The sequence below is a fragment of the Anopheles nili genome, chromosome X (assembly GCF_943737925.1).
Source record: "Anopheles nili chromosome X, idAnoNiliSN_F5_01, whole genome shotgun sequence".
Lineage (NCBI taxonomy): Eukaryota > Metazoa > Arthropoda > Insecta > Diptera > Culicidae > Anopheles > Anopheles nili.
The window spans coordinates 8,145,714-8,285,783 of NC_071293.1; the positions used below are offsets into that span (position 1 = coordinate 8,145,714).

At 46.9% G+C, this 140,070-nt stretch overlaps 13 protein-coding genes and 1 pseudogene across 13 annotated transcripts in view; 10 read left to right on the forward strand and 4 right to left on the reverse strand.

The window, feature by feature from the left end:
- Window positions 1–1,584, reverse strand: part of LOC128728608 (N-acetylgalactosaminyltransferase 7) — a 2,514-nt gene extending 930 nt beyond the window's left edge. The window contains exon 1 of the mRNA XM_053822236.1: window positions 1–1,584. This exon is cut by the window's left edge and continues 930 nt beyond it. Within this exon, the coding sequence (XP_053678211.1) occupies window positions 1–1,127 (1,127 nt within the window). The 5' untranslated portion in view covers window positions 1,128–1,584.
- A 5,933-nt stretch (window positions 1,585–7,517) lies between these two features.
- On the forward strand, window positions 7,518–9,961 carry LOC128729274 (FAU ubiquitin-like and ribosomal protein S30). Its single transcript, XM_053822940.1, has 3 exons — window positions 7,518–7,544; window positions 7,810–7,920; window positions 9,480–9,961. The coding sequence occupies exons 2-3, from the start codon at window positions 7,846–7,848 to the stop codon at window positions 9,798–9,800; spliced, it is 396 nt and encodes a 131-aa protein (XP_053678915.1). The 5' UTR covers window positions 7,518–7,544; window positions 7,810–7,845; the 3' UTR covers window positions 9,801–9,961.
- A 1,990-nt stretch (window positions 9,962–11,951) lies between these two features.
- Window positions 11,952–13,011, reverse strand: LOC128729293 (40S ribosomal protein S14a). Its single transcript, XM_053822961.1, has 3 exons — window positions 12,979–13,011; window positions 12,503–12,757; window positions 11,952–12,430 (listed from the first exon to the last, which is right to left on the reverse strand). Exons 2-3 carry the CDS (start codon window positions 12,740–12,742, stop codon window positions 12,212–12,214), a joined length of 459 nt encoding a protein of 152 aa, XP_053678936.1. The 5' UTR covers window positions 12,743–12,757; window positions 12,979–13,011; the 3' UTR covers window positions 11,952–12,211.
- Window positions 13,012–18,405: 5,394 nt separating this feature from the next.
- Window positions 18,406–21,381, forward strand: LOC128729298 (xenotropic and polytropic retrovirus receptor 1). Its single transcript, XM_053822965.1, has 6 exons — window positions 18,406–18,474; window positions 18,864–20,043; window positions 20,396–20,590; window positions 20,657–20,826; window positions 20,894–21,183; window positions 21,258–21,381. The coding sequence occupies exons 1-6, from the start codon at window positions 18,406–18,408 to the stop codon at window positions 21,379–21,381; spliced, it is 2,028 nt and encodes a 675-aa protein (XP_053678940.1).
- A 1,921-nt stretch (window positions 21,382–23,302) lies between these two features.
- On the forward strand, window positions 23,303–24,823 carry LOC128729299 (39S ribosomal protein L38, mitochondrial). The gene is made up of 4 exons (XM_053822966.1): window positions 23,303–23,435; window positions 23,534–23,689; window positions 23,761–24,118; window positions 24,193–24,823. The coding sequence occupies exons 1-4, from the start codon at window positions 23,303–23,305 to the stop codon at window positions 24,770–24,772; spliced, it is 1,227 nt and encodes a 408-aa protein (XP_053678941.1). The 3' UTR covers window positions 24,773–24,823.
- Window positions 24,824–48,593: 23,770 nt separating this feature from the next.
- On the forward strand, window positions 48,594–56,540 carry LOC128728799 (actin-5C). Its single transcript, XM_053822445.1, has 2 exons — window positions 48,594–48,848; window positions 55,271–56,540. The coding sequence occupies exon 2, from the start codon at window positions 55,276–55,278 to the stop codon at window positions 56,404–56,406; it is 1,131 nt and encodes a 376-aa protein (XP_053678420.1). The 5' UTR covers window positions 48,594–48,848; window positions 55,271–55,275; the 3' UTR covers window positions 56,407–56,540.
- A 3,612-nt stretch (window positions 56,541–60,152) lies between these two features.
- Window positions 60,153–61,640, forward strand: LOC128729116 (ribonuclease P protein subunit p40-like). The gene is made up of 4 exons (XM_053822765.1): window positions 60,153–60,326; window positions 60,404–60,548; window positions 60,610–60,771; window positions 60,877–61,640. Exons 1-4 carry the CDS (start codon window positions 60,192–60,194, stop codon window positions 61,542–61,544), a joined length of 1,110 nt encoding a protein of 369 aa, XP_053678740.1. The 5' UTR covers window positions 60,153–60,191; the 3' UTR covers window positions 61,545–61,640.
- A 557-nt stretch (window positions 61,641–62,197) lies between these two features.
- On the forward strand, window positions 62,198–62,965 carry LOC128728623 (RNA-binding protein NOB1-like; annotated as a pseudogene).
- Window positions 62,955–64,681, forward strand: LOC128728624 (ribonuclease P protein subunit p40-like). The gene is made up of 4 exons (XM_053822253.1): window positions 62,955–63,368; window positions 63,446–63,590; window positions 63,652–63,813; window positions 63,918–64,681. The coding sequence occupies exons 1-4, from the start codon at window positions 63,234–63,236 to the stop codon at window positions 64,583–64,585; spliced, it is 1,110 nt and encodes a 369-aa protein (XP_053678228.1). The 5' UTR covers window positions 62,955–63,233; the 3' UTR covers window positions 64,586–64,681.
- Window positions 64,682–65,184: 503 nt separating this feature from the next.
- On the forward strand, window positions 65,185–67,172 carry LOC128728714 (RNA-binding protein NOB1). The gene is made up of 2 exons (XM_053822351.1): window positions 65,185–65,301; window positions 65,407–67,172. Exons 1-2 carry the CDS (start codon window positions 65,239–65,241, stop codon window positions 66,601–66,603), a joined length of 1,260 nt encoding a protein of 419 aa, XP_053678326.1. The 5' UTR covers window positions 65,185–65,238; the 3' UTR covers window positions 66,604–67,172.
- A 2,968-nt stretch (window positions 67,173–70,140) lies between these two features.
- On the reverse strand, window positions 70,141–78,177 carry LOC128728891 (F-actin-monooxygenase Mical-like). Its single transcript, XM_053822542.1, has 9 exons — window positions 78,103–78,177; window positions 78,014–78,022; window positions 72,471–77,237; window positions 72,225–72,257; window positions 71,206–71,422; window positions 71,044–71,131; window positions 70,656–70,960; window positions 70,428–70,579; window positions 70,141–70,191 (listed from the first exon to the last, which is right to left on the reverse strand). The coding sequence occupies exons 1-9, from the start codon at window positions 78,175–78,177 to the stop codon at window positions 70,141–70,143; spliced, it is 5,697 nt and encodes a 1,898-aa protein (XP_053678517.1).
- Window positions 78,178–78,803: 626 nt separating this feature from the next.
- LOC128729144 (F-actin-monooxygenase Mical-like) lies at window positions 78,804–93,667 on the reverse strand. The gene is made up of 8 exons (XM_053822796.1): window positions 93,323–93,667; window positions 91,779–93,234; window positions 91,213–91,631; window positions 88,699–88,947; window positions 86,814–87,326; window positions 86,025–86,712; window positions 85,816–85,942; window positions 78,804–85,452 (listed from the first exon to the last, which is right to left on the reverse strand). Exons 1-8 carry the CDS (start codon window positions 93,665–93,667, stop codon window positions 78,804–78,806), a joined length of 10,446 nt encoding a protein of 3,481 aa, XP_053678771.1.
- A 35,632-nt stretch (window positions 93,668–129,299) lies between these two features.
- Window positions 129,300–131,492, forward strand: LOC128728892 (2-(3-amino-3-carboxypropyl)histidine synthase subunit 2). Its single transcript, XM_053822543.1, has 2 exons — window positions 129,300–129,443; window positions 130,188–131,492. Exons 1-2 carry the CDS (start codon window positions 129,300–129,302, stop codon window positions 131,490–131,492), a joined length of 1,449 nt encoding a protein of 482 aa, XP_053678518.1.
- A 554-nt stretch (window positions 131,493–132,046) lies between these two features.
- Window positions 132,047–134,330, forward strand: LOC128729342 (mitochondrial-processing peptidase subunit beta). Its single transcript, XM_053823019.1, has 3 exons — window positions 132,047–132,174; window positions 132,475–133,689; window positions 133,773–134,330. The coding sequence occupies exons 1-3, from the start codon at window positions 132,106–132,108 to the stop codon at window positions 133,911–133,913; spliced, it is 1,425 nt and encodes a 474-aa protein (XP_053678994.1). The 5' UTR covers window positions 132,047–132,105; the 3' UTR covers window positions 133,914–134,330.
- The last annotated feature ends 5,740 nt before the right edge of the window (window positions 134,331–140,070 follow it).

The window sequence follows — 140,070 nt, forward strand, 5'->3', positions numbered from 1 at the left end:
ACGCGCGAACACGGCACCCACTCGATGCTGCCCCCACACTGCCAGATCTTGAAGCTTAGCTCGAAATTTTCTCCACCCCACACGAGCAGGCCGGAATCGTACGCACCGAGCTCGAGGAAAAACTTCCGATTTATCGCGAACAGGCCACCGGCGTGGGTCGGGCTGCGGTACGGTTCGCTATCATGCTTCCGGCGCTTCTGCTCACGCCGTGGCACCTCGTTCTCCTTGTACAGCATGCCCCACTCGAAGATGCCGCGATAATGGTGCCCATCCGCGTACACCGGCCGATACTCGAACGTGTTGTGGTCAATCCCGTCGATGATGGGCACGGTCATGACCGTCCGATCCCGATGGATGGGCGCTAACAGCGGTGGCAACCAGTTCGTGTTGACCTCACAGTGGGCGTCGAGATAGACGATCACCTCGCCGGTGGCCTCGTTTGCGCCGCGGGACCGTGTCCGGATGAGACCCTCGCGTTCGCTATTCCGGATCAGCTTGACCATGCTGCCGAACCGCTCGATATACCGCTCGAGCTTCTCGCGCAGGTCCTCCTTGTCCGAGTAGTCATCCACGAGGATGATCTCGTGCAGCAGGTGCTTCGGGGAGCGATTCAGCACGGAGTGAACCGTGCGCATCAGCACGCTGAAACCCTCGTTGTGGAAGACGATGATGACGCTCGTCCGGGGCAGCTCGTACGGGTAGTCCCAGTGTTTGCACTCCTCCAACCGGGTGTCTTTGATCGTGCGGTCCAGCGAGATGGCGTCCGACACGACGATGTTCATGCCGTACTCCATCTCGGCGTCGGTGGCCCGGTTCTGTTGCTCCTCGGGCAGTACGTACGCTTTGCCACCCTCGCCGGGTCCGTCCGGCGTTGGGCTGGCCACTGGCTCGAAGTTGCCCAGTCCCTCCACCAGCTGCGGTACCTCCTTCGGGTGGCTGCGGTCCGGGGCCGCATCCCCCCCGCCCTCGCCTGTACGGTGTGCCGCGAAGCGCGCGTGGTACACCTCTTTCACCTTGTGCTGGTCGACGCCGGACCAGGCCGCGATCATGTACAATATGAGGCCCACTATCGCTAGACTGACCGCGATCCGAAATATCCGGCCGCCCCGTATGTTCGTCACTCGCATCCTGCCCCCCGTTGTGGACCACCCGGTTTCTTGGCTACGTGTCCAGTTGCGTCAGGTGTCGCATACACGTTTTTTTTGTGGTGGGAACGTTGCAGCCAAACAATGCTCGCTATTGTGCGCACCGTCGATATGGAACCGTCGTTTTTTTTTTCTTTTCTTCTCTTCGCACTCGACGAGCAATTGCGGCCAGCCGCTTTCACCGCTCTCTTTCACCGTCGTCGCGCATCCGCCCACCGCCGTCGCACACCTGCGTGTTATGCTGCCACGCTGCCTTGCTGGAACGCGAAATTGGCACGTTTCGGGAACCGCACTCGCTGGCGTTCGATGCAGCTTGGCTGGAATGATCCGGTTGCCGACTTGCGCCACACGGACACGACGAATTTCCTTGCTGACTGGCTGCCGTGGCGGAATGTGTGCCGTTCGAGAACCGTGCGTGTCCGGCCCCGTGTAGCCTGGCCTGAAATTGCGAGTGTGTGTGCGGGGTTTCGGTTCATACGTAAACAAATGTCAAACGGTGTCGAGCAGTTCTGTTGCCAATGGCCTCATGTCAGTTTGCCTGCGAGCAGCGATGTATATTGCACGGCATGGAAAGCGCTTTGCACGTAACTGTCAAACATCCTTTCTGCTACTGCTGGAATCATTATACGCAGGTCGTATTACTCTTAAATCCGTCTGAACGTAACGTTAACGTTTGGGTTATGACATTGCTCGATATGAGCATAGATGTGACCGGAATATTCTTATTCAATACCTAGTACTTTATACATTAGCCTTCTAAGTCTAAAAGGCTGTTCTCTTCGCTTTCTTAAAGTTTCTTCGTTTTCTTCTTAACATCTTGAATGCCGCGTCACCCAACAAGTGAGTGATGGCTAATTTTCCAGTACGCCATGTCACCCACTTTTGTGTGACGGGAAAAACGTTTGATTTTAAAATGCAATTTTAGAATATTTAAAACGACTATTATGTACATATATCTAATTTATGACCAAACAGGAATCCGAATGAAGGTAAAGAAAACCAAAAATTCATCACAAACCTTAAACGTAAAGAATTGAAGCCGGTTCAATCGTTTTTAATACATATGAACATGTAACGCATGAATCGTGGCGTTCTGTCCAATTAAAAAAAATACTTCTCACTCAAGGTGTTAATTTGAATAAAAGTTGTATGGACGGTAGGATACTTGCCAACGAATTATGTCACTTAGAGATGCACGTGTACTAAGTTCAGCTAGAATCGTGTAGGTTATTATAGTATTTTCCGATCCATTTTACCAGTAAAACAATATAAATATTAATTTACATTTTTTTAAATAACTAGTTCCTAACGGGCCTTCCCCGTACGCAGGACTGACTACCCAGCTACTAGAAATTTCAAGTCATAGAAAGCCTTGGTTAAGCATAGCAAGGTAGGCCTTAATGGAGAGTAATTCAGCAGGAAAGGTGATCTTTTTCTAAGCCAAAAGAAACAAAATTATCTTCTTGTAAAAATCATTTAAACTATTCAATTTTGTAGTTGGCGACTTTTTAGATGCAACTAATGATAAAATAATGTGTAATTAAAACTGAAATTTCAATGGAATGTATGAAAAAATGGTTGCAATGGAAGGTATGAAAAAATCAATCAATTTTATTCAATACCAACTGATCGGAAATAATGTAAATAATTTGATGAACTTTATTTATTTACTCTTCTATAAGCAATTCGAATAAAATCAAAATGAATATGAATGAGATTTTACAGTGGTGTGTGACATATATTTAACTCTGTATTGTATCTAATTTATGATAATGTATACAGATTAGTGATCTAAAATGAAATTTTAATCTCTGGAAAGAAATATTTGTTCTTGTTCTTAACAATTCTAACGGTTGTTTAAAACAAAAACTAAAATAGTTAGAAAAATACTATCACAAATCCCTTCAACATTTCTTCTTGTAATATTTAAAACTGTAATATGGACACAGACCCCTATATCAGCATTCTTGATTATAATTATAAACTTAATGCCTATTACAGCCTCCATAAATGCATGCGTTCAGAAGATACGCATTAGAAATTTTGCTTCCTTTTCCGCTAAAATGGCAGTTTTACTTGAAATCTAAAACTAAAAAATCAAAATGAAGTGATAAAGTTAAATTTTCATACTACAGTGAAATGTTATAATATTCTGCTCGGATTTTTTCAGCATTAATTAATGTTCGTTCCGTACTATCTTATACATGGCTTATACTGCTTAAACATTTGCTCGTATGCCGTGTTGGATCTAACTGAAAAAAATGCTGGTATGGTTTAGTAGTTAGTAATGCACACTGGTGCATTTTGACTGGCTAATTTGCCCCATTTTGCTCCTTTCAAATTACAAATGAATTCGAGTGGGGGAGTCCGTGCATGAGTAGATGACGCTGCTATTCTTTTCAAACCCTCAAGCAATAAAATGCTCGAAATGCTAGTTTTAAATTCACAGTTTGTATCATCCTTAAATAATTTCCGTTGTAGAGTTGCTTGAAGCACAAAGCATATTTTGCAAATTATTATGCAAGACAGCTGTAAGCACAAAGTGATTTGTTTTTTTTTCTTTTTTATTACTGTGCTTAAAATTAATTTCTAATGCACTCGTGTTTTTTGTGATTTTTTTTCAAAATCATCATTTGTTTTATAGGTCCTCCACAAACAGCAGCACAATCTACAAATTTGGTGGCCATTCTCATTTATGTAATTGGAAAATAACTGTTTGCGTAACGAGTAAGTTATCTATTATGTATACTATTTAACTTATTGATCTACCTCTATTCAACACTCAGTACTTAACTCAATACTACTATTCAACTTATAGCTTAGGGTTAAGTTTATCTGGATGAGAAGCAATTGGATGTCGTTTCTAAAGTTTCTACGAAACTTGTCGGCATTGAATTATAGCTGAAGATCTTGTACCAAAGCTGGATCAAATAATTTACTAAAGTGCGTATTACAATAAACGAATAGTATGTTTAATCAGATCTCAGATAAGATCATTTAAATATACCTTATCAAGTGATTATTATTGGTCATATCATTTACAATTTTATTTACTTATTTGTAGTTAATCCAACCAATGATTCTGATCAACAACAAAGATGTCCTCTGAAAACTCTAATGACCAGTATATAAGTGAATCCTCGCCCAATGATGCTGAATCTAAAAACCTGATATTACCAGATGAAAGGAGCAATCATGAAGATGATCTGCGGTTGAATGACTGCCTGACCACAGATCAGGAAATTGTGTTGATAGATTCATATTCCGACGAGCTCATCAAATATTATCTACACAAATCCAATGATTTCCTACATGATTTCCTCAAGCCCTTGACTGATTTGATTGAAGATTCTGAAAATATGTTAGATGAAATAGACGAGTTAGTATATTTATTATCAAACTGCTATATCGATAAAGAAGAAGATGAGGAAACAACAGAATCAGATTCTAACAAACCCACCGAACATAATTTAGAAAATCCTGATGAGAGTGAAGAATATATCCTGCCATCGAAATGTATAATCAATGAGACTGTGGATATTGAGACAAATGAAATTATATTAACAGTAGAAGAGCTGGAACCGCCCTTTTTTTGTATGGATAATTGTCGTTTTCACGTGGCTTTATTCGATGAATCGGTTCTAGAAAATGAACTATACTCAAACGAGGATTTGAGCTCAACCATTCAATTGTTGGAAAACAACATTAGCGTTGAATCTAAGGGTAAGCACTACTTGTTTGAATGTATAGGTTTTGCAAATTATCACAACAATACGAGAAAGCAATCTTACTCAATACAGAATTGTTTACAAATGATTTAAATCTGCCATTTTAGAAGCATCCCAGCAGAGCGAATTGTGGTCAGAAAAACAAAAGACGAAGAAAAAAATCCGAACAAAGCGATACACCAGAACGAACTATGCGCGTCGACTGCGTCGTCGTACATCATCGAAAATACATAATTCGGATCTATCGTTCAGGAGCCAAATTCAAATAGCCAAGGAGTTGTCAATGCTACAGACTCAAATTGAATCTGATCCTGAAGATGACAATACAAACGAAATCAACCATACGAATTCGAAACCATCGCCCCAACGAGACTCAAAGGAAATGGTCGCCAAAGATATTAAGCGAATGAAACGATGTACTCGCAGCAATTCCAAATTACAGACGTTGAGGAAATAACACATGCTTCAGACACTTTAAATTGACTCTCCCGTAACTTAACATGCTTAAATACTTAACATTATCTGCTTAACATTTCAATTTAATATGAAGATCGAAGAGACTGTCTTGCCTTAGTCTAGATCCAAGAGAAAATAAGGTTGTTTTTTTCTAAAAAGAACTGAGCTTATTTACATTAATACCATTTTAACGGAAACATATTTACTCAAACGTGCATTAAACCTTCCAGTTGCTGATAGCTGATTTATATAGACCTGGAAAGTTCAACAGATTCAATAGCTTTATACAAAGCACAACAGAATCAGTTGTCTATCTAAACTAACTCTAACTTATGCAATCGATTTAAACTAATCTTTTTAAGCAATACTAATAATTTTATACATACAAAAAAGTATGGTGTTGAAGGTGAATGTGCTGTTGAAACACAAAATTGAAGAAACTGGAAAAGTGTTCATTGCAACATTTACTCAGAGGCTCAATGTGTAACATGTATTTGTTACAATTAATCGGTAGCTTCCTAAAACAGATTTTTTCAATTTACTTTTCTTTTTCTCAATACGATCTGGCCTTCCCTAACATGTAACATATGTACTTTTATTATTTAAAAAAATACTAACTTTGGAATAATTTAAATTACACAAAACTATGATACGTACGATATTTGCCATCGCAAACTATATCTAATGTGCCTGAAAAAATAACATTAAGATTTTGGCAAAAAATGTAGCAATTAATTTGTTTAGCTGCTCCAAGCTACACGAATATTTATAATTTTATATTTAATTCAAATGTTATGAAACTTTGTTTAGCTTTCTTTCGATCTATCATTAACTATTTTAATATTCAAATTCTTGAACCTTTATAATTTATTTTAAATTCTAATGTTGTTCAAAAGCAAGCGAAGACTAGTTACCTGGCTGAGCGTCCGATAATCAAAATAGACTATGATTAAGTCTATTGCGCTCAGTTTCAGTTGAATTTCCAATCAATCGGAAGATTTTCTTCATGTTTTCAAAAATCATCTGACTATATCTCTTGTTGCCATAACAGTAATGCTATAGCCATAAATATAAAATACAATGTTTTTGTACACACTTTAAATATCTTCAAATTGAAACAAAAATTCGCTGTGATACTGTGTGATTACAAAGTTTTTGAAACTACGTAAAAGAAAACGTATATGTTTTGGGAAAGTGTAATTTTATTGGCATAAATTAAATGAATTGATAAATGAAGAAAATTTACTCGTGGGAGGTGTGATTTACAGAAGCGAATTATATTTAACCATATATGAATTCAAAGACAATACAAATGTAAAACTATATATACACAAAATAAGCAAAAAGTTATAAGGAAACTACATATGTTGACTAGATACAGATGTAAGTGATATTGCACAGTTGACGCTATAAAGAAAGCATAAAATAAACAATGTTACCAATTATACGGTTGAAAGCTTTCGTGTTTACCTTTTTTATTAACAAAGAAAGCTTATTTCACGTTTGTTCAGCCTCACACTTCTATACCCAAAATGGTGAAATTTGAACTACTCTTGAGGCATTTTCAAATGCTCGAACAACTTACAAAATGATGATAACAGAACATAACTGAGTTCAAAATACTCATTTAAACTGATAAACAATTTTCTGATTCATTATATTGTGCTTATTATATTCAAAAGCTAAGAATTCAAATACAAAACGAATAATAAATTATGTAAACACAAAATATACAAATCGTTATCTAGAACTGATAAAAAAGTAATAGTTATCGCACAGTTGTTGCTTGTAATAACGAAAAAATAAACTATATCAGTTATACGGTTGAGCATTTATTTTTGCCCTTTTTTACAAAAGATAACCTATTTAACAGATCATCACACTTCTATACACAAAATTGTGAAGTTTGAATCACCCTTAAGATATATTTTCAAATATACGAAACTACTTACAAAATGATAGTCATATATCATTTGCGAATAAAATACTTATATTAAACAATAAACGATTTTTTGGTAATTGATTTTCGCTTTATAACGGCTGATTAATAGCAGCACCATTCCCCTTCCTAACTTTTCTACGGTGCTCTGTGAGCGTGCTCCGCCGCACGAAAAGGCTTTTCATACAATTGCCATTCATCGCTGTCAACCTTATTTCCGACTTCGTTCTGACAACCACCATGCCATTTTCTTTTCGAGTCAGCACTCTGTTCAGGGTACATGTCTTGCCGAAGAGCATCCTAATTTTAGAGTTATTCTATAAGAATTCCCTTCGAAAATATCTGCAAACTATCACTAGCGACCGGTTGGCTCCGTGCCTGTGAATGATTTACAAAGTTCGGCTCTAGTTAACTTAAACAAATCGTGCACGTTAACCACGCTGTGGCGAACCGGGAGCGTGCATCACACACAGTTTCAAGCTTAAGCAGTATTAGTTGATGCGTATGAGCTAGTGTCTACTTTTCATTGTTTCATCCACAGATTCGCTGGATTATATTTAAGCTATAAAGTGACGCGATGCAGCTGCACGTGAGAGGGTTGAACACGCACGTCCTGGACGTCCAGGCCGGAGACAGCATAAGCCATGTCAAGGTAAGCCATTTATTTTTTTTTTGCCCGTGTGCAACACTTACAAACACTGTCAATTGCATGATTCGATACGAACGCGGTCCCACCGGGAGTGCAGTGGACAGCAGAATTAATCCGTTACCGTTGGATTCGATTCCCTAGAACCGCTGCTAGAACACTTTTGACCGTTTGACCCGCACTTCAATCACCTTCATAGGATGGATTATTGATGGCGCCGGGATAGGTTGTGTCAGCACAGTAGTACACTATTTGAACTGGAATATGCAAACATTACCAAGCCGGTGACTCCTAGCTCGATGCTGCACTTGAGAAAACGCGGCTTAAGAACGTTTGCTATAATAATGATTGCAATCCAAACCGTGATCTCTCTGTGCCGCTCAATGAAGAAAAAACGATTTGATTTTTTCCGTCCTCGGCATGGCAATCGTTTGACGCAAACAGTTTCATTAGTTTACATTCGCTCGTTTGAAATTTCAGCACGCGCTTTTGGCCAGATCCGCAGACATTCAATGGTGCCGGATCTCTAACGTGTGTGCTAGATTGACGCGCATCTATCTACTCGGTTTTTAGGACCTTTTCGTGGTTATTACCGAGATGCGAATGCTCGCAACAGGCTGCTAACGTTAAAAACATCACCCACAAATCAGTCCCATTGGTTAACATGCGTTCGTTGAAAGGCTTTGCGCACACTTTTGGCCAGATCCGCATGCATTCGATGGTGCCGGATCTCTAACGTGTGTGCTAGATTGACGCGCATTTTTCTACTCGGTTTATAGGATCTTTTCGTGGTTAATACCGAGATGCAAATGCTCGCTACAGGCTGCTTACGTTAAAAACATCTCCCACAAAACAGTCCCATTGGTAAACATGCGTTCGTTGAAAGGCTTTGCGCACACTTTTGGTCAGATCCGCATGCATTCGATGGTGCCGGATCTCTAACGTGTGTGCTAGATTGACGCGCATTTTTCTACTCGGTTTATAGGATCTTTTCGTGGTTAATACCGAGATGCAAATGCTCGCTACAGGCTCCTTAAGCATAAAGCATAAATAACATGTCCCAATCTGCAAGCACCAGTCGCTTTGTGGCCGCTCAGATCCATTACAACCTGCGGTCGCATCAAACGTGCTAATTGCTAGAGTAAAAACTTGAATTTGAGACCTTTGCTTTCTGTATCAGTGGAAGCTCAAAGGGAGCGAAAATTCAAGACATGCATTACAACACATTCGAGCTTCGAACACACTCGTATTGAAACTTTCAGACGGCAGATTCTAGCGGAACCTCGCAGATTTCGCCCACTGCGGGGATCCTCCAAACACCTGCCCATAATGAACCCCTCAGGAACATTGAGAAACGGTTGACCAGATGCACATCTTCCGTTGCACTAACCGTGGTATAAATTGTTCCCACATTCGGTTTCTCGTGGGTATAACCGCATTCTCAGGATATCGATCAATCGCAATTTGTCGTTCAATCACAATCCTTCTGCACGCGGGAAAAGTGTTCAAATTAATCATTATTTCTTTCTCTTTCATTTTCCTTTTCGGGCGAACCGATGGGGTAGGCATTGGTGGCCGGACTGGAGTCGGTGAACGCTGAGGACCTCATTCTGTACTGCGAGGGTATGCCGCTGGCCAATGATATGGCCGTTGGGCAGCTGAGCTCGATCGAACTGGATGTCACCGTCGGTCTGCTCGGTGGTAAGGTGCACGGTTCGCTTGCCCGTGCGGGTAAGGTGAAGGGCCAAACACCGAAGGTGGAAAAGAAGGAGAAAAAGAAGAAGAAGACGGGCCGCGCAAAGCGACGCATCCAGTACAACAGGCGTTTCTCGAGCGTGGTCCAGGCGTACGGTCGCCGGCGAGGTCCGAATGCCAATTCCGCCTAAGAAAAGCAGACAGGCTTGAGAGGGAAACGTGAGCGTGAAAAGTGGAAGGAAACATCTCCTTTCAGTGAGACGGATCGCTAAAAAGATGCGCTAAAACACACACACACTTTATTCGACGTGTTGTTTGATTTCGCCAATAAAAGAAGCATCAAAAGCTTATACACAAGATTCGCCTTTTTACTCTCTTCTCTATGTGGGATTGCTAAAGTTTCCGTAAGGCTCGATTTCAGACATGAGGTTGATCAGGTAAGTATCAGGAAGGTTGATAGGTTATTAACAATCTCTTTTATCTGGTACCGTTGCAGATTCGTGAAACGATCCCTTCAATCAAATTTTCAACTTGAAAACCAAACAGTTGCTTGATTCAGATATACCATCGTGTCAATACTTCAATCAATCCTAACGTATCAAATCATAAAGGGGGTTCAAGAGTCCACAATCAATTATCTGTTAGTCATTTTGTGACAAACAGCTCTTAACTTAGACTCGATTATCCTGTGCTGTTTGCCAATATTTCATCGTAGTTATTTACTTTTCGATGAAATTTGTTGGAATGCCTTCAAATTTAATTACAGCTGAAATTATAGTTTTTAATTTTACAGTCGGCAATTTTTTCAGGTGCAATTGTGAATAGGTATATTTCCTATAAATAAGATTATATCCTATTTAAAGCAACGTAGCTAGAGAGAGAAAGAAAAACTGAATAATTATCATTGCTGCAGAGCAAAAAGGGACTTGGGAATGGAAAAAAAACCCAAAAGCTTAGTGAAATAGGCTGATTTCCTTAAAAAAGATCATAAATAATTGCAATTGTTTCTTAGAAAATGATATGCAATCATGTTTAAAAAAAACCTTCCTCAATAGGAAATGATGGATGAAATGGAGATAAAAATTAACATTGGCCTTTTTGTCGATGGATCGCATAACTCATGAGTTCATGTAAGAACTTATAAAAACTAAAACAAACATGTTCCTGTAAAATAAAGAGTCATGAATAGAAGTCAACCAGTTCACACGAATTAAACCAGCTAAATTTAAATATACTTCCAAACGCAAAATTGAAGATGACCGTGAATCGTTTAGGTCACTATGACTTAAAATTCTAAATGGCCGCTTCATCCACCACAGGGTTTGGAACAACATACTTTACCTAAGTTCAGTTTACAAAAATAAATTACTCATCAACTAAGAAAACAGGAGAAATATACAACAGTGTGTCGATAGCACAATTAAATTAAAGATAGTGAGTGCGAACATTACTTATTTTTATCAATTCTCTTGAGTAATGGAATAATAAACGTTTTATGAGACTTCAGTTTCAACCAACAAACAATTTGAGTAATTTCAGTATGTAGTATAACGAGGATTGTTGATGTAGCTTTAGTTTTGCTTAGATATTTTGAAATTTAGTGCCAAATTCATAAGGAAACAAAATAGTTCATACCTTGCCTGTACCTAAAAACATTGAGCTGAAAGTTCATTAAGTTTTCAAATATTTTACAAATCAAGCGAGTCTATTCTATAACCGCGAGAATGGAATATTGACTCCAAAAGATGGTTAAATTCCAGCAATTAATCTTGAAATTATCAACATACAAATAGTTGAACAAACGAAATACTCGTTGACATGTGTACACGTTATTTTTAATAGATTTAAAAACAAATCAACCAATGTTGAATATATAATGTCTAACTACTTTTCTGATGCTTCTTATTAAGCTGTTGGCTCATTGGTATTGAAATACCAGTAATAACAACTCAATATAAATTCAATAAACTTCATCCAATTTTGCAAACATCTATACTCCGCATAACAAGCCTTCCATATACGTCATTATGTGATAACTAACCCGCCATGTGCTGTTTGCTTGATAATTTCATAGGACAAAAAACGCAACCATTTGAATTAGTCGCTCACCTGAAAAAGAAACGAAAGTTGGGAAACTCTTCTTGATTGATCGATATGTCTCGCTATAAATCCTTTTTTGCTAAGCTTTCCATAACAAGTATTCAGTTGAATGATGCAAAAATGTTGATTAGCTGAACTGCTCGCTGCCGTACACTAAATATCCCCTTTATAGTGGTTAAACAACTTTTCGGATGTTTGCCGTTGCACTATACCGCACCCACACTACCGAACTACCTTGCGCGTATCATTTTGGAGGTGTATTTTTTCCATTTTATTGGTATTCCAGTACACACCACGGAAACTGTTGCTGTATTTCATGTCGGTTTACTGAACGTTGGATAAAAATTTAAAAATAAACAACTCACTTTCAGCAAAATACACGATCCGGTTTGCGTCACCAGAGCTATAGCAACACTGATTCAGCTTCAACAGATTTAAACGCAAGAAAAATGGAATACCAAATCCACCGAAAACGCGACCAGACCAGAAGAAACGGACTGGCTTATAGACGACGACCGCGACGGCCTCCCTTCCTGCGGGTCGAGTCGGACGGAATCGGCGTCACGTCCTCAATACGGCCAATCTTCATCGACGAACGGGCCAGCGCACGCAGAGCCGACTGGGCACCCGGTCCGGGAGTCTTGGTGCGATTTCCACCGGTGGCACGCAGCTTAATGTGCAGAGCGGTAATCCCGAGAGATTTGCACTTCTCGGCCACATCCTATTTCGTACGGCAGGAAGGAATGAAGGTTATTCGGTAAATTCGAGCAAAAATGCGTTTAGTTGCACATACCTGAGCGGCCAACATAGCTGCGTAAGGTGATGCCTCATCACGATCGGCCTTCACCTTCATACCACCGGTTACACGGGAGATGGTTTCTTTGCCCGATAGATCTGTGACGTGTACGAAGGTGTCGTTGAAGCTGGCATAAATGTGAGCCACTCCGAAAACGACCTCGCCATCGCGCACCTGCGGGCCGAGGGACACCTGCACTTCCTCCTTGACGACTTTATTCTTCCGAGACGGAGCCATAGTGGGACGATGTTACTGAAAAACAGAGAATCAAATAAACAAATGAGCGTGCGCGCAACAATACAACACGCGGGCAAGAGTGCTGAGAATGGCCGGTACGAAATTCACGTAGTTACGGTTATGCGACAATGCTGCTTGGGGCTACACAATATACCACAGGTGGTGCCACTACAATAGCAGATTCTCAAACATAACTTAATTACATTACTATAAACAAAATTCCATATTTTTCTTACCTCGCAGGAAGCAATACGTGCTTTCTTTCCGATGCGGAAGTTTAAAAGAGGCCTTTTGTGACTTGACGTTTGTGGAGCTTGCAGTGCCGCAGTGACATTTGCTTTAAAAAAGCCTTTAGAATGACTGTTGTCAAAAGGCTGACGCCGTTCACAGAACCAATAGATGATTTTGAAAAAATCAAATTTGATTCGGACGGTACTTTATTCATTATTCCTATTATAATCTGAATCACAATATAATTATATCTATTTTAAAATAAGTTTAACTAATTCACATTTTCAACATGCTACAAACTTTGCTTTTATATTGATCGATAAATTTGAAAAATACACATGTTAGCAAAGTCATTACTCTTTATTCATTTGTTATTTATTGTATTCATTCAAACCTTTGAAATCAATGCAACTTAATATATTTCAAACATCATTTCTAATGTGATAAAACAAAGAGAAGCCTTGCCACGTGTGCTCCATAACGAAATTAGCTTGCCTACCATACTATTCCAGCACCAACCATTTTTGTTTATTTATTTTGCTGCATGGTTTGCAAAATCTCCTCGAATCTAAAAGTAGGCTTCAAAAATCGACTCCCACAAGACGCGCTGCTCGAGCTCGAGAAACGAGGTCACCGCCCCTATGCTAGAACTCTGGCAGCAAGAATCAGCTGTCACCCGCACGGCGACGTGTTATTTGTTTATTTTGGCGCAGCACCAGAGTGCTACTCGCAATTGACAACCGAACTTCTTTCTGCTTGGCGCACATGACGCGTTGCTCGGGCGATTTCGGTTCAACGTTTGCGTTTTTATTTATTTATTTGTTCGTGTGCATACGCTTCAGTTACCGCGACCGGGTGCGACGGCAATTCCACTGCTGGCTGCCGTACGTTCTCGACCAGGAATGATGACACAGTGCAATCGTCGCGTTCGATACAGCAATTGGCAGTAGGGGACGGGATGACCAGAAGTACGCCACTTCGTGCCAGTCGCGCAAGTGAATCATTCCTTCTGCAAACCGTTGGCGGTGCCGTTTAAGCCATTCGTTAAGAATCTGCTGAGGTGACTACACCCGCGTGCTACGGTTTTTCAGTTCGTTCGCGTGGCGTCCCTCATTTTTGCCTTCTCTCAAGTGTACTCTTTACGTCGTCACGTCTGTGTGTGTTGTTTTTTCTTTCTTCTTTTGATTGTTATTACGGGAGCATGTGTTACGTAGCATAGGAAAAACGCTCGGTGCGCGCTCTGTCCCTACGTCAAAGCGATATTACCCGTCGATTGCGAATGTTCCGTCCCGTGGCGTGTTGCTGACACCACACCAACACTCGTCCCGCCGCTTGTGCCGTCTTCAATCCACCGCGCCAAAAAGGTAAGTGGCCACACGGGCCGTGTCCATCTGTAACGTCAAAATCAAACCAAAACCGTTACGCGTTACGCGGCCAGCTATCAACGCGCGATCGTGGCGCATTCGTCAACAAATAAACAACGCACGTCACAGGCGCAGGCTTAATCCGGTGGGATCCCACGTGAGGACATCCCAGACCAACCCGCTGGTAAATGATGGCCATACATTGACCATCGCTAGATAAACCAAACCCTTCTCAGACGCGACCGTGACCGAATCGGGATCACACGGTGCAGAGATATCTCAAACAAACATTCGGTCCCAAAAGTGGCAGATGATTAGATTTGTCTGTTACCGCCAGGTTGAGGGTGTTGCTGCAGATTGAAACTACCCCAAGTGCCGGTTGTCGGGTTGCTTATCGGTTTTTCGTTGTGTTGTTGGAACGTTCCGACCCGCGTGGTTGGAACAACAACACAAAAAACAACGCAAACAACGGACTTATCGATCACCCAAGAGGCTTCAGGCAAGCGAGAGGTGTGCATGATAACTCACCCAATAGTTGCATCGCCACCGGAGTAGGAATAATAATCAACTCACGGTCGGTTAGCAACAATTCGACACGGCCTCGAGGACGGAAACCTGTTGTGGGAGTCCCTTTTTTTGCGCTCCTCACCCCACCGTCCATTAGAATCGTGCACACGCGCAAACGGAAGCGAAGGAAGCAGGCCATGGACCAGTTTTCAAACCCCCACTGTCACACCCCACACCCCGGTACTGGCCTTGGGTGTCCAAAACCAGTTGCAGCACGCTGCATCGAATGCAGTTAACATCACAAACACTCGCGCATGAATTCAATTCAAAAGGGCTTGGGTAGGAGCTTGCAGGATCGCCTCCCTTTTGTTTCTCTGTTTGTTCCCAAGGGCCCCAAGGATGAGAAGGTTTATCATCCCGTCCCGGTTCCGCATGGGGCTTGCGTGACGGGATGACTGGTATCTTATCTGCCACTGGTGAGGGCTTATTAAATGGACCGATTTAACGGCACGATCGCACCACACCATGAGATGAAACCGTGCAAACAGAATGTATGTCCTCTCCCCAGGAGGCACGAAACAGCAGCTCGGAACTCTTTCGAGGGTAGGGTTACATTTATCATCTCGCTTTATATTTATTTGCAGCGTCACGAAGCATCCCTGGCATGCTGTATTTCATACCGAATTGCGTACATTGTTGCACTCGAGCGGTGGATTTATGCCGAATTCATACACTCGAATTAAAACCTGCCTCGCCCCGAGAGGTTTCGTGCACCCGCAGGACGTTTTGGTGCACGCGAAAATGTGCACACCATATAGCGATAAGTTTGTTTGCGTTGTGCATGGAGGGGTTTTTTTTTCCCGCCTGTTTCCCTTTCAAATCCCTGCCAAAAAGGGTACATTGCACCGTCGCGAGAGTGGGAGAACCCGCGAACCAGTAGCTTGGAATGTGCATTTTTGTTGCTGTTGCTTTTCCTTCCTTCCATCCGCTTGGGTTGTGCATGCTCCCAAACGGAACGGGCGAAGAAAACAACCAGAAGAAAAGCGTTCCAAGAAAAACAAAGCACACTCGCGAGCGGAAAAATGGAACCGCCCGCACGAAAGCGAGAAGAACTGGTTTAAATCGAGCCAAGCAGCGTTCAGGTGGGCTTATACTTGTTGCCAACAACATCACGACGAACTCCTCCACATGGCACATGCAAGTGTAATGCCGCGCGTGACGACAGCGTGCTCCGGAAACCGAGAACCAGCTCAAGAACCCTCACAAACCGGGTCCGTTTGATCTCAACGATCGTGCTCTGCTCGCGTGTATTCAGGCTGGCTGAAGGCCCTACGACCAGAAACCAGCAGAACCCTCAAGCCCTTAATGTGATACGGGCGTACCGGGCGATAAGAGAAACCGGGGTGGGAAACGAGTTGGCAAACCCAGGGATGGTTGATAAGAGGCGTGAGCACGAAGGGTTCATTTTTCCCGCTCGTGGTTCAAAAATAGCTCTCCAATGCGGCCGGTTGATCGGTGCGCAACACTTTATCAGAGTGTTGGGGAGCGAAAATCGGTCAATTAAAAACCGATCATAGTTGGGTCGCGCGGGTTCTGTGCGTGATCAGCACGTTTTTGTGAAACGCATTTAAATGCTTCCTCTGGTGGACATTAATATTTAGCGGGCATTGAAAACGGAATATAATATTTAGCTAATATTGTCCCCGCAATTTGTAATTGAAATAACACACGATATGCTTATCTGTGCAGCATGTTATACGCAGATGCATATTTTTGTTCCATTGTTTTATAAATTAATTTAATGAAATCCAACGTAGCGTCATCAAACAGTTTACAAGTGGAATGAATTGTTCCAAACTTATCATCTTTTTTTTGCTTATTCCACGTTAAAAGAAAGCACTTTAAATGTGATGCGCAAATAGCTTTAAAACGGCTCACTATTATCTAGCGTAAATTTAAACTCACAGCACCGTTCTGGGTGGCTTCGTTGAGGGACAAGATTTATGGGGACCATCTTTGTTATTACTATCAAGATTGGTGCCTTGACACGTTTACCCAATCGATGTACTCGCGCGCGTTTTAAAAATATGAATATCTCAAAGTCTCGAAGGCAAGATTAGGAATGCTAGTGTGCGGGATGTTGGTTTTTTTGTCCTTCTTTTCACCAAATAGTATTCTCTTCGTTGCGATTCGTTCGTTGATCTGAGAAGACTTCGTAATTTAACCGTTGTTTTGACTTAAATTGTGCTCTTAACTGGGATGTGGAAGGATCCGCACGAAGGAGGGAGGACGAATTAGAAAGCAAAAAATAGACGAATGGAGAAGAATGCGTCACGACAAAGTTGTTGGCCTCCTAAAAATATGACAATAAACATCAAGCGAGCAGACCTTAAGACTTCTCATGCTGGTGTATCCTGACCCTGGGGGTGGTTATTTTTAGCATCACTATTTTATGCTAATTTCCATCACCACCACCCCACACGCAGGAAAGCCACGTGACGCACCGTTAATTAGCCAATGGCCAATTCTATCGCACTCTCTTCCCCCGAAAGCCGATTAGCGGAACGGACAAGGGGGCCTGGCTAATTACGCGCGACAAATTGTGATCCTTCACCCCCACCAATGGGGTCATAAATTTGCGATTAACGATGATCTGGTTGAATTGGGCTTAAAATAGGCAAACGGTTGGTTTGCGATGGTTCCCAAAAGGAGCGCACGCGTTTAGAAACTCACCCACGAGGGATAGAAATGATCAAACGAGGCCCAACTGTAACCGATCTCGTTTAACAAATTGAATGTCGCGTCACCAACAAACATGGGTGACGGAAAATTTTCTAGGAGGCCATGGCACCCACTTTTGAATGACGACAAAAACGATTGATATTGAAATGTAGTTTTAGAATATTTAGAGCAGCTATTATTTACAAGTATAAAATTTATGGCCAAACAGCAATACGAATGAGCGTAAAGAAAGCCAAAAGTTCATCACAAACCTAGAACTTGAAGAATTACATCCGAGGGAACTGTTGCTTACACCTATGAGTAAGTAACATTTGAATTGTGGCGTTCTATGAATTTTCCTAAAAAAAAAACGCTTGGCACTCAAGGTGTTAAAAGGGCGTTTGATAATGCCACCCCCAACACGCCGTATCACGTGATGAATGCCGCGTCCTCTTTGGTGTTGAAGCTTAGCGAGTGTTCGAATACAAAAGATGTCACCATAAAGCTGCGATTCCACAACCACGACAACCCTCCGTGCAAACAACCGATAGCGTGCCGGTTCTGGAGTCATCTTCCCGACGTTGGCCTGATTCCGCGTGTGACAACCCGCATGGGGATAGTTGATCGGTTGCGAGCGAACGCGATGGTCATTTTCCCCCAAAAAACCTTTTATTAAACCTCTCGCACTTGTTTACTTCTAGAACAACCTAGCAAAGGAGGCGATCGTGACCCACCGAAGGAACCAAACACTCAAGAACCATCACATCCGGTGTAACGGAGAAGACGAACGAACACCGGCGGGAACAGGGAAAGCGATAACGCTACCGTAACGTCGTTACGATGAAATTCGCCGAGCATCTCTCCGCACACATCACACCGGAATGGCGCAAGCAGTACATCAATTACGAGGTAGGTGTAGAGCGCATTATACCGCGGCCTCTATCACCGGACCGGATCCAGGCCAGTGAGAATTATCAGTACCATCTGCTCGCACATCCGCGTGTTTGTTTGTTTGATTCCCAGCGCGCAGAGGGTGACTAGTTCCTATCTATCGTCTAGTCACTTTGGCGACGCTTTCAAAAGCCCGTATGATTGTGATGGAGGCCGTAATAAACACGAGGGGACCTGACAATTAGCGTCTGAGGTCGGGGGAAGTGATACGATGCGATACAAGCCGTATTAGAGCTCACTTAATTGGGATGCTCGAGCAGAGCTTAGCTCAATAACCGCAGACGGTTGAAGAAGCCGTGGAATCGATGCCTAATTGTGGCCTAATTATGCTTTTCACATCACCGTAGGAAATGAAAGCGATGCTTTACACCGCCAACGAGGAGGCACCGGCCCTCGACAGCGTGGAGGAGGACGTACGAAAGCGCCACTTTGCCAACTTTGACGAAAACTTCTACCACTACTGTGATCAGGAGCTGAAGAAGATCAACACGTTCTACTCGGAGAAGCTGGCGGAGGCGACGCGAAAGTATGCCGCCCTTATCACGCAGCTGCGGACAACGCTCGAGAGCCAACAGAAGAGCAAGAGCAAGGGCCACAGCCACAAACCGATCAATTTGCCGTACCGGAAGGCACAGGAGCTTAAGCTCGCGTTCAGCGAGTTCTACCTCAGCCTGATACTGCTGCAAAACTATCAGAACCTCAACCACACCGGTTTCCGCAAGATCCTGAAGAAGCACGACAAGATACTTGCGTCCGACAATGGCGCCCACTACCAGAAGGAAAACGTGGAAATGAGCCACTTTTTCGTCAACAAGGACATCGACAAGCTGATCAACGACACGGAAACGACGGTCACGTCGCAGCTCGAGGGTGGCGATCGGCAGCGGGCGATGAAACGGCTGCGGGTGCCACCATTAGGCGAACAGCAGAGTCCCTGGACCACATTTAAGGTTGGCCTGTTCAGTGGCAGCTTCGTGGTGCTATTTGTTGCCGTCATCCTGTCGGCCATCTTCCACGATGGCGCCTCGAGCGAGAATCTCAAAATCGCCTTCCGGCTATACCGTGGCCCGTTGCTGCTGATCGAGTTTATCTTTCTGATTGGCGTGAACATCTACGGTTGGCGGTCGTCTGGCGTTAATCATGTGCTTATATTCGAGCTGGACCCACGCAACCACCTTTCCGAACAGCACCTTATGGAGATGGCGGCCATCTTTGGTGTGGTGTGGACGCTCAGCCTGCTGAGCTTTCTGTACAGTGCCAGCTTGAGCATACCGCCGTACGTTAACCCGCTGCTGATGACCGGGATCATGATCGGTTTCCTTATTAACCCGCTGCGGGTGTTTCGCTACGAGGCGCGCTTTTGGTTGCTGAAGACCGTCGGTCGGATGGTGGCCGCACCGTTCTTTCACGTCGGTTTCGCTGATTTCTGGCTGGCGGATCAGCTGAACAGCCTTGTTACAGCGTTGTTGGATTTTCAGTTCCTAACATGCTTTTACGTAACCAACGGCAACTGGTTGGAGGCAGGCAGTACGTACCCAATATCGTCGTTTTGTGGCATTGTTCTGTCTTTTTTGAGCGAAGATTGTCGTATTCATTTGGAAAAATATGTCATTTTACAATTTTCTTAGGCTGCTTTTGTCTTGCAGGGGATTTATCCCTAGATAGTATTCTTGGCTTATCAAGCAAACATTGTTTTTATTCACTTAGAAACATTCAACTTCAATAGAGTATGAAATATGAATATAAATTTTGAAAGTAAGTCGATTTTTTAAAATGAATTTGGATAAATATGCTACTATGCGACGCTCAAATTAGGCAGGAGTCAATGTAGTATTGCGCTTTTTCAATAGCTTTAATGTAAACTGTCGTTCTTTTGTAGATACCCGCCAATGTATGGAAGAAAGCTACATCATCCGGCCTTTGGTGAACTGCTTACCGGCATGGTTCCGATTTGCGCAATGTCTACGACGTTACAGGGATTCTCGGGAAGCGTTCCCGCATCTGGTAAACGCTGGCAAATATGCAACTACATTTTGCGTTGTTATATTCGCCACCTTACGTTCCGCGAATGCTTGTAAGTGTACAGAAACGCCATTAATTTTTCATAATTGCAATCTAATAATTATTCGTCTTTTTTCAGCCAAATACGAAGACTCTTCGGAGAACGTATTTCTTTGGTTGTGGCTTCTGAGTTCCGTCGTTTCGTCCTGTTATGCGTACTCTTGGGACATCAAAATGGATTGGGGGTTGTTCGATAAAAATGCGGGAGAAAACACGTTTCTACGTGAAGAGATCGTCTATTCGATGCCGGTAAATATTCAGCCAACTCGCTGTTTCGAAAGCATGTGTTCTACTCAACTGTATTATGTGCTTGCAGTTTTTCTACTACTTCGCCATCATTGAGGATCTGGTTCTGCGCTTCGTTTGGATTCTAACGTATGCGCTTACGGAGAATAAGCTTGTCAGCGGTGATCTTATGACTTCGATCCTCGCGCCACTGGAAGTGTTTCGTCGTTTTGTGTGGAACTTCTTCCGCCTCGAGAACGAACATCTCAACAACTGCGGTAAGTTCCGTGCCGTGCGAGACATTTCTATTGCTCCGATAGACTCGAACGATCAAGTGATCATATTGAAAATGATGGACGAAGAGGATGGCGTTGTTAATCGGTGAGTAACTACTGAGTACGATTGTATATCGAATCGATATTCTTTACATTTGGTTTTTCTTCCGTATCTATCAGGTACACTAAACACAACCGACCAAAGCCTAAAAAAGTGAAAGACGACCGAAGACCATTGCTGCCCGCGTTTAAGGGTACGCACGAAGCCACCCCAACGGATGCCACCAGCACCAAGAATGTTTAAAAGTGTCCATATTGTTTTGTGTTTTTAATGCGTGGTACTCAAATTTTATTCCAAAGAGCAAGGAGAATGTACTGGCCACGCCAACCCTTGTTCGATGACTATTTTTAGCCTGTACTTAGGGTGTACTTATATTTTTTATTTGATTTTTCTCTGGTTTCCTCGAGCCAGACTGTATCAACTCCTTTCAGAAACTGGGACCTAAACTTTTTTAGATAGCTATTGGTTTATTGTGAAAGTAGAAGCACGATGGAGTGCAAGAGTTAATGTTCAAATTGGATCAACATCATTTGTTTTAAAATTGCGTGTTTTATGAGGATAGCGATACTTATTATTTTTTCAAATGATTTATAATGTTAGTGCTTCAATTGCCTTAAACATTTTTTCGTGTTATTTACAACTAACAGGATGGTACGGCATCGGTCATGTATGATCACAGTTAGGCCAATGAACCATTTTGTCATCGAAATCATTAGAAAATCATTTTTCTGATAAACAAATGCTATCATATTACGGATTGTCATTCAGCTAGGTTAATCATATTTAAAAACATTTTAAAATATTAGATATTTTAGATTTCTTCCATCGCTTTGATCGTGACGATTATTACAGCAAAGAATATTTTATTACGAACATTATCTAGGTAGCATTGCTTTTTGTGCGGTACCAATATTACAAGACCTTAAGTGATAAAATTCTATTAACTATGCACTGCAGCAGTACACACTGGTAGGCAGCATATTTTGCTAGGCATTTTTAACCTGAATATTCAGGCTTGGCTTTAAAAAAGATACCATTTAATCTATCTATATCAGAAGAACCGTACGAAGTGAGGAAAGATTAATTTGTTGCAGCAGGCTTATCGAAATGGAGACCCACCGTGAAATTCGTGTACGTTAAAAACTAAAGGAAAGTCAATTCAGTATCGAAAAACGACCAACTTGATGCCACGGCCCTAACGATTCGAATGCACAAAAACAATTTACATGAACATATGAATTAGGCGATACGCTTGAAAAGAAAACAGGAACGGCACACTGGAAAATATGCCTTACGAAAAGACTAATTGATGAACACTTGCAGCAGCGCGTTGTACGTAAAGATCGTTGAAATTGCCTTAATGTTTGCCTGTGTCGATTGTACCTTAAGAAATGCGCTCATGTACTTTACTACTCTACATCTCAGCTCAGCCCAGGGATCGTAATGTGCGAAGGAAAGGAATAATTATGAGATTTGTTATAGATATACATGGGGATGCATACGTCCTGTACTAATTGCCATATCAACGCTAGAATATTTGGGTTCTTTTGTTCAACAATAACGTTAATGCTTCTCGTCGTTAGCAGTATTACTTTAAGCTCAAGCTATCATTACAAATACCCGTTCAAATATTGCTCTTTTTAGGCGGGCTTGATTTCGATGCAATTTGTCTTTTGTTTTTTTTTGTTTCTTCTAGCTTTAATTTTCTCTTTTTCCATCAGCTTCTAGCTTTAATTTTTCATGTTTCCATGTTATAGGAATTATCAGTCATCTTCCAATTGTATGTCTATTTGATAGTTACCCGACTAAAACAAAGGTGAACGAAGAAATTCGTAAAATTTGCGTATGTGATCTGGGATGTGATTCTAGCGACCTTGCAATGTTATATATCTGTATATATATACATATTTTGCTGATTCATTCCACAATAAAAATTGAATTTTCTCAATGGCGACTATAATTGTAATTTTCATCCGAACTTTTGGCTTCGTTAAATTTTGTTTCCTCAATTAACATATTGTCGTACGGCAACGACCAAAATGTGTAACGTTTTTCTGGATTTTTAAATCCGATCAAAAGAAACGTCATAACGTAACGCCACTCCGTAAATACAAAAACGTCAAACGAATAGGCCGATGTCAAACACCAGGTGCCGTATCAAAACATGGCTCTCATAATTCAAAGTGAATATTTTCTGCTTAGATTAAATGCTTTGCAATACCTACATGCTCGACATGGACATCGATTGCGTGGTCGAGCCCCCGGCATTGCCAAGACTCTGCAAGAGCGATTGGAAAGTAAGTATAATGCTCTTAGCGGCACTCGAAATCCGCACGTTTCGTAACAATGTCATGCCAGACGAGTCATGTTTTACCGGATATCGTTTGTTTTGCAGGTGAAAAAACAGTTGACCCCGAAGTCAGCCGGCCGGTCAACATCGGATTTCCCTACTTGAAACCAGCCCGATCCGCTCAGCTATCTGAACGTCTCGCGCATTTGAAAGCCCAAAGAAACAATTCCGAACTGGAGCGACTCTCGCGGGAACGGAAATGTATGTTTATGACCGGGATGAAAATATTACAATCTGCTTTAAACTAAGAAACATTCGTTATATTTTTGTAGTACAAGTTGACCTAGAGTTGGTGCGGGAGGATTGGCTAAAAACGAGCGGTCCGTTCCACATCCAGCGTGTCGCTGAGCATTACGGCATATTTGAACATTTATTCGGTTCAGCCTACTTTGTGCCGCGTGTTGAACTACGCATCCAATATGAGGCTGGAGACCTACTGCATCCTGTCCGTTACGGGAACATGCTAAAGCCAAGAGAAACCCAATCTGCACCGATGGTGCAGTTCGATGATCGTTTCAGTTTTAATGGGGAAAGTGTCGCAGAAGGGCAGAAGAGCTGGTGGTGCCTACTGCTTACCAATCCAGACGGGCATTTCGAGGATAGCGAAATGGAATATTGCCACTGGTTCATGTAAGTAATTAAAAAAAAAACTCACCGTGAATGTTTCAATAATTTCGTTCATTTTCATAACAATTTTGCTACAGTGGCAACATTCCCAACGGAGATGTCGCGAAGGGTGAGGTGGTGGTGCCATACCTGCAACCAATTCCACCCAAAGGCACCGGCTATCATCGCCACGTGTTCGTACTGTACAAGCAAGAGGCCAAGCTGGATTTCGCGCCATATCGGCAAACGGAACCGTACGATCTGCCGGGGCGTACATTCAGCACGCTCGATTTCTACCGCCAGCACCAAGACAGTATCACACCCGCTGGGTTAGCGTTCTTCCAGGCCAACTGGGACGACAGCCTGCCCGCATTCTATCACGAAAAACTGCAGCTGCAGCATCCGGTGTTCGAGTACGACTTCCCGGCGCCGTACATCCGCGCACAGGAATGGTTCCCGCTCCGCAAGCCGTTCAACCTGTACATGGACAAGTACCGCGATCCGGCCCAGGTCCGCAAAGAGTATCTGACGCGTAAGCTCGCCAAAACGCATCCGTTTGATGGACCAGAGAAACCGCTGCGCTTCCCGAACGCTCACCCGGTGCGTGACGTACCGTCTTGGCTTCGCACGGAAATTCGAAAGGACCGTCTCGGATGGGGCAGGATAAACGATATCTAGTGCAGTTGCGTCGAGGTGTAGTGTTAAACTCGCTTAAAATAAATCTCCGCGTTAGGGCGAAAATGAAACTTAAAACACCATTCTACTGTTTGGAGCAAGCTCGTTAGCATGCGCAGAGCACGAAACAGCTCAAGATTCACACCCTATTTGTAATGCTTCCCGTCGCACGCGAACGGTTCCGTTCAACCATCGCTTAATGCAAATCACACTTTGTGCATTCTCTAACCACGCTCGAGACGTCCATCTTGGGTGTATTTCATTTGCGCATCACGCACCAACTCATCATCCGCCAAATCGCCCTTCCCAGGCAAAAAGGGACGTGCTCCGGTGCGTTCGGTTCATTACGGCGATTTTTGGTTCCTCGAAAACGTCAACCCCTCACGTTTCGAAAAGTGAAAGCTGGGTCGAGCTAGACGAAAAAGATCATGCGAGTGCAATGAAGCGTATTTACGATATAAAAACTATTGGCTATCACTTCAAAAAGGGCGCAAACACGCATAACGTGAATGCGATTAAAAAAAGCCCCTTCCCCATCAGCTCTATCGGTGTGCTTTGTGCCACCGGCGAAGGGAAATGTTTTAATATCGCCATGTTTGAACGCGAAATTATGTGCTTTTCTTTTCATTTATCTTCCCCAGCGGGAAATAACAAGCCCGGGTTCGTGGGAAGATGAGGCGCTCTTTCACGGCACCTTCCGGGAAGCGGGTTTGAATGCGTTTTTGTTTGTAAATGCACTCTATCACCGCAAAAAGGGCGTTTGTGTTGCCCTGCTGTGTGTGTTTGGGCAGTTTTTCACGTACGTTCCAGGGCGGGGAGCGAATTTTGGGGATCGCGTGGCCGCACGTTTCGATGGACAGTCGGGAAGCTTTCGATGAGTTTTCAGTGCACATTTTCCAACGTACTTCGGTCAACCCCCCCCCCGTTCCTCTCCTAACTCTCGACCGCGCGCCTATGTTGCCACCTTTTTTTGTAAGATAAGGCGTTTCTTCGTTGAGCCGCACCTTGGCAAACTCAATTAAGATAAGCCCGTGCGATAGCGGCCGCGAAAGTGGGCTTTAGGGCTTGCGAAAAGGGTGGTGAGGTTTTCGCACACACACACATGACCCGAACAATCCATTATCACTTTCGTGCCCCCTGGGCTCAGTTTCAATGGTGGGACGGCTTTGAAGCACAAAAGAAAAAAAAGCACCTATGCATCTTATTACATAAAGCAAGGCCAGCGAACTGCCTCGAACGGGACAGGAGAGGATGGAAAGACAATAGCCCTGACCTCCCACCCCTTTCAGCAAGGTCACCCCCCCCCCCCCCCGGCAAGCGATAGAATGTGCCCTCCTGGCCCCCCCGTAGGTGTTGCTTTTTGGAAAGTTGTCGCAAATTTAACGATCCTCCAAGCGCCCATATTCGGAAGCGGTCGCGATCGCACACCAACCCACCGAAGGTCTACCGGGTTTGGCAAGCTTAGCTTTAGCTAGAATCCGTGGCCGCGTTGGCCGCTTTGGCCAACTCCGGCCATCCGGACTTAAAAGGGCAAAAAAGGAATGCCACGACCATCGCCGGGGGGTGGGGGAAGAGCGGGGGGAAGGGGTGTCAGCTGACCTCGGATGTCACCAAGAGAGAGAGAGAGAGAGAGAGAGAGAGAGACAGGGAAGGGGGGGGAGGGGAGTCCAGTAACAGCCGGTTGGGTTGCAATTTACCAGAAACGTTGCTTATCAGAAGTGACCGAAGTATACCCATGGTTTCGGTTCTTGGAATTCGCTAGCAGGTGGTTCTGGAGTTGTGGCATGGTGTGGGTGGTGGGTGCGAGAGGGTGCAGGTCAGGGACGGGTGAATGCTGACAAAAAAAAGGGCACCTGTGGGTTGGCGACAAATCGCATTAACGGCCGGAACTTTATTCAATTCTAGGCTGAAATGCGATTACGTGTCCTCACGTGCGAAGTCGACGCTACCAATACAGCCACACACGTTCTAGTAATGAGTCGCCGGGTTCCTGACGTCAGCAAAGAGCCGCAAAAGGACGGACAAATGTTACATCATCCCCACAACCTGTGTCTTACATTTCTGGTGGTCTTCTGCGAACCCAACACCTGCTGCTAATAGTTGCTAACACACAGCACCACGTGAATAAAAGCGCCACTTGGACAGGGTTGCTTATCAGCTTGTGAACCTCTCCCCTTGCTTTTCCCACCTGTTTTCCACCCCCTTGGAGGCCTGATCCCTCATCCAGTGATTGATGGTGGGTTAGACATCACGCAGAGGCCCTCACGGGCTGTTCCGATTTTTGATTCCGTTTTCTCTCCGCATTTCGACAGCTTTCACGTCCCCTTCCCCACGGTACGGAAAACCTGCTCGGTTAAAGAGCATTTCGTAGTTTTATGCGTCCCCGCCTGCCGGCGAATCTTTATTTATGGAATCTCGCTCCAACCACCTGCAGCAATTCCAGCGAAAGAAATAATAAAAGAAAAAAAATGGAGCACCCGCTTTCGGCCGCAGTTGGCGTTTTCTCTACGCCAGGTACAGTTTCTGCATTCGTTATAATGCGGACGGTGAAGAGGATCGTACGATGCATCGGGGAGGGCATTGTTAGAGTGTTTGGAGCACTTGCGAGGTGGAATATAGGGATTAGCGTTCCTCGAACGTGGTAGAACTGCACGAACAAGAGAATCACCGAGGAGTAGCAGTTCCGAGTTTACTGATTTCGTAGAACTCTTTCTCTACCTGTACGGCAAAGCAATAATGAATAGAAATCGAAGAGGTCAGCGCTGTCTCATGGAGGTGTGTCTACCTGCTCGCAAACTGAACACCTGCAATAAGCGCTCTGAAACGTTTTTTTAGCGTTGGATAAAAAGTAAGTTTCTGGATTTTACTCTTTGGAATTCTAAGTAAACTGTAACTCTCTTCTGACGCAGTACGAAACTGTTAATCCCTTCTGACGCAGTACGAAACTGGCTTTAGAAGGTGTTTGAAATGCGAAATAAAAGCCCCAACTTCCCGGGATCTGGTGTCAACGAACCGAGTGGAAGTGCACGCGCTACATTTTGTCAATTTCCTACGAGTTGATGGAGCTCCAAAAACCCAGCCATGGTCGACCTCCTCGAGCCTGCCCAATCGACGGGCGATAATTTAACGCTTATAAATAACTGATTAAGATCTTCCCGCCCGTGTTAGGAGCCACTGGCATGACGTGGAAGCCACCATGTTGGACCGGAACTCGGCCAACACCACGAGGCCACGGACGAGTGCGTATTCGGATCTGGATCGCACATCTTCCACCAGGCGCCTCGAAGGGTGGAGGCCTCGGGTAGAGCCCTCTGGAACCACTCGACCACGCGCCCACACACGCACGCACACACACACACACACACACACACACACACACACACCTCGCATTTCCGCTTTCGTGCCAGTGCACTAATTGGACCATGATCGGCCCTTTTACCCGGTTCCTCCCGCGCACGCATGCTTTCCCGCCGGCTTTTTTTTTCTTGTTTGAATGAGGAAAAGCTCGCGGATAATTAACGGGACGAGACGCTGCAAAATGCCGCTTTTGATCGAGCGTTTAAGCGGTGCTTGTAAACGCATGCTTGGGGTTCTTTTGAGCGGCGTGTGGGTTAGGGTATTTAGGAATCTGGCGGCAATGGTGCGGGTTCTGCGCATGAGATGCGGAATCGAGATAACGCAGACCTGATCTCAGCCATACGCACTGACCTTGTGTTGGAGATTACGCAGGACAACAAATGTAGATAACTTCTGCTGTGACGGAGGCTGCAGTGACGTCTTAGTCACGTGCGTGATCCAAGGTAGATCTTGATCTCGGACACCGCCGGTTGGGGATTTGTAATTGCGAAATCTTGTGAGCGGTTTTTAAGACCTTCCCAGATGGGCATTGATCCTGCCTTCTCGGGTGTATCACTAGCCTCAGCATGATCTTCAGCACCAAAAATCACCGGAGATCGCGAAAGTGCAGCAATTAGCGTTGCGCCTTTTGGGGAGGGGAAAATTGCCTCCAGGCGTTGGTCCGACCACTGCAGGTGCCCAAAATAGAGAGATTACGGATGAAAGCAGCACAACCCATCAGCCCATCGGTCCGATCGGCCTAATAAGCCGCTAGACTCGGGGTTGCCACCCTTTTTTGGGGTGCAAACCATTCATGCAAGAGGGGTGGGGGGAGGCTGCTGGGAAGGTGAGTGTTAATTTCTTCAAAATAAATATTAATTTTTTTCTCCCCAATACCCTCGCATCCCACATCAGCAGACGAATGGTAGGGCGAACGCTCTAATTAGGCTCCAAGCTACGGTTGAATTGCCATCGGGAGCCGGCTGGCGTGCGAGAGCGTCTCGCCGGCGAAAGGCGCGAGTACCTTTTTTCCGAAGGGGTAGTACTTCTCCTCATTCCACCTGCTCGCCTCCGCTGGGGCTTCTTCTCGCTCCCTTTGCCGGTGTGCTCCACTAATTGGGCACGGAGAAAGAAACCTTCCTCTACTTCCAGCTGCTTTTGTTTGCTCATCTGGGCTCGCCTTTTTTTCCTTCTCTTTTTCTCTTGCTTGCCTGTTTTTCTCCACTGCACCCAGCGGTTGTGATTGCTGGCTGCGACGTACCAGCAGTTTCTAGGCTCAAACAGCGCAAGATAACGCAAGATTCGATAGTACTGCTGCAGATATGCAACCCGTGCAGGCGGTCTCCAGATGTGGTGCCGAAAAAGTGAGCAAAAAAATGGCCATAACCTCACCCCAAGATCTCCGAATGGTGTGTGTCGACCTAATCAGTTTAGATTAGAGGCGTTAAATCTTCCGACTTTCGGATTGTGCGAGCGAGACGCTACGCTACCGGAGCCACCGGTGGCTCTCGTTCGCTCCCACCACCAGGCAGGTGAACAGTAAATGCAACGGATAACGCAGACACGAACGACGATAATAATAAATCCCGCTTCAATGCCATTGACCCGCGGGTGCAGGCTTTCACGCCTCGGTAAGCCCTGATTAAGCTCTGACCAGCGCCCGAAATCGGCCATCGCCAACCAGGCGATGTTCATCTCGTGCAGCTCCCGTTAGCAACGCCTTCGGGCGTTAGCCGAAGCGCACCCGAGCACCCGAAGCGAATGCGCGAGCAGACTCGCATCTCGAAAATTCAACCGAAATGGGAGCATCGTTCGGTATTTTTGCAGTTATTCCCCGCACCGGTTCATCTCGTCTACCCCTGGGCCGCTCGTGGGATGCTGATTGGACCTACTCTTCTTCTGCTGCACCAGGAGATGGACCGGTATAATCGTCGATCGAATGATCGTTGGCGTAACGAGGCGTCCAGGCCTGGGAATTGACGTCACGGGGCGAGCATCTCAACAGTCGGGGAGGTTGCGTTTTTTTCGGAACCAGGAATCTTGACCGTCTACGCCCTACTGCCAAGAATCACTCAAAAGAAACTCACGACCGAGGCTCTCAAAAGGCTTCAAATTTGCGGTTTTGTCGTCAAAAATGAAACCGCGGCCGGAAACGCTCGTGCATGCTTCGGCCCTTTTCCCCTTTGCTCACATTTCTCATTTCTGTAGCTCAGTTTCTTTCAAGGTAGAGAGAACGCAAGCCGCGAGCGCAAGCTTCGAGCGCAATTACGCTCGCGCTTACGGCTGCGCTCTCTTTCAGAACAAACGCGCAGACGGAAGAACCTACAAGAGGGAATACAGTACATTTTATTGCGTTTTTCATATTTCATTATATTTCGTTTGCGGTGGCGTCTTTCAGCTGCGTGTACGGGGAATAAATGCCTTCATCGTCCAGTAACACTGCTTGCCTGTATCGTCCAATTGCACGTAGTTCACGTTTATCAGCAGTATTTCCAGTGGTGAAATGCTGCGACATAATTTTCTCGTCAAACAGGAGCAAACATCCTGTCCTGCATAGTAGTTCCCTCGTCAAGCAGCAGAAAACATGAAATAAGATAATGAAAGTATTAGAAAACAGATCAAACTCCAATTGGGATGATTTTTAACCTACCTCAACGGTACCGCTTCCTCTGCAATGATGCGACCTTTCTCCAAGAACAGCACTTGCACACTGGCAGTTTGAGTTTTCTCTTTAACTTACCCGTACTCTTCGCCGTTTGCTTCAATCCACAAATTTGCTAAGTTCTCTTCGCCGACGCATCGGCCGGACTTAGAATTTGGAGAAACGCGCACACAAACCCAAAATCGCTGCTGGCAGCCGCACACATGCACACGCACAAGGGTGCGAAGGTGCAAAGCGGAGAAATCTAGCCCATTTCGTTCGCTTCGTGCAGCCAGGCGGGGAAAAATCACCCAAAATCACTCAAACCGGTGAGGGGTAGGTAGAAAATCATCTTTTGTCTCTTTCCCGCTACCACAGAGCTTCGGCTTTCGCCAGTAGGGCGAGTACTTTACGAGAACACAACCAGTGCATTCCGGAGCACATTCCGTCGTCTCGATAAGATACGATCAAGCTCGAAGGGTGACGAGAGACCCTTTTGGTTGGCAGCAACATGTGTGAAGAAGGACTCTTACAAGGGCTATCGCTATCGGCGTCGGATGATTTGGGTAGAGCCTGTCGTCGATAAGCGAGAGCCCTGGGCCTGCTCTGTCGTAATAATGGGTAGGTTTGAGGGTTCAAACCTCGATGGTGACAGTGTACGCTTCACCGGTTTGTTGGAGAGGTTGTGGAATCGCCACTGATACCGAACTGATAGCTTGTGATAACGTCAATCGAGCTTACGCGTGGCACGTACAGAATGCGATGATCGATCAAATTGGAATGTGTTCCAGAGGTAGTAAAGATACGCCCAGAAGGGGTTGGGTTGTGCGTGAGACACTTCACCAGTTGGAGTAGCAATCTCGCGTGTGAGATGATATCATACCTTCGAGATTTATACGACCCGCTTGTTATCAATCAATAAACGCGCGATTTTTTTTTTCATCACACGTCAGTACCTTGACCCGTTTTCATGGCGTCTCCTACACAAGGGCGTGCTTGTCCTCTTGACCTGGGTCAATTGTGAGTGATGGCTTCGCGCCCGGAGAAATTAGGGTCTTTAGTCAAACGAGCAAATTGAACTAACCTCTATTAGCGTTTTGCGCAACCATCGAGCAGCTAATATGTGCAACTATCGTCCAGGAGGATGGGCCGCGGGAACACAAGTAGATTCCAAACACCACGAATTCATCGCCCCAAACCATCGGCTGCTTTCCCTTCCTTTTCTTTAACGGTACACCGGTTGGAAGTGGAGGGAAAACCCACGAAATAAAATCACCGTTACCGTTCATTCGTGCCCGTGCAAAGAACGGTTGGCGTACACGCGACCAGGTGTCTCGGCAGAGGAGCGGCTCGTTTTCTGCCAAAGTTGCCAAATTAATCCAGTCTGCCCACAGCCCCGCCAAAACTAGAGCACCGGGATGCGTTCGTGGGAGGACCCACAGTCGGTAACGTGCGCGCAACGCAACTCATCTGTCAGAAGGACGCCCACGTGGCACCTCGATGGCGGCCATGTTGGTTTTACGCAAGACGCACGCGGCCAAGGTGTGCGCACACCGTTTATGCCCATATCGAGCGCAGGTCTTAACGGCGGCAGAAAGCCTCCCCCCTCCACCCTCTCTCTCTCTCTCTCTCTCTCTCTCTCACTGCCCGCTGCCGGATGACAAATTATTGGCACTTCCTTCCATCTGGCACGCGCGCAGCTCAAGGCGCCGGATCCTGCGTGCGGGACGTGTTTTATCGGCCCATTCATGGCATTTCTTCGTGCCGTCTTTATGGCTCTTCGTGGAGAGTGGATCAAGGATGGTTAGATTGTGCGGGCCTACGGGTGACTGCGACCTACGCCCAAGCAACGCCTCCGTGGGGGCCTTTTGGGAAATGGTTTGGGGCGCGAGCGATGAATGGAGCCGTACCGGGGTTGCGCCAGCTGGTCGCGTGTGCGTGTGTCTTTGACATCCCACGCGCACTTGACAGCTAGCGTCCGGTGCAGTAAAGCGCCAGTGAGCAAACCAACTCGACGCCTTCCGACGTGGGCTAGGATCAGCGTATGGCGCCGTGGTTTCGAGCCACATTGCTCGTGATTGACGAACCATGAGCCGTTCCAGAGGTTGCAGATCTTAAAGGTCTAACACCCGGTTTAGTTGCGCCTAACTGGTGCTGTAATTCTAAACCAAACGTTCAACACGGGCAGGGATTTACCAGGGAGCAAGATCGTTTTCGCAACGCCCGCACAGAAATAGACGGGCCTTCGCACGTTCCCAGAATTGAAGGTGTTCCAAGCAAAAGGCGCACAAAATCTTCCCTTGATCTTAACGCGCTCGCGGGATCATGTTCCATTTCCATCCCATCAGCTCATTTTCTCCGGTTCTTCTTCACTCGCATCTCGAGACCGGAGGGTCACGATCGTTGATCCGCAGAACCGCACGGATGGAATACGTTTGACCTTGAACGACCGAGCATACCAGCGTGCATTCCCTCAGCACTGTTGCCTAAGGGAACCAGCGGTTTTCTTTTTTCTTCCGTTTATGACTTGATGATCTCTCTCACTCGCTCTCTCTCTCTCTCTCTCCCTCTCCGTGGTCGGTTTCGTTCACGCCAACCCAAACCCCTGGCATAAATTAATGCAACAGCTCCGGTTCCTCTCACTCACGCGCGTTGAGGTCGCGGGAACCTACGGAACCCGATTCCCATACGCAAATAGCTGCTAGGGAACGTACGCACGTCAGCCCCTGCTACGTTGCCGTCTGGCGCCAAGTGTAGCGTGGCAGGTTTTGCGTACCACTCAATGTCAAGTGCACACGCCAACCGAAACAAGGTTGAACATCGTTTTCGTCCGCCCCTGTGCGTTATGTTCCCTTTCGTCGTGCTCTCTACCACTCGTTCGTTTGTCCTCGCACGTTTTCACCAAAGAAACGTCAAGCTGGAAGGGCATTTTAACGGTCGGTTAGGTGGATTTTGGGAAGCCCCTAATAACACCTACCGGCGAGCCAGACTTCCTCTCTGGGAAGGGCTTGCTTTTTAACGTTTCATCCTATTTGATTCCGACTCGGGGAGGAAAGATCTAAAGGGCACACAACGACCCGACGTGGTAGGAACGAAACAGAATGCTCCGTAATTAGATCTACATCCAGCGTAATTGGCCACCTCGGGTGGTAATGCATTTTGGGCGTTCGCTACCCATTTACGAGCCCGTAAGTAAGCAACAAAAGCGCTTTCTCTCGGCGGCTCACATTCGACCATCACAACCCTTCAGCCAATGGTAGGTTTCCCACGGGGATGATTCACTGGCGCACAATGTGGAGTCCCCGACATGCACCGATCTTGACCCGTTTATTTTGCCCACTTGAGTGTTTATTGCCTAACCCTCACCCCAACCCTCATCTGTGCCATCCACCATCGACCCTGATAGCCGGGAGTTGTCGGTAGACTCGCAGCTCTCAAGCCAATCAGCGAGGGTATTCGCGGCCCTGTCGCCTGTCTGTCTGTCTAGCCGGTTGGGCTTGGGACGCGAGTAGTACGCAACGCGCGATGATAACCTTATTTAGCCTTTTGCGAGCTCCCCAGATATCTCCCCCCTTTTTTTCCGATCCGATTTCATCTTTGACTTTCTCTCTCTCTCTCTCTCTCTCTCTCTCTCTCTCTCTCTCTCTCTCTCTCTCTCTCTCTTTCTCACGCACCTTTTTTGTACCTTCTCGGTGGCGCATCTGCTTCTGAAGCCGACCGATCGAACCGAACTAGGACCTTAAAAGGGCAACGCGTAAAGCGGGGCACGCTTTTGGTTAACTTTCAGTCAAAGTCCTGCCTGGCTCAGGCGACACTGACATGAGCAAAACATGGCGATTATGCCGAGTGGCGTGTGCGTGCAAGCGTAACGAAACACGCTCGTCCTTGCCCGAGTGCAGTCGTATTGTGTGGGTTCTTTTTTTCCGGATCCGGATCTTCCTACAGCCAACTCCTCGTCCGTACTCGAGCCCCCGTCAGCGAATGTCAAACGCGAATCAAAACAATTGCCCATAATTGATAGTATTTACACCATCAGCGGATGCTGTACTGTGGCCATCTTCGTTTGATTCGGTGACGTCTGCTTCTGGCCTAGATTCACGCACACACCGACACCGTACTAGCTTCCGTATTAGCGATCCCAGCGGCATCTTTCCCAGAGGCAATCGACTGTCTGACCATGAGATCGGGGAGGGCCACACGTTTACACGGCCACAGTTTGCATACGATCGGTTTGACACTGCGGAACCACAGCATCACGTCACCTTTTCTCCCCAGATATCGCAGCTCTCGCTCACTCGCGAACGCTGATCGCCCTCCAGGCGGCTAATGGAGGACGGGCAACCATCGCGAAAGATGACTAAATATGGTACAGCAGTAGCAAAGCGACAACTTGTTACGCGATCCATACTTATCCGGTCTACCGTGCGCACCTAGAAGCGAATTTATTTCGCCTTATATGTGCACACACACACACTCACGTGCCTGCGTGCGGTTGTGTTGCGTTGTTCACGGCTCGAACGCTTCATTTATGCTTTTTTGCTTTTGTTTCTTTTTGGCCGTTGCGTCTCCTGAGATCAACACCGTTTTCGGGCAAACGCGCCGGCGAAGGTTAACCACCTCCGGCTAGTTTCGGGCACTAGGCCACTCGGCATTTAGCACCGGCCATACGAAAGTGGACTTGTTCCCCCCCCCCCCCCCCCCCCCCACGAGCCCTCCGCGTGCCAGCTCGCCTACTCGGCGTTCCCAAATAGTCTGCCCCGGGCACGCAATTCTGGAGGATCGTTCGCACCATGCGGCCATTTGCGGACCAAACCGACCCAACCTTCGCCGTGTAGCCGAGAATGGCCAGCGAGCAACAGCGAGCTTCACGACCCAGGTTTAGCCCTGCCTTATCGGAGCGCACTTATTTTACTTGTTGTTTCCTTCCCATCCCGGGGGCTGATGATGCTATATTTGGGCACCGCAGCCATTATCACGCACGATGCCTTGGCAACGGTGCTTCTTCACCATTTGGACGGGCAAACAACGCAGCAACCTACGCCACGTACACCAGCAGGGCCTCTGCGGCATCCACCGACACCTTCACGACCTTCAAATGACCTTTAAATGTTGCACAGTACCTTCCGAAATAGGACTCGCAGTTCGCGAACCGACCAGCGAAAGGCGTCTTCTCGAACTCACGAATGGAGTGACCTCAAGGTGTCGACCAGGGACGGTCCTTTTAACTTCCGGACGTATTCCGGGGCTTGTGAATTTCCAGTGCCAAAAAGGACGCTATATACCCCGTCAAGGATCTTGGGTCTGCGAAAGGCTGCATCGGCACGCGTCCGGCCTGTCACCGTGTATGACGTACTCCATCAAACCAAGCAGACAAAACCCTGACGTGATGCAAATCCTCCAGTCCCCGAAATGACCTCGACGGTTTCCGCGTTCAAACGAGCCGGAGTACTGCCAATTGTGGCCGGTCGTTTCCGGTCGCTGATGGTTTCCCGGGCTCATCCCCTTGAGGATGGCGATAGGAAGCTCGGTCTGAAGGTGGAGAGATTATCGATAATACGCTAAAGCATGCTCACTTCCTATTCAGAAGATGTTCGCGCGAGTGGTCCGGTGATGTCATGCTTCATTCTGCTACGTTCCCTGGCGACGGAAGGCTTTTTTAACGATCGATGAATTCTCGACTGCTGACGTCAGGCAGTTGCTTGTCAAGAGCGTGGTTGTTGTTGCTTACCCACATGGATGGTGGCCCATGTGTGGCTGTAGGCAGCCAGAAGTGGCACCAACGGCAGCAGTGAAAAAGCAACACAAAAAAAAAGGCAGAAAGAGGACAGTGGGCAAATAATACATGACACACACCTCACGGGTTTCGCGGTTTGGGTTGAAGCAAAAGCAAAAGTGTTCTCTCGCGTATGAGCGAGAGTGAAGAGTTGAGAGGTGGAAAAAGGCCGTCACCCTGAAATAGGGCTACTTTAACCACTTTCTCTCGCAGCTGAAAATTGCGTGGACACAATTAATGCCCGTTAATGTACACATTTTGAGAATGTTTGAATTTGAGCCAACGGATGTTAACGTGCTTTTCCCATGTTCTCGAGCAAAGGCATGCTATGTTATCGCCATCGTTAGCCCCTAACCAACCCTTTTGCGCCTGGGTGGCTTTTCTAAAAGCGCCTTGCCCCAACAAGCAGCTTCGTTCATCCACCCAACAGAGAATATCCTCAAACAGAGCCACCGAAAGGATGGTCTGTTCGAAATTGCACTTGTTTCACAAGCACAAGCCCGTCTATTTCGAACCCACCAAAAACCCGGCATGTGTCGCATACATCCACGTAATCTCAGCACCCATCAAAGCAGCCACGCTCGCAAACTGCTTGAGCGCACCGGCAACGTGTCGAGTGGGCCGTAATTTACTTCCATCCGAGCGGAGCGCGTTTCGCTGGCAGCTGGTAGCAAATAAAGTAACAGCAACAAGAAAAAAGACGGAGCTTCAACAGAGATTAGAGATCTGAAGTGTAGCCTTTTAAATGATGCTCTCTCTTGCCACGAAAGCCTTGTAAAGCACGGTTACAGACAAGACCAAAAATACACGCGTAATCACGTCCGACCAGCGTTTAGTCGGGCGCGTTCCAACGGAACGAGCTGACAAGTCTTCCCTGGCCTCTTCAGCTAATGCACAAAGAACACCCGTGCTACGTGCGAGGCGCCATGCTTAATTTCTGCATAATTGCGATTACGAGCTAAATGCGGTGGAAAATGAATCAGAGCTGTCGTTCCGAGGCGGTGCTTGGGGTAACCAACAACAACAAAAAATGGACAAAATTCCTGAGCGTGGGGAACTTTGTAACGCATCACACGTGTATCCTCCTCCGGACCTTTTACCGGCCATCATGCTGTGGCCCATGATACTGTGGCTTTTGACATTCATCAGATGTTAACAAACTTAAATTAAGCTGTTAAATCATGCATATTTGACGCTACGCAAACGGCAGCTTCTAGAGCACACTCCACCGGCGACATATTGACGCAGAACTCCAATGTCTGGTGAGGAACGCTCGAGACATGCTTCTCACCCAATGCTCGATTGCAATTCGATAAACTTGCCGCCCAACGAGTCCCACCGGTAAGGGCTTCAACCAAGCACGGATACCGGTTTTTGCCCAGAAGAACCGTCTGTTGGGTGGCTGCTGGAACCTGAAGCTGGCGGTGTCGGGTGTTAACGACTGTCTGGAGTCTGGCAGTCCCGGGGCAGTGCACTCTGGGTGGGTTTTTGAAAAACGTTCCAATGCTGCTGATTATGTTCGCTCGCCCTGCTCCAGTTCTGCACAAAAGTGCCAGGGCAGAACTGGTAGAACTTTTACTCCTCTTCTCGAGACGTACAAAAAAAAGAGTAGAAAAAAACACACACTCCGCCATGTTTGGTAGAGTGAATTTAGGGACTATTTGCGGGGATGTAGGGCTTCTTGTGGTGAGCCAGCTGGAACTGAGATGATGCTGCGGATATGCAATGTCTCGCTCGTTCTCTCTGTCTCTCTCTCTCTCTCTCTCTCTCTCTCTCTCTCTCACATGAAACCTTCGAGACGTTCCTCAGCACCGAACGGAACATTGTCGTAGGTCAACGGATCCCTGCACCCTCGCAGCACTATTTCCACACTCATCAAGGGTGTGGCGCTGTTTGCGCAGCTACCATGCGTTAGCCCTTATGCATCGCTAGGTCGAGCCCTGCCCGTGTGTGTGTGTGTGTGCCTGCGACTAGTTCCCCTACACCAGAGGGTGGCATGACGTCCACAGCACGTTTCTGGTAATGGGATTTGGCCGGAATCGACTTGATTAACTTTCGATGGGACGCCTTTTTGCATGGCGCGTGTGCGAACAAACATGGTCCGGGAACCAGGCATCATCGAGCCACCCAAACCGGCGGCAATATTAATAATTAAGCCAAATGCGGCCATCTCGCCGATTGCATTGCAAAGCCGGTCGCCCCTAGCGACGGTGTATGGCAACATGGCCTTATTTAGCTATTGATTGAACGGGGCGTTGCGAGTGATACATAAAAAGAAGGGCACAGCGAATACGAACAGCCAACGCAGCTATGGACCGGGGCCGGTTGCAGATGAATGAAGCTAGGGATGATCGAACGTCTGGCCTCAGGGGCCACACTAGACTCTCATCGCCATTTTCGAAAGACGCAACCAAACCCGTACCCGGTCCCAAAATCCACCTCATCTCGACCGAGCCTATTATGGTTTCTTTTTGAAATGCCATCGACCGTGCGCCTTTTACGCGAGGTCTAGTCCACGGTTGGTGGACGAACTCAACAAAAGCTAGGCCCGTCCACGGGCTATCCGGGAACCGGGCGGTCTTTTTGAAGGGAAAACATCTCGAGCAATTTGTGGCTAGCCTGAGAGCATGGCTTCAAAAATTCTCCCGGTTCGCATTGCTAACCAGCATAATTGTGGCAGAAGTAGTTCCCAACTTCTGAGCGCTCGTCCTGCCAGAACGTGCGGATGTAACGCAGAACTTCCGAGACGAGTGGTACAGAAGTGAAGCGACTTGAAATACAAAAAAAAAAGGGGGGCGATGAATATCAGGCGTTCACGGCTACACCAAGCCAACAAGCTCATGCACAATGGTACGCCTGAGCGAAGGGAAAGAAATAATAAAAGCGAAATCATTTCCATATATGGAAAAGACGGCGCGTGCTCTGCAGTCAGCCTCTCGTGCGCTCGGTTCGTCAGTATTGCCAGAGTTTTGTGGAGGTGTTTCTCCTTCGCTCGCTCATGCTCCGGTATCCAACATGGAGCTGATGTTTCGAGTTCTCCCTCCTATGCGAGCAAACTCGACGGCTAATTGCCAGACGTGGGTTTGTGTGGTCGTTTTTTCTGCCATGTGTTCTTCCCTCAGCATGTCGCGAGAGTCACGGGCACAAACGAAACACCCTACATGAGCAGGGAAAACGAACACGCTTGGTATAGATCCTTTCCTTGGGGCTTTTAGCACACTCTGCTGGCTCGTTCCGGCCGGCACGCGATTTGTGCTGGTATTGGTACCATCCGATGTCTCCACCGTGGCAGGACACGAGGCCTGATGACTTGACGCGCATGTGCAGACGCTGGTCTCGCCAGTGTTCGTGATAAGAGGGGTAGCCTCATTTTTTTTGCACAACTTTGACATTGAATCCCTTAGCCAAGCGATGGGAAGGGTACCCAAAATTCGCTCTCGGAGCAGAAGATGTCGTTAACCTCCTTCGGCGTGAATCATCTCGCGAAAAAGGACGAGCTACACTTCCCCAACCAGGGCACCGATTGAGCTCCGAACATATCAAACGTCGCAATCGTCCAGCTAAATGTCAAGCCCCAGCCTGCGCGATGTTTGGGGAGCATAAAACAGGGAACCAAGCTGGGGTAGCGGCTCTTGCAGGTTCAGGGACGCACATTCGGTGGCGAAAAGTGTAACTGATCCTGCCCCGTATCGAAAGACATCGACTAAACGTGACCTTCACGTGCTTCTCTCACGTGCCGGTGGCTAGGTGGGTTAAATTGAACGAGTATGTGTGTGTGTGAGAGAGAGAGCCTTCCGGTCGTGCATACGGACGCTGCGAGACGCTCTACACCTCCCCAACTCCCCACACTCCCCTACCGATGCAACCGGCACTTGGAATCCTCCTCCGGTCGATGCCCATATATGGTGAAGGTCTTCGCCGACTCGGTCGCGGTTGACTACTCACCAAGCGCAGCACGCGAGGGCCGTCGAGCAAACCGGCTGTGGATATGACCCGTTTCTCATGCCCTTCCTTCCCCCATTGCACCGTAGTACCGGCCCTTTGCCATTGTGTTTCCCTGCCTGCCTGTCTACCATGCCTTTACATCACTCTCGAAACCGAACACAATCAGTTCTTTGGTTCCGATCGAGCAGCTCGTCAATTTCTGGTGGTAACGCCCAAGCCGGGGGTGCCCTTAACCGACGCATCCGGTCTCTCCCGCACCAGGGTGATGCTTCTTTTCACGTTTTCATTTAACAAAAAAAAAATAATACAACAGCCAGAGAAGCGCTCGGGCATGGCTCGCTGGGTGCAGCTCGGTTCAGCGAACAATCCCGGATTTGGGGCGAACTGCTGAACAAACCGGACCAGCCCAACCCTTCTCTGCGAGCAATTGAATCACCGGAAGGAAGATCGAGAGCGACCACGAGGTTCGACCTGCTTCCGCGCGTCACAAGTTATGTCACCATCACCCGCACGACCCGCAAAAGGAAATGATTGTGGCGTGATTCCCAGCAGCATCAGAATTGAGGTGCGTCGATGCCACTGTTTCGTGTTCTTTTGGTGGCGAATTTCCGATGAAACGCACCCGTAATGTAGCTCCAGTTTTCTAACAGGGTAGCTAATTCTGGTCATGATCGCCATGACCCACCGTACGGTTAGAATGGATCTGATGAGGAAAACAAGTCACTCTGCTACCTCCGAATCATCAGATCAAAACCTTTCATGGAGTGTACAACTACCTCTTTTCTGGTCCCCTTGAATTTCATTATAAAATGTTAGAGAAATGTTTCTCATTACGACGAACTGCAAAATTAGAACAATGATCATGCAACAAGTCATGCAATTCCTCTTCACTCGCATCAGGAATATAAGACGTTCCTAAAATGCCCAGTGAATCACTCTCATCACCAATCAAGCACGGTTCGTGTAGGAGTTCAGCGATGGAATGACGATGACTTTGATCGCATTTTGGTTTCACTTTGATTGCAGTATAAATTACTGTTGATTGAAAAAATAGTGACACTCGCTTTTGAACGCCAGCTTTTGATGAAACGAGTGCATTTTGTACACGGGGATGTTTTCACAACAAATTCACGACATCCTTCCAGTGAGTTCTTAATTTCTGTAGAATTTGTCGGCCGTTGTGAACCCTCACCAAAACCACAACCAATCCCCCAACTCCTCTAACTATGCCAGCTCTAACTTGCCCAAAGGGTGAAGCAGTTTTTCGATTCAATTCGTTTTTCGCAAGCCACCCCATGTCGGAGATTCGCAATTCGCACGGTGACCGGAACATTGTTTTTGCGCAACGAAGCGCACCACGACTTCCCAAAGATGGAGTTCGTTTTCGCGTGTCTTCCCCTTTGGGACGTCGCATGCCGTTGGCCGCGTTAGGCGTTCCGTAGTGTTTTAAATAAAATGAAAATAAAAAAAAAAAGGCGGAACGGAAATTAAAGCAAACATATTTTTAGACAACCTCCAAAGTGGTCTGCATCTAACGGGGTGGGGTTTTATCCAACATTCCGAAGGTGTTAAGTATCGCCACAAAATGGCCTTCTGCATGGGAGCAGCCACGTCTTAAAACGGCAAGATAATGAAAAACCACGTCGCTACTCGAGCTTTTTCCCCGTGCCATCGAGGGAGGGGAGCCTTTTCTTGTTCCCCCTTTGCCTGGTTCCACGAGTTCTTGGGTTTTCTTTTTTTCCGGTGTGAATTCTTTTCCCCACAGCATGTGGCTGCTTCCGATTTCATTCCACCGTTTTTGGAAAGGGAAGCGTTGGATGTGAAGCAGGAGGACGATTTCGCTCGACGCGATGCAATAAAGCGTACGATTTCTCAACCAGCTCCCCCCCCCCCCACCCACCGGGCATCTCTCCCGCCAGCCACCCGGGCGCCTTCCCTTCGCCACTTTCAGCATGAGTTGGCTGTAAAAGGAAAAAGTTCATTCGCCGGAAAATGTAAGCCCCCGAAACGCGAGACAGCGAAGAAAACCTACGCGAACGGGGCAAGCTTAGCGGTGGGACAAAAAAAGAAGGAAAACAAAACCACCCCTAACCCTGCGTGAGGGAAGATTTTTCCAACCCCTTTCCGATCGCAGCGATCCACATGTCGCTTTTTTTTTATTGTTGTTGTTTGATTGTGTATGTGCATTTCGTGTGTCTTTTCGTTTGAGTTGGGAGTAGTTTTGATTTTGTTGTATTTTTTTTTTGTTATTCGCACACCCCATCCCGAAGCACGCGGAAATGGCTGCACCCAGTTTGCTTCCACCCTACGCCTCCCCTCCCCCTCCCCACGACAGGTGCACCGTTCCGGTAATGATGATAATTTATCATTTCGATCCTAATGTTATATTTATGGAGCAGAAGAAACAACGCCACGAAAAAAAAGCCTGCCAATTCCACCTCGAACAGGCATGATCAATAAAACAAGCAGTGATCGGCGGGTTTGCAGGGTGTGGGGAGAGCGAGGAAAGTGTGAAGAAGGAAGGAGTGGGAGAGGGGGAAGTAAAAGCAATCGAAACACAAGCAGGTATCACCCTTTCCCTGGGTCGAGCCCCCTTTGTTTGAGGTTTACCGGTTTTATTTCGTCTATCCTTCCACATGCGCGAGGAGATCGTGGAAATCTTTTTTATGAGGATAAAGGAGGGCCCCAAACAGAAAGGGGAGATGGAGGGTAAGAAAGAAGGGGGTTTGCGATCGATGCACCAACGAAACGAAATTGGTGATTTTGAAGAAAACAAAAAACCAGCCAAAAAGAAGATATAATCGCCACCGATACAATGGTGCGGGAACCAGCTCAGGTAAGGCTTCAAAATTCCAGCGAACGAAACTACAGCAGACGCCGAAAGCCAACCGTTTCTCGCTTTTGCCATCCAGGTCTGAAATGGTCCAAAAGAACGTACCAAAGAACCTTCGCAAGCAGATAGCAGAAGTTCACAAAAGATAGGTACTGAGAACTTGCAAATAGAGCGCTCTAGCGAATGATGGCCAGTTTCGTCTTCTACCTCGCATGAGGCATTCTTTTTGCGTGATGTTGAGTTTGCTAGTTATCCACCGTTGGCTTGAAATACGAAGAATTTCTGCAACGCAATTTTGAAACCGATTTTGTTCCCCCCCCCCCATCCTCTGAACCACCAGCTCCAGTCTCGGCGCGTCTTATCAAGGTGTGTGAAACGTCTTATTTCAGATAAAGCTGAGTGTTGAGTTGCGCGAAGGTATGTGTAAATTGCGCAGATACGAACGGCTTAAAGCCACACAAAAAGGGGGCCTTTGTTAAGCGAGAAGGAAAGGTGGGGCGATACCTTTCAAGGGCCATAAAATCTACCAGAATCAGCTGGTTGTTCTGTTCGGTGGATGATGCAATCTCGATCATGGCATGTGCAGCTAATGAGGTTGACACGGCAATGTCCATCGGGAACTTTCTGCTACGATTACTCATCGTGATCGGGCAGCTCGATTACTCATCATGGTTGACCACGCAATCAGGTCTCAGGTGATAATTCGATGGTCTTCTCAAATGATCACCTTCAAAAAACCACCTGAGATCGTTTAATCTATGAAACCTTGCGACCTAACACCTCGAGATGGGTGCCTTTGAAGGTTCTTTTATCTGGTCTCCTCCTGCACATCATTCCTGCTAGCTTCTACACCTGCTTATCGTTATTGCTAACTCCTCCAGTTGTATTCCCATGCTATCTTATGGCGCTTTGTTTCAACAGTCTTTAGACGCGAGTTGAAGCGGTCAGGGTCAAGAGACGTGCTTCCGGTTCTGAGTTTTCCATTTGTCTGCATCATCATCACGTACGCACCGGAAGCCGCACCCGATGGACTGGACTGGATAGATCATTGTGCATTCCCGAAGCGTTTGGCCACACCGGATGGGTTGAAAGCAACCATCGGAAGAAGCCAGCAAGGCGAATTCAATCCAAAACTCCTAAACCAGCATCTAGCCGAACGTCGGAGAAGCGTGAATCACTCGCCATGACCAATCCAACGGGGGTTCCACGATGAATCATCGCCAAAAACCACACCGTCGTCGTAGGGCGCGAGTGTTTATTTGTCGACCCTTCGCCCTTTTTTTTTTTTTTCGTTACTTTGTTTACAACTCACCCTCGCATTCGATTCCGCAGCAACCCGGCTACGAGTTTGAAGGCATCATTTGCCGTTGTGCTAATGATGCATACACGAGGGCTCGCTCTCTGGCCCTTTCGGGGGTGATGGCGCATAAAGCTAAATTAAGTAATAATGTGCTAAAAAAAATGACACTCACCTTCGACATGGGGACGATTGCAATTGCAGTCAATTAGCGCCATAATGTCCTCTTCACATACACACACACACAAACACACACGGTCGCACAAAACTACCCCCTAGACGTGGTGTCCGCGATCGTTTCATTCATGCGCCGCGATATCATGACGTCATCGCGTGTGGAGTCACCCCCTGAGAGATCGGGGAGCCATGGAAAGAACGCCACACGTCTTGGGATCGCGTTCCACCGGTTGGCGATTTTCGTTTTCCACCATTCTTGGTGTTATTTTATCTGCGGGCTAAGTTGGCCCTCCACGAAGGTGCAGATTTGGGATGCCACCACCGGCGTTCAACCCGTACGATCGCGAAACCAACGCCACTAATGCGATTCTCGCACGCACACAGAGCCAGCCTTGGTTGGATGGTCGATCGGTGCTGAGAAGAACGCACACGCGCCCGAAAGAAGAAACGAAGCCACTGAACTCCGGAGTCTCGTGGGTCTGGCTGCTTCTGCTTTTTTTTTTGCTGCCCTTTTTTTGCCAACCGAAAAGCGCATTCCCCGTTCCGCTGTGCAGCAGTTTTCGACCGTGGGGAATGTTTTCTCGTATTTCGCACATCTTCTTCTTTATTAGGCTTTGCCCACGGTAAGATGCAAGAGTCCAGCTTTCTGGGCGCTCCTGTATCAATCCGTGCCTAAGAGGACTGATCCTCCATCCTAGTTATATACTGGATTGGCAGCTACAGGCCATATGTCCTACGCACAACTTCTGAGCTTTTTTCTTGCCCAGGTAGGTTAGTAAAATGGGCTGAAAATGAACACACCAGCGGAGCGCGATTATATCCCTGTTTTCTAAGAGACGATGACCCTGGGGTCAAGGATTGTGAATGGATTTAAGGCTCCTGGAAGTATGTAACAGAGCTAATTACGCTCATTTTCTTTATAACGCCATTATTTCTCTTCCGGATTTGTTTATGCTTACCCGAGCTGTCAAAAGGTGTCCCCGCCTTGGTGGCGTTTTAGTTTCGGTTCCATCGTCACGATTCCGGGCTCGAGATCAAGCGCACCTCACCATGGAATCACTGTACGTGGCCCTTGAGAAAAAGCGAACCCTCAACGGAGTCAGATAACAACAACTGCAACACAATATGATCGCAAATGCGGCGACGATAATGATAAACCCGGTAATGATGACGCGATGGCCAATTTGACACGTACGGTTTATGATTTTGTTTGTGTTTTGCAACCAGGTGTGTTGGTAAACATTCTTCACTCGAACCGAAGGGCTCGTTTTGCTCGATAGGTACGTCAAGAGATGAGCCCATGTGTGTATCATCCCGGGAACATCCGAGGCATTCGATTGCGCTAATTTTAAGGGTCCAAAAGGGTCACAAAAGGGTTGCTCATTCGTTTCGCTAGGTATCGGTGACAAAACGCTCACGTTTTCTGTCGCACGATGCCGTGAAGGTGTGCATCTCCGACCAAAAAGCACCTCCTTGCTTTCGGATAATCTAACCGCGAAGGGTTAACGCCAACAGGCATAAGGGTTAGCGCGAATGGAGTGTGCGTTTTGTTTTGTTGTTATTCGTTTTTCGCTCATGCCGGATATGCAGACGCTTCTCGGATGCATTAATGCATGATACGTGCCCAGTCCCTTCTCTCTTTTACCACCCCCTCCCCCGTCCCCCACAGAGTACCACCCCTTACCTTCCTTTACCGTGTGATCCACGACACGCAATCGTCGGACGCGGCGTAGCGTGGCCGTCGCGTATATCATTACAAAACCTGGGCCTGGGTTTTCTTTTGTTCATCTTCTCTTCCCACCTTCGCCATTCCGTCCTCTTCCCCCTCCTCCCCCACCCCCCCACCCCCCCCCCCCCCCCCGTTGGATCCATCATAATTTGGGGGCTTCTCTCGGTTTTGCCTTCTGACTGCTGGCGGGCCAGTTTATTCTTTCCATTTTCCGGTGGTGTGGTTTGAGTTTGAGGCCTCGCAGCTTTCCAGTTTCGCTAGCTCCTTCATCCTGCCTGCGGGTAAAGCAAAATGCCAGCTAACCCAGACGAGGAGAGGAATAATAAAGCAAAAAAAAGAACCCCAAAAGCACACGTCGTTTGTTCGCTTTCGTAGCTCGTTGGTTTGTGCGAAGGAGAAGAAAAACCAAACCCAAGAGGGGAAGAAAAAAACCCCAGCCACGTTATCGGCGCATTTCTCGTTCCGTGTTCTTGCGCTTTCGTTCGAGTTTGCCTGCATCCTAGCAAAATTAATCGTTAACAAGCTGGAACGTTAAAAAAAAGGCCGCATTAATGGCTTGCAACGCGGGCGGGCTTTAATGCCACAGAACGTTACATTATCGGTGCCCAAGAACGTGCAAGCATGCCAGCCGACGGCGCTTATCAGGGCCCTATTTTGGCGAACACGATCTCTTGGGGAGGGGTTGAACCGAATCGAAAGGAAAAGCCATGGTATGGAACCGTATCGGGGTCGCGCCATATCGGGGATGTTTTTTTTTTGTTCTGTAATTTCCCTAAGTAAAACAACGCCTTTCACGATAAGACGAACCACCCTGAAGGGCCTCCCTTAAGCGGTGACGAAACCATGCAAAAGTGCAGGGCAGAGCAACGGAAACGCAAAATGGTGGCGAATGAGCGATTTGTAACGCTAGAAAAATGTGACCAACATGGAGGATGACGAATCGGGGTGTTGATAAAAAAAAACACATCAAAACGACGCCCTTACAAAGGGCCGCTGTGTGCTAATCGATCTGGGAAAGGTAAAAATAGACCAACCGGTGGAGATGAAACGAATGCATTCTTACGATCATGGGATCATGGGATCATGGGAGTTCAACACGGCGAGTTTATGAAAGGAGAGGCCTGTTCCCCGCATTCGTCATAGGTGCAACAAAAATTGCGCTCATTAGCGATAGGTAATTGGATGATGCACCGCTGCAGGGGTGGATGATGCATTTTGCACCAAAAATGTGCGACAATAAAAAAATTCTTTTGTTGCCATTATATACTCACACCACTGGACGTACGATCAATATGCCGATAAGGACAGCACGATTCGATCAGCACCGGCGTGAGGAAATAAAATCACAGCCTACGATCGTGTGCGCGACAAACCCTGCAAAATGGATTAGGCTTGTGGCCGTGCCTTGCAACTTATGCACTCGCCGCTATATGCACGTGTGTGCATCCTGCTTTCGATCGCGCTCATCAAAGAGTGCCACTGTTCATCTTAAGCACACACACATCCACACGCGTGCATACGAATTCGCAGAATCGCACGCTTATTCACGCTGCTGCGTGTTTAGCGCAAGTGTTCCAGCCTCCTGGGGGAGCTTTTCCGTTGCGATATCCAGCATCCAATGAGTCAATAGCGACCACCAGCAGGCACTAACACACAGCCGCATCGTTTTGGCCTTCATCCGGGGCGTGTATTATTCATGATGCCGGGTGCGCTTTTGCGCTTCACCGCATCGCTCTCTCGAAGCCTCAAGCCCACCTTCCAACCCCCTGGTGCATCCGCTTGACCACCCTTCCGGTCGGAGAGCTCTCACTCTCTCTCTCTCTCTCTTTCTCTCTCTCTCCCTCTTGAGTGTGCTGCTCCAACACGTCTCGTGCTGCTATCGAATACCATATATGGTCAAAAACGCAACCCACCGCTATGGGTTGGGGAAACGAAACGTACCGGCCAAAGGAGGCGGGGGAAGGGGAGCCCTCGTTTCGTTGGTTGTATGAGTGCGTGTGTGCGCGTGCGTGCGCAGGGGTTCGCGATCGCCGGATCCGCTACTATTTAAAATCCACCGACCACTGAGTAATCGTAGTCATTTGAGTTAGAGAAGCCTTTCGAACGAGTTCACCGTAGCCCAGTATTTTGCAAGCCTCCTTCCGAGCGGCCCCTGTGGTGTGTCCTTGTTGGCCAGTTCAGTGTGCAACGCCAGGTGTGCGAAACCGCGAAAACGATAAAAGGATAGTGTTTGCGAAGCGACAGCGCGCGCCAAGTGCAAAAAAGAAAATAAGCAAAGAACGCAAAGTGCCGAAAGTTGTACGTTCCCATTCCTTTAAGCGTGTTACGTGTGTTAAATAAAACCAAATGTAAGTAGTAAAACCAAATCAGCCACACATCCACCTTTGCGGGGAACGCGGGTTTTTGGCCCGCACCCCGAGAGCCAAGGAAACGCGGTGGATGGGGGGACGTTTTTGTTATTACATCCTTTTTGGTGTCGGTTTTCGGAGGGACAAATCCAGCCTCGCTTGGCTCGTGCCACGGTGCAGTGTGTTAAGTGTGAAGCGCAATGTGCACGTGTGTGCGCTCCCCGATCACCCAAAAAAGGACGCGATCTCCAAAAAGGACTACGGGTTTGGGAGGGGGTGAGGGGCGGCACACAACTAAAAAAAAAGAAAATGCACGTTTACAAACACACCGCGCCGTTCGTGCACCGTTATCAAATGCTCACAAGCCGCCTCACGAACAATCAAACCGAACGCGCCCAGCGTTACAAAAAAAAGAAAAAGGACGAGCTTTGGACCTGCAGGAAATAGGCTCGTTGTTTTTTGTGCGTTGCTTTTACCCGTGCTCAATGTGTCTCTGTGTGCAGCCACCATTTAGCGCTTTCCGGGGAAGGATCTCAGCCGAAGGACCAAACGGCGGTGCCCTGCCATTCTGTTTCTTTTTGTGGGTGTATTAGTGTGCCCTTCGGTTAGCCTGCGGTCCTGCGTTTCTTCTCAGCACGAGCTGCACCTTCAATCAAACCCACCAGAAGTTGACCGGAAAACGCACACACACACAAACAAACAAATGGATCGTCCTGGCCGGTTCGGTTTCCGGATGGTTTGTTATTGCTTTCTATCGGTTTCAGTTGTTGATGCTGGCTAGCTATCAAACTGATCACTTCACTGTCACTGTAATTAATTTACGTGCCCACTGGTGGTGTTACGGAAGGACGAATCGAGTCCTCCCGATACGGCCTGTCACCGAACGACAAAGAGAGAGAGAGAAAGAGACGCACGCACTTCCCCGAATGGTGCAGAGCTTGGGCCCATTTTTTGTTGTTTTATTTGGGAGATTCCTGCCCCAATACAACTCTCGCACTTACCCACACACACGAATGTGCCAGGGGAAATCCGCAGTCCGGTTTCTTGTCCTTTCTTGGCTGTATGTCCTGAAGGAGACCGGCCGGCTTTTCGATTTCTCTCACTGACAGGTGTACAGGAGTATGGCGAAAAAATACACCTAAAGGCGCACCTGAGTTTTCCCATACATGCACACGTCGTTTTTTTGTACCCCGATGGTGTTATCCTTGAGCGAAAGTATCGCGAAATTATGCCGAGCGCGTGTTGTATCGAAGGACATTGGGCAAACTTACCACCATTGCTTAATGTGCGAATTATAAACAACGCAAAATAAAAACAAAAACACCACTACAAGCACCTCGCGAACGGTCGATAGGCTGACCTATTTATGCGATGGCGAGCGCGGTGATGGAAAATATATGCGGGAAGTTAGCACATTTTTCCGAACACACACAGCCTCCCGCTGCGGCATCAATCTGCCAGCACGCTGGAGAAATAATTAATTAATAAAGGCCCGTTGAAATGGTTACATAACGCGCATTTATCTCGGGGCGGCGTTTGACAATCCTTTGACAGGTCATTGTTTTTGGTAAAATGATTTTCAAATCGCAGTTCACACAGATCGACTGCGATGCGTTTTGCAACCTAACGAGCCACTTAAGCACTTTCATTCTTAAGTGCTTTCCAAGCGTTCGAGACCTTAACATTTTTTGCTGCCACTTGAAAACTATCGAATCTTTGAAAATTTTCAAAAATGGTTCGCAGAACTAAGAGAGCCAGAACCGCCTATAGAACCACTATTGATATATCGCTCTTGAACGGTAAGGTTCATTTTAACTTTTTTCCCATTGCCCTTCAAAAGGGCTGTTCGCGTGTGCCGCTGAGCAAGAAATTGATTGCTGCTGTTCCTTTTTATTCCTCCTTCTGTCACCGTCCCGTAGCCCTTAAGGGCCCCCCGGAAGAGGGTCTAAATCTGTGCGATTTTCCTTTTTGGCCGATGGCTTTTCCGGTCCCCCCCCCCTCCCACGGGAGTTCGTTTTACTCCGTGATTCGGTTGTTGCACCGCCATTTTAGCACCCCCTTCTTTTTTGGGCACCCTTTTCGCGAAGGATGTTGCTGCTCTAATGGGTGAAAAATTACCCCGCTTCAAGTGGCGCACTTATCGTGAATGAGTGTGTGGTCAATTGCCGCACGAATGTGTGAAGGGATGGTCGGAAAAGAGGAGAGAGAAAAAAATGAATTCAGTGCAATTCAATTTTCGCGATATCTCTCTCTCGCGTGTCTTGTGAAACTGGAAGTTCCGAAAAAGAGAGCAAAAAAAGGACATCAAAAAGCAGCAGCAAACGTTCGTCTTCCGCACGGCCATTTTTGCTCCCTCGCTCTCCCCACCGGTAACACCGCATCATCATCCCACAATCTGGACCTCTTTTTTCAAGCTGAAGATGATAACCCAACACCAGCGTCAGGGCCAAATCTCAGACGTTGTAGTAGACGAATAAGAGCGTCCTCAAGATGCCGAAACATCGTCGATTATCATGAGTGAATGCGAAACAAATCTTTTCCGGTCCATTGCATATCGATGCCTATGTCCAAAGGCGTCGGTCACCGGCGGGCAAGCGGACGCATTCAATGAAAATGTGTTCGACCGATGATTTCCTTCCCGGTGATCAGTGTTCCATCGGTTCCATCGGTTACACCGTTGTTCCCTGTTACACCGGTGATCCTTGTTTGATCATTCGTTCCCGCTGCCCCGCCAAGACAGGTTAAAATACGGAGGTACGTGGTACAGCTAATAGGACACGTTAAAACCCTGCCGGTTTTGTCCAACTTGGAGAAATTGTGAACTTACCGGCAGCTGTATTTCGGCGGATACATCTCAGGTGTGGATATTTCTCAGCTTTTCCATTTTTCTAAATTGGGTGCATGTGTGTACGTGTACACGCGCGCGCATGCATGAATCATTCGTTGGTCACCGTTGGTGGCCTTTTTCCAGCTCCAGGAATACCCTTGGTAATGCACTGGTCAGAGTGGTGTGGGGGGGGGGGGAGGGGGAGGTGCATGGGTGGAAGGGAAAAACCGTTGCCGGCTTTGCTCACCCGCAAACTCCCTACCTCTCCACCATGGGTTGTTCGCTAGGTGGGCCGAAAATGAAGGGCCACCGGAATCCGAAACCCCGGCACACGAGAGTGACAGAGAGAGAGAGAGAGAGAGCGAGTGAGCAAGGGCGTTGAGCGACGGCGTGAGCGAGAGACGGACGATAGAAGCAAGCCGCTTACACGGGATGGTTCGAGGCTTGCCAACGGTTTTAGCCCGGCCTGGAGCACAACATTTCCGAAACATTGCCATATATGGTCATGTTAACGCGATTGGTCGATTGCTTTTGAGAGCGAACCGGGAGAGCGAGAGCGAGAGAAAGAGAGAGAGATAGCATAGTCCGGAGCGCTATCGAGCGATATCCAGCCGAGCCCAAAGCTTGCACGCACACCACCGTCGCTCGGCTGCGTGCGTTTGAGAGCCACTGGTCTGGTCTCTCGCGCTCTCTTGCGTGACTCATTTTTGCGCTCACGAAGGATTGCATCGGGTGAAGCCAAATAGAAAAGCTTTGCTCTGACTAATTCCATTCTGTGCGCGGACATCGAACAGTACGGTTGCGTCAATCGCTCTAGTGAACTTTGTACCCTTCTCCAGTGCCCAAACGGTTGGAAGTTATACACTTCTTAGTGTTCTTTTGTGAATCAAAGCAGATTCTATAAAAAAAGGTAGTGTGTGAGCTTCCCTCTGGTAGTTTCTTTTTTCGTTAATAGTTTAGCTTTTCTTTTTTTAAATCTCGTGGTGCTTCCTTTCTTCATTATTTCCCGGTGTTCGCAATTATTCAGGCTCAAGAATTCAGGTTTTAGTTTCACATTTTAATCAAAAGATTCAAACTCACATTTCAAACTGCGATTGGTTGTGTGCAAGTTTCAATAGGGGCTTTTATCAGGATGGCGTCCCCTTTTTTGACTGCTCTTGTGTGAGCAGCTTTCTAAACTCGTATTACCCGGTAGTAGTTTTTCGTCCTGGTCGCAGTTTGCGATTTTTTTTTGCTATCCTTTTTCCCACACACATCTACACGTACGCACGCACGTCCTTTATACACTCAATACGATGACGACGCGCCGGAAGCTTGTGGTGGATTTTTGGATACAAATTGCTGGAAATCGGAGCCCACAACTCCCCCATCTTCACTTCAATCAATTTTTCAATTCGTGGGACCCCCTGGACGTGCGATGAAAAAGTTGTCCTGGAGCCGTCCAGAAAGGGGCCAGCGAGGATTATTGTGTGTGTATGTGTACCCCGGCAGCTGTGTGTGCGTCCATCGTCCTTGCATGGTGTGCATACGTGTAGTTGATGCGGTATTTTGGGCGATTTTTGGAGTGTGATTCATCACCCACCGCGTGCTGGGCGTTGGCCGTCTGGCGAGAGAAGTTAGGTTATGTGAGAGGTTGTGGTGCCTTAGGATCAGAAGAACGACCAGAAGGACATAAGGGGCTATTCGAGAAAAGGAACAAAAGAAGGGTGCGGTTAGAAATTATCTGAACATATAGCGTAAGATGGGGATTTTTTTGCTTCGTCGTACAATGGCAGGTTTTTCCTCAGATCAAAAGATTTCAATGCTCCTTAATGCGTTAAGCGATAACCGTTCACACGCCAACAGAAACGCGTTAGCAAATGTTCCTTTAGTTTTTTTTGTAACAAATTAAATTCTTAATAATTATTAAAAAATGTGCGTTAGCTCGTCTCGCAGCAAATTCCAATATGGCGGTCGGCTTTTGTCGTCAGCCATTTTTCCCTTCGTAATTCTGGAGATTTTATTTTCGAAGCGTTTTACGATTCGTTCGTTTTAGATGGGTATAGAATCTCCGATTATACCTCATTCGGCTTTTTTTTTTCTTTAATTCAATTGTGTCAATTGGCATATTGTGTTAAATTAGCTTTAATTTTAACACAAGAATCCTATAAGAAAGAGAATGGAGCGTTAAAAGCCACTCGTATGTCAATTTTTTATCATGGCGAAATTGAAAAATTTCTCTTCAGCCGTTACTCTGTTGAAAAGACGGTTGAAGCGTTCGAAATTCAAAAGAACCCAAGCTAAGCACCACTCCACGCATACAATTACAAGCAGGAACCTGCCTGCCTGCCTGCTAGGTTGTCTAAAAAAAAAGGGTTGAACAATGCGACGAAATGTTGCTCTTCAAGCATAAAAGATTTAGCTTTTCTTGGATATCTAAAGCTAACCAGATAATGTGCGATGTACGAACGCCGCAGTGCGGTAATCAGAAGAAGTAGAAGCTTATAATTGTACTTTTGCCGGGTGGTGTTCCGACGAAAAGGGTGGATAAAAAAAAGAGTGCTCGTTTACTGAGAAAAAACGTCTCTTCGCCAACTCAGCGTTTGAAATGCCCGTTACCGGTAACTTGGGCCTGTTAACACCAATACTATCGCATTCCCGGCACTTTCAACCATGGGTGAAGGGAAGGGAGTGAACGGCTCTGGTTCTCTTTTTCCCTCTGTCCTGCACCCTCCTGAGCGAATCCCTTCATTCGATCTCATCTCCCGTGTGTAGAAGGAACAGGAGAATTTCAAGGCGTGTGTGTGTGTTGGGAACTACGAATGGGTTGGGAAAAAACGAGCGATGAGAGCAGATCTCACACACGCCCAGAGAGCCTGCACACCATCATAAATTCTCTCAGGCTTTTAAGCTACTGCCACGCAGAAGGCTTCTTAGAACGAAAAAAAGACTAGGCTTTTCGATGCGAAAGCGTCTTCTTCTCTAAATGGGGGGAATATCGACGTGAGAGGAGAGATCGGTACAAAAGGAGAGAAGAGATGCTCCACAATCCCCACCCATTCGTTGTCCCATTCCCCGCACTCTACCGCGTAAGCTCCTCCGGTAATCGTAATTTTTCTTCTGTTCCACATTTATCCCGTCTTGATTTCTCACGAAAATAGCAGCGAAGGGCAATGTGGAATTTCTTTTTTCGGCCAGCAACTTTCTCATGGGTTTTCACACGCGGAGATGCGAGGTGTGGGGGTTCATTGCCATCAAGGTTGGGGGTGCGATTCTTCTTATTGTAATAGTCGACGGGGTTGTCAAATCAGTGGGTTTTCTTTTCCATCATTACAGGTAGAACGTGCTTCTATGTTGGAGCTTTTCTATAATAATTACACTGTTTGAGTAGACATTAATAATATGATGTTCGTTTATCGATACTTTTTTAATTTTAAAATCGATAGCATAAGTTTGTGTAGGGGTGCTCGATAGCCGAATCGTTAACGTGCTCAATTGTGAGCGGGCTAGTAAAGAAGAGAAGGAAGATCCATTTACTATATATAATTTCAATTGAAGAGTCACACCACTTTGCACGGTTGTGTTAATTTTCCCGTATCCTTTTCCATCTCTGTAGAAAAAATGTGCGACGAAGAAGTTGCTGCGCTGGTCGTCGACAATGGCTCCGGAATGTGCAAGGCTGGGTTCGCCGGCGATGATGCTCCACGTGCCGTGTTCCCGTCGATTGTCGGACGCCCGCGTCACCAGGGCGTAATGGTCGGTATGGGCCAGAAAGACTCGTACGTCGGCGACGAGGCTCAGAGCAAGCGTGGTATCCTCACGCTGAAATACCCGATCGAGCACGGTATCGTCACCAACTGGGACGATATGGAGAAAATCTGGCATCACACGTTCTACAACGAGCTGCGTGTTGCCCCGGAGGAACATCCGGTTCTGCTGACGGAGGCCCCGCTCAACCCGAAAGCGAACCGCGAAAAGATGACGCAGATTATGTTCGAAACATTCAACACACCGGCCATGTACGTCGCCATCCAGGCCGTGTTGTCGCTGTACGCTTCCGGTCGTACGACCGGTATCGTCCTGGATTCCGGTGACGGTGTCTCCCACACCGTGCCAATTTACGAGGGCTATGCTCTGCCGCACGCCATCCTGCGTCTGGATTTGGCCGGTCGCGATCTCACCGACTACCTCATGAAGATCCTGACCGAGCGTGGTTACTCCTTCACCACCACCGCTGAGCGTGAAATCGTGCGCGACATCAAGGAGAAGCTGTGCTACGTGGCGCTCGATTTCGAGCAGGAAATGGCAACGGCCGCGTCGTCCAGCTCGCTGGAAAAGAGCTACGAGCTGCCCGATGGTCAGGTGATCACCATCGGCAATGAGCGCTTCCGCTGCCCGGAGGCCCTCTTCCAGCCGTCCTTCCTGGGTATGGAAGCGTGCGGCATCCATGAGACGACGTACAACTCGATCATGAAGTGCGATGTGGACATCCGTAAGGATCTGTACGCGAACACCGTGCTGTCCGGCGGTACCACCATGTACCCGGGCATTGCCGACCGAATGCAGAAGGAAATCACCGCGCTTGCCCCGTCGACCATGAAGATCAAGATCATCGCCCCGCCCGAGCGCAAATACTCCGTCTGGATCGGTGGATCGATCCTTGCGTCCTTGTCGACATTCCAGCAGATGTGGATTTCGAAGCAGGAGTACGACGAATCCGGCCCATCGATCGTGCACCGGAAGTGCTTCTAAGGAGATGGATGTGTGCCCTACACACTATTCGTCCCCATCCTTTTTTTTTGCACATCGTGTTTTTTCTTCTTCCTTCTACCCCTCCCCCCTTTCCCACCCCTGTTCGTTGCCGTCGTTCCCGTGTGTGTCGGTCCGCGTTAGCAGCGGCAGCAGAGAGAGAAAGAGAGAGAGAGAGAAAGGAGTTTCCCGGACATCAGGGGGCAACACGCGCAACCATTCATTACCATTATCTACACATCTTATAAAAACAATACACAGCACTGACTTAGGACGAGAGCGGCAGCGATCAAGGCGTAATGGCATCCATATTCGCCTTTCCCCTCGCCAAGCAGAGCCGGAAAATACTAAACATTTTCCCGGGGTGATACAAAAACACTAACCTTAGCAGAAGAGACCAAATTAGCAGTTCAACAGCGAAGCTTCCCTTCGACGAAATAATCAATCTCTCCGAACTCCTCCTACGGGATTGAGGCAGTGTTTAATCGCAGCCAAAAACGGGTAAACTCTCGCGTAAATAAATCTTCTGATATATCCCCCAGAAAACACATCTCATCGTCGTGTCATGCATTTTGTGGTTGCTGATCCACCACCCCCCCCCCCCTGCCCATCATCATCCTGCTTCTGATGAGCCTTCCACAACATCTCCCCCCCCCCTCTCCTCGTCTCTCTTCCCCCTCTCGGCTAATAAGCACACGTGTGTGCCGCGCGACCACGGGGTGTAGCGACTTTTGCGCGCTTCGAAAGGCAAATTTTCACATTAATTTCCATTTATCTATCAATAAGTGAGACACACGCACCGAGATAGGCCGCTACCTAGGCGAGAAACGCGTATTGTATTAACCGTTGTAATATTAACCGATAATTATTATTTGAGCGATTTTTGTTTGTCGCGCGGAGGTCCTTTTTCCATCTGACAAGAGATGAGTTTTTGCGATAGATGCGTTAAAGAGAAGGACACACACCGGGGGGAGGGCTGGTTAATTTTCTTTTTTTCCTTCTGTCCAATTCGTTACTCACCTGCCCAGCCGCCCCTCCTCCCTCTGGTCTTTGCGGTCGTCGAATTTTCATTCGGGCCGTTCCTAACCTCACTTTTTTCACAGCAGATGTGATCGTCGAGACCTTCAGGTTTCGTGAGTGTGGGTGCAGGGAAAACAGGACCAGAGGAGAGGAGGAGGGCCATTCAGGGGAACACAGCGATAGTTGGATTTTTTTCGTACAGTTCTCTCCTCCCGAACACCTCTCTCTTTCGCCCTATCCGCTCATCTAAATGCTCCTCGGTAAATACTGCGTAGGAGGCTCCTTAGCTCCTTGGGTGCTTAAACATTATTTTTGTTTGTTTGAATCAGGAGCAAATAAATTTTGAGACGTACGAATAATAGAAGAAACACCACCTACCCGTTATCTATTATGAAGAGAGAAATGGAAATCGGTACGGTTTGTTTTCGCCCGCTTAAACCCTTCCGCCCTTTGGTTGATGAGTTTGCTTTGTTTGCTGGGTCCTTAAGACGTTTGGGGCGACAATCGTGAGCCCAGAGGGTTGGCCAAAGGGGATGGCAAGGCAGAAGAGAAGGATGCGGGAGCAAGAAGATACAAGGCGCAGCTTCATTGCCCTTTTTCTGGTTCCCTTCTACCGCAGTACACCGGGAGTAGAGTTGAAGGGTTATTCTTTTTCGTCTTGTTCATTATTTCGTTTAATATGGATATATTGTGTCGTACCGCATAAAGGACAATTCCTTATATAATTATTATTACTATTATTATTATGTGTACTGCAGGCGCCTGCACGCGGCAAGAAAAACGGGAAAGGTATCCTTCCATTTGCTTCCGATCGACGGAGTCGTCATCGGGCTTTTGGAGGATTTAAAGATTGTTCGAGCATCCCCTTCTAAAGGATTGTTAGAGGCAGAAGTAGGTGAGAGAGGTGCGTAAGACGAGACATGTGAAGAGAAGGGGAGCGTTAAACAAGGATGCAGAAAAAGGATGATGGAGCGGTTTTTCTTGCGGCGCATTTTTCGGACTTAACGGATAAATGAACCACAATCATGCGTACATTAATTTATGAATTATTTATTCGAAGACATTTTTTCCCTTTCGGTTCTCGGCTCCGGTGTGAATGTGTGCAGTGCGCGTAGTGGAGTGGTGCATACTATTTCGGTTAGAGTTTGAAGCGTGTGTTTAAAATGGTAGACCATCTTGCCATTCGGCTTGGGGGGGGGAGGCATTACAAAAAGGCCCCTCCTTCCGCGCGTGTCCTTTCCCAGAAGAAAATCTAAAGAGAATTTGTTTTGCGATTTAGAGACAGACACCAACAACCTCTGTCGGGAAAGGACGGCATTTTGATAAGAGAGATTAATTGCATCTCAAGCTACACTATATAGCGCGGATTCTTCGTTAGCATGCGTGTGTGGTGGTGACATATTGATCGCGTAAATAAGATCACAAGGACAGGAGAGCGAACGTCCCCATTTTCACGGGTGAGAGAAAAAGGTTCCTTTTTGCGATATTTGTCAGAATTCGTATCGTTCCGGCTTTGTTTTTTTTATGACATTTTAAGAAAGCGAAGTCGCGAAGGGCAATTAAACGTTAGGATTATAGACACGCACACAAGAAATACACCCGATATAAAAAAGGAAACAAAACCTAACGCATGGTTATGAGTACACTTGCAAGGACTTCTACATACAGCAGACATACAATCCTTACATATACAACATTGGCGCAGTATACATACGGGCACTCACTGATACTGATAACAAAGGACAGCGTTTGCTTCAATAATTATAAACCGTTGTGTTTTTATTTCATTCCTTACCAATCAGAAAATATGTCTTTCGTTACTGTCTTTCTCCGTTGGTGATATTTGAAAGAGTTTTGTCCTCTATCTGCTCGGAAGTCATTAGCGGCGTTGTTTCGTAGGGGCTGAATCGTTATGAAAGAAAACAGATTGTTTTATAATTTGAACATGGAAAGAAAATTAAAATATAAGCGAGTAAATGGCATGGATACTTCATCACTTCCTAATAAGCTGTTCAGTTTTGCACATCAGGATGCAAATCACTATGCACATTAGGAAATAAAAAGTTGTAAATGTTTCATAAAGTGAGTTTATTTATTACTATAGTTAAACATAAGAGTTATTTACTGCCCTGGTGGTACCATTGTCATTATAAGCAAAACGCGTTCAGAAAATGCTTCTTATTTAAGGATTCTTCGATTTATATAAAATCATATGCTTGTTTTTAAAATTTCATTAGTGGATTACGTCGTCAATTTATTGAATTATTCCCCTTCATTAAAGTATGTTTCAGTATGATTGAACGCTGCAATAATCGCTTAATTTTAACTACACTTTTATGAATTAATACCACAGTTGATTAATAATATTAAACGCATAGCTTTCTACAACTTAATACGACGTTAAGTATTGCATTATTTAAGTCTACATTTCTGTAGTTCTATTGTCGCTTTTTTATTTTATTTTGTTCATGCCACTTGATCGATTTCCATCCATTTTTAGCAGATAATTGTGCGGCAGACGGTAGCTTTAACGGACGTGGTTGAACTGTGGCCTTCAGGAAACGATTTTCCACTCTTTGTTTTATAGCAGATTTATAGCAACAGAAATGTCATGAAATGTCAAAATGGAACAATAGCCCGGTACTTACATACGTTCTGCGTGCCGGTCGACACGAGATTTTGTGAAATACATCATTCTTTGGTGAGCAGTTGAAGCTAACGTTGTGCTATTGTTGCTAAAAGTAATTATTGCGGCATAATTTTTAAAAATGTTGTGTCCTGAATCGTGGAATTTTCCCATTCCTTCATACCGAATCGAAAACGGTAAAAAGGCGAAATGGACGAAGTCCAAAATCGACCCAAAAGTTCGAAAAGATGTAGATGCACAGCAGCTTAATCGTTCGGTATATATAAGCCCATTTTGGTTGAGATTTTTCACTCCTTTGTGTTAACAATATTCGTTTATTGCTTAATTTTGCAGCTCTGTATCGTAATTCCCGCCAACGAGCCACAGTTTGTTAGCGAACTCGCACATTTCTTGTCGAATAAAACATTACTCTTGGTGCGGCAGCTACCATTGCACGAGATACTAGAGAAAGAGTTCATAGAAGCATTTGTCAAACGTGGTAAGCAATAAACTTAGTATTTGTTCAACAAATAGTATTTCAAATGAGGTTCGCTTTTTAGGTAAGCTGTATGCAGTAACCAAGAAAGCTAAATTAGAGACCGACAATTGTGCAGCCATAACTGCAGACGGAGAACTTATGATGAGCTTGAACAAAGAAACGTATGAATGCCTGGAAACCAAACTAAGCTCCAACTTACGTTCACGGACGGGTGAAAAATATTGTAATTATTTATTTTTTATTATGCTTCGCTGTTTTCTATGCTTATTTGCAGCAAAGTTATGTACGAAATCCAACTTTAACGGATTTTTTTTCCTTTAATTTCAAGTGATAAAAATCGACCTAAAATCATCAACGGCTATCAACTGTATTAAAAATACAACACTTGCCTTTGACATGATATTACGATGGGTTCCTCCAAGCATTGAAGAATTGAAGCTGGCCAATAACAGCGATTTACGTGTTAGTTGCACCTCAATCGAAAAATATCTGAGCGGTTTCCGCGGGCTTACAGTTGAGCGTTTTCCTATGAATTACAAAACAATAACACGTAACGACGAGGCAATTCCATTGCTGAATTTATCACGCAACGAGCCTGCTCCTGCCAACGGCCAAAACTATTGCACGTATGACGAACTGCTGGAATATATCGGACTGCTTGTGCTAGACTGCGAATTAGAACCGGTGGAATATCTCAGCAACTACATGGTGGATGGTTGTCACCGCAAAACCGAAACCACTTCTATTTTGTACGCACAAGGACTTTTTACGCCAGACGACATTGCATGCTTTATCGATCAGTTGATTGAACTGGTAAACGAATGCGGTGGCATTCCTTGGGTTGCACTGCATGCCCAGGGCTTCTCAAATGTACCTCTCCGTGAAGCCGCCGCCAGCGAGTCTGGGTTATACTGGAATCATGATAGCTCATATACGGCAGTAATAACCGACCAGGAGCAGATGCTGTGGAGTAATGTGCAAGGTCGCAGTTCTTAATTTCATTTGAAAGCGGATTTATTATATTTTCATTAATTAATTCATTAATCCATTACAAACATACAGCAGTTGCTGTTGATTTAAATTCTAAACATGTTTACTAATGATTTATAAGTTGTATTGATATAACAATACCAAATTAAAGAACATTCAAGTTGATGTTTTCAAACAAATGTTACTATGAATAAATAAAAAATAAACTCCAATAATCTCTGGAAAATAGTATGTTTCAAAAAATTTCCTGTAAACGATTGATATTTGTTTACGAGTTTATCACGAAATTAAAAAGAAAATGGTTTCCTACAATTCCATAAAATGTCCGCAAGTTTTTGTTCGAATAGAAGGGTTAAGTGGGTAGCAAGGGACTTACTACTTATGTTTTGTTAAAGAATAAAATAAAGGGTGAAAACAAAAGCGGTTTCTAGTAATAGAAATATCGTCTCGGAACCGGTTGGCAACGTTTGCCGTTCAAAATGAAATATGAATTTCTCTGCAAATGCGCAAACGTCAAACAGGAAAACAAAAAGTTCTTGTTTTTCTTCTATCATAATATTGATCGTCTCGTCTCCCATGTGCTTCGTGTCAACAGGCTCAACAATCAAAGCTGAATCAAAGAAAAAACTGCATTTAAGATCATTCTTTTGGGCCTGAAGATGCCCAAATTCCAGCATTTAGTCGTCGATACGACGGCATTTGTTAAAAATGTCCAGCTGCAGGTATGTATGACTCGTAACTGCTTATTACGCCGTTTCCCACGCCATCATGGGCAAACGTCACGCCAATGTGCGATTTGGCTGATTTTCGATTGATTTTCCTTTTAGAATATCGCAGAAAACTGTTACACCGTCCTGGGTGTGCTGGGTGAGATCCGGAGCAACAGACAGATGAAAGCACTTGCCGTGCTGCCGTATGATCTGAAGGTTGTATGATCTAACAGTCCCGCAGTCCTGTCTGGAACAGAGGATTCGGAAAAAGAATCGAAAGAAGCTTTTGTTTCAGAGGAAGCAGAAGAATCCGGAGACGAGTACGCAGAAGAAGACCACAATTCCGATGAAGCGGAAGAGGAGAGTGACGACGACGATGGTGGATGGATAACACCAAGCAACATCGTGCAGGTGAAGCGAGACATCGGAATGAACCTGCACGAGGAGGTGGAAGCACGTGTCGCCTGCATCACCACCGATTACGCGCTGCAAAACGTGTTGAAGCAGATTGGGTTACAGATTGCGGCCCTGGACGGGCGTATCATTAAGCAGACTCGTACATACATCCTACGGTGTTATGCCTGCTTCAAGACCACACCCGATGCGACGAAGGTGTTCTGTCCGAAGTGTGGCAACCGGACGTTGAAAAAGGTCGCCGTCAGCTTAGACGTGGACGGCCAGCAGATCATCCACATTAACATTTCCATCCATTTTTAGCAGATAATTGTGCGGCAGACGGTAGTTTTAACGGACGTGGTTGAACTGTGGCCTTCAGGAAACGATTTTCCACTCTTTGTTTTATAGCAGATTTATAGCAACAGAAATGTCATGAAATGTCAAAATGGAACAATAGCCCGGTACTTACATACGTTCTGCGTGCCGGTCGACACGAGATTTTGTGAAATACATCATTCTTTGGTGAGCAGTTGAAGCTAACGTTGTGCTATTGTTGCTAAAAGTAATTATTGCGGCATAATTTTTAAAAATGTTGTGTCCTGAATCGTGGAATTTACCCATTCCTTCATACCGAATCGAAAACGGTGAAAACGCGAAATGGACGAAGTCCAAAATCGACTCAAAAGTTCGAAAAGATGTAGATGCACAGCAGCTTAATCGTTCGGTATATATAAGCCCATTTTGGTTGAGATTTTTCACTCCTTTGTGTTAACAATATTCGTTTATTGCTTAATTTTGCAGCTCTGTATCGTAATTCCCGCCAACGAGCCACAGTTTGTTAGCGAACTCGCACATTTCTTGTCGAATAAAACATTACTCTTGGTGCGGCAGCTACCATTGCACGAGATACTAGAGAAAGAGTTCATAGAAGCATTTGTCAAACGTGGTAAGCAATAAACTTAGTATTTGTTCAACAAATAGTATTTCAAATGAGGTTCGCTTTTTAGGTAAGCTGTATGCAGTAACCAAGAAAGCTAAATTAGAGACCGACAATTGTGCAGCCATAACTGCAGACGGAGAACTTATGATGAGCTTGAACAAAGAAACGTATGAATGCCTGGAAACCAAACTAAGCTCCAACTTACGTTCACGGACGGGTGAAAAATATTGTAATTATTTATTTTTTATTATGCTTCGCTGTTTTCTATGCTTATTTGCAGCAAAGTTATGTACGAAATCCAACTTTAACGGATTTTTTTCCTTTAATTTCAAGTGATAAAAATCGACCTAAAATCATCAACGGCTATCAACTGTATTAAAAATACAACACTTGCCTTTGACATGATATTACGATGGGTTCCTCCAAGCATTGAAGAATTGAAGCTGGCCAATAACAGCGATTTACGTGTTAGTTGCACCTCAATCGAAAAATATCTGAGCGGTTTCCGCGGGCTTACAGTTGAGCGTTTTCCTATGAATTACAAAACAATAACACGTAACGACGAGGCAATTCCATTGCTGAATTTATCACGCAACGAGCCTGCTCCTGCCAACGGCCAAAACTATTGCACGTATGACGAACTGCTGGAATATATCGGACTGCTTGTGCTAGACTGCGAATTAGAACCGGTGGAATATCTCAGCAACTACATGGTGGATGGTTGTCACCGCAAAACCGAAACCACTTCTATTTTGTACGCACAAGGACTTTTTACGCCAGACGACATTGCATGCTTTATCGATCAGTTGATTGAACTGGTAAACGAATGCGGTGGCATTCCTTGGGTTGCGCTGCATGCCCAGGGCTTCTCAAATGTACCTCTCCGTGAAGCCGCCGCCAGCGAGTCTGGGTTATACTGGAATCATGATAGCTCATATACGGCAGTAATAACCGACCAGGAGCAGATGCTGTGGAGTAATGTGCAAGGTCGCAGTTCTTAATTTCATTTGAAAGCGGATTTATTATATTTTCATTAATTAATTCATTAATCCATTACAAACATACAGCAGTTGCTGTTGATTTAAATTCTAAACATGTTTACTAATGATTTATAAGTTGTATTGATATAACAATACCAAATTAAAGAACATTCAAGTTGATGTTTTCAAACAAATGTTACTATGAATAAATAAAAAATAAACTCCAATAATCTCTGGAAAATAGTATGTTTCAAAAAATTTCCTGTAAACGATTGATATTTGTTTACGAGTTTATCACGAAATTAAAAAGAAAATGGTTTCCTACAATTCCATAAAATGTCCGCAAGTTTTTGTTCGAATAGAAGGGTTAAGTGGGTAGCAAGGGACTTACTACTTATGTTTTGTTAAAGAATAAAATAAAGGGTGAAAACAAAAGCGGTTTCTAGTAATAGAAATATCGTCTCGGAACCGGTTGGCAACGTTTGCCGTTCAAAATGAAATATGAATTTCTCTGCAAATGCGCAAACGTCAAACAGGAAAACAAAAAGTTCTTGTTTTTCTTCTGTCATAATATTGATCGTCTCGTCTCCCATGTGCTTCGTGTCAACAGGCTCAACAATCAAAGCTGAATCAAAGAAAAAACTGCATTTAAGATCATTCTTTTGGGCCTGAAGATGCCCAAATTCCAGCATTTGGTCGTCGATACGGCGGCATTTGTTAAAAATGTCCAGCTGCAGGTATGTATGCCTCGTAACTGCTTATTACGCCGTTTCCCACGCCATCATGGGCAAACGTCACGCCAATGTGCGATTTGGCTGATTTTCGATTGATTTTCCTTTTAGAATATCGCAGAAAACTGTTACACCGTCCCGGGTGTGCTGGGTGAGATCCGGAGCAACAGACAGATGAAAGCACTTGCCGTGCTGCCGTATGATCTGAAGGTGCGCGACCCGGATCCGGATGTGCTTGGAAAGGTCATCGCGGTGGCGAAGAAAACCGGCGACTTTGCCTCGCTGTCGTTGGTCGATTTGCAGGTTATCGCACTTACATACGAGCTCGAAGCGAAACATGTTGGCTTAGACCATCTGCGCGATAAACCGCGCCCGGCATTGTTGGTTTCGGCGGCCAAGAAGCCGGCTGCTCTGGAAGGAACAGAGCTGCTGAAGGGCTTCTATGTTTCCAAGAGAAGCAACAAACAGAACTCAGCTAGCGACGAGTTGGAAGAAGCGGATGAGTCCGAGGATATCCCCGGCGAGGTAGTACCGGCCCCAGTCGACAGTCCCGCAGTCCTGTCTGGAACAGAGGATTCGGAAAAAGAATCGAAAGAAGCTTTTGTTTCGGAGGAAGCAGAAGAATCCGGAGACGAGTACGCAGAAGAAGACCACAATTCCGATGAAGCGGAAGAGGAGAGTGACGACGACGATGGTGGATGGATAACACCAAGCAACATCGTGCAGGTGAAGCGAGACATCGGAATGAACCTGCACGAGGAGGTGGAAGCACGTGTCGCCTGCATCACCACCGATTACGCGCTGCAAAACGTGCTGAAGCAGATTGGGTTACAGATTGCGGCCCTGGACGGGCGTATCATTAAGCAGGCTCGTACATACATCCTACGGTGTTATGCCTGCTTCAAGACCACACCCGATGCGACGAAGGTGTTCTGTCCGAAGTGTGGCAACCGGACGTTGAAGAAGGTCGCCGTCAGCTTAGACGCGGACGGCCAGCAGATCATCCACATTAACAGCCGGCGACCGCTGACGGCCAAGTATAAGAACAAACCGGTGGCCAAGTTCGAAGGAGGCAAGTACGCCACCAACCCGGTGTTGTTCGAGGACCAGCCATTACCGCAGCAGCGTATTTCGGTGAAAGCAAGAGCCAAAACGAACGCTCTTGGTGACGATTACATCGCCGGATATTCACCGTTCGTGATGCGGGACGTCGATTCGCGGTCGGCGGTGTTGCGCGGGTCGGCTGACATCAAGCAGCGGATGACCAACCTGCAGTACGACAACAAACGGCGGGGTTACTGGAAATAAGCTAGATCGATGATAGATAACTTTTCGATCTAAAGCAACCCTTTTGCTCAGTGCTTATAATCTAAAGTGGATATAATTTTTTTCTCTAGCGCACTGCAGAAATATTTACACTTTCATGAAATTGCAACTTGAAAAGAAACACACATTTATAGTTGATAGATATCCCTTGATGCTTCAATTAATGTCACTCCTAACTGAAGCTTTTTGGCTTTGGTAATATTCTCTTTAAACATGCTTCAAGTTTGAGTATGTATATCTTTTACTCCATCTTCAATGGAACTCTTTCTTTCTTTTATTTTGTAATGGTTTTACTTTGATACTTTACCGATTTATTAACGCTTTCATTCAAACACTTTCTTGTGGAATGTGGATTCTTGTTTGGGAAATATAATTCTTTGAACATTGTAATAATAAACCGAATCACACAAAACGCGATACTGTGAAGTATGTTTTTTGTTGCTGCAAAATTCATACGTTCTAAATGTGTAACGTATTATGCGACAGATAAAATGCGCCACTCCACGCGATTATATTTCGGATAGTTTAATCAAATCAAATACAGCATTTATTCTTCGTAATGTAAAAGCATTCTTTATTGTTTCCTTCTACAACACGGTGTGTGATATTCGTATCGAAAGACGAAAGCACGTGTGATAAATATATTCCTGTTTATTTGCACCAGACAGCACTCTGCCATCGAAAAGTAAGTGCGAGTATGGGGAGAGGGAGGGAAGGAGGAGATTGTACACTATCGAGGTTGGCGCCCGGGTGCAATCTACCGCAGCATCCGGCGCCGCGCGGAACCATTAGGCACAAAAGGGGGAAAAAAGGGTGAAGTTGAGAAAAAACGGATTTATCCAACACGTTAACATCGCAACCGGCGTCGAGCGAAAGGGCGCAGCATTTAGGCGGGCAAGCACCTGCTACTACTAAGACGTAAAAGAGCGTTACAGCTTCTGGTGCGGCCTGTATCAGTGAGCTGCACTGGTTCTATGCTTTCTGCAGGCTTGCATGTAACTCGCAGCTCATTGCGCTGACTTTTCGTTAAACACGTGCCAGAGAAGGATCCCTTTGGCCGTTATTTCCTACGCCAGCATGAGCCGGGTGAGTTTTGTTTCTTGTGTTTAAGTGTTCGCCTTCGTATGTGTATATATATATGCATAATGTAAAAAGCTACGATTAATTGAACGCTCTTGCATGGTAGCAAAGACACAACTGAACCTGAACGTGTTTCGCACCCTATCCCCGTTGCTCCCCTAAACGCATATATGACGGGGAAGGGAGGGTGTTTGTAAGGGCCAGCCCTCGCGCTTTCCAACCCTCCAGCTTGTGAGCACCTTCCGTTGTGGGGATGGCTGGTTTTTGGTTTAGTGTAATATTTTATCCTTTTCTTTCAGCGTTTGTTTTGTGTTCGACAAAAGGAGCTGTGCTCTATCGTGTCCCTTCCGGCTTCTATCGTTTGCCTTCAACGGCCGTTTTCCCGTACCCTGTTTTGTAAGGATGTTGACATTTAACACCTGACCGGAGGTGCCATTTGTCGATCAACATCGTATCGTATCGACAGCTTTCGATTCGTCCTGCAGTGCTACTCGCCCGGAAGTGGTAGTTTATTGCCCTTTAAGGAGTGCACTTCCGCATTAATTTATGCTAAATATCCCTTATCGAACCCGGTGTTCGTTTCCTCGTTTTCTTTCGCAGTCCGTACGCCACATAATGTGCTTTCGAAAAGAAAACCGTCCGTTGAAAATTGTATTTATGTTTTTGAAAAAAAAATAATAATAAAGAGCAATAAAATAAATATTGATTAGCAGCAAGCTCGATGGCGCTGCTGTTTAAACCTAATTGTTCATGATGCATGTATATATAATATATAGCTGTATATATTATACAGGTATACGCGCACAATCAAGGCCTAACGCAGGAGAAGAAGAAAAAAACGATAATTCCAAAAAAATCAACTAATAAAACACAACTAGACGGAAGAGAGACCACGCAAAACAATTAAGCCGGTCTAAATAGTCAACAACAAAACATGAGAAATCGAAACTACTGCAGAAGAATAATATAAGAACAAAGCCTGTAGGAACGAAGTAAATGAACAAAAAAGAAAAACAAGTAAAGCAAACAAAAAAAAGCAAATAACAGTTCGTTGCTACGGGGGTTAATCGCACGCGTGGGGTCCTAAAGGGAGGGGTGTCCTTGAAAAAGGAACAAACCAGATCCTGCCGTTTAGCTTCCCCTCTTTCCCACCATCCGCTGATGTTTCAATTTTCCTCGCTACTGCTCCTTCGACGTGCCTCGCGCGTCTCACTCGTCTGCATTCGCCTCAACCCTGTACACCTCTCGATGGATCCTTCGGTCCCTATCTACGTTCACCGTGATACAAGGATACGACCCTCGGCTCGTTGATTGGTCTCCTTTCGCTCTCCTATCTATCTCTCTATCATCACTCATTCATCGTGTCAAGTACACGCTGCCCCCCCCCTCTTTTCGCCACTATGAACTAAAAACACAGGATTTTACATGATTTGTACACTCTCGCCTCAACGCTCGAGCTTACGGAGCACCGGTACGAACTCTCTAAGGGACGCTCCCTGAGGGGGGCGGCGGCCAGTCGAGGAGGGATCCCACGTGGCCAGATGATCCTGCTGGGGATTTCTTGAGCGTGTGTGCATCTCACGCACATTCACACACCCAACCTGCGCACGTTGCAGCGACGGCGATTGCACCGGGAGCCTCTGATTCTCAGCTCTGTCCCTTATTTTTCGTTTATATCTAAAAAAAGCGGAACGAATGGTTAGATGGTTGGGAGATATATAGCTCACGTGTGCTGCTACTGCTGCTGCTACTACTGCTTGTGGCATGAGCGGACAGAGAACCCGCCGCCATTTGGGTGCCTCCGTTTGTCTGCTTTTTGATGTCGAACAGCCGTGCGTAAATAGAAAATGGGAATAGTAAAACTCGGAAAAAAGGATGGGTGCTTGTTATCGGGAAAAAAGAAACTGGTGACTTAAACGACTAAAATAAAACGATAAATTAATGGTGCATTGCAAGCAACACAAGATAATCACGATGGTAATATATATATATTTTCCATATGCAGAATCGTTCACACAACTCGGTGAACATCTTGGTACAGTGTGTTAGATTAGGTGGAAAGCGTGCAAATAATAATAAAGAAAATGGCGGTGTTAACTAGCGTGCACAGTTGTACAGTCGTTTCATGCAAAAACAACCAAACTGAAAGTCACCGAAGATACGATCGTGCGTTGTCGCGGAAGAGGGATCGTGCGATGTTCCGTTTGCAAGGATCTGCGTCTGGATGCAAAACAAAATGGATGAAACACATCAGCAAACGGTCAGACGAGCTTCTGGTTCTGGCGGGATACAAAGTAGCTGGCGTTTAGCGACTGTTGGCTAGCGAAAACAGCGAAAGCCAGATGGTACTTTTCCCCGCGTGCGTGATAAAAGGACACAAATGAAGGACGTCTCAAACGAGGCACATCGAATCGTACTCGCACATGGGCATAACTCTGTCTACCGGTGTCTTGGGGATGATACGTGGTATCCTAACCTACAACCAACATGCTACAGAGCGGGGATCAGTGCTATACGCTACGGGTGCAAAGTGAACTTCACAGTAAGGTGTGGGCTGCAGGCGTGCACTATATCAGCGGTGTTTCTTGGCCACAGCCTTAACCGGGCAGTACCAGCCGAAGCAGAAGCAGCACAGCAACGAATGCCACTAGCAGGCCGCAGCCTTGCAGGAGCAAGACGTGTGGCGGTGGGAACAGATGGGAGATAAAAGGGCGTGCAATGCTTACGTCGGTATCGTGTCCACCGGCCCGCCCGACCGGGGACGTGGCCGCTTTGGCATCCGGCGAGGGCCTCAGCGCTTGCCGCTTGGCGACGATTTCCAGCATCTCGTTCAGGATCGCACCTTCGGCGGCAACGTCGGAGGAGTTCTTATCTAGCTCTGGAAGAGACATAAGTAAACGCGTGGTCAGTTGCGTGTGTGTGAGGGGAGGTCCTCGCAAGGATACACTACGTACTGCCGAATGACAACCGCATGTTGAGCTCCTCCTTTAGCTGCGCGTGGCGATGTTCAAGCTGTAGTTCCTGCTGCCGGATGCTGAGCTCTTGGTCCCGCACCTTCAGCTGCGTCACACTGTTCATGATCTCAAGCAGTTCCTTCACCAGCCCGTCGTCGTTGGCGCCTGGATTGCCGGTGCCCTTACGGAGAGTTTCACTCTCGCCTCGAAGCTCCTTCTCGATTTCAACACCACGCGTTTCCAGATCTTTGATCTTCACGTCGATTTCTTCCTGTTCTCGTTGTATTTCTTGAGCAATTCTCAGTCTACGGAATGGGACGATAAATAGAAAGAACCCGTCGTTATCGGTCGTTACAATGTCCAGCTAATGCAGCTAACTTCAACGTACCTTTTCAATTCCGCTTGTCTCGATGTTTTCGACATTGCACGCTGTTTTTTCAGCTCGTTTTTCGATTCGTTGGCGGCAGCACCTTCATCTGAGTGAGAAGAGATATAGGACGCGGGCTTAGTGAGAATTTTAAGAAGGACGTTGCAGGTGTTGATCACTTACCATCGGACCGTTGGTAGTGAAGCGGTAGCGGTGGAATCGGAGGTGGTTCCAGTTCTTCTGCCTCTTTGCGACCGATCGGTGTGTAGCGGTTGTACTGGTGCGACTCCTTTGCCGGAGCCATCGGAGGTGACGAGTTCGCTGATGGCGAACCGTTCGATGCGTTGCTGTTCAGGTAGTCGTCGGACGCACATCGACCATATGGGGATCCTTCCTTCGTCTAGCGGGTGATGTGGTGTGTAATAGAAGAAGTAAAACGTTTTCGATTAGCAACGTCTGCTCGAATAGAGGCTTTGATTTGAGTAAATGCATGCTTAGCTAGCGCGTTGGTAAGAGGATGTTAGTTCAATCTACACGGTGTAGCAGGCAGGTGGTACTGCAGGTGTTAGAAAAACGCTAGGAGAGTTTCATACATCTAGTCAGTTTGGAGTGCATTCTTAGCACGCAGTGTCTTGTTCTTCAAACAGCAATATTATATTTAGTCACCGTCGATATTTCAAAAGCTTTTTAGAAACCATAGAAGGCATAAGAAATAATATCTAATATCATTTTTAACATATGGGGTTTAAATCAAGATTGAACAAATTTTTATTAAGAAAACTCCAATTTATAAGTGTTATAGTTGAAGAAACAACTGAAGAAAATTTTGATTTTAGTTATACATCATTCTATAATGAAAAAAAAATTAACTTTTTACAACTCTATCGAGCGTATCGTTTGATTTTCTTTTTTGATGTTCGTTTTTGATTTTGAAGCGAGGATTTGAGTGCATTTTTTGGGGGAAAACCAACACACATTAAATCGGCTAGCAGTAACTATGAGAAAAATGGAATACAAATTAAGTAAACGTAACTCGAAAGATAGCGTTGAGTTGAGTAAGATTCAAACGAGAAGTTAAGGGAACGGAAAAACAGCAACTGGTTACGAACCAATGTACAATGCACTAGGGTGAATAAACAGGTCTCACAAACACAACATGTTAACTAGCAAAGCAAGAAAGTAAACCTAATAATAACCCTTACGCCACAACTAATGTTCCTCATATCAAAGCATGACTGTGGGGAAGAAGAAAACAAATACAGAAACGAATGGTCAAATACTTCTATCCAGCGAGCAGAGGCGCATGATAAAGCTGCCAACAAAGAGCGTTATCAGGCAACCGTTAGACCCCGCACGTTAGAACCCACAGCGCGGTTACTTCTTTCCCGTCCATTAAACTAAACAAACCTCGTGTCACGAGGCTCTTCCGATCGAAATTGGCCGCGTACCTTCGATTTATCCTTAAGCTTTGGTGAAATTTTAAACCGCAAGAAGCCACCTCCACCGGTACTGGACGAACTGGCAGTAGCCGGATCGGATGGGCCACCATTGGAGCTGCCCAGCTGACTCGGTCGATCCTTGGTAGGTGACGCCTCTTTGCTGCTGTCTGCCTTCTTGCGCCCGTTAAAGAACTCCGACACCTTCTCGATGATGCTCTTGCGACGTTCGCGATCCTTGCGCTTGCCCCGGGTACGCAGCCGAACCTCGGTTCCCGCATCCTGCTCGCAGGCACCGCTATGGACGATGTTTGGATCGGAGATGTAGTCACTCAGCTTTTTGGCCGAATGATGCTGAAGCTCGACGGTCTGTGCCATCGGATCTGCGCCTGTCAGACCATCCAGATGATGGTTATGATGCTCCTGATACAATTGATATAGCTGTTGCGATTGGTGTTGTGGCTGCTGCTGTAATTTCAACATCGACACATCGTTGACACTCTTGGAGGTGATGAGCTTCGTACGCAGCTGCTCCTTGCACTTGGCGTCATCGGACCGGTTCGGTTCTCCGTCCACGTCGTCGTCATCTGTGAGGCCACGCAGCGCCTTGTGGTACTTTTTGCGTATCAACAGCAACCGATCCTCGGGTGAGAGACCGAGATCCTGGTTCGATTTCAGCCGAGCCCGGGAGCGGGCTTCCTCACGTAGCTGTTCGGTAGTCGGTGGCTGCTGCTCCGGATCCATTAGCACAGTGCGGGGTGTTACCATCGAAGGTTGCTGTTGCTGGAAATAGGCGGGCGTTGACGTGTAGATGGTGCTGTGATCTTGTTGCAAGCTAGCGATGTTTTCCTTATATGCATCGCTGGTGACCAGCGGCATCTTAACACCCATCGGTAGGCCTGACGGAAGGCCTCGCACGGACGACACACTGCCGTACATATTGGACTGATTGCTAACAGTTAGCGGTGTGCGTTCTTTCTCCATCGACGAACCGGCACTACCCGAACGGAAGCTGGAGAGTGGCACTGCTCGCGGATCCCTGGTGGTAATCCTGGCAGGAGATGAACCCACACCGTCTTCTGCAGGGCCAACTGACCCGTGGGCACCATTTGAAGTCGCGGCCTGACCAACTAACACGCTGCTACGGTTACGACTGCGGTTGAGGCGCTTCTCCGCGTTCAGTTGCTTCTTCGTTTGCAGCTTGTCCATGACTAGATCGTGTATAATATCCTTCTGCTTAACGCGCTCCTTCGTGATCTCTTCGATCTTCTTCTCCACGCTCTTGGGTGGTTCGAGCGTGGGACCGGGTGATGTACCCAATCGGGGTGTTTCGGTTCCGTATCGGCTACCATGTGGTTCTAACGTTTCCAGCGAAACACCACCGTCAGGAATCGTTGGTGTAGCACCATCGGTTTCCTGCTCATCCGCGTCGAGCCCAGCTTGGGCCAGTGTTAGCACCATCTCGCCTTTGGAGGATTTCCGCTTGGTTTTCTTCACCTCCAGCGAATCTCGCGCGTTGCTGATCTGCTGAATTTTCTGCTGCAATCGCTTCACGTACTTCTCGTACCCGATGTCCTCGATGCTTTTGAGCGAGTCCTTGCGGGCGTCCTTTCGTTCGAGGCTGCTCCTTTTGCCAGAGGACGACTCCACCGACACCTTGCGGATCGGGCTTTCTTCACCCGGGCGGCTGCCTGTCTTTGGAGTGCTTTCTTGTTCCTGCGAGCCGTTGCCATTGATCGCACCACAGCGGAGTGATGAGCTGAATGAGGTGACACTTGCTCGTCCACTGCTGCCACTAGGTTTGGCGACGAGGCTCGTTTCCGAACCGGGTCCACTTCCGCCCAATGGGGCTACCATAGTCAAGGCTTCACTCTCCTCGGTCGTGGCCGTACTGTTCGTCGTCGTGCCAGTGGCCGTACCCTGCGAGGAGCTTACAATCAACAGGCTGTCCTCTTCAATGTCAGGAGCACTCTCTACCGAGACCGCTGGTTCTGTGAGCCTCGCGTTTTGAGCCGCCGCTAGCGAAGAGAAGGTAATCTTTGCCGGTGGTTCTTCGTTCATTGGCGTTTTGGCGTCATCGGCGGCCAGTAGAAACGCACCCTGTTCGATGTAATCCACCCTGCCGGCAACCTGCTTGTTGATCGCTTCGACCAGCTTCGGTTGGCCGGAAGAGTATGCGTGGTTAAGCGGCGTTAGCGGATAGTTGGTGCGTTTGGATTCCGCGGTTGGGTCCATGATCTCGACATAGCCGCGATTTTTAAGCATCATCCGGTTGGTGGTAGAGTACGTTTCGATGCAACTCTCCTCTTCCGAGCCCGTGTCCATGAATTCAATATCCTCAAGAGCCAGGTTGCGTATAATGCCGTCTTCTGTCGCACCGGTGTTGGTTCTCACTGGCGGAACCGGAACTACGAACGGTGCCGGGACAGTAGCAGCTCTTTGCGCTGCCGAACCGTTACCGTTCGGTAGCTTCTTTTGCTGCAACCGTGTGTGCTTAGGTTTGTGATTCCTGCGTATTGTGCCCTTGTTCGAATTGAGCGCGAATTCGATATCGACAAAGTTCTCCGACACCGCATCATCCGCCGCCCAGTCGGAGAGTTCCGTTTCGGTAAGGTTGTTGTGCGTCGTCACTTCCGTATCGTCCTGCGAATCCGAGTCAGCGTCGTGAGGCACACTTGCCGTAATCGGTGATTTCAGCTGCGGTGTCGCGGGTACCTCACCGGCCATAGGTGTTCGCTCAGCATCCGTCTCTAGCTCTGCGGGTTTGTGCTGCGTCAGGCTTAGATGTTTCGGTTTCGATACCGATCCTCGCTGATCAACATCCAGCACGAAGGGTAAATTTTTGAGCGTATCGATTTTATTCTCGTTGCGAGAATCAAACTTAAAGCAAGGATTTCGCCTGCAAACGAAATCTGCCAACGGCGAAATTGGATCACCTCCTGACGTCCGGATGGGTGATGCAGGCAAAACGTGTTTATCATCACCGTCGACATTCGCCGGAGGTGTCGGTGTACTAATCCGCTCCTCATCCTCTTCGTCGGGTTTCGTTTCGGCAACTGGTGTCTTAACACCGGCGTCTCGATTCCTGCCATCTTCTTCGTCACTGTCGACATGAGCCGGTGCATTCTCAATAACGGTGCTAATGCTATCCTGATTCATCTCTGCCTGCAGCATCTGTGCTGCTATCTGCGTGTCAGGTGGTAGCTTCTCCATCAACTTTAGATCCTCCGGATCACCGATGTACCGCCCGTCGATGATCATCAAACTATCTATCTGCATCAGCTCCCCGGTGGCGTCCCGAACCTCCAACCGAGGCACAAACCGCTCGTCATTCTGCGTTTCCGGACTAGTGGTAGAGTCAAGAATGAAGTGCGGTATATCCTCGACACTAGACGTGCTGCTGCTACTGGTGGAACTGGTGCTCGAGCTACTGCTAGCGCTACTGTTCGATCCCGACTCAGAGATACTATCGGATTCGATCTCTTCCTCTTCTTCTTTGGACCAGGGCACATTAGGCACCTGTAGCGTAGTCTCATGACATCCGTCTTCTCCCTGCTGGGGTCCCTGAGGTGACTCACCGGACACCTTCGGCTTCTCCGTGCCACCGTTCGTCACGTGCGGCTCGATCTTGTTCTCATTGCTGTCAATCCGGATGCTGCTTATGATGTCCGGCACGGAAGTCGCATCAGTCGGACGTTCGCCGTTTATTTTCGCTGGTGTAATGCTGAAATCAAGCGTTGTTTCAACTAGCGAGCGATCACAGTTAGGGGAGTCTGTTGTCAGGTCGATGTACGCATGCTTCATGTTCGTGATGTACTTCATCTCCGGTGCGCTCTTTTCCTTCGCCAAACCATCCCGATGGGTCGGGGACGATTCCTTCACCTTTTCCGGCGTTACAAGATCGATTATTTCCATCACATCGTCATCATCATTATTGTTGTTGATGATATTATTCTTGCTGTTCATATTATTGTTGCTAATTTTGTTCGAACGATCCGTAAGGCCGTTACTTTCGTTCTGCTGTTGTTTAGACTTCGCCAGTGGTGAAACATTCTGCGATTGCGATTGCCGCTCCAAGGACTGTGCCGCTTGTGATTCCTCTTTTGCCGCCGGCAGGAAGCTTTCGTTCGATTTAATCTCGTTCAATTTGTTTTCCACCAGCGTAGCGTTGATGGTTTCCACCAGGGACGACCGCTTGGTACCGGCCAGTGCAGGGTTGTTGCTTGTGCTACCGTTGGCGGTTCTGTTACCCTCGTACACGTTCTCCTTTTCCGTATCATTGCCCACCTCAGGCGTGGGTACCGTTGCAGACACGGGCAACTCCTCGCTTGCCCGAATGGCCGCAGGTGCTGGAGATATCTGGCTGCCTTTCAAGAAAGTCTGCATTGTCGGGCTTATCATGGTCGCCGGATTCAGCAGCTTTTGGCACTCGGTTATGTTCGAGTGGAACGATTTAAATTTGGAATCAAGCGCCGATGCAGAGCCGGACTTTAGGATGCCCAGCCCCGTCGTGCCCTCGCCCAGCAGGTACTTCTTCTTCAGCTCCAGGCTCTTCTTCGATGCGATACCTTCCGTGCTAGCGGTCTTGCTCAGGACATAGTCACCAGGCCGAGGAACGGCCAGTGGCGCTCGGTTCTGCACCAGCTTGATCGTTGGATCGACTTCCACCAGGGGTTTGAACTCGAGATGAAAAGCGGGCGGGATGCGATGTGGCTGCTCGTCGTCGAACTCCGAGTCTGTCGAGATTTCGGTCGAATTCACCTCCGAGTCGGACGCACCCTGAAAATGAAGCAAACGAATGGAACGGAGAGCGCAAAATTAGCATTTTAGGTAGATACAGTAGCGTTACAACAGCACATTTGTAGTTCAAGGCAACACATAGGGCGTATTAACGCGTTTGGGCTGGTTAATATGCATTCACTTCCGGCCATGTTGTCGGCAGCAGAGCAACTGGGTGGGGGTTGCGAGTTATGTACGGCATTAGTACCCCATATGCACACTATAAACAGTTGCTGCAGAGAGTTGTGTTTTCCGTACTAGGATCATATAAAGTTAGTGAATATATCGTTTTTCTCGTTAGGTCCTGGATAAGGAAAAGTTGCCGGTGAAATGGGTACGATTTAATCGCATTTAAAATGAGCCAAGAAGTCTATGTGGATGTCCTGTATGCTGGCAGTGGATGGTCTTCACAACACCAACCACATGTCGGATGTGGACCGTGAGCGAAGCAGTAGCAATTATTAAGACATTTCGAACAAACAAGCAACACGCAGTTGAAGGTGTTTTCTTCAGGTATGCACATCATGGACGATAACGACGAAAAGCACGTACCATATGTAGTGAATTATCGACAATGACATTGGATAGCGTAAGATATAGCAGTGACAGTAACTTCACAAAAATTGAAATAAATAAAAAAAATCATAATACAGATTAGTGCGTAGAGTAGCAACACATGTTAAGTAAAGAATAGGGCAAACTGTCGCAAAACGCATATCAACTCAAAAATGGTAAACGAAACGAAAAAAACAGTCACACCGAAACAGCATGTTTACCTCCGAGCACTGTACGGGTTTTTTTAAGATTCAGAGACTACATTTTGCTCACATCTAGAATTGCATTCGTTTCCAGTGCGCCTTTGCACCAGGCACAGGTGCAGGAGCGTGTGGCAACAATTCGCAACAGGTGCGCCGGTGCTAGCAGGTGTGGGGGCTCGCATCACCCCATACGGAATCTGCCACACGACCAAATCGTACCCAGAAACAGAAACAGTGGGGCACAGCTAGGTGGACTCGCGTGCGATAGCCGAAACTAGAAACCAATCTTGGCGTGGCCGGGGTTTTGGAAATGAGTGACGAGAGAGTAGCGTTGGCGAGGTATGGTACGCCATTTTTGTAAAGTAAGTCGTACGAATGGATGGTGGAACGGCAGGAGTGGTTTGCTGATGATGTTCACAGGTGATATGTAGGCGCGGTACTTAGCTCGCTCGAAGGATGGCAGCTCGTGGAGGACGGTACATACACGCGTTATGTTACATACAAGTAGAATGTTGAATTGATGCGGGAAATAGGGAAGCGTAGAACAGAGTCGAGCACAGGACACATGAGAGAAACACATATTGATGCATACAGCGCTCACAGATCGATGTCGGTGGTCGGAGTAGTGGGCGAATGGTGGGTTTTGGAGTATCCATGTGGAACAGGAATGCCTGGTGCTCGGGATGTGAATTTTGAATGATTATACGATAGGTGTACAGTACAGGAAGGGCAGCTGTAGGGTGCGTGTTCACTGGCAAAGGGCAGCATGCGAACAATCGCTCCCTCTTCCAACGCAGGTTCCGCAGCATTACGAGATGTTGCAGTTGTCTCGCGTACGTGATGTGTCCCCACCACGACGGCGATGATCATAAGCGACTCCACTCGAACGTCCTGCCGTAGATGTCGTTGGCACAGGGTAATCCTTGCGACCACCATACTGCATCATGCGCGATGGTTGTGTGATCGCCTTCGTCTGTATGCGACTCATGGCGGCCGCTCCAGAGCTACCGTAGGTCGATCCAGAACCATACAATGCGCTGCCGGACGTTGATGGCAACGGACGTTGATCGCGATATTGATGATGATAACCTCCAACACCGCTAGCCGCAGGGTGATGGTACTCATCGTCACTGTCATTCTCGAGCATCTCGCGTATATAAGGATTCGGATCGTTGCGAGTTAGCTGCGTGCGGATGAACTTGTTCGTCTTTTCGTGCAACCGGTGACTGCGATCGACTATGTGGCGATCTTCAGCGTCATAGCGACGTGAGTACTGCGACCTAGCGATGTCTCGAGATGGAGGTACTTCACGTTCATGGTAAACTCCTCTGCTACCACCCATGGAAGCTTGAGTAGCTGCGGACATCGTCACCGGCACGTGCGCTGTGGTTTTGGAACGTCCCAGCGGAACAGAGGCTCCACCATAGTACGGATCTTCTACAGGATAGTAGGAGTCCTTGAGGTACTTAGCAGGGGCACGTTGAATTGCCACCGGAACCTCGTAACAAGCCTGCTCCCGTCGATTGGCCTTCGGGATGTACTCTTCCGGATCATACGACCGTGGTAGAGGTTGTCCCGGTTTAGATGGCAAAGCGTGGGCACGGTTTGCTTTCGGCACGTACTCGTCCGGATCGTAATCCCGCGGTAACGTGGGATCTGGTACGTCGTACATATCTGCCCCACGGCGATTGATACGTGGCACGTACTCATCCGGATCGTAGTCCTTCGGGATGGCCTTGCGACGCACTGGACGTGCGCGACGTACTTCTAGATCCTCGATGCGTTTCTCCAGGCTCTTAACGTCGGGCTTGGTCTTTGCTCCACCCTCGTAGTACGTGACACCTCGATCGAGTATTGCCTCCCATTTCGAGAAGTCGGTCGTGCGTGGTCTGGGCGATTCTCGGTCGATGTCGACCTTCGGTGGTTCGACTGCACGTGCATCTTTTGTACGTGCCGTTCGGCCAGTCGCCACATCCGTCATGGATCTGTTCTTGCGGAATTTCCCAGAACTGCTGCCCGTTTGCCAACGCCTGCTGGACTGATCGCGCAAACTGGCCAGCTCATCATCCGAGCCGAAATCGAGATCAATGTGGCGTAAGCGTGGATCGACCAAATGACGTGATCGGGTTGGTGCCTCGACATCGTAGTCGAAGTCACGCAGTTCCTCGAGCGATTGTTTCTGCTTCATCGAGCTACGCCGGTTTCCAGTAGGTGGTACTGCCAGGCGATCATAGGACTTCGATCGGCGTAGTTTGGAAGAGCCACGTGCGGATTGTTGTCTCGTTTCTGGTACAACGAAGAACGTATCGACAACGGCATCGTTCTGCTTGACGAACACCTGCTCGATGGCGATGTTCTCGATGCTGGCTGATTTCCGGGCACGCCATGGGTCGATACAGATCGAATTGTCGAACGCCCGGGCTGGCGAAGTTGAGTCGTTACGATCGAACTTTTTCTGTCGTCGAAGTGGACGTTGTGGTTGTGGCTCAGTTGTTGAGCTGCTTGTCACTATCGGTTCCTCTCGTGATGCCTTCTCTTCGAGCAGTTGTTTATAAGCCTGAAAATCGGGCCGTTCCTTACGTGGTGGAGCGGTCTCACGCACCGGAGGTTCATACACAACCGGAGCGGCAAAATCTGCTCCAACCAACCCGGAAGTGATATCCTTCAGGATGTGAGCGTAATCTCCCGACATGCCTTGTGTAGACGGTTGCGGTTGGGTATCCCGCTCCTGGGAAGTGGACGTTGTTGTGTGAAGAGTGTAAACCTGAATCTCCTGTGGTAAAACCATCGGAGTCGCCTTTACGGGATGGTCCACTTTCAGAGATGTGTTGCCGTGCTTTAGCGTATCTAAGCATTCGAGAATTTTCATTGGCTCAGCAAGGTTCTTTGTAGAACTGATTACGTCAGGCATGATAGCAGCAGTTGGTGGCACCTTCGATATGATGGTCGAGCTATCGACTAGGTCCGAACGATCCATCTTTGGTTCCGCATCTTCCTTTCTACACAGCTCGTCAAATAGATCTAAATCCGTTTGCGAAGCATCAGTAGTTTTAAACAGCGCTGTGAACGTGTCTTTTGTATGTTCCTTTTCATCTTTGCTATCCCTTTTAGAGGATGCATTTTTCGAACCTTTGCGTGATAGGTTAAACTTCTCGGTTATTTGCGAAACAATTACATCTAAATCCTTTTCGGACACCGCGGTCTTACTCAAGCTAGAGACACTGTTTTGAGATGCATTTTTAAACGATGCACTTGTCACGGAATCGCTTCGTGGTTCAGTTGTAGCGCCAGTACGTTGCTGTGTCGTTGAATCTATTTGCCTTCCACTTTCTGTTGCTTGAGAACGGAGCTCATTTTGATGTTGCTGCTGAGGTTTGGTACTGGGTGATGAAATCACGCTTCCATTATTGGATGGTAATGATTTTACCGTTGGCTTGATTTCCGGAACAGTATCAGCGCTAGTTGAATCCGACAACAGATCATCTAAGTCGATATCCACTGTAGTTCCATCATCCTCAAGTTTCTCCAATAGATCTTCAAAGTCGCTAACCTCAGTTTTCTTCTTGGCCACTGTTTCCCGACTAAGGATTCCACGGTGCTCATCGATATCCGACGGTACATTAGGCATTACGAAAGGTTGTTTTTTACTGCTGTGGGTGGATAACACTTTTGGTATCACCGTTGGCAACACGTTTGATTTCGTGGCATATTGTTCCTTGATTTGTGTCGACCGTTCGAGGCGTATTTGCATCTTTTCCTCACTACCCAGGCGTTGCTCTGGAGCAGCAGATATCTTGCTGGTTGTAGCGGGTAACGCTGCAGATATTTTGCTGGTTGCTGCTTTATTGGTCTCTCGGATTACCTCCATTTTATACTCAGTGGCAATCGGAGTTGTCGCCTTCGTTTGTTCCGCCGAATGACCAGGGGTTGCAATCGAGTTTGCACGTTGCAGCTTTTGGAACTCTTTACGGAATGAGGACTTTTGACGTTGCTTCGGAATTGGCACATCGTCATCCAAAAGTTCACCTGGCATCAATTCCATCATCAGTTGATTGATGCCTTCGCGGTACTGCGGATCAATTCGATCATCGGTATCAACTGCTTTGAGAACGGTGGCATTGGTTGGTGAAATCAGTAACAAGTTGCGCACATCCGAGAGCGTTTTTGGCACCGGTTCACTAGCGATCTGCGGAAGTGCATTAGAATCAGGAAGTTTGTCTTGTTCCTGAATGGCAAATATAGCTTCGTGTTTCTTGCGCAGTTCCTCGAAGCACTGCTCGTCGGACGAGAGTGTACGTGAACGTTCGTGCATTCTCTGACCATCCTTGTTGACGCGTAGTTCAGCTGGAGTATCCTTGCTAGATGTTTGATCTGCGGCTTTATTTAATTGTTGATCACACTTTGATTGCTGCTGTACTGTGGGTTTTGTTGGAGTATTGCCAACATTTTTTTCCGCCTTCAGCTCAATGATACCAGAAGGTTTATTGTCGACCACTGGTGCGATTGCTCCTTCCGCAATGCTAGTGGTACGTTGCGGTTGACTTTTAATTGCTACCGGTTTTCGCTTCATAACAGGCGATTCAATGCCATTCGACATAGTGGACGTTGTAGCTGGTTTCTCAATGTGTTTGTTCGGCATTCGATGCAACTCAAGCATGGAAATAGATTTTTGCGCCAATCCATCCTTGGATACCACAGCGAATGCGGACTTCGCTGGCTGCGGTTGCCTCAGGGCGGCTAAACTGGAATCAACGCCTTTACGAGCCATTGGTCGGGTAGGATCTTGTACTTGTTTGGTTTGAGTTGCGGGTTTCACTTCAGGAGAGGCTTGTTTCGACGTTGCATTAGGCTGTTCCGCTTTTAGAGGGCTATCCCGAGGCTCGACATTCGGGACAGCCTGAGCAGGGCACGCCGATTGTTTCAACGAGATTTGCACGCTAGATATAACTTTCCTCGATGCAGTCGGTGTTCCATTCGGTGGCGTAGTCTGCGCCACTGGCAAGTTCGCCAGGCTGCCAGACTTCGGATTCACTGCTGCTTGGATCGAGCCATTCACTAACGCCGTGTCCTTCGTCGGTGAGTTTGTCGTTTTCGCTGGTGATACTGCGGCTGCTGTCGCCGTCGGTGAGATCTTCTCCTTTCTCGATGTACTCGCTGCCGGTGTCGGGGTCGCTTTCGCATCTTTCGCTTGTCCGATGTTCGTCGTCCTCGTCGACGGTGGTGTTTGCTGCTTCTGGGAGGCCTGAAAGGGCTGCAAAGTAAGCTCATCACTGACGCCGTTCCGGGAGGTGCCTCGAAAGGAGCTCGCCAATGGTGAGCTCGACTTCCGCTGCATATCTCCCTCGGGCTCTTCCACAACTTTACCTAACTCTTCACGCACACTTGCAGTAATGGTACTGCTAGAATCCACCGTCTCCGTCGTCGGTTCTTTGATAGCCGTCGATACCCCGTGATCAGTAAGATCTATCATCGAAGAAGAGCGAGTGTCCAGTTTGGACAGGCTTGCCAGGTATATCTCTTCGAGGGTTTCTTGCATCTTAACAGGAATCGTTATCTTGAAAGCCGGTCGTTTGATGGTCATCTTCGGTACAGCGGAAGTCACTGGTGTGGGTTTAACTTCCACAGGCGGAGAACTTCTTTTTTCTGTCTTCTTTTTCTTTGGCGACTGTTTGCGTGCTCCATTTGCATTTGCTGACTTTTCAGCGTTCTTTCGAGACGCTTTCGGGCTTGATTTGTTTGATCTCGATTCTTCCACGATAGAGTCAAACGTGTCGATCAGCGCATCATCTACATCCCGCAGAAGGTCCTCGAACAGCTGATCTTCGGCGTTAATAGGTGACACCCGTTTTGGGGAGGACGTAGCAGCTGTAACGCCCTTACGAGCCGTCGATTTAGGCGAGCTCGTTGGTTTCGGGATCGCCGACGGTTTCGACTGGGGTGCCTTAGGTTGGCTGGCCAACACGTTCTTCTTCGGCTCCGTGGCCGGGACGGCGATCTCAGTCTTAGATTTTCTGATCGGTTGGAAAGCTAGAATGTTTTTCTTCGGCGGCAACGGCACAACCGGTGGTTTCGGGTTCACCGCTGTACCGGTCATCGATTTACGGATCGGTCCGGGCGATTCAATGCTGCTCTTGCGCGATATGGCCGGCGACACCAGTGACGAGGGTGGAGTTGACGAGGAAGCATTCGATTTGCTGCCAACGGACGGTCCGAAGTACTTCAGCAGGTCCGCCTCGCTTGGTTTCTTACGGCCAAGCGCCGGTGAACCCTCAACGCTGGACACCGAAGACGGAGTACCGGTGGCACTCGTCTTTGCACTCGTATTACCGGGGAAGAAACGGGCCAGACTAGCCGTCTGAAGTGCGGTCACATCCTTGTTGGGCAGCTGTTTCGGTTTCTTCACCGCGTGAGCCTTTTGATTATCGGCGAAGAACTTCGCAACGTCCTGCTCACTTTTAACACCCACAACCTTCGGTCCGCCATCGACGGCCGAACGGATCGATTGCATGCTGTTCTTAAACTTCTTAGCTTCCTGCTTTTTCGAGCGTTTTTCCGACTCCAACTGTTCCTTTTTGAGTTGGCGCAAAAACTCATCCGCATCGTCATGCGCTTCCTTGGTAGTTGTCGCCTGCCGATGACGCCCGGAGCTTCCGGTGCTGCTCAGGGCAGAGTTGGAGCGTTGACTGAGTGGTGACGAAGATAGCTGACCGGCCGCTTCCAACACCAGACGCTCAAACTCCTGCTCACTGCCACGTGATGGCGAAGCGTCAGGTTTCGCGTGTTTGCGGTGCTTCTTTAGCGACGGTGTCGGTGACGCCGGAACCGCTTTGTGGCCTTTCAACGACGGTACCGGTGATGGTGGCACGACCTTTTGGCTCTTTACCGACGGCAACGGAGACGGTGGACAAGCGGCTAAGTCTGCGTTTTGCAACGAGCCAACCTTGCGGATCGGTACACCTGCTGCTGCAGCCTTTGCCGGAGGTGTAGAAGCTAACTTTTCACCAGCAACCGCTGCAACGGTCGGTGACTGTGTGACAGCTGGTGAGTGTGGCAATGACAAAGATGGCGCTGATGATGGAAGCGTTTGTGGCGCATGTTGTGGTGGTGGGGATGGTGTGCTAGCGATAGGTGGTGAGTTCTGTGCTTTCGGTTTGATGAGTGTAGTTAAGCTGTTCATGAGGCCACCGAAGAAGGAGGTGCTTTTGGATTTGCTCGAGTCACAGCCACCGGCTGCTGCCCACGTTGCTGCTGCTGCGTTCGCTGACGTTCCGCTTTCCGGCGTTTGGCTGCGTTCCGGTGATGATCCTTGCGCGTGCAGCCACTGTTCGCGCACGCTAAGCTTCTTGAGCATGCGCTCCTTGAGGGCACGATCTTCGGCACTCTCCTGCGGCACCGGTGCAGGTGCGGGCGGTGCTAGCACACCTCTCGGTGGCACCGAGGGATGGCTAACATTGTCTCTACTATCGCGCGAATTCTTAACCGAGACGACCTGATAAAAGCATGATCAGTATGGTAATGGGGGCAGTGTGTGAAACGCGCGTGCACGCGTGTCATAGTGCATCATGAGGTACGTATGCGCGCGGAGGGTGAGTAAAGAGAAACGAGAGAAGAAATATAGTAATCGTTCGACCCCACCAAAACACCTTCAAGTTGAGATCGCAGCGGGTGTCCGCGCGATCGAGCAACACCCCGAATGTCCTGCTGAGAGAAATAGAGAGAGAGAAAGAGAAAGAAAGGGCCAGGGAGGGAGGAAGTAGGGGTGAGGGTGCTAAGGAAGGCCAAACACGGGAATGGCGGCAAACACACGGCGGACGGACCACGCCACGCTTACCTCAGTTTCCGTGTCAGTAGGCAGCGTTGGTGGTGGCATCAACTTCACTTCCTGTCTGCGCATCTCACGAGCTCGAGCCAACTCTTCACCTTCCGTTTGCGAGTCAGCATCATCATCTTGAATGGATCATCAAACAAAAAAGACACCATTAGCACCTGCTGTTTGTGGCGGTATCGTGCCGCATATGTGCTTCGTTACCTTCGCTGGAGTAGCTATAGAAATCGGCATCGCTATCAACCATGTTCAAGAACCGCTTGTCACTGATCCACTCCGATGCAAGCTGCAGTGTTTGGGCACCGAGTGGCGAACCAGCCGTTTCTTCATACTCCGATTCACTGTCCGATTCCGAGTCATCCGAGCTGGACAGCTCCTCATCGGACACCTCCGATTCGGTGCCGAAATTGCGATCCGTCCACTCGTTCTCGTCGATCACCTCCATGTTGGGTTCATCATCCGAGTCAGCGTCATCTGGCGTGCGGCTTCGTGCAAGATAATCAACGATGGACGCGCCTTGGTCCGTAGTCGAATCTCCCGTTCCGATGGCACCCGCAGTTCCGGCTCGCACGTTGGCGTCACTCGCGTCGATCACACGTCCAATTATTGGGCCCGAGGCACGTGATCTGGTGTGCGATTTGCGCGATACCGGTTTGAGCGTTTTCGCCGGAAGCTTAAAGTGAGGCGTACAGTAGAACCGACCCTCGGGATCGTCGCGATCGAACGCGTATCCACCGAGGCGCAGGATCGTGTGGCAGTGATGACACTTCAGGCAGGATCGGTGCAGCGTTAATCCTTCGGCTGAAATTTTCTCCATCAGGTAGACACGCTGCTTGCAGAAATGACACTTTTCTGCAACACCGCTTGCCGTTAAGACTAGTGCTTTGGGATTCTGTAATAAAAAGGGGAAACAGGTAGCTTAGTATAACACTCTTGGATGATGAGAAACGAAAGGCTGTTAATAAAGCCGTTCTACGCTACTCCTTCACTTACCGACTTCTGCTGCTGCTGTTGATGCAGCTGCTGCTGTTGCAACAGTTGCTGCTGCTTCAGCTGCGCCTGCTTTGTCGTCTGCAGCTGCCCTGCAATCAGGGCCACCTTGTTCTTGCCCCGCTCGCCTAGATCCAGATTATGGCCCTCCTTGAGCTGCTTATCGATTGCCTTCAGCGAGCTGTCGATCTCTTTATACTTTTCGTCGTCCTGCGGTTGCATCAACCGGTTCTGGCGCGCAAGGAACTGCTCCCGATTCCAGTTCGGTACACGTTCCCGGCTCTTACCGATGTCGGTCGCCTTCTTCGACTGCTCAATCTTGCGCTCGATCTCCTTCACGTTCCAGTCGCTGCTGTCGATCTTGCCAATGGCTCGTAGTAAATCTTTCGGTTTCTTCTCCGTCACCGGCAGTGGTTTGCTGTCGATTCGCTGTTCCATCGAACGGACGCGATCGCTGAACTGATCTCCATCGGTAAGGCCTCGCGGGTACGGTGCTGTTAAACCACGCTCCCGATCCTGTAGTTGGGTAGAGGAGATCTGCGTTAGAAATGATGATTTGGGCAGAGTTTCACGCGAAGGCTTTGGTTCAGTATCGAGCCCAACAGCCCAGCAACACGTGTTAGATAGCATGTTCATGTAGTTGATTGTCGGTATCATGTTTAAGTGTCATGTTTTGTCATGTTCATCAACTGTCGACGCCAATGCGCGTATAACCGAGTATATGAATATGTAAATGCATACGTGTGCGAGCGACTGTGTACACCTTTTCAGGATGTGAGGCTACTCGGTATGTGGTTAGAGTAAATTACAACCCAAACTGTTACTATAATAACGGAAGCATCGTGTGTGCTTATAATGTTTGTTATACTTAGCGAATCTTGCACAAATCAGGGATGAGTGGGAAGTAGACACATAGAACATGCACATGCAATGGTAATGGTAGATGGTAAGGGTAGTCTACAAAGGAAGGATATTAACAAGCATTTCTCCAAAACGGGCACAAGAATTACGGTACATTTAATGACAGATAGCAGCAGGAACAATATGAGCTGGAAAGAGGGTAATTAAATTGGATTAGTTCATTTTACGAATGTACAATGTTAGCTACATTTAATTTTAGTTCTGTTTTTTGCAACATTAACGGCGCTAGAAGGACGATTCGCGAATATTTGTACATCATCGTACTTTACATTGTATCTTAAATTCAAGTAAAAATTTAAGTTTAAAAGGAAAATCCAATAGGATTAGTTCATTTGATCAATGTACAAAGTTTGGTACATATCTTGTGGATTTTTTTTTCAAATGTACAAGAGAAGAACGATTTACAAAATTTTGTACATCACAGTACTATATATTGTATCTTATTTGCATGCAAAAATACAATAAAGTAATATAACTTTGTTATAATAATGGCAACGTGTTGCGTTGGAATTTCACCTAATAATTCACAACACGAAGTACTGCATACAAGAGCGGGGGCTAAATTTCCGCCACTACACAAGAAGCATCTAACGATTTTCGTTATGCTCTGTTCCAACGAGCTTTCGACAGTTTAGCTCAGTTAGTACAATATATATGCCATGCAAGTCTAGAATACGAAACAGCACAGCGGATCGACTGTTATAAGAGGCACAGCATCGCCAGCAGGAACGAGAAGCAGCGCAAATCAACTCAGCACAATGGCGGCACCAGCAGGATTCGTTATTGCAATCGTGCTATATCTGCACCGATAGTGGATGCACCGGAAAAATACGAAAAGGCGAGTAGCAACAACACACAACGACGTTGACGGCGGTGTTAGGCTCTTCCAGATCCGTTTGGAAAACGATGAAACAGCAACACAAGCGATCAACACACGGCACATTTCAGATACGGGGGCGCTTCTTACAGGATAGCGCAGCTTGAGCTCGAGCTCCCGGACACGATCGTTGAACTCCGGTGCAGACTGACGGTACAGGTAGAGCGAATAGTCCTCGAACGCACTCGAGCCGTCACTCTCGCGGAGCAGCGTGTTCGCCTGCAGCATGTGGATGCTCTTGTAGAAGTTCTGCGTTTGCTGGGCGCGCTGTTCACGCCGCTTTGACTGGCGATCGAGCCTGTTCGCTTCGATCTCCTGCAGTCGGCGAGTGCGCTCCTCCTATTGAGAGAAAGTGTAAGAGAAAAAGAGAAAAAAGAAGGAAAAGCCAGAGCCACGTGATGGCCGAGATGAATACTATCCAGCTGCAAAAGGACACGCCAGCTTAACAGGGACACAAAACTAACGAGATGACAGTGGGCAGACAGTTTGTATGATGTTTGTTTTGAAAACGGATACTTAGGACGACACCGCACAGTCTAGAGAATCGTCTAGAGATATAGTGAGGTCTTTACTTGTCCTGTGATTTTGTCCCTGGCCGAAACGAACACCCAGTCACCACGATCGAGCGAAATAGCGAAGGACACGTGATACAAGGATTCGTTGATGTTACATCTCAGCAACCAGTGATTGAACCTTTAAAATTCGAACTTTGTGAGTGGGTGTTTGGTAGGATATTTTGAATTTTGTTATGTGAGTGATTGCTGTACAACTTTTTCTACGAATGGTGACGACGGCATGAATACCATGTTAGGAGGATGTGTGAGATGTAAGTGTGCATGAAGTGTTACTACGTTATGGCGGTAGGCGAACCGAAGTGTACTAAAAGAATCACATTAGTAGCCTTAAAGAATGATTTTTTAGCGAATGATAGTTTATTGGATTATGCTGCTTTACTATTTTAAATGATTTATATTACTGTCATAATTATCGATTATAATATTATTAATAAATTTAAACTATGCACAATTTATTACATGCAATGCTTGTATAGCTCGGTCGAAAAAGAAACACAGAATGAAACCAAATGATAAAATAAAGGCAAACCCTTACATTCAAGTGAAATATAGAACAAGCGACATCAATTACAATACAATATGATACAATCGTAGATGGACCGCTTGGTTAAAGGAATGCTCTCAGCATAATCTTTCCCAAGACCCGGCGGCAGAATTTGCTAGATCTTACAGCTAAAACAACGACGACGGCGACGTGACACTGAACACATGCACATAAGAGATTACCCGTGACGGAATGATACATTGCTAGACGCTACTATACACGCGGGCAACTAGAATCGATTTTCAAACACGCTGCGAACGATTGACTTAAATTTAATTTATATATGGGTGCGTATGCAAAATTGAGAATGAAACGCTGATAAAATATGTATAGTATGTGCAATGTTTGCTCGGAAGCAATAACTTCAGTTCCGCGCATCATCGTCTGTACTGACGGTATTCTCTGCAGGTATATCGTTAAGGTTTTTAATTCGCTGAGAGTAAATCTAATCTACAACACGCGTCAAATATGCTTTTGCCAAACAGGAAAGAAGAGACAGCTACGCTAAGAATGCTGGAAATAATAATCTGTTCAAAACATGTCTATTATTTGTATTTACAAAGTTCAATTCATTCAATTTATATCGTACGGCATACATTTACTATGTATAACAAGTAATGAGCACTGCGTCAGAAATTTGGTCCTTCTTCTAACTTATTCGAATCGAATTCATTTTGCCCTGTTTTGAGCTTTCTTCACTTTGAAAAGATTTATCAGTAATTTAACTGAATTGCAATGTAGTTCAATCAATATTCAAATGCAATATACTTTGCAACAAAAATTCATTTCCCACTATCTTTGCTGTCGACCAATAGACCCGATTAATTTCGGTTATTGTGAGACATTGCGAAATATTTTTTGTATGTTTAACCATGAAAAGAAACCTGTTTTACACCAAAACACAAAACAACTTATTACTAGCGCTTATGCCCAGTAGTTCAATTTTAAATAACATCCACAAACAGCACATAAAAGACACAGAAAATTCAATGTCTTCAGGTAAGAAAGCTTTCGCGAGATATAGTCCATAATAGCCGCCTAGAGTAGGACGTACTCTTCAAGGATTAAATGTTAAAGTATTGAATTCAGTTCTCAATCCCGAAGGAACCCATTGGCTTGTTCACTAGCATTCAACCTAAGGCATATGTTGTACATAAGCAGGTGAATACCACCAGCAAACAGACGATGATGCGTGGAATAACGAGCCGTCATGATGGTGCGTGGTCTGACGCGATCTGACTCGCTTTAACTACGCTTAGGCTACGCGTGATGTCTACCGCTACTGGAATAGTCAAACGAATGATTAAACATGGCGTTTGTCCATGATATAATGCGTGTCCTTTATCGCGAACCGAACCACCGCGGCGACTAGGATTGCCTCCGCAGAAGCTGACTGTACCCAATCATCCGGGCGAACGATGGCGTAAAGGCTAGGTGGCTAAGACAGATGGAGACGAGAAATATCCGCACGCAGTCGATACTTACGATATTGCCGGACTTTTCGTTGCTGCGGCGCTTCCGCATCCGTCGCATCGTGTCGTTCTGGGGCGAAGCCACGTGGCCCCGCTTATATCGCTCCTCTTCCGCGTTCGGGTGGTAGTAGTTCTTGTTGGCGGGCCGTGCCGCTGGGAACGGTCCGGAAGAGGACGCGATCTGGACGAGTTCCTTCGAGCCATCGGTCGAAGTCATTCGCGCCGAGCTTGCCATGCGACCCAGCTTCGCCCAGGCGTCTGCGTTCGATTCCTGCTTCTGCTTGAACTCGGCGTAGTCCAGCTTGATGTGCTTCACGTGTGGGATCTCACCGCGGAACACGTCACATATCTGCTCGAGATAGTTGAGCCACATCTTCGTGTCAACACCCGCCAGTGTCACCGATTCCTGGCCGGACATCACGCGCGGTATGCCTGCAGATCACGTGGGGCACAACGAAATGAGAGAAATTAACAAATAGCACATTTTCGAGGCAAAATCTATCATTGAACGATAGGTAAGGTAAAATTTAAATACATATTTTCTTCTGAATTCAAGACTATTCAAAGAAGTACACCTACCAAGTTGATTTTCAAAAATATTGAACGCATGCTCGTTGCAGACGTCGGCACTGAAGTCAGCGAGCTCCTCCAGATTAACCAGATCAGGCCGGTATCGATGGATTAGCGTGCAAAGCACCTTTCCGTTGGTAAAACACTCAGCCGGTTCGTTCAGCTCCTGCACGAAGCTGCTCTGCTTGAGCTGAGACTTAAGCCAGCGCAACAACGTAGCCCCAAGCGGCACCACATCGATCGTACGGCGCTTTCGCTTAACCGGCAACTCGGCTGCTGGTGTCGCACAAGCAGCAATCGCATTCGTATCCAAGAACGTCTGCTCCAACAAAGTCATGTCGTCCGTATCGAGCAGGTGTTTAATCTGCGCGATCTGCACCGATGACTTGTTGAGGTTCTGATACCTCGTTGACGGATCCAGCGAGTACGTTCCAAAGGCCCGATTGAGGTTCTCGGGCGTCGTCTGCCCTAACAGCCTGTACACCGATTCCCGCTGAGCGATCGTCGCCAACAGGCTGTTTTTGGGGTTCGCAAACAGCTTGATCGCAAATGCCGCATCCATGCTTGAGAGGAAACCACGGGCACACCCGGAACCGGTCGGCCAGAACGGCTCAAGCAAGCTATCTCCGACCAGACAGGACAGCAACCGGTAGTTCTTGCGCACCGTCACCTTGCACGAGTTGTGCGCCGCAAAGATGGAGGTGAAATCAAACACGGCCACGTCCGGCGTGCCGTAATGGTTGACCGCGAACTCCAGGTTTGGCATCTGGTATTTGGTCGCGAAATTGGCCGCGTCCCGCGCGTACTCGTACAGCTTCGGTTTGTCAACGTTGGACGGTGCAAGCAGCTCAGCCGGATCGCTAAGGTCCTTCATAATCACGCCACGGTGCAGCAGACTGTGCTTCTTGGCTGTCATCACGAAGTAATGCGTGTCGTCCTTGTAGTACACGATGTTCTCCAGATCACACCCGGTCTTCTCGTACAGTGCCTTGAAGAACGGTTGATCGAAGATGAACGCCACGCCGCTGATCTCCTCGACCATCGCTTCCGCCTCGGTGCGTTTGTTGATGAAGTTAGCCGTGATGGCGATCGCTAGCTTTCCGCGGAACTCCTTACGCTGGAATCCTTCGAGCGTGTTGCGTTTGCCGTCGGCTCCTACGAGCACGTCGAACTCGTAGTGCGATACGGCGTGGTCCTCTGGCGAAACCGCAGCACGCCAACCATATCCGTCGCCGGGTTCGAGTTCCTTCACGAACGAGACACCCTCGTGCATCTCTACACCGAGCAGAAGGGCGACCTTTAGCAGGATGCATTGCAGTTGCCGGATCGAGATGTGATCGATTGAACCGGCGCAGAATTTGCCGTAGAATTTCTTCGCTCCGAGCGCCTTTAGGTCGTGGATGATGAACGGCCACAGGTGCAGCACGTTGTTGCGGCTGATTCTGTCTCGCTTTTCCACCACCACCTGGCAAAAAGGGATAAGAACGAGAGAAGTGTGAGTATCTTGGGTTAGCTTCTTCCTTTTGGAGGTCCTCAGGCGGACTTTGACGTACCACTTTGGCACCGAGAAGCTGAGCGTCGATGGCCGTCCGCAACCCACAAGGACCTGCACCGACGATCAGGACGCGTGTGTTACTAGCAGCCTTGCCCTTGCTGTACACCTTGTGGGCGGCTCGAGCGTCGAACTTCTTGAAGAGGGCCTGCGCTCGCCAGTCTCGGATCGTCGCCTTCAGCTTTGGGTAGAACTCGCTCAGTGGACCTGGCCGGAGACCGATCGTGTCCAGCATATTCCAGTACAGGCCGCGGATCTGTTTCATCGTGGTGGCGGCACAGAAATGCAGGAACATTTCTGTCGCCATCGCGGCCCGCTCATGGTCGACGATGAAGTCTTCACTCATCGTGTATGGTGTGATTGGTCAATCTGAAGGGTGAATAAAAGCAGATATCGAAGGATAATATAAGAGAGGTGTTCTAGGGTGATGGCGTACATTTCAGTCGGCTTTCGGGACATTATATTAACTTATTAACTTAAAGCTATATAATAGAGAGGTCTGAGAAAACAGGCCATACATGATTTCGACCGTTTTGGCCATTGTAGATAAAAAAATATAGATATTTCTATGACATGAAAAGGGACCAATTTCATTTGATGAAGGTTCACATGTCATCGAGAAGTACACAAAGAAATCAAATCCATCGGATCATTACTCAATCATTCAAGAACTGAGTTTTTTTAAATTAAAGCATACATAATGCTACAAAAAATGACAATAACTAACTGAGTTTGTGAAATAATCCTTTCCAGTCTATACTGTCTAAGCATCTTTTTCTACTTTATCAAATTTCCAGACTGCAATACCTTCTTAAGCCACCGATAGCGATAACCACAAATTAATGTCGCGTAACAAATGAGATACGCCAAATATTGACTTGCAGAAATGCGGACACACCGTGATTCCAGGAAGGTTAACCTTAAGCAATCCATTCCGAGAATGCACCCCGCACAAAACGTGCAACACGTTGCAACAAAGCTCCATTTGCGCTCAAGTACCCGCAGCCAAGTAGACTTAACAAGAACCACTTGTCAATTCCGCGCCCGAGTCAATCATCACCACCATCCCACAATCAAGCAAAGAATGGCGACAGGAACACCGTTTTTAGACCATCATGTCACGTCAAAACGTTACCCATTGGCATTGGTTTCTTCTACCGCTCAGCTCGGTTCTTTGTGCAAACGTCCATAAAGTGCGTAATTCGCGCATACGTGGGATGGCGAAATAGCTTGCGAAAATCTCCTCCATCATCCGGTACGGTTCCGTCTCCGGCGTGACGATTGTTGGGGATTCACGTCTCCAAAAATGGTCATCATCGTGTGACAGACGACCGAGAGAAAAAGAGAACCGCTACCGGCTCAATCGCTTCCTGTTGGCCATGGCTGACGGACACGCACACGAGAGCGCGCGCCGGATGCGATTGTGTAGGACACATTTCTATTCGCCCTCCCAAACAAGGGCACTTTCGACGAGTCACGGACGTGACGATGATGGGGCCAATATCTCTTCCAGTTGGTGCGGTTAAGGCAATCTACGTCTGCTGGTGTGACGCGCTCCAGCACACAGGGTGTATAGGGGTGTGTTTGGTGCCTTATCTTACTCCCCTCATCGGGCTATGATCACTACTCCCTCTCAACCAGGTTCCAGCGTGTTTTTTGCGATATCTGATAGGTATAGGTCTACGGCCGTTGCAGAGTGAGACCTTAAAACCTGCCCATACCATAAATTGTACCCCTTTTACGTGCAAAAGGAGTTCAGGGATTTAGATAGGCATATGGCCATATCTGCTGTTGACACTGGCCAAACGGTGTTTGGCGTTCAATCGCTTGTGGATGTTCTGCAGCGCAATAGAACGTACGTGGGTGGTTTTGGAGGTTATGACAGTCAAACAAACTGCATCCCACTTCCGGTCGGTTAAACAAACGACGTTTCTTTCTCGCGTGTCGGCGTATTTTCACCCCCCTGGGGCGTCTTGGGCGGCATTTTTTCCCAACAATTTCCCCCAAGGCCGTCGTCCCGGTTTCGGAGCTGAAACCGAAAACAACACACACGCGCGCGCGCGCGTGGGGAAATGCAAGTGGTTAGGCGTAGTAAATAAATAAAAATGAAACTAAAAAAAAGCGCATACACAGGGTGGAAAAACGCGACGAGATCTGGTGGAGGAAAACTGTGCGCCCGCAAACACCGACACCGAGATGTGATGTCATCGGTGTGGGCCAGCGGCATTGGGGGCATGAAAGAGGGAGACAAAAAAAACAAATCCAACCCACACGGTGAATCATCCGCTTTCCACGCGCCGGGGAAAACTTTGTTGACCGGCTCCGGGTGGGTGCGCGCGCGCTCGCTTTTCATTCTTTTATTTCTTTGGCTTCGTTTATTTTGTTTTTGTGTTGAGTAAAAAAGTCGGATTACGAGTGGGAAGTCCTTGCAGGTGAGGCAAAACTCAACGTGATGACATCAAACCGGACGAGAGGTGGGTTTAATTCTGCTAATGCGCGTGAAATAAAAGTTCGTGAAAATTTGCCCCTACAGTTACGGGAATGTGGGAAAAGGGGAGAGGCCCGTTGAAAGGCAGCATAACGAGTGCAATCGTGCGCTTTTCACGCTTCCCGCGAAGCGCGGAAAATGAAACGTTTATGTTAATGCAACCATTTTCCGTTCGCGTAGAGTTGGTGCAACGAACGCGCATTTTCCTCACACATTTTCCGGAAGATGAACGATGCAAGAACGGTGTGTAGAGTTTAGGGAGATCTGATAGCGTGTTTAGGATTCATTTGAAGGGTTTTTGGTCCTGTTTATGAACCGATTCGAGTTGTTGAACAACCTATTTTACACTGAAAATTATTCGTCTAACAAAGAAATTGCTTAACATATTGGTATCTGACAATCCAATAAATCAACTAAAATGAACTAACACTCGAAAGCCTGTCAATTTTTTTCCTTCGCGTGGGTCCGAGTGGCGCCGCAAATCGAGCAACAAAAAAAAGGAGAGCAACAACCCCCACGTTCCGGTAGGTGTACTATTAAACCCCGGTCCAGCAAACGGTACAAACGCCACCACGACACGTTCTAGAGCTGGCCCATGGCTTCAGCTCGATGCACCTGCAGTCTCATACCATGATTATCCCGTGCCTTTAGAGTGCAAATAGAACGTTCCGTCTCAACGCACCACGTCAGACGCGCAAAGGCCCAGAGGAGAACTAAAACTAGGGCGAAAGGGACTGGGCGATGATTAGCATAAAGTGGGCCCTTTCTCGTTGCATATATGCACCCCTCGCGGAAAGGTGGTGGGCCACCGGATGGGAGTGAAATCATTTATCTTTTCTCTTGCCCGTGGGGGGCTCCGATTCGGTTGAGGCTTGACAGCTGTCAAACGGTTTAGAGGTGGAGGAATGCGTGTAAATCACGGTATAGGGCGTAGAACCGGTCGATTCCGTGTGGAAAATTGCCGTTCTAGCTCATTTCGAGAGGAACATTGTTGCTGGGTCTTTCGTGCAAAGTTTGAGCCGGTTTTGTTGTGGAGGTTTTGGTGTGGAGGTTGATGAAGACTGCAGAGAAACACAAATAAAGGGTTTATCTCGATCGATCACTGCATCGGAAGTTCATCAACATTTGACAACTCTGGTACGGTTGGAAACCTCATCAACCTCTTTCCCTGTTTTCTCTCGCGGCTTTCGGTTTGTTTTCTCACCGTGGAAAACGGTCACGAATTAAGCGCAAGAAAAACACCACCCAGTTCCGGGAAAACCGAAATGGCAACACATTAATACATTGAGTGACAAAATACGCGGCGCCAGTCCGTACATCAACAGGCTGTTATTCAGCGCTTATTAAGGTCGCAAAACAATCTCAAACGAGCGCGCGCCCCCCTCGAAGGACGGCCTTTTTTTTTCTTTGCTGCCCTTCGAACGTCATTTATTGGCGTAAACTGACGGGCGGTCAAACTCAAATCTATTGCCCAACACCATCTCGGGGTCGTTTTGGGGGGAGGCTATGGCTATACGTGTGTGTGCACGCGCGCGCGCGCGAAAAATGCACATTTCGAAAGCATCCGCTGAGTCAGCGCCGTGAGACACGGACGGGCGTATTTTCCGACACTATAAAATCTCAAACTGAACCGCACACCCCGTGAAAGCCCGGGCTTTGCCACCTTCTTCGCTTCCAAAAACAACACAAAAGAAAAACCCAAAACATGAAAAAGGAAAAGGCAAAGAAAATGGCTACCTGTTTATTGCCAATCGTGGTTTCGATTCGACGGCCCCGATAAATGTCGGGCGTTTATTCGGCACGAGAGCGCGTCTGTGCGGGGCGTTTTTTTATGTGTGTGTGTGGTTATTTCCCGCTGGTTTCTTCACCTTTTTCTTACCAACCCCCAACTGGGTCAGGGTGAGGGTACCGTGGGTCGGTGGCCCCATCAATCTCACCTGCCTGCCGTTTCTTGTCTTGAGCGGGTTTTTGGTCATGCTTCAAACGCAAACTCCCCCCCCATGCAATCCACCAAAGCGAGGAAAATGGACCCGGGAATGTCGGGAAATGATCCTTCGGGTGGTGCTAAAATTAAATTCCAGCACTAGCGCCGGTACCGCGTGGGATGATGGGAGAGCTTGGAAGCATGAAACGGACGTAAATAATCGCTTCCTTTCCGGTGATGCTCGTTCCGGACAGCCAACTGCACGATATTTTGGGATGAACGTCGTCTACCTGGTGTTCTAGTCGGTCTCTGCTGCCACAAACGCTCCATGTGTTCCGGTGGAATATTGATCCGAGCGCTTTAAGAGAGCTTTAATTATTAATATGGCGCAAGAGCGACTTGAAAACCGAGCCATTATGAGGGTTTCTATCATTCCTCTAGCTCTCAAAATAAGCGCCACATAGCGGGAAGGTCCCAATTAAACGGTTCTACGAACGCTAGCATGATTCAGGAGGAGGATCATACCGCTTCCAGGTGACCTTGTGTGCTTTGGGGATGATGCCCACAAGCCAATATCGGTGTCCGACCGATTTTAATTGAACGTGCAGGAGAACGCATTCGTTCGCATTCCGTTTTCCCGGGAAAAACACTGTTAATCATACAGCGTGTTCGTTGCCTTGGCGATACCGGGTGGGAGGGATTCTTGTGTGGGGGTTTTCTCGTCCCAATTCTCGGTAATGTATGCCCCGAGAGTAATTAATTTAATTACGTCGAAATCAGTCGGCTGCTCCATTGCAAAGTGAGATTCAGATGAGATGATTCGCCAGCGGGCGATTTTCGCTACGAAGCGACCGTGTATAGGAGGAGCTGTTTTAGAGCGAAACAAACACGCTTCTTAAACGATGTTGTACCTACGACAGAGTGGTTCGTTATTAGCTAAATTCTCGCCAATTAGCCAGCCCTTGGAGCTCGTCGTTTCTAAGCTTGTCTGGTAACGGAATTTCCCTCATGGAACGAAGATGTTAAGTTGTTACGATTAATCAGCGAAGCTGGCGGAAAAGGGAGAGTGGGGGGGGGAGGGAGGGGGAAAAACCATACGGCATATATTTCAGGTCCCAATAAACCCCAATCCGATGTGATTTTCTACCATTCACAATTAGCTTCACCATCATCGAAAATCGCACCGCGCGACGTTGGCCACAAATTCCCACCAAAGTATTTTCCCCACCCCCTGGCTCGATGCAAAAAAAAAATGCTTTCGGAAAACGGCGGAAAAACAAAACGGGCTACATTCGATTCGAAAATGTCTGACCGGCTTAACACAAAAAAAAAAACAACGGCAGCCGGTTTTCTGAGGGCTCCACCGAGTCTCAGTGGGTCTTTTGAATGGAAAACACACGCCAGAACGAGATGGCACGAAAACAGCCCAAAGCTGAGCTCGCGATAAGCTTTCACCCTGCGTGCGTGTGTGTGTGTGTGTGTGTGTGTGGGTTTCCTTTCGCTCACGGTTTCGTCGCACTTTGGCTTTCGCTTTTGCTTCCCTTTCGGCTACCCTTTTCGTTGGGGTGGGTTTTTTGTGTGTGTGTGTGCCGTTTTCTCCCCCGTGGTAAGGGCTGGATATTTTGGGTGCCAGCGAAAGGCGGCCCCCTTTCGCTTTTAACGCCCCAAAAGCACGCGAAAGAGAGAGAGAGTGAAGGTGTTGGATGAAAGATTGGTTAGAACCTCGATCTAGGAAGAGATTCGAGCCCAGAAAAAAAAGGGCTCCCAAAATCGGATTTCAAACTGTTTCGCTTTTGTGCAGGGAAATGCAGAAAGCTATCATTTCCAGTGGTCAAAAACCACCCCCTCCAATGGGAAATTGGTGTTGTTTTCCATCGCGAACACGATCCAGCCACCGAAAAGGGTCGGCTTGATGGCGATCTCTCGCCGCTGTTGATGTGTTTTTAATTTCGACGAACGAAAGCGAGCGTGGCGCTCTCGAATGGTTTGAACTTGAAACTCTGGTTTCAGGTGAAGCTGGAGAAGGGTTGAGAGCGAAAGAGAAAGAAAGGGAGAGAAAAGCGAAGAGAGAAAAAAGGAAAACACACGTCCTCTGTCGGGCACACCTCGTCCAGCAGTGGAAGCGAATTAGTTAATCATTCAGCTACACCATCGCGTGTGCCCGTTTGGGGAGGGCATCAATTTCACTGTTGCCTGCTGCGAAAGCCCCCTTCTACTTCACGTATTCGAATGCATGTTTGACGTTTACTACCCCGCTTTTTTTTTTATTTAGCTTTTGAAAGCAACGTAAGCCGCGAGAGCACACGCTTTTATGTTAATGGATCCGCAACGATTCGGCTGGCTTGATCGCGGACACGCGGCTTGCGATCTCCGGAAAGCAGCTCCATTCCAGCCGTGGCTCACTTTTGCCTTCCAAACACGCCGGGGTTTGGTTGGGTGTAATGAAATGTATCATATCAAAACGTGTCATGGAAGCAGTAGGTGCAAATTTGACGGCAGAAGATTTACGACTTTATGGCACGAGATGGAATTGTCCAGGCGTTGTGAAACACCTGCAGAAATGGGAGTCTCGGTATTACCAGAGGGTCGTCGATCAAAGTGTTGAATCAACGCTGTTTTTTGAGGTTATGATGTATCATTAGATATCTTTAAACTAGCTCAGATTGTGTGTTTCTTTTAGGATATTTAATCCAAATTAATCCAGGGAATCTTCACAATATTTCCAGCAAATTTTATTATGAGTTGTTTTTTTAATATCTCTAAAGTACGTTCTGATCACGTCAATTAAAAATTCTTGCTTTGTAAAGATCAGCGATTTAGCGGATATCCACAAACAAAGAATTAGTTTCATGCTTCAAAATAACGTTCTTATATTTTATAGCTTGTTAAGATCATCATTCCAGTGCTTGATATGTATCTAATCTTCACCCAATATACTCAGGATAAACTTCCAGAACTCAATGCAAACTGAAAACATGAACTAATGCAAACTTCCAGAACATCCTCAACAAAGATCTCAGCTCTCTCTAAACCCACGATAAAGATATTTTCTCCTTCCTCCAGCTAAAAAATCACACCATTCCAGCATCCAGATAATCACCACAGATTCGAGCTCACTCCTCCAACCAACCAACGCCGATGATAACTCCCAACTCTGCGGACTTCCTCGCTCAGAGTGATTGACATGTTTGCCCGCATACTCAACTCGACAACTCAGACGGAACCGTACCCAGCCGGGAGTCAAAGAACCATTTCAGCCACAGCTTAAGTGAAGGAGAACAAGAATCTCCAGCCATACGCCCACTCAGCCTGGGGTTTTCTTTGTATTTTTTTGTTGTTTTTGCACGAGATCGCGGAACCGAAACCGGACAGGGTCAAAGCCAGGGCGACAACGACCCAGACAGCCGCGCGTAGGGCGACTCCCTACGGCGCCCAATCGCGTCTTTGTTTCGTGAATGCTGGCTCCATCTCTTTCTCTGCTTGTGCAACAGCAGTTTGCTTCATTAATTTCCATGCGCAAAATTGCAACGTCCCGCTCTTTCGCTGTCTGGTGTCTTTTTTCTTTCGCTGTTTGCTTACTAACAACTCACGCAAACGCAGCGAAATGCAATGCACCCGACCCTTTCCGGTGTGTCTCTCTTTCTCTCTCGTCCAAAACCCACCCCTTCCAAAGGGTAGTTAAACCCAAAGTAGCGGAACAACCTTAAGGTCAGTGCCATTTTCGAGCAGTAACCGTTTCGTCGGCTGGACCCGTCGGCATTCCTGGCGCAGGAGCTGTTCGATTCAGCTGTTCGAAGGATGGAGTTAAAAAAAACCATCCACTCCGTAGGCTACTGCTCATATGTCAGGGTCAGAGATTCGTTCAAGAACCGAGAGGCATGGTTCAATATTTCACCAAAAAATCGACCGGAAAGCGAATCGAACCGGGTGGGGGAAATAAATGATTGCTTCGTTCTCAAGGGCCAGCCTTTTGAAGGTCGAAGACATAAAATAAAGTAAAAAACCAACCAACTGCAATGAGGGAACTCTGCAGCCGGTTTATGGTGCGTGTTCTTGATCGAGTGGATGAAATTAGCGACTCGGGAGCCATACCGATAATATGGAGCGAGAGAGAGAGAGAGAGAGAGAGAGAAAAGGAGAATAAAAAAAACAACACGCCAGTTTTATTAGTCGTTAAAACATTTACCAGCGTCAATAATCCACCGACTGGACAGAGCAAATAACGAACCAAACGATGATTGGAAACGGTTAGCAACCGTCGCTAAAATAAACCAACCACATCAGGGAGAAGAGCTATATAATTCTTGTGCAAATTAATTATTACCACGCACCGTTTCCCTCCAAACCAGTACACGGCGTTGCAACCCGGGTGCAATTGCAACCCATAGCCACCTAACAGAATAACCCGCCCGTGGAGACATCGAATCGCAAATAGACCGGTGGTTCGAGATCTAAAATAAGCACAAAACCCCCAACCAACCGTTGCTGCAGCGCAGCCTCTCATTGATTGCACTTTGTCGCAGGCATACCACGATGCACCGGAAAGGGACCTCTAAAGCCGAGGCGAGCGATGCATTCGTAAATGCATTCCAATAAAAGTGCAAATTTCTCGCCCCGCGAGGGAGCTCAATACGGTGTGTTGTCGGTTTTGCTGGGCGTTTTTATGTGCCCTCTTTTTTCTCTCCATTGCAGCAATAAACGCCTGGTGGCTGCTGGATGGAGTTTTAAATCGCGACATAATATAAATATTTGCACAATGCAGCTGTGCACACGCCCGGAGCCGAGTTTCGCGGGGTGTAAATCGTTTAAATGCTGTTCTTTTTTATGGTCTGTTGGGCGCCCTTTGCTTTTTGCCGGGCGTGATTGAGAAAATAATAAAATATCAATAAACCGCGACTGTAAAGCGTAGGTTGGTTGAGGGATAGAGTTGTTGCCTGCTCCTGCTTCCTCCCTAATGCTTCTCGCGTTCCACCACCCGGGAAGATGTGGGAAAAAAATAAGAAAGAATCAAATTAGGGGATGATTTTCGCTTTTCACCTTAAAAAAAAATCACCACAAAACCACGCTAATGGCTGTGATTTTTAGTGTTGCTTCGTTCCATTTGACCACGATTTTAGATTCGGCTTTAGTGGTCGTCCCAGCCAATCACTGGGGAATTAAAATAAAAATAAAAATCCACCCTTTCTAGACAATATTGGCTCGTGGAAATTAGATCAAACCTCGTGCCGATGGTGGAACGATTGTTATTCCTTTTTATTTAGTCTTTTATTTTTTTTTCCAATAAAACCTCACTATAAATCAAACAGAACCGGAGGAGAGAAGAAAAACCAACCCGAAAAGTGTTGGTTGAGAGGAATCGCAATCGATATTGTCGCCTCGCTTGGGCATCAACCAACGCCCTGTTTTTTTATTTATTTATTTTTCGCGCATCACTCCATCATAATTACCCTTTCCTCGCATCCAACGGTCCCGGAAGGGTTCCAAAGTTTAAATAAATACGATAAGAACTAATAAACATGCAAAAGTAGTGCGCATGAGTAATAAACCTCGCCCCAGAGCTCGGAGGAATGGTGCTCGCAGTAAACGGCTTTATTTGCGACTTTCTCGCTCGCTCTCTCGCTTTCTTATTCCACAAGGGGGCGAAGAAAGTAATTTAAGGCATAATTGCTAGGAAATGGGTTTGAATAAATATTCACCGGTTCCAATATGTCGCGGAGGGAATGCGCCTCTATTAGACTGGTAGAATTAAGCGCCATTACCCTGGCGAGTTTACATAGAACGATAAGATTACTCTGATTGCTTAGTCCTTTAGAAGCGAGCTAATCCTTCCGCCATGAGCTAGTGTGTTTGCTTTGTGTTTCACCGATAGAGGGCGCCATTTCAACGAATCGAATGGATGAATGCTTTATTAAACCGTAGCACATCTATTGTTTCCGCTTTCTTTTTGCGCAACGTAACGCGAATAAGTCGACTACCGGGGCTCGAATGACAGGACACATACACACGAGCTATCGCTATATTTAGCTCATTTGAAATGATGATCTTGATAAGATGCGTCGTCTTTAACACGTCGAAATGTTGATACGAGCGCGAGAATGAAACGTCCGATACGTTCACATTCCATCGTTTAAGGGAGGGGATTCTTTTGTGTGATGACCATTTTCGGGGAGACAGCAATCGGTAGTCGTGTTTGTTGTGACCTTTGACAATCAACGTGACAGTTTCGATTTGTTTACGAACGTGAGTGAGCTGGGGGGTGTGCGTACTATCACCCCGACCAGCTATCGTGATCGGTCACGGTTTTTGATTGGAAAAATCAATATAAAAATTGATTTCTTTTCTCAGCGATTCTCGGAAGCGATGATCTCATTTTTACAAGCTGTAGAAGAGCAATAGATTAATTTCCAATGCGTCAATACAAAAGGATCAGTATCCTTCGCTTTTGAAAACGCCATTCATGGGTCGCAATAATGTGAGGTTTTGTGTTAATAATCCTTTTTAATATCATTAGCAACACATTTATGATTTAAACATTTTTACAGCCCATTCACATCCATCCACCTCGTTTAACACTATCAATTTCTTTTCATCAAATAACAAAATACGCTACAAAATTATATGACGTTCAGCAAACGGTTTTACGTATCATTTTCAAAATGACCAACCAACGATCGAAAAAAAAAATCGCTGTTTTTCGATATCATACATATGTAACTCGTTGTTCAAGTCATCGGAGCAAGATTGTTTTTTCGTACTTATTCGCGTCCATAACGAGTTACACTTTGCTACACTCGCCAACGTTATCAGTGTTCCACCAAAACGCAACGAAACGAAACGAGCAGAGGGGGAGACTTGGGCGAAATGAATTGCATCGCATTGTCCAGAATCAAAAGAAAGCGAACCACCCTTGGTTCGAAAATCGACGCCACCCCGTCTAAGGGGGTGATGCAACCCCAAACGCACACCTCGCGCTTCTAAAACCTTCACCCATCCACCCTGGGAATAGGGCATTACGCACCGAGTGGCCACAAAAATGGGCGAGAAAATCGTGCCCAAGCCGCGGGAACAGCACCAGAAATGATTCGAATGCGCAATGTGGGTGGGTTTTTTGTGCGTGGGAGCCGCAAAAAGGTCTCCCCCAGGCTATAACCAGCACCAGTGCCTCAGAGGGGTTGTGTGCATTTTCACCACCCCCGAAAGGGGGGGGGGGGGGGTGTAAAAATTGTGGCAAAAGCGAAAAATAAAAGGCACATCGAAAACGACAACAAAAAATAGTACATTCCACTTTCGGACACGCAACAAGTGCTGTAAAAGACAGAAACCTTGAGGCAGTACCAGTTCTTGTGGCAAGCGCGAGTTGAATTTACGAAAGCGCCACCCACACACACACACTAACGAACATTCGGTCGGAGCTTATCAAAAAAAGCTCAGCAGCAGCAGAAGATGAATTGCGTCCTGTCAAAATAAACGTCAATGTGCAATGCATTTTTAGCGTCTTTACAAACAACACACCGTTGTTGCGGTTACATTTTGCACTTTTATATGCTCCATTTCGGAGACGTTTGCGTTTTTGCACATGTTACGCCGATTGATGGGGAATAAAAAAAAAAAACAAACCTTTCGCTCGCGTACCGAAAACAAGATGGATGCGCTTTTCTTCCCACCTTGCGTGGGAGGAGAGTTATGTCACACAAATGAGGGGTGAATTTTCGTGTCGTTTTCCGCGGAACTAGCGTATGGATGTTTTCGGTAGTAACCGATCACGCCTCGGAGGGGGGGGTGTAAATTACACGCGCTTTAGGGTTCGCGTGATGCAAAATAAGGTGCAAAAAAGCAACGCCACACGCAAATTGGGTGTGTTGCATAAACCCCGTGCAGCGGGGCAGCAAATCTGCGAAATTCAGCACCACGAAATCGAAGCACCATCCGCGAATTAGGCAAATCAGATTGGCGAAAAATTTTGCGCCTCCTTATCGCGGCGCGGCCAACGAGCGCCGATCAAATTTTTTTTCTCTCGACCCCATCTCGACCTCAACTCGACTCCGTGTGAGCGCGTAACGCGATCAGGCGTGCTTCCGTGCGCTTCACATCCGCGTAATGCGCACGCACGCGACTGCAACATGTGATGCTGTGTGGCCTCTTTCTCGTGCCTCGTAACACGCGGCTTGTTTTGCCTCCAAGCGCCGGGAAGCAGCAACAAACACTGGTGGCGGTTGTGGTGTGAAATAATTCAACCCGCCCTCGGGGTGGTATTAGATGCAGATTGTGCCTTCTATTGCACAATATTAGCCTCCCCGAACCCAATTGAGGTGGGGGTTGCGTGAATCATTACCCCCCCCCCCCCTCTCATTGGTCTCGCACCTGCTGCAGCTTCCTCGCGTCCGGTGTGGGCTCGTTATGGTCAAAAATCGAACATTAAGCGGGCGAGCTGTTACAGCAAATTACAACCAAGCGGGGGCGAAAAATCACACAATAATAACGCGCAACGGCTAACGAATCTGCGTAACTGCGCCAGAAAAGCGAGTGGATGGGGGTGGTGCTTTGTTTACGCGACTTTTCCCCGGAAAAACCACCCGCCCCAAAACCGGAACAGGAAGCAGGGCGCGGGATCGGCGTATTATACCCGCGCAAGGGCCGGGATTACGCTCCACTGACGCGGCCATTTTCGAGGGTGTGCGATGGTTGGGAGGTGTGTTTAGAACGATGAACACACACACACACGCACACACGCTTGAATTTCGAATGAAAAGCTGGAAAAAGAAACAACGCGAAGTAAAGCGGGGAAATTGAAACGCTAATGCATCCGGAGAGTACACGCCGGCCCTTTTTGGGAGGGTTTTCGGTTTCCACCGGTGGGGGTTGGTTGGGTGTCGAGTTTCCCGGCGGACCGTGATTGTTGTTGCGTGCCCGTTACCCGATCCTCTCGCCCCTTTTCCGGGATGAGCGTGAGGGGGTGATTTTTCCTTCGCGCCCACGCGCCGATGCGCTTGAGCGAATGTTCGCCCGATCGGTTGCTAGGTTGGGGGGTGTTTTTTTTTATTTTCATTCGGGGGTTGTTTTTTTTTTGTTGTTGGAAAAGTCGAACGAAGACGACAAAGCGGAGCTTCAAGCTGTTGAATATTTTTGGTGGAAACACTCGATTTATTCAATATTTATAACCGCATAGGAATGCAGCCTGCGCATGCTTACAGATGTATTTATATTTCTTGCAATGTGTGAACAAGAACACAAAATTAAGCAAACGATTGCTTAATTATGTAAAATTTTATTTTTTTTAATTGAAGAAACTTCTAGTTTTTGAAAGCTTTGAATTTAGAAGAGACGATCATTTAAATGAGAGAAGCTAGTTTTATTTAATTATTTTTTGTGGTTCTTGCATCAAGACCAACTGTATTCTGTAACATTTAGACAAAGATTCTTAAAAAGAGTTTTAAAATGAATAACTGAGCAACCGACTATGAGACTATTCCTCATTAAATTCATTCAATTACCGTTAATTGTTACTCATTTCACTAGTGATCGAAAAAAAAAATGACACTAAAATAACATTACCGGTTAAAAAGAAATGCCATTTCCTGTTTTTACAGCAAGCAATCGCACCCAACACACAACTGCCGGTGTAGCCATTGGCAGAGAACAGAGTATTGTCTTCTATCATTTTCACATTGCCCCGTATGTAAACAGCGCAACTATTCCACAACCGGTCTCGCAACGATGAGTACACGGTGTGGTGGAAAACGCGAGCGGTGGATGCGAAGGGCACACAAAGCACGCCATCCCTTAGAGCAGGAAGTAAGGTGAGCCTCTGCCCTTGATCGTGGGCCAAAGGGCCCCCCACAACGAAGGGCTACCAATCGAGCGCATCGGAAAACGCCAATGCGGCGGAATTCCGCCCGGTACGAGCCCACCCCACTTCCGGTTCTTTGCGGTGGCCCTTTTTTTTCATAGGAAGATGACCGTTTGACTTACCACTCCCTTTTTAGTACTGCTATCACCACATCGCTCTGCTCGCGTTCGGTGAGAGCATTTCCCCGTGAACGTGTGAAGCGCGAAAAAACAGGGACGTCCCATCTGGATGAAGGTCAACTTCCGGTCATTGGGGGGGTTTAAGGGGTTGGTTTGGGAGAGATTAATTGTTCTACCGCCCCCACCAACTAACCGTGAGACGTGAGCACGCGAACGAAACGCGCAAATCATCTCACACCTTCACGAAGGAGGTGAGAGCGAAGAAATTCCACACAAAACCGCGCTAAACGGGGTCGCTTTCTTAGAAGTCACATGTGGACGTGATACAACAGTGCCAAACCACGCCGAGAGATGAATTCGCATTGATAAACGCATTCCTGACGTGATAAGCGACTCTTTTATTTGTTCCTTGGAGCAGGAATGTCTTGAAGTTCACGCTCTAAACGGGATCACGTGAACTTGGGATATATTTAATCCCGATTTGGCTCAACCCGAACGCTTGCTATAAACTGTTCTCGTGCAAAAGTCTGCTGCCAACTCGACATCTGGCTTTCACATCCGGTAAGCCAGCGGGACTGCGCAGGAATTGCGCTCTGTTTCACGTCGAAACCGCGGGTCGCTGTTACAAATGCGCGATGAGACGCTCCCGAAAAGCTTCAACGGAGCAAACATCGACTTTGTCAGGCGAACATCTGCTACCAAAAACCATGAGTAGGCGGCACGTGGCCTATTGAGGTCGCAGGGTTTTGCCTCACAAAATTGTGTCAGTCGTTTGAAGAACATTAATGTCATTGGAGGCAGGAATAGAGAGCGGGATCTTGTGTAAAAACGGGGACTAGAGGACTATTCGAATCGGGATGGAACGGTAGTGGAAGTAAAATCGGATAGAAACATCGACTGTTAATGCACTCTTCTCAATTGCGCACCAATGAACACCGTTTCCCAAAGTTGAGAGCTCAGTAAACCATTCCACTGTTGGGGGCAGTTCTGACGTACATGCTCTCTTGACGTTTGTTCTCAGCTGGAAAAATATGCAATATTCATGAGAAAATGAATACCAACCAGATAGACCCGGAAGTTTGACGTGTGGACGATGAATTAGTGGTCATCTATCTCACCTACGCGTTAGAACAGGTGCACAAACACACCCGCTGGTTAGTTCACGAGAAATGAAATAACCTCACAATTCCAACACGCTCCAGATGATGCTGGAAATGCGCCGCACGGCTCTGATGTCAGTAGACGCACGACCCGTGGATGAGTCCGTCTTCTGCTTTCATCATCGTAAATTGGAGAAGGCCGGATTTATTAGCTGACCAAACCGAGCGCGATCGCGTAACCGAGGCTATACACCTACTTGACAGCTCACTTAACTTGACAGGAGGTCACATGTCAAGTGAGTGGCAGTAGTTGCCTCTTATCACCCCCGGTGTAGGCAAGATTATTCATAGCTGGCCCCATCTTTTTCGGGCGGGGCCCTAAACCACTCGCTTTTAGTTTCAGGCCCCAGTGCGTCCCGTGGGTTTGCGCAAACAGCTGACATTTTCACGAAAAAAAAAAACAAAACCACCCCGGAATTGACCCGGTTTGGCTTAACCGTGGAGGTTTTCCACCTTTTCCGTGCTCTATTCCCTTCGGATTGGCATATTGCCCCCTTATACACCGGCGTGACACTGCGCTGATTCGCGTGCTGCCCAACATCGAGCCGCTTCATGCACTGATAAACGGCTGGGTTTTGATCTGTTGCGATCGGTCGCGATGCGGTTCGGTGACCTCAGGTTAGTACTGCTGCAAAAGCAACGCACGGGGTGTACGCAGGCGGCAATAAAACATCACCCTCGAGGGATGAGGGAGAAGAGAAAAGCCCGTGTGGTGGCGTTTCTATTTCATTTTCAGGTTGCAGTGAAGATTTACCGCCCTTGTGGGGGGGTTTTTTTTAGGTAGGGTCTTCTTCGAAGAAGGCTTTGAGCGATGTTCGAGAGGTCTCGAGATCAATAAACGTGCACACGTGCCATAAGGCCGTTAATATTGCGCCATTCTGATGCAGTTGGGACATATTTGTGTTCCATTTTCATTCTCCTTTACTGTTTCGTTATCTGAACGAACTCTGAGCATTGGATAAATTAGCTTCTTTTCAACATACTTTTAATTAAAAAATGACCCAAGTTAAACTCTTAAGCAAGATCATAAACATATCAAAAGAGTGATGATAACCTTCGGTAGAATGCTTGAATAATAACTTCACACAATTTACCTCCCAAAATCGAATTTATTGTCCATAAATCGATTGTCCATCGATGATTGTCACTCAGCGAAAGAATGTTGAACGCAAGTATCCGATGACCAAATTGGAAGTGAAAAGTACTGAGTCTATTTATAAGCCGAAAGGTCGGACAAAAGCATCGCAAAATGAAGACACCGCCCAAGAAAGCAAAACAAACTCCAGCATCGCGCCCACTCGCAAAGGAAGTCCAAAAGGGCTCACGTTACAGTGCAGAAGGCAACCAAAAAAGAAACATCTCTCATCCGCCTGCCCCTGGGTGGTTTAGGTGGTGGTGAAAACGAACCCCCCCTTGCTCCACACACACACAACACCCCTTCGACAAACAAAACGGGGCCACCAAACGGTGTCACATTGCTGAAATCGCAGCAGCCGAAAGGGCCATTTGGGCGCATCAGTCGTGGGGCCCTTCAACGAACATCCCTTCGGGCACCAAAAACGGCTACGAAAGAGAGAGAGAGAGAGTGAGTGCGTGTTCTCGTTTAGCTGCACTGATTTGATATTTTTGGCTTGCACTGTTTATCCTGCCTGCTATGTTGCCTCGCTCGATTCCACGAACCTACGGACGGTCGTCGGGTGGCACCATTTTGTTCGCCATTTGTGAGGGCGAAGAAGCTGGCAAGGAGTCGAAAAACTAGTGACAGGCTAGGGAAGGAGTAGCCAACCTCCTTTAGCACAGGGTGGTTGTGTAACCTTCGATGCGTAGATGCGTTTCGCAGAATGCGAGCTGAAAGTGACACTTCATTAGAGCAAAAGCTAGAAGTCAATCGTCATTTCGCAGAGGGCTTTTAATATGCTCTTAAACTAAGCCAAAAGCGTCTAGAATAAATTAGCAAGGTTCATTATAACAGCTCCCCAAGGGAGGGAAGGCCATTTTGGCATCATGTCTACTAAATGGCTGGAGAACGCAAGAATTCGCACAGAGACTCGCGTCATCATTTTGACAGCTGTCATGTTTCTCGCAAAAAAAAAAAACGCCTCTTACGAGCGAAACAAAACGATCGCGATGGGGGGTAGCGAAACGGCTCGGTGCAAGTGATCGTAGACGAGCAAGACGAGTCAGTGAATCAGTTCTAAAATTAAGCATCCAAAGAAACACGCCAACACATCGATGAGTCATGGCGCTGGGATGCAACCGCCCGCGAGATGCCCGTGTCCCGTCTCCTCCCGAGGGATCATTCGCGGGAAAAGAAGTGGATAAAAAGGAGAGGGAAAGCAACAAAAATGTCTCACCTCGAGGGCAAGTGAATGTTGGTTGGGAAATAATCGGAAACTCCGTGAACAACCTCTTCCAAAGGTGCGGTGCGATTTGCATTCTGGGCGGCTCACAGAAACCGGAGAAGGCAATAAACTTGCAGTTTGTGTGTGGAGGAGAGATGGAGTGGGGGGAGTAGGAGGGGTTCTTGAGCAGGTTCGTTCCGCTTCCGAGCCCACCCCGGAGCGGTCTCTGTCGAACCTGAAGGTGTTCGAAAAAGAAAGCCAACGAGAGAGCCTCAAACCACCAAAACATGCAATTCCGAGCGCTGTTATTTTCCGCGAAAAGTCGATCTTTCGTGCGATATCGCGAGTGATCGTTGCTCACCTTCCCCTAAAAAATACCCCACCAACCCCCTAATCAAACACCCCTTGGATGGTGTTTGCGAGTCGTAGTAAATTTCCGCACGAAAACGCGATTAAAAGCGGCTGTTCTTCCTTTTTCTTTAGCAAGCGTGCTTCAACCCCTACACGAGCTACCCTCGCTTGTGCGGAACGATAGGATGTTAAGGTGCAATAAAAGTGAAATAAAAATGAAGCAAAAGGCACAACGAAATAAAAAAAAACCAACCCCCCTTTAAGGGGGTGAGGAAAATTCGCGAAAACAGGCTACGTTTTACAAACGCTTTTGCGTGGCCGAATAGTGTGCCGAAAAATGATTAAATTACCCAAAAAGCAACCGACCAGTCCGTATCGTATTCATCTTAGGAAAACTAACTTCCCTTCTCCCTCCACCCTTCCTTCCCCCCTCCTTTCAAACTGGATCATTAAATACGTGTAGCGGAGCCGTTTGTGAAGATAAAATGCAAACAAAACCACAGAACTTACTGGCGGGGGGTTTCGCGCACTCGAGAAAATGTTCCCCATTTCTAGAGAAGGAGAAGAGCGGGTTGTGGCGTCAAGTGGAACCGATGGAATGACTTCATTAGAACGGCTCAAGATTAGTACGACACCAGTGAAAGCAGCAGAAAAAAACAACCGCGAGAAAATAGAAGAAAACTCACCACACCACGCGGGGAAGTCGAAAAACGCAATTTTCCAACGGATCACAGAAAAGCGAGCAGGAGCGAGGAAGGTGGGGTGCGATGGCGCGAAAGGGCGCACACGTGTGTAAGAAAAAAAAAAGACATAAACCACACCCGGCGTCGAAAGATGGTTTTGCCTTTTTGTTTCTGCTTTTTTTTTTTGGTCCTGTTTCTTTTTCGAACCACAGAAACATGTGCACAAACTTCTCGCCGCACATTTCGATGGCACCTCATTTTGGTGCTATTTTTAGAGCATCTCCCACGGGGCGGGAATGGAGCGCTGGCCACCCGTTGGCGGTTTTTGTTGGGGTGGGTTTTTAAGGGTGGCACACACTTGAGATGGATTCCAGGTGGTGGCCGTTATTTGGGCGGTCTCTTTTTTGCGTGCCGTTGGGAGGATTGGCGAATTGTTTGGTGCGAATTTTATTCCATGACCAACACAAAATGTAACATTTACTTGGCTACAGAATTAATGCGCCATAAACTGTAGGCATGGAGGAAGTGTTTATATTATTTTTAATTATTTTCAAATACTTATTCTATAATGAATAAAAAAGTAATGATAAAAAGGCAATATTTTAATGCACCTTATATGGTTGTTACTGGTTTATTCAATTTGATATAAATAGTACATAAAATCAGACCAACGGAAAAGTGCCTCATCATCCTGGGCAAGCTGGATGGGCTTTTTATAATTCATTTAAAAATTATAATTCAATCAATGGCGTTAAGCTCAAAGGGTTTCTGAAATAAGGGTGAGTTGACAGCAAAATTTAAGGTTGCTCAATATTTTGCCATTAATCCAAAGCGCATCCAGCGTTTTCCACCTGTAGCCCCCCTCGCTTTTCCTTCCCATCCCTCTCCCTGGTTCACCCTTTACCCCGACTTAACGCCCTGGTAGAAGGTTCCACCATTTATCCATCCCGCGGGGGTAGCAAATTTCGCTAATGGGATACACAAATGGACGCGCATCTCCACGTTTGCTGACGCAATCCGCGAGACCTCCTCCTCCCTCCCCCCTCACTCCCATGTCCTGCGGGGGTGGGGTGAATTTTAAAACGCACCCCAACCGCTTGACCTGCCTTACGACCAATCGATAAATTCGATCCATGACATCATTGGCAGCCCACTAACGGATGGGAAGAGCGTAAAGCGGGCTCAACCCTTTCCTGCACCTTCTTCGGGAGCTGCAATGGATGCACTTTTCCCCCGCCAGGGTGCACACAAACCCACCCAGACACAGGACTAGCGGCGTTAGTCAGGTGGATTGAGAGCATGTTTATTGGAATTACGTTCCATTTTCAGTGCGCGAGTTGAGGGAGAAAAAAAAGGGGAAAACTTTGTTAGCAGAACATTATGGTTGGCCGGGAAAAAGAGGGCTCGGAACCGTGCCATCGATTGACATCCACGCACACAGTCATTGTATAAGGGGACAGAAGGATCCATTGTACAGACGTTTATTATCGTTTGCGAGAACTTCTGCACAATGCAAACCAACCAGCAAAGAAAGGGTGGCGTCAGACTAAAGTAATTGTTTTTTTCCCTTACGAAGTGGTGCATCGGCGTAAAGTCCGCTGCCGTTTTAATAAAAATATTCCACTAATTGATACGCAGACTAGATGGATTAAAATGATGATGTTTTGCCAATCAAGATTGTGTTGTGAGTTTTTTTTTTGTTTATTAATGACATGAGTTAGGAGACTAGCGAATTTTAAATTATAAATGTTGCCAATTTAAAGTGTTATTTGCGTTTTCTTTTATATGGATTTCTTTAAAAGGAATATTGTTACTAATAAGTAATTTTTTCTTCACAAAAACATGGTCTCAAATGCGACATTATGATAGGGTATTTATCAGATAAAAACACCGATTAAGAGATTTAATTTTCTTTGTAACTATGATTGGTATTAATAATAAACAAATGTATTGCTTTTCATTATAAAAATAAAGATTATCGATGAGCTATTCCGTTACATTTAAGTTCATTATATTTTAAACGATTTAACGATTTATTTTATTTAACTATCACAAAAATAACATCCTCAAAGGTTGAGTTTAAGAAAAAGATAACAATAAAATGCATATTAAATGCGTTTGTATTAATCTACATGATGCATAATTCGACATTGATCCGTTTAATATTAATTTAATATTAATATTTCGTTTTACCGTCGCTTTTTCCTCGGAGCGAATAAAGAGAAACAAACCGAGGTACGGCTTGTAATCTGAAAAGCGACGTGTTGATTTTACGAGCGACTGTTTTACATTTTACGCGAATCACGCTCGTGCGCTATCAGGCCCACGCGACAATCATTAAATCACCCATTTATCAACGTTTACCTTCGCCGAATCAAAAACAAATTTGCATGCATTTGGAGTGAAATGTTACAGCAAACAAGAAAGCAACCGCAGAGCGATAAGCGACATGATTCAAACGAACAGCAAGGGAAGAGCAAAAAATAAATCACGATCCAATAGAGCGCGCTTTGGCACGATTAAACCAATATTGGGCGGGCTTTGCTTGTCAAATCGTGGGTTTGCTAGGACCACTATTGAAATCAGCCCATTGCCCAAAACCGGAGCGAAGCCACACAATTCGATAAAATGAAAAATAAACCCAAAACGAGCCTCGCGTAAAGAACCACCGAAAACATCAATTAAATTGCATGAAATGAAAGCTCCGCTGCAGCGCTGCTCCGAAGGGGGGGGGGGGGGGTGCTTTATACCAATAGAGGAAGGAAAAAAAAAGAATAGAAAACTCAGTGGAAAAATGCATTTCCAACCCTTTCCCTCCCCTCTCTCTCTCTCTCTCCATTCGTTCTTCCACCAAACAAATAACCGCGCGGAATTGGAATTGATTTCCGGCTGGGCTGTTGCGCGAGAGACGGGGGGGGGGGGGGGGCGCAAAAAAAACGCGCGCACACGCCGCAAAAGAGAAATGGTTTGATTTGTAACGATCCCAAGCAAAGAAGGGAAAAACTACAAAATCAAGAAGCAAAAAAGAAGCGAAAAAAAAAAAAACACAAAATAGATTACGCCGAAGCCAAGTGCCGCGCGAATGGGCCGCACAAGTTTATATGTTTTTAAAACCAAAGAAAACGGGGGTGGAAACCCTCTCTCTCATGCTTCCCACCACACACCTCGCCCAGCTGCTTCATTCATTTCCGAGACCGGAACGCCATTCCAAAACCCGCACCAGAGGGCCTCTTTCCGGCCACTTACTTATTAGCGATTTCGAAGCAATTCGGTGCTGCACTAAACAATAGTGCACCCCCCCCCCCCCCCCCCCTTTTTGGTCACCCACTGCCACCCCTTCCAATGGGGCGGGCTAATTTTATTGCCCTTCTCCCCTGCCGTGCCATTTTCCTGCGAGCTGGTGGAAAATCGGTGCACGGGGAAAGCAAATCGGATCGAAATGCAAACGCGTGGAAAAGGCACCCGCGATGCATTCTTACTCGCTCTCGCTCTTCCCTCCTCTCTCTCTCTCTCTATTGCGCTTTTTGCATTATACGCACTTGAAGTGGATGTGATTGGGAAATTCGAAAGGACACTCTAAAAGGAGCGCGTTTTGTAAGATTTTTCTTTGTTCAGAAGTTCCGAACGAATGCATGCCCTTTTAGGGGTTGGAAAACTCTTTTCTGTTGCAGCCTCCCGCAACCGTGAAGACGCGAGACGAAAGATAGATTCTGGTTGCGTTTCGTTTGTGGTTTTTTTAGCCAACTAAATCATACTCCGTAGCGAATTGGATGAATTAAGCCAAACGACGGAAGAGAAAAAGGCCAAAAATAATCGCACGAGAAAGCGCATAGTTTCGCACCCTCGCGCGGTGACTTTTCCGCTTTTTCACAAGTGCAGGGAAAAGTAAAAACCAATGAAAGAGAGGCGGTTGGGGCGTGTGAAGGAGGAGCTTTTGTGCCAATTCGTTCACCGCCCTCCGGACCCCACGAGGGCGATCGGAAAACAAAGTAAAGTCCGATTAAATCGGCACCCCTCGCTCTGTCTTTCGCTCACTGCACCACCGAAGCGAGCAGGTGGGAAAAGTAGCACCGGAACCGGAACCGTTTTCCCCGAGCGGAATGAAGGAAAATCGCGTTTTAAGCGCGAACGGGCGCAGATGGAGTAGGAGGGAAGGTGAACGAGGGACAGGGGAGGGGGGAGAGAGGGAGGGTGAGAAGACAGTGAAAATGATTAAATCACATCGAATCAAATCGCAGTTTGAAATACGAAAAGAATAGAAACTGACCCATGCCCAATCGCCGGAAAAGCGCATTTTCTTTTTTTTTTGCCAATAGTGGGATTTTTTTTTCATAACAGATGATTTTGCTTATTTTTGAGTGAAAAAATTGAGCAATTGGAAGGGAAAATAATCCAATAACAATTCAAATGATGCATAAAATATCGAGCAGATAACACACGTTATAAAGAAGTTGAAAATGGCTAATCAACATTTTTGTAATATTAAATTGTTCTGTACATGAATTAATGTGTCAAACACATTAGCGATGAAATAGAAATAGTCTTTTTAATGATTAAATGATGGAAAAAAGGGATCTCCTTTCTGTAGAACATCCCCCTCCATTGTGAGGAAAATCGTACTGGGGGTTTTTCTTTAGCCACAAATTTCCTTCACACAAAGCCAACGACTATTTGTGTCACCTCGGCGATACAATAAAAACGACAACTCCTTGCACAAAGCGGTGGCTGGAAAAGTGCACACAAAAACGAGAGAGAAAAAAAAACGGCACTTCGGAAAAGCGGGAAAGAAAAGAAAAACATCTGCCTTGTTCGAGCGGATCGATTGCGCGCTTTTCCCTGCGAAAAGTGTCTGACGTCCCGTGATGTTGAGGCGTTGCATAGCTTTACACCTAGTTTTTCCTTCCTTCCTGGCCCGTTTCGATTTTTCTCTTCTCTCATCGCGTTCACCGCCAGCCGATAATGTGATTTTTATTTCTTTTTCTGTTCCATTTGGCCACCCTTTCTCGCGCAATTGAAGCAACCCCCCCACAACGTTGTGGTTTTTGTTATGTATATTTTTTTCTCTCTCCCCATTTTCTATTTCCATTTTTTTTTCGTTTGTTTTGCTATCTATCAAAAACGAGAAAGAGAATAAAAACACCCCAAACCACCTTGGTTAGGTTCTCTTTTTGTCTTTTGTTTATTGCGTTCGATTGTTTTGCTTCCATTGTTTATTTGGAGTTTGGGTTGCGTCTGTATGTGTGTCATTTGTGCGCACAACGGCGGTTATGACGATTGTTGCGTTCTGTTTTTTTTTCACGCTCGTTTTCCAATCATTTTCCTCCGCCACCTTCGAGAGCATGAAAAAGAAAGGACAGCAAAAAAGAAGGAAGGAATACGGCCGCGTGTGGTTGGAAAATTTCTGCCGTAAACGAGAAGAAGGCAACATCGGCCTGTGCAGCCTGATAAAGCGAGCGAGAAAAAAAACCAAAAAGCAAAAGAAAATCTACGGGGAGGCCCCTTCTTTTTTCGGTCGCTTTTCTTAGCGAAAAGAACCGCACACGCTTTCAGGCGGCAAAGCGAGGAAAAGCCGGGAAATTTAATTAACCAAACTCGACCGCCACTCGCGCTGTCATCTGGATCAAATTCTCGCTCTCCTTTGCGCTCTTTCCTTACCCGAATGGGAGGTTTATTATTCCAATTGGAAATGCAATTTTCCGCGCAAAGTGCGGAAAAGCGAATGAAAACCCACCAACACACAAAACACAGCACCAGCGATGACGCACCACGCTGGGATGCTGGGGAGAGTTTTTCCTCGAAAGAAAAAAAAAAGGTGAGCAGAGAGGGAATGCGCGGGAAAGCGGCGGATCAGCTTTGTTTGATGCGCACGCGCATGCGTAACACAATTTTCCGCATGCCCAGTGCGCACTGGAGCAGTAAATCAAGCCCACACGCTTATGAGTTCGGGTGAAGGGAAAAAAAAGGACAAACATGGAAAATTGTGTTCGGCATTTTCGACACTTTCGAGCGATGGGTGGTGTTTTTTGTTGTTGCATTTTACCATCGAAGAGCCCAATGGGCGTGGAAAGAGAGAGAGAGAGTGGAAATTTTTTTAATTTTTTATTTGTTTCACAAGCAGACATTTTGTGCAACGATGTATTATATTAATTTTGTTTTAAACGACAGCTTTTAAACATTACCAATTACTCAAATAAAATATTATAAAATAAGAAAATAAGAAAGAATGAAAACTCTCACAAATATTTCATTTTAGTAATGCAAAAGTGCATTTTAGTAAAGCAAGATAGTATCGCAAAAATACATTTCTCGTAAAACAGAGACAAATAAAACACACAATATCATTTCGTTTTAGTTAACATGACTAATGACAAACACTAATTCGATCAATTGCACCCGCGGTGTCCTTTATCGTGACAAAAAAAATCGAAAGAAAACCCTCTTCGGCACTTAATCCAAATCAATCAACGTTGAATCGGAAAACTCATTGACAGTGGGGGGGGGGGGGGAATGGCATCGGAAAATTCAGAAAACTCGGTCACCACTTGCCGCTGGGGCTGGGAAAAGCAGCCAAAAAGACAAAAAAGAAGGGCAACCCCACAAAAAAAGGGCGTTAGATAACCACACCCACGCGAGCCCAACACCGCCTTAGCCACATACCATTGGTGCGGGTGGAAAAGGGGAGAGGGGGGGGGGGGGAAAGGAAAGGTGGCGGGGGGTTCAGGGCAAAAGACCCGAATTCGTGTCGAATTCGCGAGCCCTTTTGAGGCATGTCGCAAAAGAAAAGCAAATGAACATGAAAAACCACGGCAAGTTGAAATTGAAAGAAAGAAAGAAAAAAACAAACAAACCACCGGCGCCAGATAAAAGTCTCATTTCGAGCGCTCTTTGCATGTGTGCGTGCATCTATGTGTGATAGAGGAGAGAGAGAGGGGGCAATAATCGGGGTGGGGGGTGGGAGGGGCGAATGAGATTCCAAAGCCGAAAGACAACACAATCGGGGCAACAAACGAAAGCAGCCAAACAAGCAAATGCATCGTTAAAATAATCGCTATAAAACAAAGTAGTTTCCGTATCACACAGTTCAAGAGAAGGAGGGGGATGCAGGGGGAGAGCGGAGGGGGGGGGGTAACTACCACATCTCGACCCACATCTCGCCGAGGGTAGTGTGGGGTAGAGGGGATATGGTCGAATTAATGGCCGACCGATTGGTGTAATGTGCGTGCGTATTTATGTATGTGTGCACGGCTCTAGCACTAATTTTAGGTGCAATCAGCACGACCGTGCGTGTGTGTGTGTATGTGCGTGTGTGTGCTAGCCGGCATACCCAGTTTGTAAAAGCGAGAGAGAGAAAGCATGACAAAAAAAGAACGAGTAAACGCTTCGTTTGAATGTCAGGAAAAAAAAGGGTAAGGGATATGGAAGACGACACACCGGCAAAAGGGGGGCACTTGTACTAAACCCTCTCCACCGTTCGCCTTCTTAGACACCATGTGTGTGTGTGTGTGTGTGTGTGTGTGCTCGGTAAGTGGGCGCAAAAAAAAAACAGACACACACACGAAATATGTGCGTTCTAAATTTAGGATGCACTCGCGTGAAGAGCTGTGCCTGTTTCGAATGGTTCGGTATGTTTGCCCGCCATTTTCTCTCGACCACACGCACTCTGCTGCGAGATTGATCCTTCCGAAGGACGGGTTGGGAGGAAGGGGGAGCTGCGAAAAGAATATTACGCAACAGCACACACACAAACACACACTGGGAATGATGTAAAATGCATGACACAAATGCAACCTCGGAAGTAGTTCATTGGCCTTTTTTTTTTTGCCTTTCTAGTTGTATGTCTCTCATCCTGCGAGGAAATTTGCCTTTTTTTTTAAAGGACTAAACCTTCAATACCGGATTGGCTGTTTGAGTGGAAAACAAAACCAAAAAAAAGGTTTTCCACTTCCTGGCGAGGGTCATTGAACACTAGGCGAGACCTCCGAACACGCGAAACCTTCGGCTCGCGTGCTTCGGCGCGGAAATGTTTTTTTTTCTTTTTTCTTTTCTTTCCAACCGGTGGCTTGGCGCGTCCGGGAAAACAGGAAACCGGAACCCACCGAAGCGTGGGAAAATCCGACGAAAAGGACGAGGCAAACGAGCTGTTCCATTTGACAGCTGTCACATTTCCAGCCACACGTGTGTGCTCCGGGGCACTGTGAACGACCGCCTTTTGGGGGTGGGGGTGGAGGGAAAAACAACCCCTCCCCGGGGTTGCATAATTGCATTATTGGGGAAAATGCAATTTTCCAGGATCCATGAACCTTGGTTTTTTCTTTTTTTTTTCACGCCACATCCCGCTGCTGCTGGGCAGATGAGATCTGACGTTTGATGGGACATCCTTTTTCCGGTCGGGAGCTGAACACCCATTAAAGGTCACGTTCGATGCGTCAACATCAAACGCCTTACACCGGCGGCAGGCTTGGGCACAGCAAGAACAAGCGAGAAAACAACCGCAATAAAACCGCTTCGAGGGAGTTTGCACAAATTCGAATGTCCGACAAGCGGTAAACCTGTTCCATCGTTCGTCAACATCAATGCTCGCAGCTTGGTGGTTCGGGGGGGGGGGGGGAGGTTGTTGCTAAATTTATGCTTCCCCTCCCCTCCCCATGTGACCTTCACTGGATGGTGGGGAGGGGGGTTTGAAAATAGGAAACCTCTCCACATGCGAGATGCAATCAGCGCTTCCACCTTCTGGTTTTTATTTATTCGCGACGACGCCGAAAGCTCGGGTTCGATTTATATCGCACAATAAACTCATAAACTCTTTTGCAGCGTCGGTTAAATAAGAAGAGAGGGCAGGCGGGGGGGGGGATGTTTTTTTCTTCATCAACTCCAACCAATTGGGAATGTGGAAAAAGAAACGCTCCGGGCGTATGCAGATGACTCAATTGGGTGCTTGGCGATGAGCGCACAAGAAACACCCAATTAGAGAGGTAGAGGGAGGGAGGAGGGGAAGGGGGTAAGGGGGGAAGGGTGACGAGAGCGAGGGGTTGTTTCTTCTGCAATCCAATTAAACGGAAAACCACATACACACGCTAACAACAGTGCGAGTGAACGTAAACGGTATTTCTGGACGCTTCCTGACGATTCTGAGCCGTCTGCGTTCCTGAAGGTCCTCGACCTACTCAGTAAGGACCTCATTTCTTGAGGTTCCTCATCACCTTCAAAGCCTTTAGAAAGGATATGAGACGATGATAAACCCCTTCTCTCCGTTGGAAAGAGTTAATTTCTTTGCTTAAAATTTGAGAGACTACTGTGACATCTTCCCAAAAATCCCTAGAGGGAAATCCTTAGGAGACGTGACCCGCAACGCACGGTGGGTGGAAAATGGCGCCCACCAAGGGGGGGTAATTAAATTTTAATTGAGAAGGCCGACCGCCGAGAAACCCAGCCGGGAAAAATAAATAACCCACATCCTCATGTGGCCGGCGATAGAGGGCGCTGCCAAATGTAGCGCCTTCGCGCGCTATTTGCCAACCTGCCGACGTTGCTGTAAGAAGGAGGGATGGGAGGGGGTAGGCAGGGGGGGGGGGAAGAAATGGCCCCGGAAGTGGTGTAGAAATTTAATTTACGCCCCACTGGTTGTTATAAATACAACCCGCGGCGGGGTTGTACTTCTCTTCGCGGCTCGTTTCGCGCCCGTTTGCTGATTGCGGCCAAAGAGGCGTCGTGGTGACGACCATTTGTCAAACGCGCTCGAGAGACATCAGATGATTAGGACATTTCATGAAAAATACGCATTCCGAGTGGGGTGGTGTGTTGCAGTAATACTAGGGGGAGAATTTAAGCCCGAAAGATGATGAATGAAGAGCGCAGTCTCTAGAATAAGCTGGGATAAGACCCTAGTGTCTGAGTTGCAATTCATTATCCGTGAGAAGTTGGTCAGGTCGTGGGCTGGTATTAACCTGCTGCGTGTTATGCCCACCTGTCGCTAACCCACAAGAACTGGATTCTGCGTACAGCTTGGGTGAAGTAATACGTTGCTTGAAAGCTACTGACACCCACCGATATGACCGCATTACTGAGCACCCACGTGATTAGAGAAAGGTTTAGGTGGTTCAGGTTCTTGAAAGAACGAAAATAAAAAGCCCATTCGACCTATATCAGGTTGCGTGAGTAGATCACTCCGTTCAAAGGCAGTAGACATGGCTATTCAACGACCATCTGTCAAAGGAATACAGGATACTTGTTCTAAGACAGCACGCAATCAAGAACCAAGGTTGTCTAGTTGGTTGGAAGTCAACGGTCAGGTATTCTGACGTGCCTGTGGATGCCCAAAAAAGGCGGACATCCACAACTCCAGCGAACACACACACACTCCTCGGGGCACCTCCAAACATGGCCACTCGCGCACGCGGGTGTGTATTCTCTCACGATGGCCAACTTTTCACATCCGGCGAAGGACTTCCAGCCCCCAAACCTGACAAACAGCCGAGGCCACACGGTACTCCCGAAAAAGGGCACGGGATTCTTGCGTCCGTAAATGCACCTCCCACCATCTCGTGCACAACGGCATCCAGCTTCCAGGGTCGCTGCTGCAATTATAGCGCACTAAAACGTCGCCGAGAAGCCTTCGAGCGGAATGTCTAGGTCTAGGGTTCGCTCCAAAACAGGGCTCTAGAGGGGAGTTCTCTCGTGGAATGTCGCGGACAAAAACGCGGAAAACTTCGATCCGGGTCCGGATGGCTGATAAGCTGACGTTCGACCTGTTTTTTTTTCGCTCTCTCACTCGCTCTCTTAGTTAATGGAGAGTGAACCTTCTATAAGGCATCCAAGTGATAAACCTGTTGAGGACACTGCGACCTTGGGATGTTAGGGTCATCCTTTTTTGGTAGCGATCGACTTTTCCGGTCGAACGAGGGATAGGAAAAGGGACATCTCGCAGGACCCTGGAACCTGATGGTGTGTCAGGAAGTGCAGCAGCAGTTAAGACGCACTATTAGAGGAGATTTTGATTCTTCAAACGTTGGCTCGAGAGAAGCAGCTTAAAGGCAGCTGCTAGCCTACCCGTTCAGAGATAAACCTCACCCCGAGGCATGGCTGAGTGCAGCAGCATATCAGCTGTCTGACGTTCCGCTGAACTTGAACGTCCGTGAAACGCCACCAGACGTTCGGAATCGGTGCTTCTATCGCCCATTACTGACCGTGAGAGGCGTTCAGGTTGGTTCAGCATGACTAACCTCGGCGTCTCAGTGATCAGCCAGCCTGACAGCGCCATCCTCCCTGTAGGACTCGACTCACTCACCTGCAGCGGGTTGAAGGTGTTGAAGAGAGCCCTGTTTTTCTGGCGTCTCTTGTCTGGCCTCGTTGAAGCTCGGGAGGTTCTTGTGGAGGTGTTTTTGGACCTCCTGCAGAGGTCCCCAGCAGCTGACGTAGTTACGGATCACACACACACGCGCGCGCGTGCCACCCCGATGGGTGGAGGGAATGTGCGAATGTGTATGAGACACACACACACGCACGCACACACAGAGCCACGCTAGACGTAGATCACGTACACACACAACACACACACACACAACACACAGTTACACACTGGACACTACTCGAAAACGATCAGGTCGATGAACACAGCACCGTTTTAATCTGGATAGAGAGGCTCGTAGTGGTGTTAGTAGCCGACGTCACTGTAGTAGACGTTCTCTCCAGCCAATCTGCCGTCGAGTTGATTGTTCAGAGCTCTCTCTCTCTCTCCCTCTCTCTCTCTGCGGTGCTTTATCACTTTCTCTCCTTTGTACTCTCTCTCTCTCTCTCTCGTTCGGTTGATGGTCGATCTCGATCTCTCCCCCTTCGCTCGCAGCCGCACCCCACACACGAGGGGATTTTTTGTTTTTCGATTGATTGCTTCAAGAGAGGGAGAGGAGGGTTTGGAAGAGAGAGGGTGGGGGGGGGTGCAATCTTGGCCGGCGCAAGGGAGGAGACGGGTTGGTTGATGGACTACTAATAACGCTGCGTGCGTGTGCTGCCGCCCCCTGAATATTCACACTATTTCGGCACCGAAACCTACCACCACCAATGTACGCGCGTTCCGGATGTGGTGGAGGGGCGGTTCGCGTCACACTGAAAGAAGAAAAACCCACCCCACCCCACGCGGTTTTTGTGGGTGCTGTGGGTGGAGGGCACCGAAAGCAGGTTAGCAGGTGGGATACATATGCTCTCTCTCTCTCTCGCTCTCGCTGCTGATAATGTACAGCAGACACCAAGCGAGAGGGAATGCAAGGATTTTTGTTTTAATTTTTCGCCTAACCGGAGGCTAAACGATTGATTCGCGATTCCCTGCGCGATGAGTGAAAAGAAGGGAAAGGTGAGGGAGAGGGGAGACGGGAAGGCAACCATAGGCTTGGGGGAGGAAATTTAAAAAAAAAACTTTTGTAAATCGCCCACAATGCCGTGCGGGAGGTTTGAATTGACGATTTATTTTTTTTGTTTGTTTTCGGGCAAAGTATTAAGCGAACGTATTGTAAACGAACGCGCACTAAAACGGCGTGTGACGGCTTCCAGACGTCAGAGAAAGCATCGATCACGGGAAGGTAACAATAAAAAAAAAGGCAATCGTATTTCGTCAACCCATTCGAATGTTGAACAATTTCGGGAATTGTGTGTGAAAGGGCATGATTTATGCCCACATAAATGGAACCACACAGCTGGGGATCCCAGAAAAGGGGAGTTTTTTTTTGCTATAACGTCCACCGGCTTTTTAAGCAACACAATTTTACAATCCCTAGTCGATCCCCCCATCCCTGTGGTTTATCACCAAAATTCGCGCCACACGTACGGGGTATTTATACCTATGAAAAGAGTGTTTAGATAAAGAAAAAGAAATAAGAGAAGAAAAAACAAATCGCTTAGTAAACGTTAACAGAGCCATGCTCCCGGCGGTTGCAAGTTGAAAGCCGAGAAAAAGGAGCGATAAAAAAGTGCGCAAAAACGTGCGGCCTCTAAAAAGTACACATTACGATAGGAGTACCGAGAAGAATGCAGCTCATGGACATGGCGAATCAACATTTTGCCTTGTGCGTTTAGCCGTTGGGGTTTTGTGGGAGCGAATTTTTTATCCGCGCAGCTCGTTTTGCTCGAGCTGATATATTTTATTGACCAGTTTGGGGTCATAATTCTACCCGTTCAGAAACGAAAATTGTTTCTGGCTCTAATTTAAGATAAAAAATGAAATTAAGTATTTAAAAAAAATGCAAAGCCGTTAAAGAGTAAGAAGCGGATAGTTATACTAAAAAGAAATGCGACAGCAATTGACAAATAGAATAAATAACTGAAAAGAAGAACGTGCAATATGCATCAGAAGAAAATAAACAATAATAAATAGCAGAAAATGATGGTACAAAAGAGAGCAAATAAAGATGAGTACAGAAGAGTAGAAATAACGCAGCAAATCTGTGCAATTAGCAGTAAAGTAGTGTTAAATAATTTCCCTACAATTAGCCTCTCGAATCTGAATCGAATCTCTAAAAATTCCCAAGACAGGACCAAAGAAAAGGACACCACAAACGACTTCTACCCTCTACGAAAACATCTGCTTCACACCTATTTAGGCTCGAACTGAAACCGCCTCGAAAAGCGCAGCCCTAAATGCGGACAGATAAGGGCCTGAAAGGCGCTTGAGATAATGCGAGATAAAGACACACTTTCCTCAAATTTCGAAGCGCGATAAGCCACCATTCGAAGGGCGGGGTATTTGATCCACCCGCGAGAGGCCCCATTTTTGGTGTGTGCTGTGTTTTTCCGCATTTCCAGCGGCTCGTCATTATGCAATTGATGACGCTCAGGGGAAGAAAAAAAAACCTCGCCAGCAAGCAAAAGGGGCCTTTTGAAGGATTCAAGCACAGATGCTCACCAGAACCGAGCGTGTGTCTACTTTCGGCGGTCGGGCTTTGAGAGGACGGATTTTCAAGGAATTTTCCCTCATCCCTCCCACTCTTTTCCACGCGCCACTCCTAGTCCGGGCAGACAGGCGCATTTTCACCATTTTCCCCCACGACATGGCCCACTGGGTTGCCAATTTGAAATGTGTTGCTATTTTATTCACCCGACCGCAGGCAGGGTGGAAGGAAAACTGGGCGCGGATGTTTTCCACGCTCCAGGCGCCGGAGTTGCCGAAAATAAACGCAACACCATCAGCAACAATAACAAAAAACATACCGCCGACGGGCACGATGCCTCACGCACACCGGCTCACCAGCGGACGCCAAACCGTCACACAACAGGCGCACGGGATGGGATGGTTTTCTTTTCTCTTCTTTTGGGTGGGATTTTTCCCCTTTCTTTATAGCGCGATAACGGGAGGAATCCTTCCAGCGCGTGCCTTGAAAACAGGGGGTTTGTGGTTGGAAGGAAAGGACCCCAGCAAGCGACGACCAAAACGAGCGATTTTACACTAATGAATAGGCAAAATGGCGCGCGCGCCATCGCTCCAGAGCTAGGGCCCGCATTGGCCTGCTCACCTGTCAGCCTGTGCAGAAGCAGTTCGTGCAGATGGTGTGTGGTGTGGGCCGCATTCTTTGGCACAAACTGCTCACACACGTGCACGCACACACACTCCGAAACATACACACGCCTATAGCAGAGGGTCGGAAGAAGGCACTCGACCCTTTCGCTTGGCGAGCCCTAACACACCGTGACGGGATGTTGTTGTTCTTGAGAGCCAGCGCCACGCAAAACCGCACACACAGCTGGACGCACACTGACCCGCAGCGATAGGAATCGTCCCAAAGCAAACGTTTAGCACAGAAGAATTGCAGCGGAAAAACACCACGGGAAGCGGGCAACAATTGGGGTGGTTGGGAACCGCCCCGCGGAAGGAGAGAAGAAAAAAAAAGGGCAAAGAACCCCACACTTACCGTCGTGGTTGATGAAGTTGCTGTGATTGACGCTGCTAGGAGCCGCGGAACCGCGCGTTACTGTGGTACTTTCTGCAGCCAACTACCGACGTCGGTGTTAGCCGATGTGCTTCAGGGTTGTCGGGTTCCCGTTTGCTGGGTTTGCCATTTCGCTCTGCCGCACGGGTCCGCTGTGGCCAGCTCGTTCTTGCGCGCGCTTTGGCCCATGCGTTTTCGAAACAAACGGCATGCGTTTGGCATGTGCTCGAGCGGACGGTCGCACTCATACACGCGCGCGCACGTCCCGTTCATCGGTAGCGCACTACGCCTGGTGCGGTGGGTCGCGCGTGAAGTCTCGCTCGCACTGCCGCGTGGAGCATGCCGGATGCGGTGGAGCGCTAGAGAAACATAACGTGAGGCACACGTCGATGAACCGTTTCGCGGGTTGCGCGAGCGAGAGTGCGCTAGGCTGGTGGCTTTGTTTATCGCATGGCGGAGTCGTGGCCACAATTTATCCCGTTCACTTACACCCTTGTACTGTATGCTGAGCGGTGTCACGGTGCTAGTGATGTGCGTCATGCGGCTGGAACATGGTGCTCCCAATCGAACCGATCCGGAGCAGTTTTGAGTTTTGAGGGGGGCTGTTCAAGCAATGATGATGGTTCGAAGCGAGAAATTATATGTTAGGCAACATATTCATACAGCGCTAAAATCATCACACAACGATCATTAGACCTCGAAAGAGTTTTTAAAAATTGATTTCAAAATTCTTCGTTGACCCAACTATTGTTTGTAATTTAAAAAAATACTTAAGTTTATTTTCCAATCATAAGAATTTGAGGCCGTTACACGCTTGGGCACGTGATTTTATTTATCGAACAACCAAAACCTGACGAATGATTATAGCGAAATGTATTGAACATAACGTGTGCATAAACAATAATTATGTGTAATTGAACAAATGGAATATTACGTTGCATAAAAAAATAAATGTTTTCATTAACTGCCTGTTTTTATTAGAAATGTTACTCAATCCAAAGGCTAAAGTACACAGTGAATTTTTTAACAGACTCGCATGGCTCAAGTCATGATAATATTTTATAACGGAGTACTAAAGATACAAAAGGTATAAAAGAACTACCAACAGGGATTTTTAAATTTGTCAGATTCCTAATAACAGATGTTATTAAAACAATGACGTACGGATTACGCAGGAAAAAATAAATAAAGCATTCAAACGGTAGACGTCAGACTGGCTGTTGGGATTCATTTTACTTCAAGCATTTTAAAGTGGGATTGGCGTTCTTAACTCTTACGACTTCATTAAACATTCCGCTATAAAACTCCACAATAACTTTGAAAAATATTAAATCAAGCAATATTTATCAATGGCTGGTAAGTTAGTGTAAATGTAATGTGTTACGCTTTGAGATTCTATTAAAACCCGATGTTTGTTCTTTTAAGCTCGACCAACTAATCCACCAGATTCAAAAAATGCGAAGGAAACAATCAAAGAGGAAAAGTGTAACGACGTTAGTTTTAACGAAACGTACTTGGTTGAGAATCAATCAAACGTAAATACCAAAAAGATTGCAGCTCAAGACGAGTTAAAGAAAAACGTTGGTTCGGATGTCTACGATCGTAACTATCAATACGCGAATATATATAAAGCTAAACAAAATAAGCTAAAGCAAAAACATGAAGAGGAAACGAAAAAACAACGTCATTTTGAGGCAACCCCGCTCCCTTCCTTAAAATCACCTAAATTTAGTCGCCGTCTGCCGAAATTTACAATCCCACTTACACCGGAGGTGCTGAAGCATAATATCAAACGTTCCCGATCCGCTGATAAGTAATTGGATGTTTTAATCTTTTATTAACATGGTAAATTAAACTCTACAGAGAATAAATTATCATTCATGTTTTAACCTAAACATTTGTACGTTGTTTATTTCCTTAAAAATGATTGTTACTTTTGTCTGAAGCTAATGTTGCTATGATGGAAAAGTTGTTTTGAGTAGTTTCCGTTAGTTAACGTTCATAATGTTGGCAAAATAACGACGAAATGTCATTGTTACTGTCATTATGCACGTGCCTGTCAAAAGTGCCTCGATTTATTGTAATCGCAAGAATATAAATAACATATATATTGATTAAAATAAACCGATTGAGAAGTTTATTCGCGCGTGCAATTATGAGCTCTGCTTTCAGCACCAGTGATAGTATTGAAAAAAATAAATGTGGAAGCATTACCGAATACCAGTTGTTAAGCGAAATTTGGAATGATCAGCAGAGAGACCGCTGTCTACGATGGATCGAAAAATCACATTTGAAACGCGTAAAATATTTACTATTTGTTTCATCTACCAGACAAATCTATCTATTCATTTTCCTGATGTTTTTACTTACGAGCTCTTGGGGTAGTTGTATTAATCCCTTATAAGTAATGTTCATGATAACATTGAAATGTAGAACAACAATCATGCAACAACAAGCAAGTTCCAGAGAAGGGATTGAAAAACTAAAGAATTTTGAAGTTCAATCAGTACGCATGTATTTTATATTCATTCAATTCTGAAATTCTTCAGTTTAGATTTGGATTGAGAATGAGCTGAGTGGCGTTCATCACGTGGTCATATAAAATTTTTCGTTTTTCATCATATAGGTTTAACGAAAGAGCTAATACATTGTAAAGTATTAAAAAAACAAAATTTAACGAAAAAGAGAATGAATGGATATGGATACGAAACAGGAACGACTTAATGATTAAATGGGCTATAAAATTTCAATGATTATCTTAACTAAGAGTTGTTTGAACACAATTTGAAGCCGACACCATTCGTGTGGTTCCTGAATAATTTTAAAACTCGAACCCGACACAGTTTGAACTTGAAACACGTGAACGGTTTGGGTTATAGAGCCCTCAAAATTCATACTAGATAAGTTTAATTGGATAACTTCCGTGCTTTGTCATTCGTTTGAATTTTAATCTCATCGTTTTCGGAAAATAACATAACAAATTTATCGATTTTATTATAAACGTTTGCAGTGGATTAATGTGAACTTTTTATCATATTTTTAGATTGCACTTCAGTTTCCCGACAACCTGTTGCGGTACAGTGTACAAATGGTTACCGAAGTGCAAACCCTTTTGACGGAAGATGTGAGCATTTTCGTATTAGGCGACACTTCCTATGGGAGTTGCTGTGTGGACGAAATTGCAGCATCCCATGCAACCGCCGATGGCATCATACATTTTGGTCATGCTTGCCTCAGCAAGGTGGCAAAGATTCCGGTTCTGTACATATTCCTTAATTTGACCCTAAATCAGGATCACCTGCTCGACGCATTGTCAAAGACGTTTCCTGACCAACATTCACAGTTTACCTGTTTCTACGATGTTGGTTATTCCAACGCTGTAACCGAAATGAAGGCAACCCTTGTGAATCGCTTCCCGCTCATGAAGATGGCCGTTTTAGCTGACACCGACGAAGAACCTGATGTACTGTGTTGGAAATTCGATACACCGCATGTATCGGATTGCCCAGCAGTGTACATCGGGAAGGATAATTTAAGCTTCTTCAACACAGCGGTCGCTCTCACAACTTCCCAATGGTACCTGTATGATCCTAACCGCGAATCCTCACAGCTCGAGGCAACGGATGCGGTCGGTGCTAAGTGGTTGCGGCGCAGATACTACGCCATTGAGCGGTGCAAGGATGCCGGCTCGATCGGGATAGTTGTGGCCACACTTTCCACCAGAGGCTATCTGGAAATTGTGTCCCGAATACAACGATTAGCAAAGGCGCACGGTGTCCGCACGTACATCATATCCATCGGCAAGGTGAATCCAGAAAAGCTGGCTAACTTCATCGACATCGACTGCTTTGTGCTGGTGGGATGCCCTGAAAATGACACCTTTACGTCTCGTGACACCTTTTTCCGACCGCTGGTGTCCGTGTTCGAGGCCGAGATGGCTCTTAATCCTGCCTGGCGGGAGAAACTGTGCCTGAGCTATACGATCAACTTTGCCGACTTGTTGCCTAGCGGACGTTTGCATTCGGATGTCGAGGAAGTGGCAGCGATGGTTAAGGCGGAAAATGACACACCGGATGTGAGCTTGATTACGGGTAGGACACGGGGCGCTAGAAAGCCCCAGGATACCGAAGGCACAGAACCGGCCGTTAAGGATCCCGAGGCTGCCGAATGCAGTGACGTGGTTCCGAAAGGAAAGAATGAACTAGCTCACATTAGTTCGGCAGACTATTTCTCGAACCGATCGTGGCAAGGTTTGCAACAAAATCTCGGCCAAGATGAACCGGTTCTGATTGAAGAAGGGCGGTCTGGTTTACCGATTAAGTATGAAAATGATCCAAGCAGTAGTTAACAAATTAAATTGAAAAAAATCACGTTATTTTGTGTTAAGAAGATATATGTTAATAAACATTATACAAAGCTCGAAGAGACAAACGATATGTGTATTGCTCAATATGATATGTATATCTATATATATGTATATATAGTTACTGTATTTTTCGTACAAAATTGTATATAGAGTTCAAAAAATTAAATAGAACATTGGCTGTATTGTTCACGGTAGTTTCAATTATTCAAAATATTTGAAAAGCATAGCTAATTTTCCATGTTTTTAATCGCCACTCTCAGTCTTATTCGCCTTTAAAAGAAATTTGTTAACTTAAATAATAAACATTCGTTTATTAAAATTTCACTTTTTTTCAGAAAATATGTTAAAATTGAAATAAATGTGAACTATTAACGATATTTTTGAATGTTCATTGTGCCTGGTGAAAAAGCTACAGCAATTTGCTTATGGTTTATTTGCGCAATCGACAACTGTCAGCTGACCGCTTCGAAGTAGGCGAAAAAAAAATACGGTCGCTAGGAAACGTTGTGCTGGTCTCGACGGTGTTCGCGAACTTCTGCTGCCGATTTTATTTCCAAGTTACCGTCGCAATCAATAGACAATTCCGCTACAATCAATGGCTTCGTTGCTGAAGTTTTCGGCTGGCCTGCGGGCGTACAGTCGTGGCCACCAGCTGTTGCTCCGGGTAAGCACATGTGCGAACGGTCCCGTCCCAATCCGGCCACTGTCAGGCCCGGACTCGCTCGACGATGGTGATGAAATCGGAATTACGTAATTAAGAACCATCTTTCGCCATCCGAACGGCGTATCGTCATTGTCCTTGTGGGGGTGAAAAATGCTATTTAAACGAATCCAGCTTCCCGAGGGAGATGAAAATGGACGGTTACTTTACCAACGATACGAGGAGTTCCGTAAACCACCACCTCCATAGTAGGATACGTTTTTATGTGTTCTGTTTTTTTCTTCAATTTACATTTATTTGCAGCGCACCAAGGTGTCGAATGCGGCCGAGTTCCGGGCTGCGCTGGTCAATGTGCCACCGACTGAGGTAACGACGCTTAACAGCGGGCTGCGTGTAGCAAGCGAAGACTCCGGCTCCCAAACGGCCACCGTTGGCCTGTGGATTGATGCCGGCTCGCGCTATGAGGACAATAACAACAATGGTGTGGCGCACTTCCTGGAGCACATGGCCTTCAAGGGCACGGCGAAGCGTTCCCAAACCGACCTCGAGCTGGAGGTGGAGAACATGGGCGCGCACCTGAACGCGTACACGTCCCGCGAACAAACCGTCTTCTACGCCAAGTGCCTGTCGAAGGACGTACCAAAGGCGGTCGAGATTTTGTCCGACATCATCCAAAACTCGAAGCTCGGCGAATCGGAGATTGAGCGCGAGCGAGGTGTTATCCTGCGTGAGATGCAGGAAGTCGAGAGCAACCTGCAGGAGGTGGTGTTCGATCATCTGCACGCTACCGCTTACCAGGCCACCCCGCTCGGTAACACCATCCTCGGACCCACGAAGAACATCCAGTCGATCGGCAAACCGGACCTGCAGCAGTACATTGATGCACACTACAAGGCACCGCGCATCGTCCTGGCCGCGGCCGGTGGTGTACGCCACGACGATCTGGTGCGCCTAGCCGAGCAAAGCCTCGGCAAAGTAAGCTCGACTGTGGATGGTAAAGCGCCGGCTTTGGCAACGTGTCGGTTCACCGGCTCGGAGGTACGCGTCCGCGATGACTCGCTCCCACTGGCACATGTTGCGATTGCGGTGGAAGGTTGTGGCTGGACGGATCAGGATAACGTGCCGCTGATGGTGGCCAACACGCTAATCGGTGCGTGGGACCGATCGCAGGGTGGTGGCGCCAATAACGCTTCCAAACTGGCTGTGGCCTCCGCCACCGATGGGCTATGCCACAGCTACCAGTCGTTCAACACCTGCTACAAAGATACCGGCCTGTGGGGCATCTACTTCGTGTGTGACCCGCTCAAGTGCGAGGATATGCTGTTCAACGTGCAGAACGAATGGATGCGCCTCTGCACCATGGTGACGGAGGGTGAGGTCGAACGGGCCAAGAACCTACTCAAGACGAACATGTTGCTGCAGCTGGACGGAACGACACCGATCTGCGAGGACATCGGTCGGCAGATGCTCTGCTACAACCGTCGCATCCCGCTGCACGAGCTGGAGCAGAGAATCGACGTAAGTGTTGCGTTTCCAGCGGATCGGGAAACCTCTATGGGTGATAAACTAACAAATGCTCTTCTTTCTCATGTACCCCGCAGAGCGTTACTGCCCAGAATGTGCGCGATGTAGCGATGAAGTACATTTTCGACCGATGCCCGGCCGTTGCCGCCGTCGGACCGGTTGAGAACCTGCCCGACTACATGCGCATCCGCTCGTCCATGTACTGGACGCGCCTGTAAGCGGCCGGTTCCGCAATACCCACCAAACCTCCAGCCATCGCCACCGCTTGGGGGCTTAGCAACTAGAAAAAACGAAATCCAACCTAACCTGACTGGGACACGATGTAGAAGACGTGGGACGAACGAAGCAAGATTGGGTGAAGATGGAAGGTGGCCCTTCGGCAATGGCATCCCTAAATCCCTAAAACGGGATGGATAGAATGGCAAAAATGCAATCTTAGTGCTAGCTAATATACGAGCTGTGATGTTAGAAGTCGCCCGAATGGGCAGCTGCTCGGGAAGTTCGGATTTTGGGGAGCCCAGTTTTAAAACCCATGCTAAATTTTACGTCTTATTCGCTGAACGAACCGGCGTTCTGTTCCTTCATTGTACAGCTAGCGCAAACGATATTGAAATAATAACAAAACATCAACCAAAAACAGCATCAAATCGTGTAATTTGTTAGAGGAAAAATAGCACTTTCTGCACGCTTTCGAACTGCTGTGAATTATAGTTGAGAATATTCGATATCGTCTGTTTAGCAGACAGTATGGGAGAGTATTTATTCCACATGATTTTCATCGCTGCAAAGTTTATTGAATTCGTGGCTAAGCTTGGAGCTTTTAGTAAGTACTTCATCTATCAGGTACAACGTTAAAAGCTTTGTCTTACATTGATTAAAGCTTGTTTTCTTGCTGCGTACTTATTCCATTTTAATAACCTACAGTTTTCTAAGTGTAAATGAGGACGAGCTTGTATCTTTTCCCGAATGATATGTTTATCCCACGCACTCCGTTTTTCACACGCTTCCAGTGAATCCTGACTACGTGGGTTCGAGTCTGGGCCTATTTTATAAGAAAAAAAAAATAACCTACTAAAGAAGTTTTCCTCCCAACAGCGTGCGGTTCCGGTTCGTCCTTTTCCACCCGGTTGTGCCAGTGAAGCGGCTAAGCACTTTCCAATTCGGCACGAAAACATAAAAAAAACATCCTTCCACATCTCAAACCCAGCCCGAAGGTCCTGCGAGTGCGGAAAGCTCTTGCGTAAGTACTTTTTCCTTATTTTTCTGCCTCCACTGGTGTGGGGTCGAAATTTTGCAAACCGTGCGTAAAAAAAACCGTCGCTTGCATAATTTACGAACGACGCTCAGCCGCCCGGAACAGATCAAATATTAATCATTAAATTAATTGGATCATTTAATTACCCAAGAGGACGGAGGCAGTACGCCGTAGACGATGGGTGTGGCAGGAAGTGAAGTGGCGCAGGGCCCACCATCGTCCTGACGGTGGAATGAGACGAACGAAGGCACAAAGAAACGGCAGCATTCGATCCTTGGAAGAAAAACGTCCTGGTCCCCGCGAGCGAAACCCATCCAGAACTCGCACTCGGTTCGTGATTGTTTTCCAGGATATCGATATCGGACAGCGGGTTTATTGCAATATCCTTGGGAGTCGCTTCCGGTGGCAAAAGTAGGTGGGCAGGAACCATCAGCACAACCCGGTCCCAGGGCGATGACAGGCGCACTTGCAATGAAAACCCGCCGGCGTAAGTACGCCAATGAACCGGGCGTCCTTCCTGCCACCGAAACCGGACAAATATTGACCAGCATCCGTTGCACAGCGGCGACCCCGAGGTGGGATGAGCAGGGCGTTTGTCCTTTCCCAAACAGAAGCTGCCGGCCAGCCGATGCGGTCAGATGCCCGGCTGTGGTTCTACTCGTCCACCCCCTTTTGGGGTGGGGCTCTTATCGAACCATCGTCCTGGCACATCCGCAAGCGGTGCTGCTTCCGCTTACAGGTCACGTATTTCATATGTTTCAATTTCGGGCTAAAACTATCACCTCGGCACAAACCTCGGGGTTTCGTCTTCCTGCGGGACGTTTGGGTATGTTATGTGCCTTTGCAGCAGAACCCATTGGGGTTGTGTTCGAAGGATATTCTGAAGGAGGAAAAGCCGAACCAGAGATCAGCAGTCCTGCGATCATCGCACAACTTTGTGGACGCTCGCTGCGGCTGACGGCCCCCGGACGCAACCGGGGCTCTTGCCTTCGTTTCGCTTTTCCCGTCGACGGTTTGCGAGCTTTTCCAGGATGTACGGGACCAGATTTTTCACCATCTGCGAACGGTGGCGCGTTTTTGTTGGTCGCTCTGTTGATTGGGGGGGGGGGGGGGGGGGGGGGGAACCTCCCCTTTTTCCAAACTCAAAATTAGAAGATTTATTAAACGATTCAATTAACATTCGCTCGAACGTGTGTGTGTGTGGGGGATGGAAGAAAGCTACCGTGCAGCCGTCGGGTCGAAAAGGACGCTTTTACGAGGCGGGTTTTCTCCCGTGGCGGGCAAAACCAGCTTCGCATACGAATGATGCATCCTTTTGATCCTGTCCGTTCATCTTCGACCGAGATGTATTGCTGAACCCGTTCGAAGCGGGGTTTTGCTCACTAAGTAATGCGCCGGGATGTCAGAAACGGCCTGATCCGTTGTCCCGTTGTGTGTGGGTTTGTGCCGACTTAAGGCTGATGTCGTCCTGTTGGGCTTTAGCTGCCGCATTTTACGCTGGCGATTAGCTTCCGTCAGCTTTCACCCACCACCGGTGTGGTTCCAATTACTTAGCGATGGAAACTTTTAGATTGCCTTTTTCCGGAGTTTTCCGGCCATTCCTGGCTTCGGTGCTCCCGGTGATGAAAGGTGATAATTTTAAGGATTCGTCTTCGGCCGGTATTTGGGAATATCAGCTCAAACGGTCTTAAAGGTCCTTGCTGAGATGCTCGTTCTGCTTTCTTCGAATGGAAAACGCAAGGAAAACCGCATCATGCGTGCGACGCTGCACGCACACCGTGAAACAGCTCGGGTCAGATAGGAAAACCGGAAAATGGAGGCCAAAACCATTACGCAGCGTAAACCGCCATAATTCGTTCGTAACAAGTACGCAACCGAATGTCCGACCTCGACACCCCGTCCTCCTTGGGTGGTGGGGGGAGGGAAGTTTTATTTTTATGTTTATGCTCCCTCCCACCCCCTTCCCCTCCTCTCGAGCTCTACCACTTTAAGGACCCACGGTTTCGGCGAAACGGGCCGTATTTCGCATCCGGTGACGGCTGGCAGGAGCCCTCGCTCGCTGAAAAGAAGCGCCGGCGAAAACAAATCGAATAAATAAAAAAAAACACACACAAAAAGAAAAGACCAAATGGAACCGCACCGCCCTTTGCAGCAAAGGGCGCACACCAGCCGCTCACCGAACGCTATTTCATGCTTCGCTTGGCGAGCGTCACCATCGAAATGCGTATCAAAATTGCCTCCCTGCAAAAGCTGCCGAACGATACGCCCGGTGGCAGGCTTGTGGCTGCGGCATGTCAGCGTTTTTCCGTCCCCGGGTGTCCTGGCGAGTCCACCTAGCCGCCACGGGTGGAGTTGGAAAATAATTGAATATCGCCAATGTTTTATGGAATCATTACTGGCCGGGACGGCGCGACCGGGAAGCGAGAAGAAAAGCAGTATCAATCTGTCGCTTGGATTATTCTGGCGCGACTTTCACGGTTTCGGTTTCGGTTTTCCGCGAATGTCCTGCGTGGGTGGGCGAGGGGGGGGGGGGGGTGGTTCGCGGGGTTTCGGGTTTGGGAGCGCTGCTGAGTGCGGTTCTAGGCTCAAATGCACGGTGGAATGTCAGGGACAGATCGTGGTCGTATCTAATTTTTTGAGGAAATACCGATTTGCTTGAGGCAAATTGTATTGAATCTTACACTAAAAGTTTCGAACATTTATTAGTAAATAGCCCTTCAGGAGTGCATATTTTACTGTATCTTTAAAAGTAGTTCCCTAATGTAGAAAATCGATAATAAATGATCAATGAGAAATCGGAAAAAGTCTGCCGAAATTGCAGAGGTGAAAGAGCTGGAAGTCAATGAAGAAATGATAACTTAATTCACAACGAATGGGATTAATTATTTTGTAACATAGCTGGTAATTGATAAATGTAGAAAAGGCCCTACAATCTAAGGAAACACATTCACTTTTCCTTCTTCAAAATTACACATTCAAGTTCATTGAAAAACATTCTGGGTGTTGTTTGATTTGACATTTATTTTAGGATTTCACATTTTGATAGGAGCATTACTTCTTGGAAATCATTGAAATTGACCTACAAAACCGTTGACCAACTGATTTTCTTTAAAAGATTTGTTTGAAATTCGCTAGAAACATGTGGATGAGGCATGAGCTGGACATTATTTGCGGGACTATTATTTTGAAATTTGTTTACTATGCTGTCTTTGTAGGTTGAAACAAGTAAAATAACATCTCAAATCAAGAAAACTCGTTCAGAAAATGTTATTTCTGTTATTGAAAATCAATTTTCAATATTTTTGCATAAAGTTTTATTAATCACATTTCATTGAGGCGACTACATGTACTACAAAGTACCATGCGTCTCCACTAGTATATAAGGTGCATTTTTAAAAACCGCTCCCATTTAAAAAAGAAGCAAATATGTGCTGCTTAAAAACTCCAAAAAGTTAGTTAAAATAATAAACAAACTTTTATAAGGTTGTTTTGGGAATGGGGCTTTTAGATATTTTTTTATTCATTACTAATGTTTAAGACAGCGCGTTTTTTTGCTAAAATTCTGATTTTTTTATGTTTATACTTACCAGTATACATTTTTTACAACGTATAATCGATAAAAATATAATAAGCTTTCGAACCATATGCAATTTGTACATATAATTGATTGAAAAGAAGTCAAAACATTTCTTTGAACGTCAACTCTTAAAGTACAGAAATTTCATCGATTTTTTGTACTTTTCCAGCTTTACCATAGTATATCTCAAAAACTACTAAAGATGGAACCCTTAAATTTTGGCTTTTGCTTCTTATTATTATTAAAATTTGCTCCTATAGCACTTATGACCGCCTTTTGCACCAACGTGAGCTGCCGGCGGGATGTTTGAAATGTTTATCGACAGTGGCACGGCCAGAGCGGGTTCCGGGGCCTCAAGTTCATCGCGTCACGGTTGGCTACCGGTGCGGCGTCGCTGGGTCCCTCTGGAGCGGGCAAAAAAAAGGACGAGAGCTGGGGATAGACCATAAAACCAGGGAGATAAAACTAACTAACGCTGGGCCGTGGGAGTGGGCACGGTCGACCTGCTTTACTCACCGTCCACGGTTGCGGTCCCCAGGGGAGAGGAGGGGATGGTGAGGGGAGGGGAGAGGGGTTGATGGTTGGACGGGATGAAGGCTAATGGCCGGGCGAGCCTACAGCAGCCGGATAATGTTATTTATAACAAAACGATTTTAAATTGAATGATTATTCAAATTACACTGTGATCGAAAAATTAGAACCATTTTTACGATTATTCAGATACATTTTGCTTGGGTCCGCTCGGGCGGCTTGGAGGAGCCTGTTGGAGTGTTTCCTAAGGATGTAGAAGAAGCTGCGTCTGCGTTTCGGTTTTGGCACATGAACAAGAGCAATACTTACGACTGTTGGCACGCCAAGCCGTTGTGGTAGAAACAATAATTTGTGCTTTCTTTTCCCGGAGTGCCAGAAAAAGGACTACAATTCCCTGAAACAACCGCACAATTGATTGAAGTGGCCGTTTTTGCGAGCCGCGAGCGTTTGTAGTAGGCATTCTACATCGTCACTGTTTTTCCAGCTGCAAGCAGATTTGTCGCACTGGCCGTGCTTCACCCAAGCTGTTCGATATTTACCGTGTAATTGCAGGCATTTACGATAAATGTTTAGCTTGCTAACGAGCTGCTTTGGTCTGCCGTTCTGTCAGGCCAAAATGACAGGTGTTATTGAATGGATCCGCCGCAGGTTTCGCGCTGGCACAAGCACCGGAATGCAAACAATCCCTTGAGCTTTGTTCGGGAAACGGATCGGCGGTGGTTGAGAGCACAATATTACCGGCGTGTATTAAGGCTACATGCTATTTGTGGAATCAATCTGTTTAATCATAATTCTAGCCCGCGTTTGTTGCGCGCGGTCGCGTAATCGGTCGATAGGAATAATAGTCCTTTTCGTCCTGTCCAGCTTCCACCTAGCCATCCTGCCGGCGGGGGGATTGTGTTCGAACGTTGTTGATTGGCAAAAACGTTGGACAGCGCCAGTTGAATGCGTGCAACTGATATTTGTTGACAGGTGGGTTTCCCGGTTGGGAATTATTTTACATTACGGATCA

What these genes read in the sequence shown, in the direction of transcription:
- LOC128729293 (XM_053822961.1), bottom strand. Translation starts at nt 12,742, where the DNA reads ATGGCTCCGTCTCGGAAGAATAAAGTCGTCAAGGAGGAAGTGCAGGTG. An exon ending in CAGCTATGTTGGCCGCTCAG is followed by an intron (nt 12,431 to 12,502) that starts GTATGTGCAACT and finishes CGTACGAAATAG; the next exon opens with GATGTGGCCGAGAAGTGCAA.
- LOC128728624 (XM_053822253.1), top strand. Translation starts at nt 63,234, where the DNA reads ATGTTGTGTCCTGAATCGTGGAATTTACCCATTCCTTCATACCGAATC. An exon ending in CACAGCAGCTTAATCGTTCG is followed by an intron (nt 63,369 to 63,445) that starts GTATATATAAGC and finishes TTAATTTTGCAG; the next exon opens with CTCTGTATCGTAATTCCCGC. An exon ending in ACGGACGGGTGAAAAATATT is followed by an intron (nt 63,814 to 63,917) that starts GTAATTATTTAT and finishes TTTAATTTCAAG; the next exon opens with TGATAAAAATCGACCTAAAA.
- LOC128729298 (XM_053822965.1), top strand. Translation starts at nt 18,406, where the DNA reads ATGAAATTCGCCGAGCATCTCTCCGCACACATCACACCGGAATGGCGC. An exon ending in AGATCGTCTATTCGATGCCG is followed by an intron (nt 20,827 to 20,893) that starts GTAAATATTCAG and finishes ATGTGCTTGCAG; the next exon opens with TTTTTCTACTACTTCGCCAT. An exon ending in GAGGATGGCGTTGTTAATCG is followed by an intron (nt 21,184 to 21,257) that starts GTGAGTAACTAC and finishes CGTATCTATCAG; the next exon opens with GTACACTAAACACAACCGAC.
- LOC128729116 (XM_053822765.1), top strand. Translation starts at nt 60,192, where the DNA reads ATGTTGTGTCCTGAATCGTGGAATTTTCCCATTCCTTCATACCGAATC. An exon ending in AGAAGCATTTGTCAAACGTG is followed by an intron (nt 60,549 to 60,609) that starts GTAAGCAATAAA and finishes TTCGCTTTTTAG; the next exon opens with GTAAGCTGTATGCAGTAACC. An exon ending in ACGGACGGGTGAAAAATATT is followed by an intron (nt 60,772 to 60,876) that starts GTAATTATTTAT and finishes TTTAATTTCAAG; the next exon opens with TGATAAAAATCGACCTAAAA.
- LOC128729342 (XM_053823019.1), top strand. Translation starts at nt 132,106, where the DNA reads ATGGCTTCGTTGCTGAAGTTTTCGGCTGGCCTGCGGGCGTACAGTCGT. An exon ending in GCCACCAGCTGTTGCTCCGG is followed by an intron (nt 132,175 to 132,474) that starts GTAAGCACATGT and finishes ATTTATTTGCAG; the next exon opens with CGCACCAAGGTGTCGAATGC. An exon ending in AGCTGGAGCAGAGAATCGAC is followed by an intron (nt 133,690 to 133,772) that starts GTAAGTGTTGCG and finishes TGTACCCCGCAG; the next exon opens with AGCGTTACTGCCCAGAATGT.
- LOC128729299 (XM_053822966.1), top strand. Translation starts at nt 23,303, where the DNA reads ATGGCTCTCATAATTCAAAGTGAATATTTTCTGCTTAGATTAAATGCT. An exon ending in TCTGCAAGAGCGATTGGAAA is followed by an intron (nt 23,436 to 23,533) that starts GTAAGTATAATG and finishes TTTGTTTTGCAG; the next exon opens with GTGAAAAAACAGTTGACCCC. An exon ending in ACTCTCGCGGGAACGGAAAT is followed by an intron (nt 23,690 to 23,760) that starts GTATGTTTATGA and finishes ATATTTTTGTAG; the next exon opens with TACAAGTTGACCTAGAGTTG.
- LOC128728714 (XM_053822351.1), top strand. Translation starts at nt 65,239, where the DNA reads ATGCCCAAATTCCAGCATTTGGTCGTCGATACGGCGGCATTTGTTAAA. An exon ending in TTAAAAATGTCCAGCTGCAG is followed by an intron (nt 65,302 to 65,406) that starts GTATGTATGCCT and finishes TTTTCCTTTTAG; the next exon opens with AATATCGCAGAAAACTGTTA.
- LOC128729274 (XM_053822940.1), top strand. Translation starts at nt 7,846, where the DNA reads ATGCAGCTGCACGTGAGAGGGTTGAACACGCACGTCCTGGACGTCCAG. An exon ending in ACAGCATAAGCCATGTCAAG is followed by an intron (nt 7,921 to 9,479) that starts GTAAGCCATTTA and finishes CCGATGGGGTAG; the next exon opens with GCATTGGTGGCCGGACTGGA.
- LOC128729144 (XM_053822796.1), bottom strand. Translation starts at nt 93,667, where the DNA reads ATGAGTGAAGACTTCATCGTCGACCATGAGCGGGCCGCGATGGCGACA. An exon ending in TATTTTTGAAAATCAACTTG is followed by an intron (nt 91,632 to 91,778) that starts GTAGGTGTACTT and finishes CGTGATCTGCAG; the next exon opens with GCATACCGCGCGTGATGTCC. An exon ending in AGCTCAAGCTGCGCTATCCT is followed by an intron (nt 87,327 to 88,698) that starts GTAAGAAGCGCC and finishes ACCCAACTACAG; the next exon opens with GATCGGGAGCGTGGTTTAAC.
- LOC128728799 (XM_053822445.1), top strand. Translation starts at nt 55,276, where the DNA reads ATGTGCGACGAAGAAGTTGCTGCGCTGGTCGTCGACAATGGCTCCGGA.
- LOC128728892 (XM_053822543.1), top strand. Translation starts at nt 129,300, where the DNA reads ATGAGCTCTGCTTTCAGCACCAGTGATAGTATTGAAAAAAATAAATGT. An exon ending in AAAAATCACATTTGAAACGC is followed by an intron (nt 129,444 to 130,187) that starts GTAAAATATTTA and finishes TCATATTTTTAG; the next exon opens with ATTGCACTTCAGTTTCCCGA.
- LOC128728891 (XM_053822542.1), bottom strand. Translation starts at nt 78,177, where the DNA reads ATGCGAGCCCCCACACCTGCTAGCACCGGCGCACCTGTTGCGAATTGT. An exon ending in AGCTTAAGGATAAATCGAAG is followed by an intron (nt 72,258 to 72,470) that starts GTACGCGGCCAA and finishes TCTTCCCCACAG; the next exon opens with TCATGCTTTGATATGAGGAA. An exon ending in CATGCGGTTGTCATTCGGCA is followed by an intron (nt 70,580 to 70,655) that starts GTACGTAGTGTA and finishes TGTCTCTTCCAG; the next exon opens with AGCTAGATAAGAACTCCTCC.